Source organism: Urocitellus parryii, chromosome X (genome assembly GCF_045843805.1).
Source record: "Urocitellus parryii isolate mUroPar1 chromosome X, mUroPar1.hap1, whole genome shotgun sequence".
Classification (NCBI taxonomy): Eukaryota; Metazoa; Chordata; class Mammalia; order Rodentia; family Sciuridae; genus Urocitellus; species Urocitellus parryii.
In genome coordinates this window covers 120,105,424-120,222,015 of record NC_135547.1, presented here as the reverse complement: position 1 = coordinate 120,222,015, position 116,592 = coordinate 120,105,424, and the positions used below count along the sequence as shown (strand labels likewise).

Sequence of the window (116,592 nt, the reverse complement as noted above, 5' to 3'; positions counted from 1 at the left end):
TGTTCTCTTTTTGACCAATGTTATCTATTTTCCAAACAATGTTTGGATGGACTCTGGCAGCCTGGCCTCCCTGTCTTGTTATGTTTCTAGATTTCTTCTCTTTTGATGGCCACATTGCTTCTTTAGATATGCCAACCTCTTTGATCATATTCTAGGATATGATGAGGTCTATAATTTACTGCCAGCAAAGACAGAATAAGAGGGTGAAGAGCAGTGTGTTGTGTTGAGGGTTACAGCCTGGTGTGGTGGCACACTCCCATAATCCCAGCTACTCAGGAGCCTGAGGCAGGAGATTGCAAGTTCGAGGACAGCCTGGGTAATTTTGCAAGTACCTGTCTCAAAATAATATAAATAGCTAGGCGAGGTGGTGCAAGCCTGCAATCCCAGCAGGGAGGTGGAGGCAGGAGGATTGCAAATTCAAAGCCAGCCTCAGCAACAGTGAGGTGCTTAGCAACTCAGTGCCTCACACATGCTTGGCAAGTTCTCTGCCACTGAGCTACAGCCCCAGTACTCCCAGTCCTTTTTATTTTGAAAAAGGGTCTTACCACATTGCTGAGGCTGGCCTCAACCTTGCCATCCTCCTGCTTCAGCCTACTGAGTCATTGGGATTACAGGTATGCCCCACTAAGCCTGTGAAGAAATGGGTTTTCATTGGTGAAATAATTAGCTTGTTGGCCAGTAAACTGGGCATAAGAAATGGGCTCATATTGATGAAATTGGTGATATTCAAGATTATGTCACTTACCCTTGCTTTAATAAGGTGTAAGAGCCTAGAAAGTTTGAAGCCTGTTCCCTTTGGACTAATATTCTAAACTAAAGCTTTCAATGGTCCTGTGTCCAGTTTTCATTTCTGTGGTTTACATTTCCCCAATACTGGCCAAAAGGCCACAGAATCTTTTCTCTGTAATATCGGTGAGTCTCTCATGAGTGCCTTGTATTTTATTAAAATGATGGTTAGATAATCTAAAAGGCCAAAGAAGCTCCGTGGGGTGGTGCACACCTGTAATCCCATTGGCTCAGGAAGCTGAGGCAGGAGGATCTGAGTTCAAAGCCAGCCTTAGCAACTTAACAAGGCCCTAAGCAACTCAGTGAGACCCTGTCTCTAATAAAATATAAAAAGGGGCTGGGGATATGGCTGAGTGGTGAAGTGCCCCTGGGTTCAATCCATAATACCAAATAAATAAATAAAAGGCCAGAGAGCTGGGACATCACTGGGCTTTTATTCACACAAATTACTTTGTGCCTGTTTGCTCAAGACTTTAGTAAACATCTGAGCATATGAATGGATATTCAGACCCCTACCCATAGCCCTTAGGGAGCCTGGAGAGAATGCCCCCGTTACCCAACAGGAACTGTTGTTCTAGTGGCCTTTACCCTACTGGCAAGGGCAATTCTTAACAGATAATAAGGACTTCCTGGAGCAAAGGTGAGAATAATCAGTGTGGACAGAACACAGTTTCCTTTAAAGACTTGGAAATTAAAAAAAAAAAAAAAAGTAGCCTTTTGGGCTGGGGTTGTGGCTCCAGTTCCCTGGAGAATTGCACTGCTGATAGATTTATTCTGTTTCTTGCTGGGGCTTTTTCCTTAAGAAGATGAGACACAGTGGCTGAGGCACCACATATAAAAACAAATAAATGAAATAAAGGTCCATCAACAACTAAAAAAATTTAAAAAAAAAAAAAAGTGGTAGCCAATCAAGACCTAAAAAGCAACCCCAACAATGGATCCCAGCATAGATAAACAAAGTGCTTTACAAAGCCTTGGGCTAAGGTTTGACAGAATGCCTAATCTCTCTGAAGGCACTTGAGATAAAAATCTAAAGAAAATTAGTGAGACCTTGTCTCAAAATAATGAAAGGGCTGAGGATGTAGCTTAGTGGTAAAGTGCCCCTGGATTAAGTGATTAAATTCTCAGTGCACACACACACACACACACACACACACACACACACACACACAAAATGTAGGGCTGGGGCTGTAACTCAGCTGTAGAGCACTTGCCTGGAGTGTGTGAGGCACTGGGTTCCATCCTCAGCACCACATAAAAATAAATAAATAACCCCCCCAAAAAAATCTAAAGAAAAATGGGTTGGTCTATCAAAAATCAGTTTAGTCTGACAGTCTGTCCTGGGAAAGAAGAGAGTGATCTAAGACTAGAGAACCAGGCAGTACCCAGGGTACATCTCATTTCTGCCTGAATATTCTTTAGAAGAAAAATCACTAAGTTCCACCCACATTCAAGAGAGGAAGAGACTCACATTGCACCTTTGGAAGTTGGAAAAACTTGTGGGCAGATCGAAAAACCACCAGATCGTACGTTAAAGATGTTTGAGAAATAGTCTTCATATTTCTGGCAGGACCAGTAATAGCTATGTTTCTCTTGAGCAACCAGTTTGTTTTCATTTTGTGATGTTGTGAATCAATCTGTAAATTTTGTTTTTCTCAGCTGTTGAGAAGCTCAAAATAAAAATTTGGCTCACCTCCCACTTGTGTAAGTCTTTTTTTTTTTTTTTTTTGGACTGGTGATTGAACCCAGGGGTGGGTTTACCTTTGAGCTACATTCCCAGTCTTTTTTTATTTTTTGAGACAGGGGTCTCACTAAGTTGCTGAGGCTGGCCTTGAACCTGTGATCCTCCTGCCTCAGCCTCCCAAGTTGCTGAGATTATAGATGTGTACCACTATACCTGGCTCAGGCTTCTGTGGAAGGAATGCAAGAAACAAAGATGTTTGGCATGTGTTTTACAGATTCAACTCACTATGACCTCACCTTATTTTCCTATTCTTTCATTTTAGTATCATTTCTGTGTGTGTTTACACATCATACATATGGCAGAATTTCTATCAATACATCTACATATGTTATAGTATATTATGCATGTGATTCACACCATATCCCTTCTGAGATGTGAATGTGTGTAAATAAATACAATGAAACAATGAAAAACTTTTAATTTTGCTTAAGACTTGAGGTCACTGACATAGGTTTATATATATATATATATATATATATATATAATATACATATGTGAAATTATATATATATACTTATATACATATATATGTGAAATTAAAGACTGAATTCTTTTTTTTTTTTTGTAGTGCTGGGGATCGAACCCAGGGCCTTATGAATACAAGGCAAACACTTTACCAACTGACCTATATCCCCAGCCCTGAATTCTTTATTTGGAATGAAATATTCTTGTCTTACAAATAGGTAATAAAAGGAATAATTCATACATATTATTAACCAAAACGAAAAGGGAAAGGTCGTGCAAAATGCAGCAGACAACACATTTCTAACATGTTGCAAAGGCTGACTCCAGGACAACAAAATAGTTCAGAAAGGTGCAGCAAAATGGTGTATGTGTGAAAACTGAAAAATATCGAGCTTACAGGGTGCAGAATGTTTCCCCAAATCTGACGGAGTCCATACATGTCTGCACTCAGAATACTGTTAAAATAATTTAACCATGACTATAAGGACTACAGAAAATAGTATTCTGTGTATATACCTGGCCTTCTAATTGCTTCCTTATGTGTTGTTTCCTTTTTTTTCTTTTTGGTACTGGGGATTGAACCCAGAGGCACTTACCACTGAGCCATAGCCCTAGTCCTTTTTTAAATTTTTATTTTGAGGCAGGGCCTTGCTACCTTGCTGAGACTGGCCTCAAACTTGCTATCCTCCTACCTCAGCCTCCTGGGTAACTGAGATTACAGTCATGTGCTAGCCTGCCCAGCGTTCTAAGGTAATTTTAAATAATGCTTATAATTTTAGTAGCTACCTGGTATTCTATTGTACTGTAATTTAACTACAGTGCATTTGTCCCTCAGTTCCCTGGAGAATTGCACTGCTGATACATTTATTCTGTTTCTCCCTGGGGCTTTTTCCTTAAGAAGATGAGACAGGGTGGCTGAGGCCATCAGCTTTATATAGTCTGAAAATGGGTTCATTTTCAGCTGGCACCTATGTCTCAAAGTATGCTTTCGTTTTGAAATCTCAAAGCTGAACTGAGCTGTTCTGCCCATGAAATGAAATAATGGTCCTTATTTCAAATTAAAAAACAATTTAAATTAATGGATGGAATTTTCCCAAATTTAAATTTACTCTCATGCATGTTATTAAATTTTTGACGCCTGCTACCACTGTCTTGTGTTCAACTCTAATAAAAAATGGCATAGGATTTACACAAATTTTCATAACGAATTATTTGAGACAATATGTCAGGATCTCATGATGATCGGTGACTTTCAGCTCAGCCATTGGAGATCTTGTTCCATCAGAGGGAAACGGAATATTCCTGAGGTACATCCCCCCCATCATATCAATAAAAATACCTGATTCAGCAAACCGAGTCTGTTGAGAAATTAAGAAATGAAACGAATGGCGGAGAAAGCAGAATGCATTCAACATGAATTAAGCTGCATCGAAGTACAGGAACTATGCTAGAAGTAGGGGCGGTTCAGTCAAGGTGTACAGAACGGGGCTCCCACCCCAAAGGAGCTCGGTACTGGTAAACCGTCGTGAGAACTCTGGTGGAGGGGCTGGGCTCGCAGCAAATATCCGAGCCTAGAGCCTCTAATTCTGAAGCCATTACATCTCCCGCCTTGAAAATCGCGAAGTATCCCCCTTATCCCCAAATCATTCGCACTTAATTTCGAAGAATAGCAACAAAATAAAAAACACAACCCAGGTGTCCCTGACTCTATCCCTTCTCAACACTGGAATATTTTAAAACTTTTCCTGTAGGATAATAACGAATACTTTCCGGTACCGAGACATTACCCCTAGAAACTACAAGTCCCAGTAGGCTGCACATGGAGCAGAGTGGGCGTTCCTTTCTTCTCAGAACACCGCATTATGCTCCAATCGCGATCCAGGCCTGACAGCCGTGGCCGCGCAGCCTGCTAAGACTCGTAGTCGGCTGCGAAGTCCCTTTTCCAGTCCGCGCAGACGCGCGCGGCCTCCGTCCGCCCTTCGGCCCTAGCAGAAGCCCAGCCCAGGATTCGGTGCACCCCACCCCCATCTCACCGCTTTCCCTCGGGGGCCAACCTCCTCCGGTCACGTGGCAACCTTCCCACGCGGCAATTGGCCGTGGCGTTCGGGGGCGGGGCTCAAGGCCCTGCGAGGTTCCGTGCCCCTTGTCGGGCCGCTTGTTTGGCTGCTACCGTCACCTCATGGCGACGCGGTTAGAGGAGGCAGCGCGGGGAAGAGGCGGAGGCGCCGAGGAGGCTATTGAGGCCGGACGGGGCGGACGGCGACGTAGCCCGCGGCAGAAGGTCAGTCAGGGGGACGCCCTCGTTGTTGATGGGCCAGGGGGATCCTCGGTTTTTTGGGTCTACCGCTTCACTCTCCTTGGTTACCTTTAGCCATGGGACGAACATCCGGCTCTTTTCCCTCTTAGGGGTGGGTGACGACAGTGGGAGCAGGTGGGGGGGTGGGACCGGGATGGATGGGGTGGGAAGAGACGATGGTTGGGATTTGGGGACGCACCGCGGGAGGGATGAGGGAGGACAGGGTTCACCCGGGTCTGAGGGGGAAGGGGTGCGAGGCGGGGGCGCGCCAGGTGTGACAGCCACGTGCGGCCGGCACCCCGGGGCCCCAAGCGCCAGGTGTTTTCTCTCCCAGCCCTTGCGGTCACAGTGCTCCTAGCTCTGGGCGCCGCCGTCCGGGGGCTCTGTGTGGTTGCGGGCTCGCCCTCTTTGCGTCCGGCAGGTGCGCAGGGGCGCGCTGCGGGGTGTTCTCGGGCCGCTCAAGCGAGGCTGTTGCGCAGTAAGATAACCGCGCGGGAGCCGGGGCTGCGCTTCGCCCCCCTTCCCCCGCCCCCCTGCGCTCCCCGCCACTGCGCGGGCGGGCGGGCGGGCGGGCGGTGAGTACCGCGGGGCTTGTGAGGAAGGGGGGCGCCTGGTCTCTGGGACCCAGGGCACGGGGCTAGCCTCTGGGCACCACCGGCCTGGCGGCTGCACGTGGGGGCAAAAATGGGGAGGTGATGCTAGAGGACCTGGGTCCTGCGGAGTTGGAAGCAAGCATCGTGTGATAGCCTTCCCAGTCCTGCTATTCACCCCCCCCCCCAACCCCGGTTTCTTTTTTTCTTTTCTTTTTCTTTTAATTTGGTAAGCGGAAACTTGAGCGCCTCCCTGACCCTGGCCTTCGGTCTTTCTTAATCTGGGAGACAGGCTGGACCGTTCTTGCCTTACTTGACTCACGTCAAGGAGTTTTCAATGTCTCCCTGGATACAAGAAAATCTAGACCTCTTTCAGAATGGGAGAATTCCACTTGTTCTGGAGCTTAGTGGGTGGAGTTTGAAAAACATTGCACAACGAATAGGGTACAGGGCTTTCAGGACCCAGGAACGGAGAATTGCGTGGAATGGGGCTGGGAAGGTGGAAACCCCCGTCTCTTTTTCTATGCAGGTGAACATATTGAAACGTTCAACTTGTTGGACGTCCTGCTTGGTCACTCAGGGCTATTTAATATGACATAATTATGTATTTGACTAATCTTAAAAATCACTCCTCTATGAAATTTCGTAATAATATTTTTCTAATGCGATTCATGAACTTCAAAAGGGAGAACAAAGGTCCGGTTTACATTTGAGCAGAGTGTCGAGGATTGGCTTTTTGGGGCCTGTTTTCTAAGGTCGGGTATTTTCATGTCTTTTCGTGAGGGTGTTACTCCTTCTCAATTTCCTCTCTCTTTGTATTCTAAAAGAAAGATCCAGTGCTTGGCTTGTAGGATTGAGAATGAAGCTGTGGATTCAGTGTACTTTAGGGATTCTACACTGTCACTTTGGACACTTGACTTATTCCCTGAGGGTGGGAAGCCAGTCTCAGTGTTTGATTTCATAGGTTCCCAGGGGAGAATTCTGATAAAAAGCCACTGCAATTGAGGACATAAGTGCCCTTTTATACCACTAGGTTAAGGACAAAAAGTCATTGAATTAGGAACTGAGGCTTAATCAACTAGCGTATTAAACGACAAAGATAGGAGGTAATGACTCTTTGAGGTACTGAGCTCTGGTTAACAGCTAGATATGAAAGTCATGTATTTCTACTGTCTTATTTTTGTTTTGCTCGTAGACCTTTCTTTGCTCATCCTTTTCTGGGAAACTTGTCCTTTTCGTTTTTTCAACTGACTATAATGTGGAATTGAGATTCATGGTTAAATATTAATTTTCATAAAAAATGGGTGACTATCTTTTGTCTGCAGAAATCATTTTTAGTTAGTCCTTATGATCCTTTAAAAAATTTTTTCTCTAGGTCATTAACTTGGGAAAATATTCCTTAATTCTGATTTAACCTCTACCCTCTTTTTCAGGAAGCAGAAATGAATTGAGTTGTTTTAAAACACTGAAGAAATGAAAAGAAAAATGATTGTTTTGTCATTATTTGGTTACGTCTTGAAATGAGAAAAATTGGACGTGGGCTTTATTGATTCCTGGTAGTTTGAACCCTTTACCTGCTCACTTTTTTTTGGTGGTGGTGGTGGTGGTGGGGGCAGTTTGGTGTTGCTAGGACAGCCTTGAACTGCTGGGTTCCAGTGCCTATTCACTCTTGACCCCAGCAGTTAATTTTGGCATTGTTTCATAACTACATCTATTTGAATGGTCTCTTGATATAACTAGGGGTTTATTGAGGAATTGTCTTAAACTATGCTGGTATGGTAGCTGCTAGCCACATGTGACTATTTAAATTTGTTAGTTAAATAAAATTTAAAAATTGTGTTCCTCAGTCATACTAGTCAAATTTCAGGTGTTCCAGTAGCCAGTGTGGCTAGTAGCTATTGTATTAGAGCAGATCTAGAATAATTTCCATCCAATTAAGTTCTGTTGGGCAGCATTGGTCTAAAAAAAATGGGTGTATGTTATCGAGCATTGCAGGCATTTTATTTATTTAGTTTTAACTTATTTTTATTTTTTGGCACTGGGGATTGAACTCATGGGCACTTAACCACTAAGCCACATCCCCAGCCCTATTTTGTATTTTATTTAGAGATAGGGTCTCACTGAGTTGCTTAGTGCCTCGCTTTTGCTAAGGCTGACTTTGAACTTGTGATCCTCCTGCCTCAGCATCCTGAGCCACTGGGATTACGGGCATGCGCCTGGCTTATTATTTTTATTTTTTGCAGTTCTGGGGATTGAACCCAGGGGCATTGTACCAATGAACTACATCCCCAACTGTTTTTATTTTTTAGTTCTTATTATTTTTTTTTAATTTTGATAAAAGATCTCAAGTTGGCTCAGGCTGGCCTTGAACTTGTGATCCTCTTGTCTCAGTCTCCTGAGTATCTGGGATTACAGGCGTGTGCCACCTTGTCCGGCACCACATTAACTCTTTAAGCATCACTCAGATGCTATGGAGAAGGCTGGGTAGTTGTCATTGCCCTCATTTACTGATGACAAACTGCTCAGCAAGGTCAAGTGATTTGCCCAAGGGGTAAAGCCGAGTCTGGAACCCAATACCCTTTCATCTACAACACGGTAATAAGTAGTGTAGCAGTGGGTAAATAGTATGGATTTTAGAGTCAAGACTCTTGGCTGTCTGCCACTTACTAGCTGTGCAACCTTGGGCAGGTTGCTCAATCTGTAAGCCTCATTTGTATCATCTATAAAGTGGGGATGATGCTAATATCTACCACATTAAGATTTTTTTTTATATTTTATTAGTTGTTGGTGGCCCTTTATTTATTTTTTTATGTGGTGCTGAGAATTGAACCCAGTGCCTCACACATGCCTGGCAAGCGCTCTACCACTGAGTCACAACCCCAGCCTCCACATTAAGATTATTGTAAAGAATAAGTCATCCCCCCCACCCAAGTATTGGGGATTGAACCCAGGGCCTTGTGCAGGCAAGTGCTGTCTATGGAACTACACCCCAGCCCCCTTTTTGTGAATAATAAGAGTTGATCTGACATTTGGCACAGTGCAGGGCATGTAGACTTTTGCATGGTTTGGAGGGGAAAATATTTGAAAGGTTTCTTTCTCTCAGGGTGCTGTTAATTTTGTAAATTCATCTTCTAACCTTTGTATTCTTCCCTCTTCCTAGAATCTCTGTATGATTAACATAATGAGGAGAAATTAGGGTTGGACAAGAATACGAGGTAGGAAGAAACCATTTTATTAATCTTGTTTTTTTTCCTCATTTGTCAACTTGATGAACTTCCACTTTTCTGGCACAAATATTAAGTAATAAGAAGTAAAGTGACCTTCTATTTACAACATTGTTTATAACTATATTACCAAGCTTTGGTAAATTTCATTTTTTATAGGATTCCAACTGGAAAAGCAAAGAGACCAGATACAGCACAGTCTTCTAGTAATAAAACATTTTTGTATTGTAATAATGTCATATTTATTTGTTATGTTATTGGAAATTTTTTATCATTAATATCGGTCTTGACTAGAGAAGTTTTATTTAGGAAACTGTATGCCAAATACAGATGACATAAAATGGTGTGTATGATTTGCTTTTATGGAATTTCTTTGTCTTCCCCCCCTTCCCCACTGGAGATTGGACCGAGGGTGTCGCACATGCTGGGCAATTACTCTATCACTGACCTAAATACCCAGCCCCTTTTGTGGGATTCTTTGCAGGATTCACTATAAGAGGTTTCTTTTAAATAGATATACTGTTCATATTTTATACTTTTCAGATTTATATTTCAAAGGAAAGAAATTTGCTCAAATTTCATTTGTTTCATGCACTGTTAGGCAATTTAAATGTGCCTAACTCGGCAGAGTAGGTGGTACTCCGGGTATAGATAAGGCATCTGAAGCTCAGCCCAAAGCAGATTTGCTTAAATAATAGTTCATAAGGCTGAGGTTGTGGCTCGAGCGGTAGCGCGCTCCCCTGACATGCGTGCGGCCCGGGTTCGATCCTCAGCACCACATACAAACAAAGATGTTGTATCTGCCGAAAACTAAAAAATAAATATTAAAAAATTCTCTCTTCTCTCTCTCTCTTTAAAAAAAATAGTTCATAGTCAGTGAAGTTTGTCTAGAGTTGATATATAATTGTGTAATTGATAGTGCAATAGATGGCCCCTCCTGCAAGGGCAGTTTCTGCCTACCTAGTAAGTTTCAATCAGATAGTCTCAAGAAATCCCTTTGCCTCTTCTTTTCCTTCCTGACTTCTTCCCAGTTTCTTTTTTTGTTAGGTTCTAATATGATATGAGTAACATTTAGTTAATATAATGAATGTGTCCATATTTTAAAATTTGTGAAACTGAGCTGGCTATGTGGCCCAGTGGTAGAGTACTTAGCTAGCTTCCATGAGGCCTGGGTTCCATCTCCAGCCCCACAAAAACAAACAAAAAATGTGTAATATATACAAGTATAATATAGAAGTTATTTATTTGTTGGTGGTGTTGGGAATGGAACCCAGAGCCTTGCACATGGTAGGCCAGTGCTGTACCGCTGGGCCACACCCCCAGCCAAGTTTAATGTAGTATTCATCAACATTGAGAATTAGATACATTTAAGTTTTTCCAGGTGGGACATTTCCAGAAGAAGTTAAAAATAGGTCAGTGACCTTTAAGATCCATTCAGACATAGAGAGTGTATTTTTATGATTTTATTTACTTACTAGTTGAAATTCTCTTGGCACTTAGAACTACTTAAATTTTATTACTTGAAGAAGAAGATAAATAAAATGACCAGTGATGTCCTTCTATACTATTAAAATAATTTATTAGCTTTTATTGCTTTGAGTGTTGATTTGTATTTTCTCTTTTGGGTGGTGCTAGGATTGAACCCAGGGCTGTGTACATGCTAGGCAAGCACTCTGCCACTGAGCTAAGCACCCTCAGTCCCTGTTGATTTGTATTCTGTTTAATTTTCAAAGTGTACCCAGTATGACCTTCATTATCCTCCACTTCACACCCTTTAGTCTGCTATGGGTAATGTTTACTTTTAAAACCACCACTTTTTCATTTTTATTGTTTCTCTACTCTTAGAAAGGTCAAGGTAGAATGACTTGGTGAGAAGATATGCTAATAGTTTAGATGAACATTTCTTTTTTAAAAAAAATTTTAGTTGTAGATGAACACAATACCTGTATTTATTTATTTTAATGTGGTGCTGAGAATTGAACTCAGTGCTTCCCACGTGCCTCGCAGGTGCTCTAGCACTGAGCTACAACCCCAGTCCCTAGATGGACATTTCCTTAATAGGATGTTTTGGACTGAAATGTGGGCCATGTTAAAAGTTAATAAAAAAGATGCCTTTTGTAAAATATTTGTATTAAAATATCATAATAGATCTTTGGTGCAGCTGTAGTGTATATTCATTATGTCTGATCCTCTTGCAACTATAGAATGTAGCTACTGTATATCCCTAGTTTACAGGTAAAGAAACTTAAGAAGTTGACTTCCCTGTGGCTACACAGGTAGTGATAAGTGATATATTAAAGTTTGGGTTCTTTGGGCTCTAAAGGTATCATCCATATTCCCTATATTTTATGCTCTCTTCACACTTTTTTTTAATGGTGCTGGGGATGGAACCCAGGGCCTCCTGTGTGTGTGTGTGTGTGTGTGTGTGTGTGTGTGTGTGTGTGCATGTGTGTGTCTGCCTCTAAACTGTGTCCCCAGCCCAAGACATTTATTGAAGATAGTAAAGGTCAAACTTTTTCATGTGGGCAAAACTTTGTGGTAGGTAAAACAAGTAAGTTTTTGGTAAATGAAAAGAAATTATGAAGGGTGGGGTTGGGTGATTGGGGGTATGGAACATCTGTTGTGATCCAGAGACCAGGGAAATTTTGAGCCTAATAGGCTTCATACCTCTTGTTCCATTCACCTAGAACCTAGGTTGACCAGATCTGCTTTGCAGGTAACTTCCTGCAAAGGTACCTTCAAATGTAATTTAGATAAATTAAAAGGTTAAGAGACCCTTTTTAACCTCTCCAAAGTCTACATAGCCTGGTGTTAACAAAGAGTTGAAGTGATCTGGGTAAGTAGAATAAGTAAAAAGAAGGTTTGGGAGCTGGGGGTTATGGCTCAGTGGTAGAGTGCTTGCCTGGCATGTGGAAGGCACTGGGTTCAATTCTCAGCACCACATAAAAATAAATAAATAACATAAAGGTATTGTGTCCATCTACAACTAAAAATATTTAAAAAAAAGAAGGCTTGGTGTTTGTTTCAAACATGTATTGGGATTGGCCCACATGGAGCTGGAGAAGTGTGACTTCATAAAATTGGGACAAGGATGTTCCATTTAGGTAACCCATAAAAGTAAAGGACCATTTTACATCTAGTAGTCTGTGACTTGAAGATTCTACTTGTGTGACTCAGCCCCTGCCCCTCTGCAAAATAGGTCAGGCCCAAGCATATTTGGACATTCAAATCTTTGGATTTCCTGTTCCTTTTGCTGTCAGGATAGGTGTGTGGACTAAAACAGCTATCTCCCAGTTTGCAGAGAATCATCAGATTACAATTTCAGTGCTAGAAAGTGATTTCTCAATTCACAGAGTCCAGCACCCATAATTTAAAAAAAGAAATAGCCACAGAAGTTAAATGTGAAGTTAATGCAGTCATCCTCTTATTAAAAGGCAAATGATGTATGCAGTCTAATATAGATATTACCAGCAAACCCAGAATATTAGCACCTGCTACTACCAGAGAGATCATGAGAATCAAGAAGCTGTGTCCTGACTAGACCTTTTCCAGACTGTTGCTCCTTCTTGCCTTCTTCACTAGTAGGGGAAATTAGGTTCCCTCAGCTTTAGTACTGATTTGTTCCTCTTTTCTTATTTACCCGTTAATACTTCCTCCCATGTTTTTGGACCCTTTGCTGCCAACAGTTCTGGGACCACTAGAAGTTATCTTGCCTCCAGTTTAGGTCCCTCCTCAGAAATCTCATCATTGTGTTGGCATCACTCATTTTTTAAAATATATTTTTTAGTTGTACACAATATTTTATTTATTTGTGTGGTGTTGGGGATTGAACCCAGGGTCTTGCACATGCTAGGTGAGTGCTCTACCTCTGAGCCACAACTCCATCCCAGCTTCATTCATTAGTAACAAATTTTTTTTTGAGAAATAATTCATATACCATACAGTTGACTCACTGAAAGTATATCATTCATTGGTTTTTATTTTTATTTTTGCTGTACTGTGGATTAAACCCCAGGGGTGCTCTACCTCCTCAGCCATTTCAAAGTTAAATTTTTTATTTTATTTTTTGGGGTGGGGGTTCCTAAGGATTTAACCCAAGGGCAATTTACCACTGAGCTATATCCCCAACCCTTTTTATGTTTTATTTTGAGACAGAGTCTCACTAAGGGCCTTGCTAAGTTGTTGAGGCTGGCCTTGAATTTGTGATCTTAGCCTCCCAAGCTGCTGGGATTATAGGCATGTGCCATCACACCTGGTTATTTTTTTTTTTTTAAAGACAGGGTCTATATAAAAAGACTATTTGTTGGGGCTGAGGCTGTGGCTCAGTGGTAGAGTGCTTGCCTAGCATGTGTGAGGTACTGGGTTCGATTTTCGGCACCAAATATAAATAAATAAAATATTAAAAAAAACCCAGTTGTCCAGGCTGGCTTCAAAGTTGGAATCCTCCTGCCCTAGCCTCTTGAGTAGCTAGCTGGGATTACAGGAATGCACCACCACACCTGGTACACTTATTTTTAACATAACTTGTGGAAGATCATTCTCTGAAAGATGAAAATTCAGTCTCTAATTTCCCTATTTTGGGTCCATGACGATGAGACATAGTATAGTATTTAAAACTACCTGACAGCTGAGGCTATCATACTTGCCTAGAAGGTAGTTTTGAGGATTGAGGAAGTATATCAAGCTTTGTTACAGAGGCTTCTGGATGAGCCAGAGAAATGTAGGTGGAGGATAATGTTTATACCAGTTCTCCCTCATTACACTGATTGGTACACCTGTCACTTAAGGAGGTTTGTTCATTAAATGTAGTTGGGGAGTAAGGAAGTGACTATCTTTTCCCTGTTCTCCCATTTAAAGTATACAGTGGTCCTAGGGCACATACCCTAGGGATGGATCTGCCTGGTTATTGCTGTCATGATGAGGACTCCTCTGTGGTCATGGTTTGACTAAGCTGGGCTTCTAGTTTCCATCCTTGTTCCCCCCACCACTAGGATAATAGCAATTCCCAAACTTTTTGGTTTGGGGATCATTTTATAAACTAAAAATTATTGAGAATCCTGAGGAACTTTTGTTCCTGTGGGCTAAACCTAATAATGTATGCCATTTTAGAAATCAAGGCAAAAAATTCAAAATTGTTATTCATATTTAAAAGAAACTGATGTTGAATAGTTATCTATTGCTATGTAACAAATCACTCCAAAACAGTGGCTTGAAACATGTGTGATCTGAGTTTCCCATAGCTCAGGAATATGGGTATGGCTTGCTTGGGTTCTCTGCTTTGGGGTCTCTTATGGGCTGTAGTCATCTGAAGGCTTGACTGGGAAGGATCCACTTCCTAGCTCACTCATGTGGTTGTTGGCAGGATCCAGTTCCCTGTGGTCTATTGGACTGAGGCCTCAGTTCCTCATGAGCTGTTGGCCAGAGGCCTTCCTTGGTTCTTTGCCACATGGACCTTTCCATAAGCCTCGCACAACATGGCAACTGACTTCAATAGAGTAAGCAAAAGAGAGTGCCAGCATGAACAGAGTCTTTTTTCGTACTGGGATTAAACCCAGGACTTTACCACTGAGCTACATCCTCAGCCTTTTTTTTTTATTTTGAGATGGGGTCTTGTTAAAGTTTGCCCAGGCTGGCCTTGAACTTGGGGTCTTCCTACCTCAGCCTTTAGAGCTGCTGGGATTACAGGCCTACACCATTGCACCTGGCAGTCTTTTATATTATAATTTCACAAAAGTATGATATCCCTTTACTTTTGCCTAATTCTCTCTGTTTTCATTTGTTGTTGTTGTTTTTGAGATAGGGTTTCATCATGTTGCACAAGCTGGCCTGGATTTTGTGATCCTTCTGCCTCAACTTCCCAAGTAGCTGGGATTTATAGGCATGAGTCACCATACCCAGCTAATTCTTTCTTCATTGGAAAACACTTATTATGTTCAGACTGCATTCAAGGGAAAGGAGGATCATTGAGATCATTGAGTGCCATGACGGAAGCTGCCTACCATACATGTTACCATAAGTAACTTTAAAAATAAAACAGCAAGGGCTGGGGTTGTGGCTCAGAGGTAGAGCACTCACCTAGCATGTGTGAGGCATTGTGTTCAATCCTCAGCACCACATAAAGTAAAATAAAGATACTGTATCCACCTATAACTAAAAAATAAACATTTTTATTTTATTTTATTTATTTTTAATTTTTTTTTAGTTGTAGATGAACAGAAGACCTTTATTTTTATGTGGTGCCAGGGATCGAACCCAGTGCCTCACGTATGCTAGGCAAGCATTCTACCACTGAGCCATAACCCCAGCCCCTAAAAAATAAATATTTAAAAAAAAAAATAAACAAAACAGCGAATATTCCAAAATAAAAGTAGTGTTCTTTTACATTTTTTACATTCTTGTAGTTCTCTTTAATAGAAGATAGCTGAATTCTCATATCTGTATCTGCATTTAATCTGTTGTAATATGCCATTAAAGTATATGAAGACAATCTAGACTCAAGTGTATATGTAGTCGAAATAGGGAGCATTATTGTAATAGCATTTTTTCACAATTGTGGGAATTCTTTGATTGGTTTCTCTTGTACAGTTCCTTATTTTGTATTGCTGGAGATGGAACCCAGGACCTCATGTATGCCAAACGTGTGCTCAACCACTGAGATACACCCCCAGCCTTGTCTTATACATTTAATGGGTCTTTTTTTCCATGTATTATTTTGTAATACTCATTAGTCATTTGGAAAATACTAGTGTACTGAATTGTGTTGATCTTCCAAATGTTAACACATTTTGTTAAACAGTATTAAAAAAATCACATTAATCAGTCATCACTGATCTCATCAGAAAAGTGTTTTTAAGAATTGGGAAGCTAGCCAGGCATGGTGGTGCAGGCCTGTAATCCCAGTGATGTGGCAGGCTGAGGCAGGAGGATCACAAATTAAAGGCCAGCCTGAGCAACTTAGACCCTATCTCAACATAAAACTAAGAAAAGGACTGGCAGTGTAACTCAGTGGTAGAGCACACCTGGGTTCAACCTATACTGCCATGAAAAATAAAGGATGTCATCAAGCACCTGGTGGAACATAGTTTTCAAAAAATTGTGTTTTTTCTTGAAAGCTAAAATTTTATTATTGGCAACAAATATGGTTGGTTGGTTGCCTCAAAGTGATAGGCTCTCTTTGTATACTTTGGAGAAAATGTCTGCCAAATGCCCAAGCCTGAACAAACAACCATAGTTTGTCTTTAAAACATAACAACAAAAGCACAAGATGTTACTTAAGAGTGGCTAGTTGGCTCCTCATTCAAACAACTGCACTCGTGCCTTTCCTACAGACCACTAGCGTACTTTGGTGTACAATAGAATTTGTGTGGGGGGCTGGGGATGTGGCTCAAGCGGTAGCGCGCTCGCCTGGCATGCGTGCAGCCTGGGTTCGATCCTCAGCACCACATACCAACAAAGATGTTGTGTCCGCCGAGAACTAAAAAAAAAAAAAAAAAAAATTAAAATTCTCTCTCTCTCTCTCTCTCTCTCTCCCCCTCTCCCCCCCCCGCCGAAAAATAAATAAATATTAAAATTCTCTCTTTCTCTCTCTTAAAAAAAAATAGAATTTGTGTGTTTCTATTCCTTCTCACAGAACTAAAACATAGCTACTTAAAGGCTGAGGTTTTAATTTATGTGTGTATTTATTTATAGCATTGGGGATTTAACCCAGGGGTACTTGAGCACTGAGCCACATTCCCAGTCCTTTTTGTTTTTTATTTTGAGATAGGGTTTCACTAAATTGCTGAGGCTGGACTCCAACTTGTGATCCTCTTGCCTCAGCGTCCTGAGTTGCTGGGATTATAGGTGTGCTCCATCATCCATAATACTTTTATGTGGCTTAATCATGGGCATTTTAAAGTGAAAATGACTTTTTCTCCCTGTGAGTACATGGTTGTGGGGAAGACCAGTACTTTTATTGTAGTTTAGTGCCACTACCATGATTTGTTCTAAGGAGCCGGCAGGTTTCTCATTACAACTTTTGCACCATCAGTGCAATTCTCAACACTGAAAAATACAAGTGATATTTATTATTATTATTCTATTATTAGTTGTAGGTGGACACAATACCTTTGCTTTATTTATTTATTTTTATGTGGTGCTAAGGATCGAACCCAGTACCTCTCGTGGGCTAGGCAAGTGCTTTGCCACTGAGCCACAACCCCAGCCCACATTTTATTATTATTATAAAAATAGTTTTTGATCTTGAAGAATACCTGGAAGAGTCCAGCAACAATACTTTGAGAACCACTGTCAGGTCCCCATGCTCCCTAGGTTTTTTCAGAAGTGGGGTCTGCTTTTCCCTGTGTTCTCCTTCCATAGGCTATTTTATTATAGAATAGGCTGATTTTTCTTGGACCTATTCAACACTTGTTTTTAACTTTAAAATGTGGTTCTTTAGGACATCCCCTGTAGAAGCATCTGTCTCCATGCAAGGCTCCATAAATATAGGTCTCAATGTCTTTTTCCTCTTATTTCCTACTCTGCTACCTAGTTTTTTTTTCGGGGGGTGGTACTGGAGATTGAACTCAGGGGCACTCAACCACTGAGCCACATTCCCAGCCCTATTTTGTATTTTATTTAGAGACAGGGTCTGATCTAGTGGCTTGGCAACTCGATTTTGCTGAGGCTGGCTTTGAACTTGCGATCTTCCTGCCTCAGCTTCCCAAGCTACTGGGATTACAGGCGTGTGCCACTGCGTTCAGCCCCTAGTATCTTTGTCTACATAGCAAGGTCATATTCTCACCATCTTGGAATTGTAAGGCTAAATTAATGTATTTAAAATATCTGTAAATAGCAATTAGTGATGTTAGGTTTTGTTTTCCTTTTTTTCTTTCACTCAAAACTTAAGTCTTGGGCTGGGGTTGTGGCTCAGTGGTAGAGCATTTGCCTTGAATGTATGAGGCACTGGGTTCAATTCTCAGCACCACATATAAATAAAAAAAAATAAAGGTCTATCAATAGCTTAAAAAAGAAATAAATAAAATTGAAAAAAAACACCTCAGTCTTGTGCAAGGTGTGGTGGTTCATGCCTGTAATCCCAGTGACTCAGGAGGCTGAGACTGGAGAATTGCAAGTTGGAGGTCAGCCTCAGCAATTTAGAGGCCCTGAGCAACTTAGTGGGATTATAGTCACGTGCCACTGTGCCCAGCCAGCTAACTAATTTATAGGCAGCCCACCTTTTCCCCAAAGATAATGCCATCTTTAGAGCTGTGACGGTTGTCTCAAATTTGTGATACTCCTGCCTCTCCAGTAGATGGGATCACAGGGTGCACTACTTCTCCCAGCTATGGTTGTTATTTATTTTAATTTCTTTTAAAATCTGGTAGGTAAAAGATGATACCTTAATTTGATTTGCATTTTGATTTGTATTGTTTTCATTATGAGCAAGGTTGAAAATGTTTTTCTATATTAGGCATTTTTAGTTCTTTAATTGTGACTTGCTTGTTCACAAACCCTTGAAAATGGGGTCTCTGTCTCATTTGTCAGGACTTCTTGTGCTATTTGGGCTAGTCTGGAGTTTTCAGTTATTATTTACCATCAATCTTCCTCTCCTTTTCTTTTTTCTCATTATACTTCCTCACATTTTGCTTTCCTTAGAGAGGCCCTTCCCATGCCAAGTTTGTGGAAATTTTATTTATTTCTTTTTTCTTTTTTTTGCAATACTGGGGATTGAACCCAGGGCCTCCCACATGCTAGGAAGCACTCTACCACTGAGCTATACCCAAACCCATTTAAAATTTTAATTTATTTTTTTAGGTACTGGGGATTGAACCCAAGGGTGCTTTACTACTGAGTGACATCCCTAGCCCTTTTTATTTTTAATTTTGAGACAGGGGAGAGCCTCACTAAGTTGCTGAGACTGCCCTCGACCTTGGGATGTTTCCTTCTGCCTCAGCCTCCTGAGTAGCTGGAATTATCAGTGTGTACCACCATGCCTGTCTATTTAGTATTACTTCTAGTTCTTTGTGATTTTCATTTTCATGTTTCAATCTTGATACATTTTGGAGGGGTGAGTCAGATAGGGTATCATTTTTTCCTCTCTCCTATGCTTTAGTAGATACTGCAAATCATTTATTTCCTATACAAATTTGAAATGTCACCATTTTTGATGTAGAAAATTCCCATGAATGGGTCTGTGCGGTCTGCTTTTGAAAACAGTGCTATATAATTAGGATGTCTCAGACAAGTATTTCATGACTGAGAATAAATAAGATCTCACCTTTGGGAGTTCATATTTTAAGACATGAAGAATTTATCTTAAAGAATATAGGCATATTGTAGAAACATGTACACCAGAATCTAATTATATGTTACTTTACAGTAATGTATCATTTTATCTTTTAAAAATAAAAACCCTTTAATTTCATTTTATTCCTTTGTCCTAACAGTAAAATAGTCTACTATTTAAGGATGCATAATAAGCATTTTAAAGACTTTGGTCTATAATGGTTAAAAAAGATTTTGAGATTAATGATTGATAAAGTATTAACTGTGGGGAAAACTTTGCTGTCTAGAATAATCCTTTGTAAGATTAAAATAGCTTTATTATATAAACTTCTAAATGACATATAAAGCTAGACATTTTTCTAATTTAAGTACATGAGAATGTAATTTTCTTAATAGGATTGTTTGTAAAACTTTCAACGTTCTGGAAGAGTTTGGGGGGAGGTTTATATTAAAAATAATAGTAATAAGGGCTGGGGTTGTGGCTCAGTGGTAGAGCACTCAGCATGTGTGAGACATTGGGTTCAATTCTCAGCACCACATATAAATAAATAAATTAATTGAATAAAGGTCCATTGACAACTAAAAAATATTTAAAAAAAACAATAATAAGACCTGAGGATTATAGGGTATTTTTGGTATTTTTCCCTATTTCCTGGTCTGGTTCTGCCTTCTCTGGCCCACAACAGGCATGCAAATATGGTTGCACATATGTTCTTGTCTTTACTTTCCCAGTTAGTTGTTAACAGCTGTTATGGTAAATTACTTGAAACAGGGTTGGAGGAGTTTTTAGAGATAATTTAGTTTATCCTAAAACACAAATTTAAAAAAAGCCCCTGAGTCAGTCCTTTAAATAATTACTTCAAATTATTTAAAGACATTCCTACCCCAAAATTAGGCCTGTCTTGCCTCCTTAAATCTCCCAGAGTTAATCACTGCTAAAAATTCTACAGTAATTCCCCAATTTTTTTCTAAATGTATACTGGTATATATAGCATGCCATATATTTTTAGACATTTCATTTCTTAGATTTATTTTGTAACTGCATTAGTGATCTGTTAGACTTTGGACTTTCATTTTCCAAGGCTTTTTTTTTTTTTTTTTTTTTTGGTACCTGGGATTGAACCCACATTTCCAGCCCTTTTTACCTTTTTATGTATTTATTTATTTTTTTTTATTTTGATACAGGGTCTTGCTAAGTTGCTTAGAGCATTGCTAAATTGCTGAGGTTGGCCTTGAACTTGCAATCCTCCAGCATCAGCTTCCCAAGCTGCTGGGATTACATATCATGCGCCACCACACCTGTCTCCGGTAGTCTTTTTATTTCCATGCAATCTTAGTTTTGAGAAGATATTATAAGTAGTCTAGGAATAGAATACTTCTTTATGTTTATTTGCAAAAGTTTCCATGATAGTTCCTCTTTGCTCCTACAATTTATTGTTGATAAACTAGTGACTATCCATTTTGAAGGCATTTCTTGGTAAGATAGTGAGTCATTTTACCTCCAAGTATTGAGAGAGTGGAAGGAAGATTGTGAAATGTATCCTTTGATCAGAGGTAGAAGCTGGGCTGGGGATGTGTTGAAGGCTCTAGTAAACACAATGCAATGGTGTCTTTCTCAGTGTTTTTAAAACTTCTGCTACTGACAAGTACAGACTTGACAAACAAAAAATTGATAGTTCTGTTTCATGATTTTGTCTACAAAAGGTTTCTATAATAAATCCAAACTGGCTGGGGACTGTGGCGTTGCTTGCCCATAATCCCAGCTACTCGGAAGACTGAGGCAGGAGGATGGCAAGTCTTCCTTAGCAACTTGACAAGACCCTGTCTCAAAATAAAAATTAAGAAAAGGGGAGGTTGGGGCTATAGCTCAGTGGCAGAGCACTTGCCTAGCATGTGTGAGGCACTGGGTTCAATCCTTAGTACTACATAAAAATAAATAAATGAATAAATAAAATATAAAATAATTTTTTAAGGGTCTGGGGATGCAGCTCTGGGGCAGAATTGCTTACCAGATGTGTTCAAGATTCTGGATTTAATCCCCAGTACCACACAATAAGTAAATAAAATTTAAAAGCTCTTGTAAAGGTAACCTGTATTACCTAACTTAAAAGGTAAAGTCAGGCATGTTGTGAAAGTCCTTCCCGCTCCTGGCCACCACCCATTTAGTTTCTCTCCAGTAGTATGTTTCTCTTTGTACGCTGCAAGAGATTCTATGTGCTTCTTTGCTCATAAATTCATACAGCTTCACCACCAGCACCTACCCCAAAAATCATGGCATATGGTGCCTGTGGTACTTTTCTTTTTTCCTTTTCATCCTGTCCTTACACACCAGTAATTATGCAAGTGCTTCATTCTTTTTTAACAGATGCTGTAGTACTCCATTGGGTGGATATACCACAATTTACTCATTGAGTCCATTATTAATTGACATTTAGGGTACTTCTGATTTTTTGCTACCACAAATAATGCTGCATATATATCCTTATATCCTTTTACAAGTATACTGGCTAATCTGTAGGAAAAATTGATAAGAAGTGAATTTATTTTGTCAAAGCATATGTGACTTGATGATTTTCCCACAACATATTATTATGAAAAAATTTCAGACATACAGCAAAGTTGAAAGAATCTCATAGTAATTATCCATTTTGCCACCACCCAGATTCTACCATTGATTTTTTTTTGTTTTTTTTTGAGAGAGAGAGAGAGAGAATTTTTTAATATTTATTTTTTAGTTTTTGGCAGACACAACATCTTTATTTGTATGTGGTGCTGAGGATTGAACCCAGCGCCGCGCGCATGCCAGGCGAGCGCGCTACTGCTTGAGCCACATCCCCAGGCCTACCATTGATGTTTTACTATACTTTTTCAGTTATCTATCTGTCTGTCCCTTCACCCAGAAGCATTTTAAGTGTATGAATGCTGAGGTTTACAAATACATGGAGTTCTGTAACCTATACCACTATAAAGATGTAGATCATTACCCAATGTTGCCTTGTAGAACATAGAACATTCTCTTGTAGGACGCAGAACATTCCCTTGTGCCTTTTCCCAGACAGTCCCTCCCCTGTTGGACTCCTTAAGTGGTTAAGCCAACTTTTCCTTCCACCAGGAATGCTTGAGAGTCCCAAACCCTCGCCTACACTGTCCCAAGTTTTTTTGGTATATGAAAAATGATATTTCTCTTATTTTGAGAAAAATTTGGCATGTTTATAAGTTGTTTGTGTTTAATTTTTATGAATTCTTGCTTTATATCCTTTGCATATTTGGGGGAGGTTGTAGGTCTTACCATTCTTTATTGCATTTGGGTATCAATTTATGATAATAAAAAGTTAATTTCAGAGCTGAACACAGTGGCATATGCCTGTAATCCCAGCCACTGGGGAAGCTGAAGCAGAAGGAACACAAGTTGGAAGGCGGCAGCATGAGATCCTGTCTCAAAATAAAAAATAAGAAGGACTGCAGGTATATATCAGTGGTAGGATACATGAAGCCTAGGATATATGAGGCCTAGGATACATGAGGCCCTGGGTTCAATCCTCAGTACTAGGAGAAAAAGGTTAATTTTTATCCACATGCTTAGAACTAACTGTCAATAAAATGTACACATGATATGTTCTATGGTGCTTTTCAAGTGGCTTGTTATTAGTGCAAGTAATTTTCTTTTTGGATTTTTTTTATTGTAGGCATAATAAAAATTAATTTTAATAAAACTAGAAAATATAGCAAAGCAAAAGGAAGTACCACCTATAAAATTATACCATTTTAAGATAACCATTATTATCTAGATATATTTCCTTCCAACATTTTTCTTGTGTATGTGTATAAAATATATTACACATACTATTGTGTTTATTCTTATATGCATATTTTGGAAGCATCTTTCCCTGTTATTAAATAGACTTTGATAAGATGGCTGGGCCAGGGCAAGGATGTTTATACAGAAGTAGACAAAGGGTGGTTATGAAGCAGTAGATTGTTGTGGTTAGGAGTGTGAACTTGGAAGCTTAAATTGTGAGGGTTCAGATCTTTGCCCTACAATTTAGTGTGACCTTCGGCCGTACACTTTATGTTGCCATAGTTTATTTGTGAAGTGGAGATCATAATAGTACCTACTTCATGGCGTTGAGAATTACGTTAGCTAATGTAGGAAAAAGCTTACAGTGGTTGTCTGTATGTGGTATTTGCTGCACAAACATTAGCTGCTACTGCTGTTGTCCACATGAGATTGTCCTGAAGAAAAGGCATATAGAATGCGTATTGGAGAGGGAGGACAAAGTAGGAAATTTTATTGGCCATATGACACAGAATTCTCTGAAGAGATGAGGGCTGAGAAATCATTTCTAATTTAAATACATTTAATGAAGTTTTTGGCCTAAAAATTTGCTTCATATCCAATAGCCCAGGACAGGGTCTCAAGTAGATTAAAAATGAATAGTCCTTGCATTAGAAAAATTGGAGCCCCTTCGTTCCTTTGTTCGTTCGTTCGTTCCTTCCTTCCTTCCTTCCTTCCTTCCTTCCTTCCTTCCTTCCTTCCTTCCTTCCTTCCTTCTTTCTTTCTTTCTTGGTACTAGGAATTGAACTGCAGTGTCCTTTACCACTGAACCACTTTCCCTTTTTTATTTTTTTATTTTGAGACAGGGTCTTGTGTGTTTTCCAGGCTGGCCTTGAACTTGTGATTCTTCTGCCTCAGCCTTCACAGTTGCTATGATTACAGGTGTGCACCACCATGCCTGGGTGGGGCCTGCTATTTCAAACATATTTGTACATTACGGTTTGAATCAAGCCCAGCTAGAATTGGGCTCATTCAAAAACAAAGATTTTTTTATAGAGCCAAAGGCTTTCATTAGCAAATGTAAAAAATACCACACAATACTACTGCATCAAAATTAGTTGCATGGGAAAGAATACTGTTTGCGTTAATGATAGAATAATAATAGTGGTGTTTTCCATAACATGTGTGTTAGGGGTTCAGAGGTAGAAGGAATGTCTGGAAAAACTAAACAGAAATATTAAGTATAAACAGGAAATGGTGACATTAAGTTAGGAAGAAAACATGAAATGTGATGTTGGTGCACTGTTCAGATTAATATCCTTTTTTAAAGATGGACACAATATCTTTATTTAATTTATTTTTTATATGGTGCTGAGGATCAAAGCCAGTGCCTCACATGTGTGAGGCAAGTGCTCTACTGCTGAGGTATAACCCCAACCCCTTATATTTATGCTAAGTGCCACCAGGTATAATTTTGAGTTATATCATTTGGGCCTTTCTCAAATCTTTTAAAGCTGTATTTATTCTGCATATGATAATAGTAACTAACTTTATATACCTTTAATCTGATATCAAGAGTAGCTTTTAATTAAATCTTAAGGCATTTTGAGATAGGCGTATATATCGTGCCTTTTCTCTGAGGGGATGGAAAATCAGTAATGGGAAAAAATATTTGCCAACCTTGTGTCTGATAAGAGACTAGTAACATAAAGAACTCTTCACAACTCATTAGCAAAATAACAACCCAGTTAAAAAATAGGCAGTAGTACTCTTGACTAGTGTGTAAATTGCAATTCATACATTCAGAAAAACATTCAGAAAAATATTTGGGCTTCTTAATAAGTTTTCATAATGTGAGTAGCTGAATATGTGTGTTTCCTCTCTAGATCAAGAAATCGAATATTGGGGGCCAGGGTTGTAGTTCAGTGGAGGAGTGCTTGCCTAGCATGTGTGAGGCACTGGGTTCGATTCTTAGCACCACATATAAGTAAATAAAGGTCCATTGACAACTTAAAAAAAAAAGAAAAGAAAAAGAAATAGAATATTACCAAGCACCCAGAAGGCCCTGCCTATTTTTATATGTAAGTGGCTTTCTGTAGAACATACTCTTTTGTTACCTTTCTCACAAGTTTAGGTCTGTGAGACTCATGTGTTACTGAATCTCATTCTCATTGCTGGATAGTGTGAATGTATTGCAATTTATCCATTTTCTGTTGATAGAAATTTGGGTTGGTTCCATCTTAGGGCCATTATGAATAGTGTTGCTTTAAACATTGTTGGCCTTTGGGCACACGTATGTACACACTTGGGTAGAATCCTGAGAGTAAAGTTAAATAGGTTAGAAGGTATTCATATTGCCTAAGAGTTTTTCAGTTGACGGTGCCAGTTTGTTCTTCCAAAAGCATAGAACTTGATTCATCAAACTAAGAAAGTTAAGATTTTAGTTTCTTTGACCCCTCCCTTCTTTCTATCCCCTCCTACTCTAATACTTTAAATTATTTTTAGTTCTTCAATTGGATATGTTACAACTTGAAATAACAAATCTCTGCTGCTATTATTATTATTATTATTACTATTATTATTTTTGGTACCGGGGATTGAACTCAGGGGCACTCAACCACTGAGTCACACCCCCAGCCCTATTTTGTATTTTACTTAGAGACAGTCTCACCGAGTTGCCTAGCACCTCGCCATTGCTGAGGCTGGCTTTGAACTCGAACTCATGATCCTCCTGCCTCAACCTCCTAAACCGCTGGATTACAGGTGTGTACCACCAGTCCAGCTCATTAATTTTTGTTTATTTGTGATGCTGGGCATTGAACCCATGGCCTTGTGCATGTGAGGCAAGCATTCTACCAGCTGAGTTATATCCCCCCCAGTCCCTCATTAATTGTTGAAAATAACTTTTGTCCAGCTTTGGCAAGAGATGGATATTAGATACCAACTACTTCAGTGGTATTATTCTGAAAAGAAGAAACCCTCATTCAGGGAGGAAATGTACCAAATTTACATTTGTGCCACATCACATGACCAAGGAGTGCTAACAAGTGGGAAAGCCTACATAAACCAATAGTGTTGACAATATGATAGAATAGAGAATAAGGTAAAATAACTGATTCAAAGAGGAAAAAAAAACCCTGGAATAAAGATATCTTAACATATTATGTGTATGTATTATTTAGGGCAGGGAAAGAGGATTGAAATACCCCCTAAAATTTTTTCCTTCTTTCAGTTTTTAATCCCAAATAGTGGGGTTTAAACCCAGTGTACTCTACCACTGAGTCACATCCCCAGCCCTTTTTGTTTTGAGACAGGATCTCACTAAGCGGCTTACAGCCTGGCTAAATTGCTGGGGTTAGTCTTGAACTTGTGATTTTTCTGTCTCAGCCTCTTGAGCTGCTGGGATTACAGGTGTGTGCCACTACTACTACACCTAGCTCCTTTTTTTTTTTAATTTTAAGACAGGGTCTCACTAAGTTGCCTAGGCTGTCTTTGAATTTGCAGTGCTCCTGCCTTACTCTTGCAAGTAACTAGGATTATAGGTGCACAGCACCACACCCAACCAGCCTCAAAAATTCTATGGCTGGCCAGGCACAGTGGTGCACAACTGTAATCCCAGCAACTCAGGAGGCTGAGGCAGGAGGATCACAAGTTCAAAGCCAGCCTCAGCAATGTGGAGTCCTAAGCAACCTAGCGAGAATCTGTCTCCAAAAAGGCTGGCAATGTGGCTTAGTGGTTGTGGGCCCCTGGGTTCAATCCCTGGCACCCCCCCCCCCCAGTTTTTTTCCTATGGCTTAACATGAGAGAAGTTTATTACTTGTTCACCTATTAGTCCAGTTGTGGGTTTTCTTTGCAGGGAGATTGACTTTCCTGTGTGGGATTTAGGGGTCCACACTGCTTTCATTTTTTGGCTCTGCCATCCTGTACCATGTTGGAGACCTGCATTCATCCAGAGAAGGGAAGGAGGGATGGTAGGGAAAGAATATGTGCTTTTGAGAATGAAAGTCTGGTTGCAGAAGTGACAGTCATTACCTTTGTTCACATTCTCTCAGTGAGAGCTTCACACGGGAGCCCCATCTAGAATGTGAGTGGCTGGTATGTGTCCCACAGTGGCAGCTCCAGAGGATGGTATAGGAGCTAACTTTTGGTGGATAGTTAGCTAGTTATCTCTGCCATCCTGTCTTAAGGATAAGACCAGAATAATTAATGTTCATTGACTTGGAGACAATTTCACTTCTGTTAAGGTGTTCTGGTTATTTTTAAATGACTTTTTATAGTGAAATAACTAAAGATTTATAACCAAATGGTATTTTTTAAACCTCTTTTGGTACAACTTAGTTGTGTGATTTGTTTTAACTTTATTATTTTGTTTAATTTAATCTGGGTTCAGGGATCCAAACCAAGACATGCTACACATGCACTTTATCACTTAGCTATACACCCCCATCCCTTTTTAAATATTTTTTATATTCAGGATTGAGCTCAGGGACTCTTAACTACTGAGATACATCCTCAGTCCTTTTAAAAAAATATTTTTTAGTTATGGATGAGCCTTAATTTTTAAAAAAATATTTTTATTTTAGTTGTAGATGGACACAATATCTTTATTTTTATTTTTTTATATGTTGCTGAGGATTAAACCCAGGGCCTCATGCATGCAAGGGAAGCACTGTACCACTGAGCTACAACCCCAGCCCAATGAACCTTTATTTTTATTTATTTATTTATATGCAGTGCTGAGAATCAATCCCAGTGCCTCACACATTCTAGGCAAGCGCTCTTAGCACTGAGTCACAACCCTAGCCCAGTCTTTTTTATTTTTTTATTTTGAAGCAGAGTCTCACCATGTTACTGAGGGTCTCATTAAGTTGCTAAGGTTGGCCTTGAACTTGTGATTCTTCTGTCTCAGTCTCCTGAGTCATTGGGATAACAGTTGTGTATCACCACAACTGGCCTTTTTTAACTTGTAATTTATCTCAGTGAAACTTAGAAAGTGCTAATTTACTTTGATTTTACAAACCACTAAGAAAAAAAAGCTGTCAAGCTATGATGTATCTGTCATTGGTTATAAATATGGATTGCATTTAATTTAACTTTTTCCATCTTTTTTTTTTCTCCGTCCACTTTCCTCTAGTTTGAAATTAGCACAATGGAAGAAACTGGAATTTGTGGGCTAGGGGTGAAAGCTGATATGTTGTGTAACTCTCAATCAAATGATATTCTTCAACATCAAGACTCCAAATGTGGTGGCACAAGTAACAAGCATTCACTGGAAGAGGATGAAGGTAGCAGTGATTTTATAACAAAGAACAGGAATTTGGTGAGCTCAGCCTACCGGGCCCAGGAGTCAAGAGAGGAAATTCCTGGACGAGAAGCTCGAACAGATCCCCCTGATGGTCAGCAAGATTCAGAGTGCACCAGGAACAAAGAAAAAACCTTAGGTAATAATCTCTGCTCAGTGGTTGCACATTTTCACATATTGCTCATTTTACTCATATTTTCTGCAGCACAGTGGCCATGAACTTGACCTGTTTGGAGGTGTTTAGCTAATATACCTACTGGTGAGGTTAGTCTGCATGTCTGCTGCAGTTATGTTTAGGAGGCAAAAATAGCAGAGGAGGAAGTGTAGTTATTTCTCTCTAAAAAAATCAAAAGAGTTCAGGCTGGGGTTGTGGTGCTCACCTAGCATGAGCAAGTTTGATCCTCAGCACCACATAAAAATAAATAAATAAAGGTATTGTTTCCAACTACAACTAAAAAAAATATTAAAAAAAATCAAGAGTTCACTTTTTGGGGTTGCAGTTGTAGCTCGGTGGTAGAGTGCTGGCCTAGCACATGTGAGGCACTGGGTTCCATCCTCAGCACCACATAAAAATAAATAAATAAAATGAAGGTATTGTGTCCATCTACAACAACAACAACAACAAAAAAAGAGTTTTCTTGAAAAAATTAGGGGCCACCTTGACTGAAGTGGTATTTGACTTGACTTGTTACATCTTTAATGTAGTCTGACCAAAAATATGTATTTATTTGATCAGTTTCTTTAAAGATAAGGAACAAAACTCAAGAGACAACATAATGTTATCTGTAGTTCAGAAAGCGGGTAGACAACATAATGTTATCTGTAGTTCAGAAAGCGGGTCGACTAGCTTTCAGGGTATATTTTCTCTCCTTTGCTATGTAGCTTGCAGTTTAGATCAAGAATGTGACAGGCTAAATCTCATGAAGGAAATTTGAAAAACTATTTTATTTTAGTCTTATTGGTTGTCCCTCAGTTATTCTTGTTGTTTGAACCCAGGAGTACTTTGCCTCTGACCTATATCCCTTGTCCTTTTTTATTTTTTTATTTTGAGACAGAGTCTCAAAGGGTCTTGCTAAGTTGCTAAGTCTTGCCTCGAACTTGGAATCCTCCTACCTCAGACTACCGAGTTGCTGGGATTATAGGCTTGTGCCACTTTGTTTGGCAGGAATATGAAAATAATTTTAATTCCTTACAAGCAAGACATAATTTCTTAAATTGATAGCCCTAATTACATGTGTAAAAGCATGTAAGAGTTCCAGATAATGTAATCATAACCAAGCAATTCTGCATCTAGATATGTAGCCAAGAGGACTGAAAACGTGCATACAAGCTTTTATACAAATGTTCAGAGCAACATTATTCATAACAGCCAAGAAGTGGGAATAATAAATATATAAATAATAAATATCAAATAATAAACAGATAAACAAAATGTGGTCTGTCTGCATTATGGAATATTACTCAGCCATAAAAATGAACGAAGCATTGATACATCATACTACACGAATGAACTTAAAAACATTTTGTAAAGTGAAGTAAGTCAGACACACACAAAAAATTCCACAATTGTGTAACTCCATTTTATATGTAATGTCCAGAATTGACAAATCCATGGAGACAGGGAAATAGATTTGTGATTGCCAGAGCTGGGGAGGATAGAGGAATGAGGAGTGACTGCTAATAGGTGTAAGTTTCTTTTTAAGGTAATGAAAGTGTTCTGGAGTTAAGATAGTGGAGATGGTTATACAACCTTGTGAATATACTAAATTGTATACCTAAAAAGTGAATTGTACCTGGGCACTGTGGCAAGAGCCTATAGTTCCAGCTAATCTGGAGGCTGAGGCAGGAGGATCGCTTAAGCCTGGGAGTTCAAGGCTATCCTGGAACTTTACAGATCTCATCTCTAAAAATAAATAAATAAACAAACAAAATGAATTTTATGGTATACAACTTATCTAAAAAAGATGGAATTTTCAATTCTTCATAATAGTATAAGTGACATTATGATTATTTCTGATCATACTCAATAGTCATGTTTTATTGCCTCAATGGGCTCAGGGAATCCTCCCACCTCATCTTCCTGATTAGCTGGGATCAGAAGCCCTTGCCAGCACCCCTGGTCTGAAAAATATTCTTTTTTTCCTTTTCCTTTCATTCGTTCTTTTTTTTTTTTTTACATTTATTTTTTAGTTGTAAGTGGACACGATACCTTTATTTTATTTTTATGTGGTGCTGAGGATCCAACCCAGCGCCTCACGCACTCTACTTCTGAGCCACAACCCTAACCCCTCCTTTCCCTTTATTTATTTATTTTTTTGTGAAGCTGAGGATTAAACCTGGACTTCTGCATGGTAGTTCAGTGCTATACCACTGATGTATACCCCAGCCCAGAAGTATTCTTTCTTGAAATCAGCCTGCTTTTCCCCCATACTAGATGCCAAAGTTAGTTTGTTTGTTCTTTCTTTCTCAGTCCTGGGGATCGAACCCATGAATGTGTACCGCTGATCTACATCCCCAGCCCATTTTTTGTTTGGAGACAGGGTCTCACTATGTTATTACTTATCTTGAAGCACCATTTTTCTGTGTCCATACTACCCTGAACATGCCTGATCTCTTCTGAGACACCACTTGTCCCCTCCTGTCTCAGCTAACTGCCTCTCCCTGCCAAAGTCATTAAAATACTCTTGTTAAGCTCTTTGTCCCAAGGGAAGAGCTATCTTGTGCTTTTATTTGTACTGACCTTGGCTAACACAAGGAATATGCTTAGTACATCACTAGAAGATAAGTTATTTAATTGCTCACAGGAAAAAATATGGTCACCAGTGATTGTATACATTTTGGATAGACAAGGCATAGTACCAACTGAAACTCCCTTTGAACTTGTTTCTGTAGTTGTACTTGGTTAGGAGGAAGCTTTTAAAAATATTCTGTGCCCTTTGTAATTTGCCCTTTGTCTTAACTTGGACATCAGTGGTAGGCAAGGGAATTTTCAATAAGTATTCTTAGAAATAGCAGTGTTAATGAGTGAGTGAAGAAATTTGGGGTGTGGATGGTAGCCTGCTAATCCAGAATTTAAAAATAGCTTTTCTTTCTTTCTTTCTTTCTTTTTTTTGTTGGTACCAGGGTTTAAACCCAGTGTATCGTGCTTGCTGGGCAATTGCTTAACCACTGAGCCACACCCCTAGTCCCCAATATAATTTTCTTAATTAAGCTTATTTCCAGTTGTAGATATGTTACTTTATTTTCAATATGAAAACGTGGCAAGTGTTAGTAGAATTAGCTGGTTAGATTCAATCATCATCTTCTTCTGGGACTTATTTCTTATCTTGTTAATTATCAGGAAAAGAAGTTTTATTACTGATGCAAGCCCTAAACACCCTTTCAACCCCAGAGGAGAAGCTGGCAGCTCTCTGTAAGAAATATGCTGATCTTGTGAGTATTAAATCAAGGATGTGAGGGCCATATGAAATACAGCAAAATGTATGCCTTGATAATATCGATTTTTAAACTATAATTTTGCTTTAGCTTTAAATTATATTTTATTCTAAAATGGAAGGGGAGAATTGGATTTCTTGGGGCTTTTTGTTGATTGCCTAATTTCAATTTGCCAGGTAATAGATGGAGAACATTATAGTGCTGAGCTGTGGCATAGATTTTCTGGGGTTGGTTTGTTTGTTTGTGTTGAGATGGGGGGGTCTCATTACTGTTTCCTAGGCTGGTCTCAAATTCCTGGGCTTAAGTGATTGTTTTGCCTCAGCTTCCCACAGAACTGGGACTTCAGGCCTATGTATGTCACCATACCCAGCTGGCATAGATTTTTTAAAGCTCGGTTTTAAGAGTTCTAAGTCAGCCTTTTCATTGCTGTGTTGAAGTTGGGGGTATAGTGGTTCCTGTATTTAACTTTTCCTAAGGGAATTCTAGAGACAAAGGCTATAACCATTTGGATTGAAATTGTGGGTTAGATGAAATGGCCTCAGGAATATCTCAAGGAATTTATTTAGCACTTGTTCATTTTTCCATCTTCCAAAGAAATCAACCTCATCAAAGAGTTTGTTCTGCATTTGTTGTTTTAATTAGCATTAATATCATTTTGGAATTGTGAAAGCAGTCTCAATATGGAAACCCTGCCATCCTATTTTAATTGAAGAATTGGAAAGGCATAGAGTCCTTTGATAGAAGGGTTGTGGGAAACTTTTACAATGAATGTAAATGGTAAAATTGTTGCCTTTTGTGAAATATTTAGGTGAATTATCATTAAATATTTTTATGTATTTTAATCTCTTGTTAGCAGCTATTCCATATTATAAATTATTACTTTTTGTCAATGACCAGCTCAAAGAAATTAATTTTTTATTGACACATAACAGTTGTACATAAGGGTGGGATTTGTTGTTATATATTCATACATGCATACCATATGATGATATGATTTGGCCAACATCATTCCCCAATATTTCCCCTTTCCTTCCTTCCTCCCTCGCCTGGTCCCTTTACTCTATTCTGGTCTCCCTTCAATTTTCATGAGATTCCCCCATCCACCTTAAAGAAATGAATTCTGTTTATTGATTACTCAAAGAATGACTTCCTTTTCCTTAGTTTACCGAGTGGTCCAGGCCTACTCTGCTTGGCTGATATTCCGTAGTCTGGCACCTTCTACTATTTGGAGCAGTAGGAAATCCTGTGCATCATTGAAAGTGACCCTGCAAAGTTGGCAGAAAACACAATGTAGTGGATTGCTGGCTTCAGGAAAGGATTGCTTCCATTTGCTGTGGAAGCTAGTCCCCATTATCACCATTCACATGAGAAGAACCATGCAAGAAGTGGTAGAAAAAGACAAAGACAAAAAAGGCAAAAGAAAGAAATGGGTAGAAGGATAAAAATCAGAAAAAGCAGTATAGAAGTGTAGCTGTTTGACCCAGTGTCATGAGAATAGCAGACAACCATGAGTGGATTCAGAGAAAAAAGAGCAGATAGTCATCTAGGGTATTTCTTTTCTTTTTAGTACGAGGGATTGAACCCCGGGGCACTTAAGCACTGAGCCACACCCCCAGCCATTAAAAAAAATATTTTAACTAGAGGCAAGTTCTCACTGAGTTGATAAGTTGCTGAGGCTGGCTTTGAACTCATGATCCTCCTGCCTCAGCCTCCTGAGCCACTGGGATTACAGGTATGCACCACCATGCTTGGCTGGGATATTTCTTTGCAAGTGCACACGAATGTCTATAGCCTTACCACCTTCAGTGCACACAAATCATTGGGATTTTCATTAAAATACACACTCTGATTCACTAGGTCTGGGTCAGGCCTGAGAATCTGCACTGTAACAAGCTCCAGGGTGACGTGTTGCTGCCAGACCTTGACTCATAACTTTTAAGTAGCAAGATCCTGGTCCAAGGGTGTTTTTGTGTGTGGCTTTTGTTGTCACCCCTTTTTTTGGGGGAGGGGGGCAGGTACCAAGGATTGAACTCAGGGTCACTCAGACCCCTGAGCTCCATCCCCAGCCCTTTTTTGTATTTTATTTAGAGACAGGGTCTCACTGAGTTGCTTAGTGCCTTGCTTTTACTGAGGCTGGCTTTGAACTTATGATCTTCCTGCCTCAGCCTCCCAAGCCAGTAAGATTACAGGCATGCACCACCGGCTCAGCTGTTGTCATCATTTGTGCGCATGTGGTTATTGTTAAGCACTGGTATTAATTGCTGCATTCATTTTAGGATGTGGCACATTGAAGACTTGCCTAGTGAGTAATCTCTCTTTCTCGTAGGTTTGTACTGAACGTATGAAAGATGAATATGTGCCATTTTCAGAAAAACCCTAAAGCTTTATTTTTTAAAACACTTCATTTAAAAGGTAGAGTGTACATGTTACATAGTAGTGAGACCACTTAAGGGATTAGCCTTTTCTCAAGGATTATTCCAACAGTTTCCCATTTGCCATGACTATCCCTGTCCTTTGGTGATGAAGTCATCTTGTATCATCACTGCTCATTACACTGGTGCATAGAATTGTTCTGTGGAGCAACTAAAATGGAGTTTTTGCCCTATAATTGGGATAGTCCATTGGGGGGACCTGGTGACCAACCATGTTCACCAGATTTCATGGGCTCCAGAAATCTCATTATTTTGCTTTTAAGTGTGGATACCATTAACTTGATCCCTAAGTACTTTGTAATGCTATTCTTTTATATTCAACAGTTTATATAGATTAATATAGTGTAATAATAAATGAAATTGGGTAGGTATATCATTTTGTTATTCTTTTAGTCAGAGTATTTTGGCTATTCTTGGTCCTTTACTTTCTGCAAATTTTGAATTCATCTTAGTAGTTCCATTGGAGGATTTTTTTCCTGATGGTGTATTGCTATGTGACTGGGGCTTGTTTTGAATTCCTGGGCTCAGGTGATCTTCCATTTGGGATTTTGGAGAGCATTTCATGGGATCAGCAAATGCATTTTGGGGGAATCTTGTTATCCCTAACTGGTTTTTGTTTGTTTTGTTTTGTTTATTGGCAGTAGTAGGGGTTGAACCAACCCTTTTTAATTTCAAGACGGGGTCTCACTAAATTGTTGAGGGTGTCTTTGAACTTGTGATCTTCCTTCCTTAGCCCCCTGAGTAGCGGGGATCCTTATGATGTTAATGGAAAGTTAAAAGGCATTATCCTTATGGGGAAATGAAAGTGGTTCCTTATGTACTATATTACAATTTCCAATTTTAAATGTTAAAAGTAAGGTTTTAAAAGTTTAGATATTATTTAGATTTATTAGTAGGTAAATATTTTCCCAGTCTTAGGTAAAGAAATGATTCCTCACTACATGGAAAGTACTGTCAGAGAAAAGATTGCACAAATTGGCTTTATTGAAATTAAGACTTCTCATCAGAAGACACCTAACAAAGAAGTTCCAAAGTGAGGATAACATATCTCCAATAAATATAATACCAGCAGAAGACTTAGTATCAAGAATACCCAAAAGGATAACTACAAATAACCCAGATGATATGAAAGAGGCATTTTATAAAAGTGGAAAAACAAAGATGCATAGATAACTTAAAGTCACATAAACATGAAGAAATGTTTTACCTTCTATAGTGATCCAGGGAGATGCAGATCAAGATCACAATGAGATGCCAGTTTATGTTTATTGTAGTGGCATAAATTAAAAATCTGATGGTACTATGATTTGGATAGGATGTAGAGATATGCATGATATCTTACATATTGCTTGGGGGAATATAAATTTGTCAGCCATTCTGGAAAATAATTTGGTGATGTCATGTGAAACTAAACATTTAGAAATCATTGCCTAGCAACCCTGCTTCTCGTTTTGCACCCAAAAGAAATTCCTGCATGTGTATATGAGGAAACACATCTGAGAGTGTTCATACTGCTGTGACTGATAACGAAACCTGAACACAGTACTAATGCCCATTGATTAGAGGAAGGATCGATGAAGTAATGAAGTGTGTGCTGGTGGGAGGGGGGTGACTTTTTGTGTGTATGTGTGTGGTGGTGCTGGGGATTGAACCTAGGGCCTTGTGCATTCTAGGAAGAGCTCTTCCATGAGCTAAAAGTGGAGTTTTTACAACCTGTGGGCCAAATCCAGCCTAATGCCTGTTTTTACACTACCCACAAGTTAAGAATGGTTTTACATTTGGGGGGGATATCGGAGGTTGAACCCAGGGGTGTTGAACCATCACTGAACTACATCCCCGTCTGGTTTTATGTTTTGAGATAGGGTTTTGCTGAATTGCTTAGGGCCTTGCTAAATTGCTGAGGCTGGCTTTGAACTTGCAATCTTCCTGTCTTAGCCTCCCAGGCCACTAGGATTATAGGTGTGCACCACTATGCCTGGCTTGATTTTGCATTTTTAAAGTGTTTAATATATGGCCTGCCTTAAATATTTGCTTTGTGGCCCTTTGTAAAAAAATTTGCTAATTCCCTGTCTATAGCTACATGCCAACAATATGGACCTGTTTTAGAAGTAGTTGAGACATGTGCTAAGACAGTCACCATTGGCCATGTGTGACTACTTAACTTTATTTTTTATTTTTTTAGACAGAGTGAGAGAGAGAGAATTTTAATATTTATTTTTTAGTTTTCGGCGGACACAACATCTTTGTTTTTATGTGGTGCTGAGGATCGAACCCGGGCTGCACGCATGCCAGGCGAGTGCGCTACTGCTTGAGCCACATCCCCAGCCCCACTACTTAACTTTAATACAAATTAAGAATGATAAAATTCAGTTCCTCAGTTCTACTAGTCACCACAAAGTCAAAACAACTAAAACCAAAAAAGATATTTTTTAGTAGTATATATGATAAAATGAAGTAACATTAAAAAGGGAAGCAAAGGAGCTCGGTGCTATGGCACACGCCTGTAAATCCCAGTGCTTGGGAGGCTGAGATAGGAGAATTGTGAGTTCAAAGACACCCTCAGCAATTTTGCGTGCTAAGCAACTCAGTGAGACCCTGTCTCTAAATAACATACAAAAAAAGGACTGGGGATGTGGCTCAGTAGTCGAGTACCCCTAAGTTCAATCCCCAGTATCCCCCCCCCACAAAAAAAGGAAGCAAAGGAATATAACATAGTATTTAGGATTGGGGTGTCATTTTCAGGGTGGGCTGGGGAGCTACATACCCAGGGGCCGTTGTAGGCACTGTGAGCTGAACCTGCACTGCCACTCACAGTCCATGAGAAGATGACTTTTCACCTTTATTATTCAAGAGCAGTGATTTTCCTACAGAAATTTCAGCAAGGTTGTTTTTAATATCCATAAGCTTAATGCTGGTGAAGATGCTAGATGTTTTGATAGACCACAAGATGGCACTCTTGCCCTTGAAATTGTGACTCAGCATCATTTCCTTCTTCAGTAAAAGCTGTACAGAAAGGTCAGTGAGGCTGCCATCTTATCTGCTAGTGTTGATTTAACCTTGAAATAGATTCATTTGCCTCAAACCTAAAATTGCAGCAATTCTTCTCGCTCATAGAGTGCTACTTTTATCGAGTTCTAAATTCTGATGATCATTTCAGTACAATAGTCTGTGGGTATTCTTTTAGAAGAATAACTCAGTGTTGGTTCCTAAAACATCAGCTTTTTTAAAAAAAATAAAAGAATAAAGAGATAACATGGTGTGGTGCTGCACATCTGTCATTCCGGCTACTCAGGAGGTTAAGGCAGAAACATTGCAAGTTCCAAGCCAGCCTGGCCAACTTACCTGCCCTGAAATAAAATTTTTAAAAAAGACTTGCAATCCTCCTGCCTCAGCCTCTATAGAGTTGCTGGTATTACAGGTATGTGCCACTGTGCCTGGTGGAATTTGGGGCAATTTAATATCTCTGACAGCTCAGGTAATTCTTTTATAAAGCTTAGATAATAAGGCTGAACAGGATAATAAAATGTCATTGTAAAAATTAAGTATATCTAATGCCCTCCTCCCCCCAAAAAAAGATTAAGATCATTTTTTCTAACCAATCTAAATTTGCTTACTTTCCCATTGCAATTGGAAAAGAAATGAGGCTGGGAATGTTGCATGGCATGAAACAATTTAAATAAGATAACTATACTACAGTTTGTGACATTTTTGGGTGGGGGATTACTGGGGATCTAACCTAGGGCTTCACACGTTGGGCAGGTGCTCTACAGCTGAGCTACATCCCCAGCCCTCTGTATGTGGCTTTTTGAAGAGTACATAGCCCTCACTATGATTCTCCAAGCTATAATGGTAAGGTTTTTGCTGTACTTCCTAAACATCAAGTCTTTGTTAATTTTAGCTGGAGGAAAGCAGGAATGTTCAGAAGCAAATGAAGATTCTGCAGAAGAAGCAAGCCCAGATCGTGAAAGAGAAAGTTCACTTGCAGAGTGAACACAGCAAGGCTATCTTGGCAAGAAGCAAACTGGAGTCTCTTTGCAGGGAACTTCAGCGTCACAATAAGACCTTAAAGGTTAGTTGGTTCATTTTCCTGTCTTTCAGGAGGGACTTAACTCTGCTGGTTTTATAATCACATTGTACCTATTTGAAATAAGTCCAGGTTTCTGCTTGGGAGATAGAAATACTACCTTCCTTCTGCTTTGCTTGGACTGATGCCATGTGTGAGGTCAGTCAAATACCCCTTCCTGCAGCAGCTCCCCAAGGCCCTAGGCATAGGAGCACACAAAAAATGGACTTTCCACTGGGGGCCTTGGCGCACGCCTGTAATCCCAGTGGCTTGGGAGGCTGAGGCAGGAGGATCCCAAGGTCAAAGCCAGCCTCAGCAACTTATCGAGGCCCTAAACAACTCAAGAGACCCTGTCTCTAAATAAAATACAAAAAAGGGCTGGGGATGTGGCTCAGTGGTTAAGTGCCCCTGGGTTCAATCCTCAGTGCCAAAAAAAAAAAAAAAAAAAAAAAGAAAAAGAAAGAGGATCTTCTGATGTGGGAGCCATTGATTTCTTCTTTGCTTTCAAACCCCTGGATTTAGATCTTAACTAAGATAAGTGGTATCTTTTTCTCTACAACATATCATTTTGAAGCTGAGCACGGTGGTGTTTGTAATCTCAGTGACCTGGGAGGCTGAAGCAGGAGAATGGTGAGTTGGGGTCGGCCTCAGCAACTTAGCAAGACCTTGTCTCAAAATAAAGTTAAAATGGGAGCTGTGGCTCAGTGGTAGAGGGTCGCTGGGTTTAGTCTCCAGTACAAAAAGAACAAAAGCATTTTGGTAACTGTTTAGGCATGTAAAGGTCTTTTGACACTTGTATCCTACCAAGAGTTGAAAGTAAGCTATTATTTATTTTATTTTATTTTATTTTATTTTATTTTATTTTATTTTATTTTATTTTTTGCAGTGTGAGGGATTGAACCCAGGGCCTTGGGCATGATAGACGAGTGCTCTACCTCTGAACCATAACCCCAGTTCTAAAGTAGTCTTTATTTTTAATTTTTTGTGTTCATTATAGTTTTACATAATAACAGGATTCATTGTGATGTATTTATACATGTACAGTTTACAGTTTGGTCTATTTCATTCCTTCTCACCCCTCTCCTCTCCCCTCCTCCTTCCCCAGATCCCCTTCTTCTCATCTACTAGTCTCTTTTCTGTTTTGATGAGGTCCCTTTTCTTTTTTCTCACTAGCTTTCACACACAAAGTTATAACTCTTGGCTTTCTGAGTCTGGCTAATCTCACTTAGCATAATATTCTCTGCTTTCATCCATTTTCCTGCAAATAACATCATTTCATTCTTTATAGCTGTGTATATGTACTACATTTTCTTTATTTAGTCTTCTGTTGATGGGCACCTAGTTTGGTTCCATAATTTAACTATTGTAAATTGTGCTGCTGTAAACACAGGATGCATGTAATGCTATAGTATGCTTACTTTAATTCAGATTTAGGGTAAATACTGAGGAGTGGTATAATTGGGTCATATGATGACACCATGCCTAGTATTTTGAGGAACATCCATACTGGTTATAGTCCATAGTGGTTATACTAATTTATAAATTATACTAATTTATAATCCACCAGCAGTGTATAAATGTTCTTTTCCCTTGCATCTTCACCAGCATTTATTTGTATTATTTTTGGGGAGAAGGTACCAGACATTGAACCCAGGGGCACTAAACTACTGAGCCACACCCTAAGCCCTTTTTATATTTTATATTTTTACATTGGAACAGGGTCTCACTAAGTTGCTTAGGGCCTTGCTAAGTTGCTGAAACTGGCTGTGAACTTGCGATCCTCCTGCTTCAGCATCCCTAGCTGCTGGGATTACAGGTATAGACCACCGCACCTAGCGACTATTTGTATTCTTGTTGATTGTCATTCTACTGGTGTGAGATTAAACTTTAGTGTAGTTTTGTTTGCATTTCCCTCATTCCTAAAGAGATCAAACGTTTTTCATTTATTTGTAGGCCATTTGAATTTCTTTTGAGAAATGTTGATTCGGTTCATTTGCCCATTTATTGATTGGGCTTTTTTTTAATTTGCTTTAACTTTTGTGTAGGTGGAGTAGTGGGGATTGAATCCAGGGATGCTTTTACCATTGAGCTATATACCCCCACCCCCTGCCTTTTTGAGACAGGGTCTTGCTTAGTTGCTGATGGTGGGCTCAAACTTGTGATCCTCCTGCCTCCTAAGCTATCACACTCAACTTGAGTTCTTTATATATTCTGGATATTAATCCTTTTAGAAGAGTCCTGGCAAAGATGTTTTTTCCATTCTCTAGGCTTTCTCTTCACTTTTTTTTTTTTTCTGATGGTTGAGATTGAACCCAGGGCCCTGCACACTCTACCACTGAGCCCCATCTCCAGCCCAATAAGTAATCTGTTTTTGAGTTTTTTAATATTTGTTTTTTAGTTTTTGGTGCTGAGGATCGAACCCAGCACCCCACGTATGCCAGGCTTAAGCCACATCCCCAGTCCAATAAGTAATCTTTTAAAAATAAGGATTCCATTTGTCCTTTTAACTCCTCCAGAAGTAGAATGTGTGACCCAGTGAGTAAGCTACAAGAGGAGGTCTTATCTCCAGGTTGATGTAAGATGATGCCCTAAATACCCTGTGAGGCAGGAGAAGCTCCTCTCTTATATTTTGTCACAGTGGATTTTTGATGTTATATTGTACTTATAACAGGACAGATTTGAATCTCATGTTACCATTTACTTTGTGAAATTATCTTGCCCTGTTTTTTATGGGGGGGGGTACAGGGAATTTAGAACCCAGGGTGCTTAACCACTGAGCCATATCCCCAGCCCTTTTTTACATTTTATTTAGAGACAGGGTCTCGATAAGTTGCTTTAGGGCTTTGCTAAGTTACTGAGGCTGGTTTTGAACTTGTGATCCTCCTGCCTCAGCCTCTCAAGCTGCTGGGATTTCAGGCATGCTCCACTGTGCCCAGTGTATCTTGCTTTTAAATGAGAATCTTCTGGTCATAAGTGAGGGGGTGGACATGTAGCTCAGAAGCAACATTTCAGAGAAGCAAAAATGGAGCCATATCAGCAGCTTTTTGTGAGTATTTTATCTATAGGTCTATTAACAGAAATTATTTTGAATACTAAGGAGGAAAATATGCAGCAGGCACGAGAGGAAGAAGAACGACGTAAAGAAGCAACGGCACATTTCCAGATTACTTTAAATGAAATCCAGGCCCAGCTGGAACAACATGACATACACAATGCCAAACTCCGCCAGGAGAACATCGAACTGGGAGAGAAGCTGAAGAAGCTCATTGAGCAGTACGCATTGAGGGAAGAGGTAAAAAGGCACACTTGGTTTATTTAGACAGCTTGTCACAAATATCACCATTCACAACTACAGCAAAACTACTATCACAGAATGTTTTACGACTTATAGTGGAAGTTGTTTATTTACTAGTAAAAGGTCAGGCATTATTCAGCCTGGAGGATTAATTGGGATTACTCAATACCCAGAAGCCCTTGGATTTGGTGATTTTTTTTTTTTAAGGAAACATTATATAATATTTATCTTCCACATAATACTGAAAGATGGCAATTTTCACATAAAGATGATTTTCCTTATCCAAATGAATAATGAATAAATATTTGGCCCCCTAAATGGCCTGTATCCAAGATAGTTGTGATAATCTGTATACTATCTGTACGTGGTCCTATGTTTCAGAATTGTTTAAAAAATTATTTATTTATTTGTATGTGGTGCTGAGAATTGAACCCAGTGCCTCATGTATGCTAGGTGAGCGCTCTACCCCTGAGCCACAATCCCAGCCCCAATTCAGATTTTTTATTTTTTAAGTCATGGTCTTGCTATGTTGGCTTGGCTGATCTTGAACTCCCAGGCTCAAGTGATCCTCCTGCCTTAGCCTCCCAACTAGGAGGGACTAGAGGCCTGCACCACCATGTCCAGTTTCAGATTTTTAAATAAAGTTCTAGGTTGGTTTTTTTGTGTTTTTTTTTGTTTTTGTTTTTGTTTTTTTTTTTTTTTTTTTGAGATTGAACCCAAGTCCTTCATATACTAGAGAAGTACTCTTCTACTAAGTTATCCCCCAAGCCCTTTTTTATTTTTGGTGCTGGGATCTACCCAGGGCTTTGTGCATGCTAAGCCGGTGCTTTACCATTGATCTCTATCTCCAGCCTCATGATTTTTTTTAATGAGGGTTTTTATATATATATAAGTAGTTGGACACAATATACCTTTATTTATTTTTATGTGGTGCTGAGGATCAAACCTAGTGCCTCACACATGGTAGGCGAGAGCACTACCCCCAGCCCCTAAATGAGGGTTTTTATACTGTTTGGGAGAAAAGGGGAACCTACTTCTAAGCCCTCACACATACATTCATTGAAGTAATGTTTACTGGAATGATCCAGGCTATAGAACTTGCTCATTGACTTCCACTTCAGACATCTGCAGTCATTTTATGTTAGTCTAGAAGTTCATGGTGGTAGCCAGATTAGTTCATGGTGCATTCTGTGCTTTTAAAATTAGTAAAATGATGTGCCTTTATATGTTATATCCTTTACCACAAATAAATTCAAATAGCTGATTCAGATTGAAAAAATAAAGATTGTGTTATCTCTGTCACTTTTTCCAGTATTGAACTACATTTCATATTAATTTATAGTTTTACTTCAGCCTTTCAAAAACTGTTAGTTGTGGAATTGGACATGGTGCCACACACCTGTTATCCCAGTGACTCAGAATGCAGAAGGATCACAAGTTCAAGGCCAGCCTTGGCTACTTTATCTAAAATAAAACAAATAGGGCTAGGGATGTAGCTCAGCAGTAAAGTACCCCTGAGTTCAAATCCCAGTACCAAATGAAACAAAACAAAAAATCTCACAAAAACTTGTTAGTTTTGTTAAAATATTTTATTATTATTTTCATTGTTTTGCCATATTAGGGATTGAACCCAGGGCTTTGCACATGCTAAGCAAGCACTCTGACACTTGAGCTATGTCCCCATCTCATTTTTAAAAAACATATATATTTTTAACTGTTGATGGATATTTATTTATTTATTTATATGTGGTGCTGAGATTTGAACCCAGTGCCCGACAAGCACTCTACCACTGAGCTACAATCCCAGGCCCCCATTTTATTTTTGACAGGGCCTCACTTATTTGACCAGGCTAGTGTTTAACATGTGATCTTCCTGCCGCATCCTCCCTCATATCTGGGATTACAGGCAGGCACTACCACATCTAACAAAAAGATTTTCTTGTTGATCATTCTCACCAAATTTTACTTTTTAAAAAAATACTCTTATGAAAAATTGAAAACTTTAAAAGACAGAATATATTACCTGGCTTGAGCATATGGAACTACTCTCCTATGTTGTTCTGAAGCAAATCTAAGTTGTCTTACCATTATTTGTAGCTCATTTTGTGTGTGTGACTACTAGGGATCAGCCCCAGGGAGGGTCTTTTGATGCTGAGCAGGCACTCTGCCACTCAGCTACATCCTCAACCTTAGGATTCTTTTTAAGCATAACCACAATATTGTTTTGTTTTATTTTGGTACCAGGGATTGAACTCAGGGGCACCATTGAGCCACATCCCCAGCCCTATTTTGTATTTTATTTAGAGATAGAGTCTCACTGAGTTGCCGAGTACCTTGCCATTGCTGAGGCTGGCTTTGAACTCACGATCCTCCTGCCTCAGCCTCCTGAGCCACTGGGATTATAGGCATGTACCACCACGCCTGGCCACAATATTATTTCCACAACTAAAAAATTATCAGTCATTTAATATGATATATTTAGTCACTATTCAGAGTTTTCTGCTTATTTTTTTATTATTCCCCCAAAATTATTTGAATCAAGATCTAAATAATGTCCATCTATTTCACTGGCTCATATGTCTCAAGTTTCTAAAATATCTTTTTTATTTATGTATTGTGTTTATTGAAGATAGTTTTTTTTTTGTCTGAGAGGTTAAAGTTTCTCTTGCTGAATGCCATGATATATTTTAAATGAATTTTTTGTAGTTTAATATGATAGTCTTGTAGAAAATTTTAAAATCACATGTTTAAATTGTATTTTATGTCTTATTTATTTTGAATATTATCAGATGCTTCCTTTGCTCAGGATATAATTAATAGTGATTAAATCATTTGTAGGTGATGATAAATCATCTTCTGTGCTCTTCTCATTACTTAGGCTGCCTTACTACCAACTAGCATTTCCTCTTTCGCATAGAGTATTACAACTGAAAGAGTACTATTTTTGATGACTTTGTTGTAGATAAATGATATTAAATGACAATTCTGTTTGGAAGTGCTAATGAGCTTGAACCAAATGTCTAATATGTTTTGGGCACCAACGTATTATATGATTTGACCATTGCAGTTACTGTCACAGGTGTGCAAGATGATCATGGTTATCTTGAAGCTCAGATGTGGGTAAATTCAGAGGAACAGGAATTTGCCCAGGGCCACACATCACCCAGACTTTGACCTTGACCATACATGCTGTCTCCATCTGAGAAATCTGGAAAAACTTAATGGATATAAAAAAGGAATTATGTGCATGATGTATAGATTTAGTAGTTTGATCTCCTTATCTCTCTTTGTCTTGATGCAGTCCAAGTTTTATTTTCAGGGTTGGGCAGAACAGGAAGTACAAAGGTGGTGATGGGGATGGCCCAGGTCCCACAGGGCTGGCTACGGGGCAGCGCTTCTGTAGGTGAGGGACCATTTGCAAGGTATGTTGAGCAGTGCTTCTTCAAGCACAGGGACTGAAAGTCCTCTATGGTCATATGAGGAAGACAGCAGGGTGTTGTAAGTGGTGGTACAGGTCCTCCTCATTGTGTTCATTTCTTCATGAAGTGATAGAAGGAATTTTACTTTTCCTGTAGCATATTGATAAAGTATTCAAACATAAGGAACTGCAACAACAGCTTGTGGACGCCAAACTTCAGCAAACAACACAGCTGATAAAAGAAGCTGATGAAAAGCATCAGAGAGAGAGAGAGTTTGTAAGTTCTGTTTCTTAAAAAAACTCATTGCCAAAATTGTAACCAAAGCCATTTAAAACATTTATGCTTAACAATGCATTTAATGTTGTACTTGGGCCATGCTAGTTGTTTTTTTTTCTTCTAGAAATTTTCTTTGTGTGTGTGTGTGTGTGTGTGTGTGTGTGTGTGTGTGTGTGTTTGTGGTTACTGTGGTTCTAACCCAGAGCTTCACACATGCTAGGCAAGAGCTGTACCACTGAGCCACATCTCCAGCCCTTTTTATTTTTTATTTTGAGCAAAGATCTAAGTTGCTGAGGTTGGCCTCCAACTTGTGATTCTCTTGCCTCAACCTTCTGAGTAGGTGGGATTACAAGCATTGGCCACTGCACCTGCTTTCTTTTTCACTTTTTATACCAAAAACATACTAGAGAGATCAGACCAAGTTATTGGAAAGACCTGTACTTGTTTGATTTTTCTGTACTTAAAATATTTATTTCATTTCCTTTTTTAAATTTAAAAAAAAATTTTAGTTGTAGGTGAACACAATATCTTTATTTTTATTTTTATGTGGTGCTGAGGATCGAACCCAGGGCCTCACACATGCCAGATGAACACACTACCACCTAAGCCACATCCCCAGCCCCTTTATTTCATTTCTTAGCAGGTTTAAGAATTGTGGTAATGTTTAACACATGATAATTTGTAATTTTATGGAAATCAAACAGGTCTTCTGTCTACAGTCACATTTTGTTTTTAAATAAGCAGTTTGAATCTAGAGAAACCATTTGTTTACTTACTCATCCGAAATTTTTAAATAAGATTTTAGTAGTATAGACTTGGCATTATTCTGAGTGTATGCTCACATTATTGTAGCCTGTCAATACTTAACATATTGAGTATGGTGGCATTTCATTGGGTATATATTGATCATATGCAAATTCAATAAAATGTGCTTATACAAAAAAGTAATAAATGTGGACTGTGCATTCAGCATTCACTCAAGTAGCCCAGGCTCCCAAGGTAAGTGTGTTATGAAGACCTTTCTCTAGTGGCCCTCATGACATTAGTACGGAATGCTGAGCACAAGTCTAGGGTTCACAGACACATTTTTAACATGGCTTGGTTTTTCCACATTAATTGACAATAGTATAGCCAATGCTATGTTTAAGAAATGTTTATCGTTTCCAAAGTTGGAGTGTAAAATTTTACACATATTATAAGTATGTGCTGTCTGGTTGATTCAATAGGACTTTTCAAGGCTTCTTTGACATTTTACTTCACTGAATTTTACACTGAGCACTATATAATTGTCTTAAAATCTCAAGTATAGAAATTAAAGGTCCTGTTCTTTTCTCCCCTGTATATTAAAAATATGCTTAGAAACCAGGTCTCAGATTTCTTTGTTGTATTCTACACTCTTTTATCAGGTCTCATCTGTCCTCTTGGAATTAGATGGGCTTTCTTAATCTTGAGAATAATGTTGAGAACTCCTAGTTGTGTTTTCTGCTAATATTAGATGTAATTATTTTCACCTAAAACAAAAGGGTTTTTTTATAAATATTTTTTTAGTTGTAGATGGACACAGTATCTTTATTTTTATTTATTTTTTATGTGGTGCTGAGGATCAAACCCAGTCTCTATTACATGCTAGGCAAGTGCTCCACCACTGAGCCCCAGCCCCTAAAACAAAGTTTAACCTGGAGTTTTGTAAATCTTTTCAGGCCTCCAGGGTACTTTTTCTTTCTTCTTTTTTTTTTTTTTTTTTTTTGGTACTGGGGATTGAACTCGGGGGCACTTGGCTACTGAGGCACAGCCCCAGCTCTATTTTGTGTTTTATTTAGAGATGGGGCTCACTGAGTAGTTCAGCGCCTTGCTGTTGCTAAGACTGGCTTTGAACTTGTGATCCTCTTGCCTCAGCTTCCCAAGCTGCTGGGATTATAGGCATGTGCCACCATGCCTGGCTTGAGGTACTTTTTCTACTCATACAGTAAAAGCTAACAAGTGGAATAAATGGAAAATATAGGTAAATGGCAACTGATTGAACAAAATTGTTCCTTGTTGGTTTGTACTAATATGTGAGAACAAGGATGAGACCTTCCTGACCAGTATAGTCATTTGTAATTATATTTGTAGTTACTATTAGTGTTTTGCAAGAATGTTTTTGTTTTCTAGTTATTAAAAGAAGCAACAGAATCGAGGCACAAATATGAACAAATGAAACAGCAAGAAGTACAACTGAAACAGCAGGTAACTTGACAGCAGGGGATAGGATTTCTAAGAAAAATCTGTGGTTTGTTTCATACATACCTTGAATCTCCTCTAAGATCATTTGCTTGTTCCTAGCCAGAGCTACCAAAACTGAGGAAGAGGTCACATGTCCTTGAAACTTTCCTCCTCACTTAGGGTTACCAGGATCATCTCTAGTACTAAGGACTTGCCTGGTTTTAGTCCTGAAAACCCATGTCCCATTACCGCCTGACCTATACCCACTATCTCAGGTCAACTGGTATGGCTGGCTCCCCTATCTTGTGTCCCCTTTCCAAGATTCCAGATACTTGTCTCCCTTTCTCAGTCTGCTCCCATGTGTGTCCTTCTAATTTCCCACTAAAGAAATATTGATAAATTTCCATATTTTACTTTTTTTGTACCAAGTTGAATTATAAAATGTCAATTTCATAGACTTTAATCTTTTTGGTTTGTTTTACAAACCATTTCTAACCACGTAGTTCCCTCCCAGGTAGTCTTACAGTGGTGGTTTTAATCAGGGCCCTTCTTCCTTTTTCAGTCCAGACCCTGTAAATGTGTTCTATTATAAACTCTATGTGGTTGTTTTGTGGCATCAGAATAGCAGATGCCATCTCCTTACCCCAAGAAGAGGAATAAGGAAGGCTTTCTGTGTCTTCATAGACAGTTGAAATTAGGTATATCTGTAATTCACCCCTTTTCTGTTAACTGGATTATATTCTGTTGAAAAAAGTATTGTTTATTATATAGATTTATTGGATGTAACACTCTAGTACTAAAATACACTGATCATTAAAACTGGGATAAGTCCATGACCATCTCTTTTAGGTGGTATTTTTCTTTGGGAACATTTTATAATGTTGGTGGCATTAACTTCCTCTAAATTTTTTGGGGGGAGTGCCATGGATTGAATGCAGGGGTACTTAACCACTGAGTTATATCCCCAGACCTTTTTTTCATTTTGAAGCATGGTCTCATCAAGCTGCTTAGGGCCCCACTAAAAGTTGATGAGGTTAGCCTCAAACTTGGTGATCCTCCTGTTCAGCTTCCTGAGTCACTAGGTTTATAGATATGGGCCACTGCACCTAGCAAGCTAACACTTTTTGGGAAGGGGTACCAGGGATTGAGCCTAGAGGCACTCAACCAGTGAGCCATATCCCCAGCCCTATTTTGTATTTTATTTAGAGACAGGGTCTGAATTGCTTAGCGTCTTGCCATGCTGAGGCTGGCTTGGAACTCACGATCCTCCTGTCTAAGCCTCCCAAGCTGCTGGGATTACAGGTGTGTGCCACTGTGCCCGGCAAGCTAACATATTTTAAGAGTAAAAATTCAAGAGGTGTCAGATACAAGTCTTTAGAACATTTCGTTCTCAGTTACGATCATGCCAGAATGCTGCCAGGAGATTGGAACCCCTTATTTACCAACCCTATCCTTTTAGTTGTCTGTGTAAATTGAGCCAAGAAGTAACATGGCCTCCAAAGATGTTCTTGAATTTAGGAGTCACAGATAATGAATCACCTGAGGGCCCCTTCACTAAGGCCATAGGCCAGCTCTGATTCTTTTATAGTCACCAGTATAGCCTCTGTTGTCTGTGATCTGTGCTTCGAAGTCCTCTTTCCCAATTGTTATTTTCTTTTGCCATCTTTCTTTTTCATTTTTCTTTTTGCTACTTAAATATAACTGTCCTTCCCAAGTCTGTCTTTTCTGTTCTTACCATGTCATCTCACGACATTTGCTGAAGACACTCAGTCTTGTTGCTGTGCTTTGGCCCACTGTTTTGGAATCTAGCCATGTAAGCCCAGGTGTGACGGTAGTTGCCCTTTATTCACTGTTCACTGTGGGCCAGCATTGCACTCTAGGTTGGAACAGCCATTACCTGGATGTTCCACTTTAAATCATGGGCCATACTGCTTTGAATCTCCTTCAAGGCCAGTACTGCTCCTTAGCAAGAGCACCACTGTTATTTGTGACTCCAGGTCTCAGTGTTTGCTTCTTTTACCTCTGCTCTGCATTCCATTCCTTCCTCTCCTGGCCCAGGGACTTGCCTTTTTACAGGCCTGCCTGGTTTGCTTGTCTTCCTCTTGGAGCTTTAGCCGTACTAGAACCAAGTTTTCAAAGTCTGCTGCTGCCTCCCACATCCAGCAGCTCCTGTTTCCAAGTGCTTCCCGTGTGGCCCACCCTACCTGGCAACTGTGGGTGGGCTGGGTTCCATCATATTCTACTGCCTGCCCCCCACTTCCTGTGAGTTGGTGCTCTTTAGTATTCCTAATACAGTGCTGCTTATGAGATTTCTTGGCCTCTGATGAACTTTTTGATTTCTCTGCTTATGTGTATTTTGTGATCTTCATTAAAACACTATTCCTCTGGGTCTGTTTCCTCATCCTGAAAATGATGCATTGACATTAGACGTCTAGTCTTGAGTTCTCTCCTGGTCTATAGTAAGTCCTTCGGTGCACCCTTGAGGCCTCACCCAGGCCTCTTCCACATGAGGTTTTCCTTCTCTTTCTGACCTATGCTGTGTGCCTTTCTTTCCCGTAGCTCTGAATGCTTATTCTAGGGGGAGAAAAAGGTGACTGCATTTTATATTCTGCTTCCTTGCTTTTTCTCAGCTTGAATACGAATTCTTTGAAGGTAGGAATTAAAGAAAGAAATTGGCGTTTCAATCTTGGGTTTCTTTTTCTCTTAACTGTACTCCAACCAAACCAATTCTTGGACTTCTGTTGCATTTTCCTGCATGCATTCAGGAAAGAGAGATCCTTGAGAGCAAGCTACAAACTATGCAGGTGGTATTCTAAGAGAACACTCTTTTCTCAAAAACAGTTTTCAAATGTCAGGAGAGGAGGATTCATAAAGCATTACAGGTGTATGAAATTTATAGCTATATGACATTCTTTAGGTTTTATCATTGATGGGATGGAGGTAGTAAATGTTTCTGTATTTTAAACAAATTATAATAATGTCAATACAATTTCTTGAGTTTTAATGCATTTCTGAGAGTTGTTACAGCTTTAGCTGTGTATATCTAGTACCCAAGGATTGGCTGTGCATTTGTTCACATGTAACAAGTAACTTGACATTTAACCACATAGTTTTAGAAGTTTGAGGATTTGTGTTTTTTACCTAGGACCATATTTACCTGATTTTATTTTATTTTTCTGTAGCTTTCTCTTTATATGGATAAGTTTGAAGAATTCCAGACTACTATGGCAAAAAGCAATGAACTGTTTACAACCTTCAGACAGGAAATGGAAAAGGTATTTGTATATTTTTAGTAGACTGTTACATCAAATGGAATTTATATGAGCTCTTTGAAGCATGAGTACTACTACTTGGGTGGGTTTGTGTTATTATGGTACTCTCTTTTGGCGGGGCGGGGGGGGGGTACTGGGGATTGAACTCGGGGACACTCAACCATTGAGTCACAACCCCAGCCCTATTTTTTATTTTATTTAGAGACAGGGTCTCACTGAGTTGCTTTGGGCCTCCCCAAATTGCTGAGGCTGGCTTTGAACTTGCAATCTTCCTGTCTCAGCCTCCCAAGCTGCTGGCATTACAGGCGTGTGCCTCCATGCCCGGTGGTACTCTTTTCATTTTATTTTATCTTTCCTGATATTCCAGTGGCATATTTGGTCATTTTGCATTCAGTGAGTAGTACTCCAAGAAGCTAATGATCTCTCCACTCTTGGAATTCTTGGTTACAATGAATTTTTCTATTAATACAATTTGTCATTAGAAATAAGGGGGGATCTTTGTTTTTATCACTTGAGAGGATTGCTCCCAGGTCCTTGCGGAAAGTTCTGTCCTTAGAAATTAGACATCTGTATCCAGAAAAGAAATTTTGTATTTTGGTTTGTTGAGAATTCTCTCTCTCTCTCTCTCTCTTTCTCTCTCTCTCTCTCTCTCTCACACACACACACACACACACACACGTCTTTCTATTTTAAGCTTCTCTTTTTGTCTTAACTTTAATACTTTCTCTGATCAAACAAATTCTTTGGCTTCTATTGCATTGTCCTGCCTGCATTAAGGAAAGAGAAACCCTTGATATCAAGCTAAGGATTAGTATATTTAAATAACTATGTCTATATATATCCCTACATCCTCATTTTGGCAAGTTTCCCTTAAATTGGGAGGGTTTTTTGTTATTTTTCTTTTTTAAGGTATGGTTTGCCATGTAGCCCAGGCTAGCTTTGAATTCCTGAACTCAAAACAGTCCTGCTGCCTCCACCTTCTGGGTAGCTGGTGCCACCAGTGCACACTACCATACTTGGCTAAATTTGGGGAGTTTTAATTTTTTAAATTTTTGTGATGCTGTGGATTGAACCCTGGGCCTCGCAAATGCTATGCAAGTGCTCTACCACTGAGTTACATCTCCAACTCCTACATTGGGGGATTTTAAAAAATATTTAGAAGATACACGGCACTTTGTAAGCATTCAACAGATGCCAGTCATGAGGATTATTGGATCTTACATCGGGGTTGAGTGGGTGTGCTCTGGCTTAATGTTCCTGTTGCATCATGTAATGTGTAACTGTGGACAAGTTGACCCTTTGCCTTTCTATTCCTTCACTTTTAAAAAATGGTTAAAAATATAATACTATCCTTCATAAAATAGAATATCTCAAACAGTGTTTGGCATTAACATGTGCTTAGTAACCCTGAGTTTAACGGTGTTCACATTACCATCTTGAGATATTTTTAGACCTAGCAATCTGGAGAATTCCATGAGCACATGAGTTCTGCCTGCCAGTCCTTTCAGTTGATGCTCTAATTGAGGCAGACCTGTCAGGCAAAGTGAAAGTATTTTTTGGGCTGTAACACGTGTTCACTCTTGAGGTGGAACAGAGTTCAAGATAGAGACTCCCCAAATTTGCTATCCTTCTGGAGAATACTCTGGCAATGTTAGTGGCTATAGGGAATCCTGTGAGTCAGTGCTTAACCCAGATCTTCCATGAGCTCTTTCCATGGCCTTTGTCCTAGTTTGCCTTGTGTTACTGTTTTTTGGGTCATGACCTAAGGCATAGCACACTGGCTCTGTCTTATCCTTGTTTCCCTTAACAACACCTGGCTTAGTGCCCTTACTTGGATTGGAGCTGGTGTGCAGTCAGTAGTAGGTAAAGGAATATTGAGAATGTGGCTGATTAACAGGAAAAGATTTTCATTCTCTGAATATCAAGTTCTTGTAAGCAGAGGTTTAAGAATATTCCTCTAATTTTTGGACCCAATTTATCTTTAGCAAAATCTGAGGTAAAACAGTCTTGTGAGATGTGAGGATGAATTACTTTGGTTTTTGCTGGAATCTTACCTAAATTGTGCTGGGTATAGTTCTAAAGTGATGTGATGTTGTATATTATAGCAGAGCACCAGTACTTAAACTTCTTGTGGGGCTGAAAAATCTATGTCCTTCCAAGAATCTGAGAAATTGATTTAAAGGCAGGAAACCCACAAACATGGACTCCCCACCACACACAAATATCTTGGGGAAAAAGAAGTCATGTCTCTTGCTCTCCTGAGGTGGATTGGAAGTTGTACTGAACTGAGAGTTCAAAGCATGGTACTCAACAACTTCCTCAGTTTCCTGTTGCCTCTGAAATTTAGGAGATTTAAGTTTGTTTTTCTCATATGAAACCCCCACTTTTTTCCATCCTAGGAGCTTCTGAGGTCAGCTCCGCTACTGACAGCTATTTCTATAAAGGCACACACAGCTGTCTGCTGGGCGAGGCAGATGCAGTGATGGGGGAGGGAGCAGTATTAAAACATTTCTTGTATGACAAGGAGTAGAGATAAGAAATGGAATTTAGAATTTAAATTTGCAATTGTGTTGATTCACAGATGACAAAGAAAATTAAAAAACTGGAAAAAGAAACAATAATATGGCGTACCAAATGGGAAAACAATAATAAAGCACTTCTGCAAATGGCTGAAGAGGTGAGGTGGTTTCCTATGACTAAGGTGTTGTTTTGTGTTTTTTTTTTTTTTTTTTTTTTTTTTGGTACTGGGGATGATTGAATCCATTGGTGCTTAACCACTGAGCCCCATCCCCAGCCCTTTTTTATATTTTATTTAGAAGAGAGGGTCTCTCTGAGTTTCTTAGGGCCTCATTAAGTTGCTGAGGCTGGCTTTGAACTCGAAATCCTTCTGCCTCAGCCTCCCAAGCCCATGGGATTACAGGTGGGCACCACAACATCTGGTGACTAAGGTGTATTCTTAGATAACTGAACTTAATGACTATCAGGGTAAGGGACGTATATTGGAACACTTGCTGAGTAGACTCTGTCTTTCCTGACAGTGGTGGACAAACATGGGGCCCTGAGTGAGAGATTGAGCTTCTTACCAGCATTTAATTCACCAAGGCTTGTGTTAGAGATAGCTGCAAAGCATCTAGATTTTTGCTTTCTTCTACAGCAGTGATTTCTTAAACTTGAGCCTGTACAAACCCCTGTTATAAAATCAGGATGGCTAGGCCCCAGCCAGAGATCCTGTCCCACTAGGTCTCTGGTGGGTCAGGACACCTGTTTTTCTAACAAGCATCTAGGCAATGCTGATGCCAGTCTAGGGACTGGACCCTACACTCTGGGAAACAACAGTAGAGAGCCTGCAAGCAAAACACCAACTGCCTCTTTCTGCCTTGATATAGTCTTTTCAGAAAAGTAACAAAATACTTTTTTCCAGTTTTGTAAGGTAACGTATTGCTTGCAATCACTAAATTTCACATTTTAGAAACTTGACTAGTTTAAAATATTTCACAAGAAATTGAATGTTGAGTTGGCCAAGATAGCTCAGCGAGACTGAGGAAATAGAATGTTGGCACATGAATACAAGTCTTATTGAGGCATTTCCTGTTCTTAGACTCCTAAGTTTTCTGCTAGTCTTTGTGAAGAAAATCATAAATTTCTTTAACAGTTCATCAATGTTTTAGAAAGGAGATTTTAAAACAGTATTGCTAAATATAATTCATATACTTAGATATGTATTTACTGAAGTTAGCAGCTAGAATGTCAGCAAGTACTTGAAGAAAGTGAACATGTTTAATAGGTGATAAAATAGGCAGTTTCCAGTATGGCTCGGTTCATTTTTGGTGTGTGTGTACAATAGCCTGATTTGTATTTAATGAGGTTATGGAACTCTCATTTGTTTTTTTCCTTACAGAAAACTGTCCGTGATAAAGAGTACAAGGCCTTTCAAATAAAACTGGAACGCTTAGAGAAGCTGTGTAGGGCTCTTCAGACGGAAAGGAATGAGCTTAACGAGAAGGTGGAGGTCCTGAAAGAGCAGGTCTCTGTCAGAGCTGCAGACGGGGACTTGGTACCACCTGTGCTGCAGCCTTGCACCACCCTCTATTCTCACCAGGAGCCAAACACTTCCTCAAGAGTGCGCCTGGAAGTGGAGGCCAAGGCGGCAAGTGAGAGAAGCGCCGCACAAAAGCTCTCTTCCCCAGGCTCTGCTCCAGGCATTGAGTCAGTTGACTAAAGTGAAGTGTGATTACTGTATTGAGAGATATATTTTGTGTATAACTTTCTCTGTTAGTAGTAACTATTGGTTTTGTGGTGAAAATTTTCTTACTTTTTCTACCATATCTGTATTTTCTTAGAACTACTGGACTTATGTGGTACAGGAGGCTGCTTAGCAGTTTTGAATAGTTTTATTCTATAAATTTCCCTCAGCTGTGTTGCACATCTGCCTCATTTTCCCCCTTCATTGGAATGCATGTGTTCATTGCCTTGTCCTTTCTCTTCCCTGCTTCTTGCACATAATTTTTCTAATTAAAATTTCACTCAAGACGGGGCCGACCATTACAAAGGAACTCCATTTGGATAATGGTTCCTTGATGTGAAGACAATATTCATTTAAACATCTTGGCTCCCATTAATGCTACTAAAAAATATCAAGATGATTAGTTTTGTCTAATAGCCCATTTAAATGCCAAGTGAAAAAATAAATCACTAGTGTTGGGTCAGAAATAAGCATAGCATACTTGATTGAGATTAGCTTTTTGATAATATTTATATCATTTGACAAACTGAGATGGCCGTGAGCCTTTACTTCTAGGTTTTGGCAGAATATGTACATAGAGATGTCATTTGTGAACAAAGTAGAATATGTAGGCAAAGCATCGGACAAACAGGTTTAATGTATACGTGACTAAAGTCATACTGCTTTGATTTCAGGGTAGAACCCACATGTGGAATTTGAACCACTTGGTGCTCGCTATAGGGCATGGTGGTTTCTATTCGATTTGGGATTTAGGTACATATTCTCCACTTCTTCAGAAAGCCAATTATTTGAAAACTGCTGGTCACGTTTACAGGCCCTTATTGATCTAAGACAAGGAGGGTAAATTAACGTGGTCCTTTCACTACGCAAAAGTTCATTCACTACCTTCTGGCTATGTGAAAGTTGGTGTTCAGTTTTATAGGAGTCCCACCAGCAAGGTACTCTATCTAGGTCTTTTTAAAAGACAATTTAAACAATGGATAGCAGTAACTAACACCATTTCTATTTCTAAAACAAACACTGGAACCAGCATTTTTACCTTGGGAAAACTTGGCAGAGTGTTACATAGTCAGAACTGTAACTTATGCTTCCCCTCATTTCTTGTTCCTTTCTTTGTTACTGTCATTTTTTTTCCCAAAGAAAAAAACACAGTATTAAAATATCTACACTTGGAATGGGGGAAATTTTGAAATTAAGCACATAACTTTTGCTTTAGTTCTTTAACTTCCCTTTGTTTTCTTCAATGTTGAATGTGGTTCAGTTATGCAAATGACTAATCAGGCTGCACTGACGCAAGTCTTGACTGGTGTAATTTGCATTGAAATACTTTATGAAATAAAAAGGTTCTACTAGAACTGCTGTTAGCACATTCCACTGAGTGAAACTATCAAACTGACACTTGTTAAATTGCTTACTGGACTGAATAAACTCCGTTTTGTCCAGTTAAAAGGGTTTTCTCTTTGTTAAAAGTTTTACTTGTAAAGTCCTGTCACATTCGTGGTCTAAACTGGGTTGAAAGAATTGAAAATTGTTCAACAGATACAAAACGGTGCCTGGAGAATTACATATAAGCTTCTACCATCAATTATGCTAATCAAGGGGCCATATAGAAGAAATCCACCAAGTAGGTTATCTATATAATTACTCTGGTCAAAATGAGTTCGAAGTACAAATAACACCCTACAACAGCCTCTTATAAATACCCCCTTCAGCTATTAAGTGAAATACTGGACTCATTCCCCTACCCCCAGGGGAAATGAAGACATATATCAGAAATATAATCTCTTAAAATTAGTACTAACAATCACATTTCACAAGAACTCCGCTGGATGTACAGCTCTTTCTTAACATTTTATCAAGCCATGTGTGTAGCCCACCACGTTTCTTTGTGGTGCTTGTCCTGTGTGGAAGACTGTAAATCTTGGACCTGTTGCATATCTTCAAGGGCTTCATAAAGCAATGTGATTAACAGTACTTGGCCTGCTGCTTTTGGCTTACATGTATTTAGCTAGATGCTATCATTATGTTTAAAGGATATGGATTCTGTCTGGGATGCATTCAGAATCTTTCCATTACCCTGTGAATAAAAACAAATGGGGCCCTCTGAGGACACCCTCCCCTAAAGTGATCACCTCACCAGCCCAGTGTTGTGGCTTTGTAGCACCCCCTGTATCTATCATATTCTAGAACACTGTAATGCTACTAGGCTGGCCCGGAAAAGGTTTAACTGTTGAATTCACTTAAATTGCATTTGTTGCACCATCATGGAATCTTGATGTATATTATTTATAGTGGCAGTAGACCCCAAGGTGTAGCGAAAACTTGGGTCTTGGATAATGGACCATTCCATCCTCAGACTTGTAGGAATACATTTCTTGGTCTTGAGACCAGTATTTTAGTTATGTATGCAACTGCCTTTATTACACCTGGTTATCACAATTCAATTCTCAGGTGTTGCAGAAAAATCTACCTCTTTCAGACTGTAGATGGAAATAACTGTGAAAAAATGATGCAGATATCTTCTAGTTTGTGCTAAACACACTGCTTTATTTTTACAGCCCACGTCTTTCATGAGGATACGAATTGTTAAGAGGCAGTCTTGTTTTGCTTTTCAAAGACATTTTGTAGAGATTTTTCACTAATGTGAATCTGATTTTATCTACTCGATTCTGTATAGATTAAGTAAATATGTATGATAAATTTAACAGCTTCTGTGTATTCTGTTACCCAAATGGCCTTCATTCTAAAGAACATCCCAAAGATACAACCTTACCCATTTCTACTCAAGAAGGGGATATGTGCATACATATGAACCCACTCTCAAGCTTCTAAAAGAATGACACGATTTTTATTTTAAAACTTTATTTCTGCAAAGCCAATCAAGAAGTGTTGGAAGGAAAAAGTGTAAAAGTTATCCTTGCATATTCAGGAACAGCAAGCACTTAGTTTGAGAAAATGAGGACTTAAAACAGTTGAATCAAAGGCAGTACCCTGCTACTTGTATTTTAAAACAATGGTGATATTCTTTCTTAAGCAACATTCTTTTCTTCCCTAACAGCTACAATATGATACAGTACGCAACAGCTCACTTGAAAGTGCTAGAATCAGAATCAGAAGGTAAAGAACGCCATAAGCCATCCACTTAACATTTCCTACTATACAATGCCTTTTTGGCGCTTGATAAATCAAGCATTCATGTAGCATTACATTCAACAGAAACATTTCTCATACTTTGGGTTTAAGATCCTTGTCCCTCCAGTTCCGATGTTGTGACATCTGACTCTTCGTCATTGTAAATATTTTCAGCCTGGGGATAACAATCAAATAAATTCACAGGTAAAACTCCCCAAGGGTTTCACAAAATCATCTAAAAATAGAATTTAATCCGTCAATTCTAATTTTAGGATTTACTGTCAATGTGTTTTAGTGTTGGAAATTACAGGACACTTTTTTATAGTAATTTGTTGATTAGTTCCATTTTTGCGTTTTCCAAAGACTGATAAGGAAAAGGTAGGCCAATATTCTTAATTACCAGTAGGTAATTCCAAAAACACAACTAGCCACTCAGGCATTATTTAATCATTGTTCATGAAAGGTATTTTCTGAAAGTACTTTTAAGTGGGGCTGGGGATGTGGCTCAAGCGGTAGCGCGCTCGCCTGGCATGCGTGCGGCCCGGGTTCGATCCTCCAGCACCACATACAAACAAAGATGTTGTGTACGCCAATAACTAATAAATAAATATTTTTTAAAAAAAAGTACTTTTAAGTATCACTTAAAGAGTAATGACCCTGATGTTTTTATGAAAGGCTCAGTTAACAACTCAGCATCTTAGAAATGGCAAATATTTAATACTCCTCATCATAGAGCTTGGTATCATTTGAACATTTCAACATTTCTCTCCGATATCCTTCATGCCCATGACACTGCAGACAGCAGTGAGGCCAATGCCAAGACCCCAGTGCACAAAGAATACAGCAACAATGCAAAGCAACAGATGCTTTGTGTGTCTGCATCTGCATCTTATACAGACATGCAGAGATTTCTCCTGACCTGACAGGTGTAGCAGACAAAAGTACCACTATGGAACCAAGATCACTGTTAAAGCAGAAAAAGTTCTTCAAACTGTTTCCTTCCTATGAGTACATATTTAGGTACAATATGCACCTAAATATATGAAGTATTTCTATTACATTGCATCACTAGGGAAAATAAACATTTCAGCTTACCATTTGCCATATCTGCATGATATTATCCTCAGACACTGAGCAAATGACCCAAGGCTCATTGGGGTTCCAACTGAAGTCCGAAATCTTGGCAGTGTGTCCTCCATGAATGAACTGTTAATAAGAAAAGTGTCATGGTTTCATACCTTCTCCTTTTGATTCTAATACTTGGATTTTAAAATAATTTTTAACAGTCTTTCACTAGAGATGCTGCTCAGTGGTAGAGAGCTTGCCTAGCATGCACAAGGTCCTGGGATCAATCACCAGCACCACTGAACAACGACAGCAAAAAACAACACCAGCTTTCCAGTTTGGAAGGGCACTGACCCACAGTTTAGAGGGTAGGCAGTACAGGCCTTATAAGCTATATTTTGCAAACTGGCTCAGCATAGTGTGCATATCTAAGTTGTAGACGGGATGCTTCACTTCTATGTTCTTTGGCATGTGTCCCCTAAGAACATTTTTCTATATTACCATTTCTATATCATTTCCAGAATGCCATTTTCATACCAAATACAATGAACATAAATGCAGCATATAGAGTTAGGTACAAATGTCTTAAGGTGATATTTTTCCAGTGTGCCAGGTCACATACTCCTTCCTATACTAGCCCACCTGCCAGAGTCTCCTGATTCTTCTCCGGCTCCCTCTCTTCTCCTTTAACTAAAATAAAAGCATAGCTCTCACCCTTCTCAATCTTCCCGAGGTACACTGGGCCAAAGGAAAGAAACTCTTGGCACTTTCCAACTCCAGGGTCCCTCACAAGGTCCAAACTACAATAGCTTTGCTACAAAATACTGAAGGGGAACAAAGTCTTATTTCCTTTAAGAGACAACCTTATGGGAAAGCAATGTGCCTTTTATTATCTTTGAAACAAGATTCACAGGAACCAGTTCTTTGCAATGATAAAAATATAAATACAATGTTTTGAACTGGGAAGTCAGTCTTCCCTGATAAACTTTTAAATTGACTAATTTGACAATGATATCTCTGTCTGATTAGGTTATATCCAATGTTACTGTTTTACCTATTCATTTTATCCACATAAGTGAAAGGGTAAAGAGCTTTTCAAAATACTCAAGGGGTACACAAGTGAAAATATTTTAAGACCACTGGCTTGGAATATATATAAGAGATACTGTTATATTAAAATTATATTTATGTAATCCATCACTTTTAAGTGCCCCTTGATTCAGGCTTTCTTGAGAAGAGCAAAATCCTAGCAGACTTCTTTAAAAGATCATGAAAAATTGTTGCAGAGTCATAATACACAAAGTAATACACTTTTCTCTCAGTATCAAAAAAAAAAAAAAGCTAAAACCTCGAAAAGGTCATGCTAAGTAATCAGTCACAAAAGACCATATTCTTGTTTATGTAGCCAAAATTATACCAACAAAAAGCAGATGGGGGACAGGGGAAGAATTGGAAGTTGACAGCTACATTGTTTTATTTCCTCACGGACAAAAATGTTCTAGAATTGATTTGTGGTGGTTGTACAACTCTGAATATATAAAAAAATCAATGAATAGTATACATTATAGATGTGAATTGTATAGTATGTGAATTATCTCAATAGAGTTGTTACCAAAACATATAAGTGAAAATTGCTAGACCAAAATAATTGGGAACAATGCTCTTTCAAGACAATACCTTAAAAAAAAAAAAAGACTTTTCAGAATAAGTCACCGCATATAGAATAAAGCATTTAGATGCTACCCTCAGGCCAGGGAATTTATTTATTAAGAAATACTCTTTTTTATATAGCAGTGGTACAAACACTAAATATACTGGTTCATCTGAGGCTTATTCTGGTGCTTTGCTGATTTCTGCCCAGAATCCCAGGGCATGGGGACCAGCTAGTTGAGGAGGAAAAGGGGCTAAGGATATTGGTATAAGCTGGGACTTAGTGAGCATCTTCTGTATGTCAGGCTTACTCTCAAGGGCTTTAACTTTTCAAAGTTGAAGCACAAGTATACAAAAAATTAGTACTGGCTTAATAGCTAAATAAAACATATGTTACAGAGTGATGAATGATTACCTGCCAAATGACCGGAGGAGAAAAATGTTGAATTCAGAGCAAGGGCAAAGTACCATGGCTAAGTCTGGCAATATGTCATAGGAAAATTTTCCCATACTTTTAGAAAGTATTAAGTATTTCTAACTGGAAAGCAGAGATATTACCCCTCCCAAAAAACTGTTAGAAAATATACTTTAAACCATTGAGAAATTACTATACACTATTTTACATGAGCTCAAACTGCTATGTCATTGAAATATTCATAAAAACCTACTGGCCTCTATTTACTATTTTCAATAAATGTCAAAGTTCAATGGCTATAACCTCTAGGACTTCCATTTTGAAATCATCTGCAAGAAAAGAATTTGAAGTTGTAGACTCATTCTTTTTTTAAAATATTTTTTTTAAGTTGCAGCTGGACACAATACCTTTGTTTTATTTATTTGTATGTGGTGCTGAGGATTAAACCCAAGGCCTCGAATGTTTTAAAGGCGAGCGCTTTACCATTGAGCCACAATCCCAGCCCCTGAAATTGTGACTCACCCTAGAGATAAATGGATAAAAGACAAATAATCCAATCTGTATATAACATTTTGTATAAGAAAGCTAATGCATACCAAGAGTTCTGGAGGCCCATCTTCTGCATCTTCTGCTGATTGTTCTTCTCCAATTTTACTATTAAGAAAGAACATAATGCTTTCATTATTGAAAATTTTTTAGCATAAATATACATGAAACCAGTATCAGCCCAGAAAATTCATCTTAAAGCATGCACACACTACTCACTCCCTCTCAATTAGGGATTTTATATTAATTTTTGGTGGGAGGGTAGAATGTTTACTTTCGGGAAATAGGTAAGAGCTATTCATAATTGAAGTCGCAGAATGAGGAATTGTTCAAAATAAACTTGACTCTACATTAGAATTAAAAGGTGAAACACGTTTTAAAAATCTACAAGCAAAGAATGCACATTCTTTATGGTGTTAAACCCTTTATTCTTCTTTTTGTATGGGGACTGAAGCCAAGGGCGCTTTACCACTGAGTTACATTTCCAGCCCTTTTAATCTATTTTGAGATAGGGCCTTGCTAAGTTGCTGAGGTTGGCTTTGAACTTGCCATCTTCCTGCCTCAGCCTCCCAAGGTGCTAGGATTACAAGCAAGTGCCTGGATGGCCAGAATTCTTAACACCTTTTGCATTCTAGGAGTGAAATACATTACACATCAGTACTTCAGATCTGTCTAAAGATATCAGCAACAAAACATTATGAAACATATAAAATGGTGTAAAAATGGTACTGGGGATTGAATCCAGGGGCTTGTGCACGCAAGGCAAGTACTCTACCAACTGAGCTATATATCCCCAGCCCCCCCCTTTTAAATTTCAATTGTTCTTTTTAGATATGCGTAGAGTATATTTTGACATATATACATGGAGTTCAGCCTAAATTTCTTAGGAAAGCAACTCTGAAGTCAAGAAACCTTAAAAACTGGAGAAACTATACAATGAGCCCCAAGAGAACATAAGCTCTGGATAGCAAGGGTTATCCCTGTCTCTTTCACAAAGGTTTCCCCAAGTGGTTATACAACCTACATTGGGAGCTTGTATCTGTGGAATGAGTCAATAAAAAGCACAGAAGAGGGGCTGGGGTTGTGGGCTCAGCATAGAGTGCTCGTCTGGCATGGGTGGGGCCCCAGGTTCGATCCTAAATAAAATATAAAAAAAAAAAAAAGCACAGAAGAGCAAAATGGCACAACTGTAAGAACAGCCTTGCTGGTGTACTGTGAAATCCAATGAGAAATAATTATCTCTCACCTTTATTCCTTTCTATAGTAAGAGTGTTTTATAAAATTATCTGGATGCACAGGCTGGGATTGTGGCTCAGCAGTAGAGCACTCACCTAGCATATGCAAGGTGCTGGGTTCGATGCTCAGCACCACATAAAAATAATAAAATAAAAGGTACTGTGTCCAACTACAACTAAAAGAATATTTTAAAAATACCACTTCATGGCTGAAATCAAACATGACTCACAGAAATTTATTTTATCATAAATTGCCGATTTTGCTTCTATTTTATAGACCAGGAAAGTACTTAAAAGTTACTTTGTAACCTGCCACACTAGCACAGTCATGCAGTATCCTGTCACCAGATTCTAAATTACCTTAAATCCCACACATTCAGGCGGCGATCAGTACCACTTGAAGCCAGAATAGTTTCATTATGTGGAGACCAGTGGACCTAACAAATAGATATTTTGAAAATGTATTTAAAGGACACTCTGTTCCTGGTTTTGTGGCTATTGTTCTAATCCAGAGTATTTTCCCATCTCATGATGTTTCCACTTCTTGGACTAGAGCCCTTGCATCCTGTCCCAGCCTTTCCTTAGTACTGAGAACACAGCTAGGGGGCCCCATTAAACTTGTTCAGTTCTAGAAGCACCCCAAAAGCCTTAAAACTTTTCAACAAAGTGTATGCTATGGAAATCTCTATGTAAAACCATGTATATAATATTTTTTTTTTTTACTACTGGACCTGCCATACCAGTATACCTAACTGAAAATCCTTAGATTTCACATTTTTTTGATACCAGGGATTGAACTCAGGGGCACTCAACCACTGAACCAACTCCCCAGCCCTATTTTGTATTTTATTTAGAGACAGGGTCTCACTGAGTTGCTTAGCGCCTCCCTGTTGATGAGGCTGGCTTTGAATCTGGGATCCTCCTATCTCAGCCTCTCAAGCTGCTGGGATTACAGGCATGAACCACTGCACCCAGCAGATTTCACATTTTAAACCAATCTTGCTTGCAAGCCTTTTCCTTCTACTTCTGAACTAAGGGCCTGTAAAAAAATCTCCCAGTTATTTCCCACTTGTGTACATAATTATACAGTGGAATCAAGTGGCTTTGAAAAGAAAAAGTATCTCACACCCACCATATAAAAGAAAAAAATGAAAACTTTCATGTTACAAAGCATGCAAACACTAAAACCTGACATACAGACACCAAAAAACTATCACATACCTGGAAAATTTCATCCTTATGAGATTCGAAGGTATGGAGTTTTAACTTTAAGTTACGCAGATCCCACAAAGCTACAGTCTAAAAAAATAATAAAGAAGTGAATTCATTTCTGTGCATTACATAAGACCTTTCAAATATTTGATTAATGTACAGAACAATTGAGTTTTGTAAACACCAAATACACAAAAACTTTAAAACCTTATCCGCAGAGCCGGTTGCTAGAATGAACTCGCTGTAGGGATTGAAGGAGAGGCAGTTGACCTCGGCGGTATGCGCATCCACCAAATGGCTCGGTTTAGAAGTGGTATTGGACCTGGTGTCCCATCTAAAACACAAAGGTATAAGGCATACAGCACCCAAGGAGTATGCTGAGCCTCCCAAACCTCTCACACATTCATGCCGGATCCAGTCAAAGCCATTCCACTCTGCTGTAAGATCTGCTCAATCCTGAGCAAAGACACCATTATATAGAGCTGGCAATCTGGATTTTGACCACACATTCTAAACCTAGAGCTATTATTTCTGGATCTTCTTTTATTAGATTCCTGACTTAATTACTATTTCAAGCACACACAAAATAAGACTGTAGAGAACAACAATTTGATACATACAACTGGCCTTGTCAAATTTCGGTATTTTACCATATTTGTCTCAGTTCATGACAGCAGTTCATGAGACAAGCAGTATTCTAGGACTGAGGATAGAGATCAATGGTAAAAGCACTTTCCTATTATGTGTGAGTCCTTTGGTTCGAACTCCAGTACTGTGCCCCTCACCAAAAATAAAGGTATTCTAGGTGGTTGAATTCAGCCCTGTGGCCACAACCCTCACAGAATGACTCTCTCCTCAGACCTCCAACTGAAGTAATTCTGGGTCCCAATTTTAATATATGTTTTTGTAGTGCTAATACTACTATAAGCATTTTCTTTCACACTATCTTTCATTTTTAAACAAAAAGCTATTTATTCATATTGAACAGTAAACCTTATTAAAAAGGCAATTATAGACATGTGATTCATTGTATTATCTATTGTACCTCACCTAAAACTTTAAAAAAAAAAGACCCAAATCAGTCTACCACAATCACTAATGGTCATTCAGATCACCTATCAAGGTCCCACTGATCTTTCCATCTTACATCATAAGTTTCTGATCATCAGCGACAGATCCAAACAATGACTCATGCAGGAGATGCCAGGCCACATCCTCTACAACAGCTGAGTGGCCAGTAAAGATTGCTTTAGCATCCACAATTTTGCCTTCCTTTGGTCCTGCATTTATATCCCACAGGCAGACAGTCTGAGGGAGAAAGAGGGAATGAAAAGCTATAAGACAATGATTCTAAAGCTTAACATCTTATTTAAGAATCTTCACTAAAACCAAAATATACTTAATAAAAGTTAGAAATGCACATAAGAGAGAGGTAATAAACAAACAGAAGAGTGTGTTGGTGCAGAATCCATGTGAGTTTGAGTGAAAAGAAACTAGATTTTGGGGGTGGGGGAGCTAAGTATGATAGCAGGCAAGGAATGGACACTTAAGTTGTAGTTTCTATCTATGTACATTCAAGTATTTACAACTCATGGCAATGGCACAACAAATCAGAGCCAGGAACATGGTTCTGTTGAGCAGGAGTGCACATCTTAAAAATTCCTACTAGGATTGGAAGATTGAGAATTAAAACTAAAACATGACTCTCAAAAAATAAAGCTTTTTGGACAAGTTTTTCACTTCATGGCAGAAACAACCATAAGCATCAAGAGTTGTGACAGTGGAGAAGTCATGGGGCCTTCCTCAGGCCTTAAAGATCACAAGAGCCCCAAAATTCTGTGTCTTCATGATCAAGGTTTTCTCTTGACATTTCATCACAAAGAGTTAAGAGCAATGTATTCAGTTTTTATAAAAAATATTTTAAGCTATAAGGCAATGATTCACACTTGATGGTTTAAAATAGGAAGTAAATTTTTTTTTCTTTCTGCAGTGCTGGGGAACTATCACCTCAGCATCTGCTAGGCAAGTACTATCATACCGAGTCCCCAGCCTAAGAAGTAATTCCTTTAAGGTATAATTCTATTGATACTGGTATTGGCCTCATCTCTTTCTTTCTTTTAATTGTACTGGGTATTGAACCCAGGGGTGTACTACCTCTGAGCCATGTCTATCCCTTTTGATTTTTTTAGATAAGGTCTTACACGGTTGCCCAAATTGTGATTCTCCTCTTAATTCAGCCTCCTGTGTAACTGGGATTACAGGTGTATAATACCTAGCTCTGCAGGCCTTATTGCTATTGCACGCATGCTCTCTTTTGGCACTGGGGATTGAACCCAGAGGTGCTTAACCACCAAACCACATCCCCAGCCATTTTTATATATTTTTTTAAAATTTAGAGACAGGATCTCACTGAGTTGCTTAGGGCCTTGCTAAATTGCTGAGACTGGCTTTGAACTCATGATCCTCCTGCTCAGTTTCCCAAGTTACTGAGATTATAGGCGTGAGCCACTGTGCTGGCCCATCCCCGGCCTTTTATAAATTTTTTATTTACAGACAGAAACTAAGTTGCTTAGGGCCTTACTAAGTTGCTGAGGCTGGCCTTGAACTTAAGATCCTCCTTCCTCAGCTTCCAGGGTCTCTGGGATTACTGGTGCATGCCACTGCATCCAGCATCTCATCTTTTAAATTTCATTTTATTTATTTTTTAAGTTTAATTTCATCATCTTTTTAAACTGCTTTTATTGTTTTGGTTTACAGTGCTGAGAATCATGCATGCTAGGTAATTGCTTTACCACTGTGCTATGCCCCCAACCTCTTAATCCACCTTCTTTTATAAAAGGGGTTGCTGTAACAAAGCTGTTTCCCAGTCACAGGTATTTTCCAAGTTAACAAAAACATTTAAAAAAATTTTTTTTAGTTGTAGATGGACACAACATCTTTCTTTATTCATCTTTATGTGGTGCTGAGGATCGAACCCAGTGCCTCATGCATGCAAGGCAAGTGCTCTACCACTGATATACAATCCAAGCCCCACAAAAACATTTCTTAACATAATACATGTGCCTTAGTCTCTGCTGTTACCTAGACTAGAGTACTCTAGCATATAATTTATATATACCAAAGAAAAAGGAATGTATAGAAAGCTCCTGTCATCCACTCCTGCTTCCTACCTCAGAAAGAGCCTGGGAAGCCAGGTGTGGTAGCACATGCCTGTAATCCCAGAGACGTGGGAGGCTGAGGCAGGAGGACTGAAAATTGAAAGACACCTTCAGGAACTTAATGAGGCCCTAGGTAATCTGAACCCTGTCATAAAATAAAAATTAGAAAAGATTGGGGATGTGGCTCAGTGGTTAAGCAACCCTGAGTTCAATTCCTAACCAAAACCCCCCACCCCCAAAACCAGAAAGAGCCTATGAAGATTAACACTATGCAAGGCACTTGGGGAGCCCTTGGTAACTGACAACTATTATTATTACTAAAAATTCTCAGTCCAGTATCTTTAAAAGGTACTAGTTATTAGATTACTGACTTGGCTCACTTTTCCTATTTGGGGAACTGCCCCACATACACTTAAGAGGGAAGCTGTAGAACTTACTTTCAGAAAACTAAGGCAGATTCTTGTTTGTGGCTTTTCTGGAAGAATGTGACACAGGTGCCATCAGTCCCCCAGGACTTTGAACAGCAATGAAGACACTGTTCTGATGATATGGGTTTAGGGAAATCAACAGCCACTTTCCAGGGTAGCAAGAGTGAGATCTTACTGGCATGATTTAGAGTGTGGATCTGGCCTCACCTCTCTTTCTAAACCTCATTCTCTAGCTATTTCAGCAATTCTGTGAGCTACCCTACCCAATACTCTTTAGATAAATTCCTTTTCTGCTGAAAAAGTCACAGTTGGTTTGGGGTGCATGAAACTAAAAACTCTTGACTTGAGGCAATTCTCTATTTTTGATATTTAAAACAGCTTGAGAAAAATGGTGATCAACAAAAACATAAAGGTCTGACACATGACAGGCCATTCTAGGCACAGGGATGTATTAAGGAAGGTGGCAAAGAACCTGCTCCCCTGAAGCTGACACAAAACACTAACTATGGCCAAGTTATATGAACTTTGAAAAGCCTCAGAAATTTAACTCTTACTTGGAATCATACCAAATGCATTTTGCCTATTGTCAGGGATCCACCAGAAAAGGTATGGGTGCTGTTAGTGTTGAGAATGCTATAAACACTGATCTATGATAAACTATCAAGATCACTTTGCATTTGAGTGATACTTTTATTAAAAAAGTAGCTTTTATAGCTGGGCGTTGTGGAATACACCTGTAATCTCAGTGACTCTGGAGGCAGGAGGATGGCAAGTCAGAGGCCAGCCTCAGCAACTTAGTGAGATCCTGCCTCAAAATAAGAAACAAAAATGGGATGAAGATGTTGCTCAGTGCTAAGTACCTCTGGGTTCAATCCCCAGTATAAAAAAAAAAAAAAGGATTTGAAAACATTTTGTCCAAAAGAGAGATACAAATGGCCAATAAGCATAAGAAAAGATGTTCAATATAATTAGTCATCAGAGAAATGCGAATCAAAACCAAAATGAGATACTACTTCATATCTACTGGGATGGCTAAAAATAAAAAGTATGGGGTCTGGGGATATAGCTCAGTTGGTAGAGTGCTTGCCTCACATGCACAAGGCCCTGGGTTCAATCCCCAGCACCACCACCAACAACAAAAAAAAGGGGGGGGCTGGGGTTGCAGCTCAGTGGTTGAGTGCTCGCCTTGCATGCATGAGGCACTGAGTTCAATCCTCGGTACCACATACAAAAATAAAGAAAGAAAGAATAACAAAAGCCAAGTATTGGCAAGGATGTTGAGAAAGGGGACATTTATATGTTGTTGGTGGAAATATAAAATGGGCAGCAATTCTGGAAAAGTTTGGCAGTTCTTCCAAGTTAAACATAGTGTTACCATAAGAACCAGCAATTCCACTCCTAGGTAATTACCCAAGAAAAATGAAAGCACATCCACACAAAACTGGCACAAAAAAGGTCATATCACTCAAAATAGACCAAACAGGGCTGGGAGACAGAATAGACCATAGTATAGATACAGAAAATTAGTGTCAATGGTTGCACAACTTTTAAATATACTTACATTAATCCCACCCTGTAAATGTCTAATAGAATTTCCATCATAAAGGCCTAGAGGTCCTCTTTTAAAAAATGGGAGATCTTCCCATTTTTCCTCCATTCTAAGGCTAGTTCAAAAGAGCTTTGCAGGGGCTGGGGTTGTGGCTCAGTGGTACAGTGCTTGCCTAGCATGTTTGAGGCATTGGGTTTGATTCTCAGCACCATATATAAATAAATGAATATAGGTCCATCAACATCTAAAAATATTTTCTTAAAAAAGAGCTTTGCAAGGGGCTGGGGATTCAACTTAGTAGTAGAGTAGCATGTATCAGGGTCTGAGTTTAATCCCCAGGAGTGAAAAAAGAAAAAAGAACTAGCCAGTGTGTACCCAGGAGTTCGGACCAGCTAGCAAGACACTGTCTGAGTGGTGGTGGGATTATGAAGTCCTAAGGCTCATGTCTGAAAACCAATGCTTTAACATCTGGGAAATGTTATAATAAGTGTTATTTTAGGAAATCTTTTATCTATAAAAAGGTGATCCTTCACCACAGCTCCACCAAAAAAAAAAAAAAATCCTTCAGTATAAAGGTGTCTGTACATAAGCAGATTAGAAAGAATATATTTCTCACATGGTCATCAGATGCACTTAGGAGATGTCCACTCAAATTTGAATTCCAGGATAGACCATATCCTTCCTTTTGGTGACCTCTTAACCTAAGATCAGGATTACATTCTCCACTTGGGTCTACCAAAAAAAAAAAACAACATTATTATTATCTACTTATTAGAAGTGGTGAGAACAAATTCTTGTTCTTTTGCTCGTGAACTATAATAGCAATTCCATATAAACAAGGACTTGGTCTGACCTGGAATTGCTTTGAAAATTTACTCTCTTGCTTCATATTAAATATTCTATGCAAACTGAGCCTCATGACAGTTAATTAAATGGCTAGTTTCTTACCTGATATGATACTATCTCCAACATGGAAATACTGAAAAGTAGTATATCTAGCCCATAAATTTGTGTAGTGGCAACACCCACACCCCACCCCTTGCACCTGAGTCAATTTTTAGAAATACTTCTAACACAGCAGGTCTGGTTACTCAGTCCTCGAATGTCTCTATGGTACCCTGCAACCATGAATGACCCTTGGCTAAGTCCTGAGAATGTGACCTTTGGAGAGTTCTTTATGTCGATGTGATGAAGTTGTGTATACCCAGAGCACTGGGGCATGCTGTAGTGACTTGTCAAGACTTGTAGGACTGTTCAGCAAGAATTCATGATGTATCTGGCTTAACTGTTGGGGTCCTGAATTTTCATTACCATGGCCAGTCACAGAACAAGATATGCCTAGACCTCCATTAAAATCCCCAGACTCTGAGGCTCAAAACAGGCTTCCTTGGGCACAGTCATTTAACATATGTTATTGGGGTTTGCTGCTAAGAAAAATCATGTTCTTTGTGGCCCCAGAGAGGAAGGACTCAGAAGCCCTTGATCACTGAACTTCACCTCATGTGTATCTTTTTATTCCTGCCCTGCTCTGGATCCTTTGTCATAGTAAACCTTAGACGTAAGTATAACTTGCTATTAGGTCCTTTTGGCATATCACCAAACTTCAGGATGGTTACAGGACCTTCAAACAATTTTTAACCTTATAAAAATACTGTAGAGCATAATACTTTGATCTTAAAAACATTATCATTTTGAATCAAGAAAAATGCTCAAGTAATGGCCTGGCCTTGTTATTACTTACCTGGTTTAGCAGGATGTTTTGTATAGTCAAAAACCAACACATCAGAAGATGGTGTTTTTGTAGCAATGATGTGAGGGTTCTGTGGCATGTAACGAGCACGGTTTACTTCTCCTTCATGATTAATTTTAATTTCACATTCAATTTTCCCGGTTACAGAACCAAAGCCACCAAATTCTAATGTGCATAGAGAGAAATAAACACATATACTTAGGATTAAAACTCACAAGTCTCTGTTTAATCAACCCAACAGATTTTACCATGACAAAATACTATAGTGCAAACTGATGAGACAGAGAAAACCCAAAAATATGCATCTACTTGCTACTTGAATTTATTATGAAAGTTCATTTGCACTGGAAAATATCACTAGCTGCCTGATGTAAGTTAATTCAGTTCCACCTTGGATTTAAAACAATTAAAACTACCCTCTTTCAATTGTGAAGACTATATAGTTATTCACAAAAATTTTAAATAACTACATATTAAACAGGCCAACAGTTTTTTAATTCAAATTTAACTCATTTGGAACTGTAAATTCATCAAAACAAAACTGAAATGGAGCAAAATGTCATAGGCACTTACGAATGTCAAAATGTATTTCATATAACAATGTACTAAATCAAAAAAGAAAACAGGAAAGGTTTTACCTGAATGTGAACACTCAATCAATCTAAAGGCAGAAACATTCTAACATCAGAAACCCATGTTGACTACTCCCCACTTGTCCTTAAGACACATACATATATGTGGTTCATCTACACGTGCAGTGCCAAAATTAAAACAAGGGGGTAGGGCTGGGGTTGTGGCTCCGTGGCAGAGCACTTGCCTAGCACGTATGAGGCAATAGGTTTGATCCTCAGCACCACATAAAAAATAAAGTTAAAAAATATTTTTAAAAAGCATGTAAACTTCTCCATCTATCTCTTAAATAGAACTATAGTGTTATAGTCATGAAAAAGGCCTTGTAAAGTAACAAAACTGCATAAAAAATAAGATAACTTCTGAAAAGTAGCAAGATGTTAGCAGAAAGAATACAAGTAGAGGACATATAAGCAGATAAAGCATAACAAGAACATTTTCTTTTTTGTGCTCCTAGATAAAAACTTGAATTCCATGCTGACACTTCAAAAGTTAGCAGGCTTTATATTACAATTTTGTTATTTCTTTCTGACTGGTGTTATTGCTTCTTTGCACATTCTTTTTTAGCTTACCCTGTGTCTTGGGTCAAGGACCACTAACTCAAATGTCTAATGGAATCACGCAGTTAAGAAGTGAGAAAGGCAGTTGGGTGTGGTGGCGCACAACCGTAATCCCCACGGCTCAGGAGGCTGAGACAGGAGGATTCCAAGTTCAAAGCCAGCCTCATCTAAAGCATAGTGCTAAGCAACTCAGTGAGACCCTGTCTATAAATATAATGCAAAACAGAGCTGGGGACATGGCTCAGTGGGTGAGTGCCTCTGAATTCAATCCCCGATACCCCAACGGGGGGGGGGGGGGGGGCGTGTATGTGACAGGGGCCTGGGGAAAGGAGTAAGCCATTTCTCAGTTCTAGCCAGTTCTCCTTCTCTCCTTTTTTTTTCCCCATTGGCACTGGAGATTGAACCTAGGACTGTTCTGCCCCAGAACTACATTCCCAGTTCTTGTTTTCACATTTAATTTTGAGACAGGGTCTTTCTAAGTTACACAGGTTGGCCTTGAACTTGCAATCATTCTCTCTTAGGCTCCTGAGTAGCTGGGATTTCAGGTGTGCATCATTGTGCCTGGCTAGCCAGCTCTTGCTATGAGAATGCTTTATAAACATTGGCTCCTACATTTTAATATCAGCATCTAGTGATTTGCCTCTGAGGCAAACTTACAGCTTGCTACTTCAGTGGCAACTACTCCAAAGCTCTTCCACCCAGTCAATGGAAAAAATGTCCTTCAACCTTCCTGACTATCCCCTTCTACTTATAGATATGGTGATACACGCCCATAATCCAGCTATTCAGGAAACTGAGGCACAATTGCTTGAGCCTAGGAGTTTGAAACTCCATTAAGAGAATTCAATGAACCCCATCCCTACCTCCTGTGTCTCTGCTCCAAAGATGTCCCTCCTTCCTGACTTTCAACATCCCATCGCCATGGACTCCAGTGGCTTTAATCTTCATGCTACAAAGACTTTCAGGTCTCCCAATTCTTTTTTTCCCCCATTCACTGAGCTACATCCCCAGCCACCACCCCCCTTTTTTAAAATTTTGAGATGGGGCCTAAGTTGCTTAAGGCCTCATTAAGTCACTAAGGTTGGCCTTACATTTGGTGATGCTCCTGTCTCAGACTCTTTAGTCACTGGAATTACAGGTGTGTGCCACCATGCTTGGCTCTCAATTCCTATTTAAAACAACTCTCCTTTAAAAAAAAATTACAGCTGGACACATTGGTACATATCTAGCCAATCAGGAAGCCACTCAGGAGGATCCCCTGAGCTCACGTGTTGAAGATCAGCCTGGGCTACAGAGAAGACTGTCTCAAAAATATATATATATATATATATATATAAATAAAATAAATTTAGGTGTTCAGGTATGTTTTTCTTTTAATACAGAGCTTTGGTTTCCACAACAATAAACATGCTTTAAAAAACTGTCAATGATTATAATATCCATTTAAAAAATAATGATTGAAAATAAAGATGTTAATTGGAATTACTTGTCATTTGTTAAAATGCAGTAACTGGAAATATAACTTTAATAATTGAATAGATCCACATGTTATACACAGAGGCTTTTTTAAAAAAAAAAACATTACTAGGACCTGAACCCAAGGTTTAACACATGCTAAATCTCTACCCTAAGCTTCACCTCCAGACCTTTTATTTTGAGACAAGGTCTCTCTAGGTTACCCAGGCTGGCCTTGGACTTGCAATCCTCTTGTCTTGGCCTCTCGAATAGCTGCAATTACAGGTATGTGCCACCATGCCTGGCTAAGACAAATGATTAAACTGAAAGCCAGTAAGTATTCCATGGGTAAAAGCTACATTAAAATTTCTGATTTTAGCTGTTTACAAAATAATCCATCAGAGGGTGTAGGAGAATGAATTATAAATTGTGAGACAACCTGGGTAAATCATTCTGGGTAAAAACTTAAAAGAAGAAAGTCTTTTAAGTTGACAACGAATATGCCACACAACCCAGCAATTTCAATATACTAGATAATGTAATACTTTATGCCCAATAATAGTCATAAAGAAATATTTTTAAAATGTTATATGATAAAAAGTCTGAGGCATCGAAGAATTAACCCAACAGGTTTGGTTACTTGGCCATCACACCTGAGGGACACCTCTGAGGGACACAAGGACCATTACTGACCCTTGGCCAACTCCTGGGAACATGGACCTCAGAATGTTCTCTATGTAATTGATACATTGATGATTTTTTTTGGTGTACACCTGGAGCAATGAACCATGATGTACCAGTTTGTCAGGGACACTTTGCACAAATGTCAAGATTGATGATATGCACTTGCTTTCATTACCGGGGTCCTGACCTTTAGTTGTAATGGCTGGTTGCCAGCAGGATATGCGTATGCAACCAGCCCTCCAAGAAAGCCTCAGACCAAGACCTAAATAGCCTTCCTCGGACAGAGATATTCCACACATGTCCCTATAGCTTGCTGCCAAAAAGAAAACATATCCTGTGTGGTGTGGCCTTGAATGAAACTTGTGCCAGACCTCCTTGAACTCACCAATGCATATCTTGTTCCTGCTGCTTTTGTTCTGTATTCTTTACTGTAACAAACTTCAGCAGTAAGTATAATGTGCTATTGAGGTTTCTGAGTACTTCCAGCAAAATTATCAAACTTTAGGTGGTTGTGGGAATATCAAAAGAGGGAAGTGTTGTTAAAAACAAAAAAAAAGTTAGGGGCGAAAGTTACAGTGTGTACCTAGTACAGCTGACCCCTGTGTTAGAACCCCAGCACACACACACACACACAAAAAAAATAAATCATTCCTTTTAAAAAAAGGTTATAAGAATCCCAAATTAAACCTGCCACTACTGTGTCTCTCCCCCTACAAAAAGAACATCACTTTTAACTCTTTGGTATATACGCCTGATTTTTTTTCCGTACGCATATCAACACATTACTTTCACCAACATAGTATAATAACACATAGCAGTTATTCATTTTATTATCGTAGATAACATTCCATACCAGTGTATGTAAATTTTTCTTACTCTTATTAATTGATGAATATTATTTCAAACATACCGTAATGTGTTTAACCAATTTCCCACAAACCAACATCTGGCTTGCTAGGTTGTATAGGATAAAGTCATATAAATTACAATGCTGAGACAAAATCTGATAGTATAAATTTTTAATAGCATGTTTTGAAAGAGGCACAACTCTCTTTGACAACAATATTAGAATGTTATACCTACCACCCTTGTCACTGTCACAGTGGGAAGCATCAAATTGTGCATCATCATTTGGAATATGAACTCGAGCCACCACCAGATGATTCTGCTCATCAGACGTATGAGTGCCCAACACTAGCCAATGAAGGGCATAATCTTTTCCTTCCGGTCTGTTCAAGAAAGAGAATTAATCACACTAATCTTACAGGAAATCTTCAGTTGCTAAGAAATTCAGTCTAGTTCCCACAAAATACATTAAAATTTCTTTAATGAACATACATTAAACATCCACTAAGTACTTCCTTCCCCACATTTGCAAATGTAAAGAAATAGTCTTTTACTTATTTACTTGGGTCCTGGGGATTAAGCGTAGGACTCAGGGGCACTCAACCACTGAGCCACATCCCCAGACCTATTTTTTGTATTTTATTTAGAGACAGGATCTACACTGAGTTGTTTAGTACCTTGTTTTTTGCTGAGACTGGCTTTGAACTCAAGATCCTCCTGTCTCAGCCTCCCTATCAGGCATGCGCCACCATACCTAGCAAGAAATAGTCTAACCACAACAAGCAGAGGACTTGTTTCTTTTTCCTTTTCTTTCTTTTTTCCTTATTTTGAGACAGGGTCTCCATAAGATGTTTAGGGACTGGCTAAAATTGCTAAGGCTGGCCTCAAACTTGCAACCCTCCTGCCTTAGCCTCCCAAGTTGCTGGGATCACAGGCTTGCACCACGGCACTGGGCTTGCTTCTTTTTTAAAGAGTCATCCTTCTCTTCCTCAAATGTCAAGGTGAATACCACCTTTTTTTAGAGCATCATTCTGGGGAAGACAGTTTCAACTCAGTAAACCACAATAAATATCTACATAGTAGCCCATCACTGATCTCCATACTCCTATATCCTGATTTCCTGCCTATAGTCCTATTTTAATGTACTAAATGTTTCTGATTTCCGAATAAGAAACAAGGCAGAATAGAAAAAATAAAGTGTTGAGTCAGTAAAACTGGGTGTAAATCCTGAGTCATACTAAAATTAGCAACATACAATTGCTTTCTTCACCTAAAAAACAGATTATAAATGCAAATGGTATGATGTCAAAAAACCCTCATTTGTGTTTATGATGCCTATAGTTCTATCAGTTTTACCTAGAGGTTTTTGTTATCTTGTTCTATGGAAACTTACCTTAAAGATGAAGAACTTGCCAGTGCCTCTTGGCACCTTGGTCCAAGCAGTGATTTTTCCATTGGTATCTACCAATAATATATTTCCATTTGTATTATCTAGAATAGCAACTTTCAACGGTTCTAGGCCCCAATACTAGACAAGCCAGTTACTGTCCTTAATTTCAGTTGTACAAGGAAACAGTTTTTTTAAAAAAGTTTGGAGATTACATCTAGGCCTGTAAATTAGTAATAGGTTAAGAACTACAAAATGTAATTTTACCAAGTTATGATGTGGCTTATGGTAAAAAAAAAAAAAAAGAACACACACAACACCAAAACCAAAAGAGGTAGCCATGGCTAAGCAATACCAATCTGTTTGGGGGGAGGGGTGGCAAACAACATGGAACTTAGTTGATGCATGCACAGTAGGCCAAGAATATGATGTGACTATCAACAAAGGTAATTAATTCCATCTTATATAGTCATTATATGGGGGGGGGATGGTAATGTGCATAAGCCTATTTATTTTTAACTGGCAAAACACACTTAAATCAGGCTCTAAACAAAGTACTTTAGGAGGACTTGGACAAAATGAAACCTTTACAAGGAATGCCAGTTTAAAATGAAAGGGAGATATAGAACTCCTAAGAAACATTTGAAAAGAAATAGGAATGTTTGACAGGAGGCACCACAGAGCAATGTTAGGGCTGACATAAATGACTTATTGGGAGAGGAGAGAAAATAACAAAAGTTATTTTAAGCAGGAAAACTAAGAACAACAGGTAAAAGTGTCAGCTAGATAGGCTAGTTTATCATTGGACCTAAGGAGCACTGTCTCAAGTAGACTGAAGGATTTTAAAAGATTCCTCTTTACTCAATTATTCTAGTTTCTCCTGACTTATCATAAGTAATTTTTTCTTTTTACTACAAACCTTTTCACCTCTATTATTAAAACACAGCTTACCTTCCTAAAATCATCAAAATGATATGATTTTTCTCTAATACTGGACATACCTTAAAGGTTTGCAGAAGCACTAATGGTAAAAGATCTTATCTATCTTGAGTACTAGAATCCTTTGACCCAGTAACTGCCACTAGAAAATTCACCCAATAATCAGAAAAATGTGCTCTTTTAAAAGATTATTCTCAGCAGCACTGTTTGAGAAGCAAAAGACTGAAAATAACCTACACACCCATCAATAAGGAACTAGTGACAAAAGCTATATCCATAAATAGAATTCTTGGTGCCCTTAAGAAGAAGGGAGTAGCCCGGTGCTTTGACCCATGCCTATAATCCCAGCAGCTCTGGAGGCTGAGGCAGGCAGATCGTGATTTCAAAGCCAGCCTCAGCAAAAGCAAGGTGCTAAGCAACTTGAAATAAAATACAAAATAGGGCTGGGGATGTGGCTCAGTGGTTGAGTGCCTCTCTGAGTTCAATCCCCAATACCCCACCCCACAAAAAAAGATAAAGGGAGTATAGCTGGGCATGGTGGCACTCGCCTGTAATTCCAGCAGCTCACGAGGCTGAAGCAGTATGACTACAAATTCAAAGCTGGCCTCAGCAACTTAGGGAGACCCTGTCTCAAAGTAAAACATAAAAAGGGCTGGGGATGTAGCACAAGGATTAAGTGCCCCTGGTTCAATCTCTAGTACCAAAAAAAAGGGGGGGGGGGACAGGTAATAGCTAAGCATGTTGATAGGGAAAAATCTCTTCAATATTAACTCTAAGAAGACAAGCGAACAACTTGCTATCATTAAAAAAAAAAAAAAAAAAAAAAAAAAAAAAAAAAAGAATAAGAGCCGGGCTTGGGAGGCTGAGACTGAAGAATTCCGAATTCAAAGCCAGCCTCAGCAAAAGCAAGGTGTTCCGCAACTCAGTGAGACCCTGTCTCTAAATAAAATACAAAACAGGGCTGAGGATGTGGCTCAGTAGTGGAGTGCTCCTGAGTTCAATCTCAGGTACCAAAAAATATTGTCAGAAAAATTATCTTCAGGGCTGGGGATGTGGCTCAAGCGGTAGCGCGCTCGCCTGGCATGCGTGCAACCCGGGTTCGATCCTCAGCACCACATACCAACAAAGATGTTGTGTCCGCCGAGAACTAAAAAAAAAAAATAAATATTAAAAATTCTCTCTCTCTCTCTCCTCTCTCACTCTCTCTTTAAAAAAAAAAAAAAAGAAAAATTATCTTCAGCTCCATGTATATAAAATACAAATCAATCTCAAGTTCAGATTTGATCCCACCCAGGGTATCTCATTAAATATATATGCAAATATTCCAAAATCAAATATTTTTGGTTCCAAGCATTTCAGATAAAGTTTTAAAAGATAATGCAGGCCAAGTATTTAAGTACAACATATTTTAGGTCACATTTTAAAAACTTCAGTAAAGGGCTGGGATTGTGGCTCAGTGGTAGAGTGCTCGTCTAGCACTGCGAGGCCTTGGGTTGAATCCTCAGCACCACATAAAAATAAATAAAATAAAGGTATTGTGTCCAAGTACTTCTGAAAAAAAGAAATGTAAAAAAAAAAAAGACTTTAAAAAAACTTCAGTAAACACCTTTCACTGAAATTCAAGTAGTTATTTCAACTCTTACAAATTATTTTTGAACAGGAAGGGGTGGGAGAATCAATAGTCACCACTTAATGTTCCTATGTTGTGGAAGGCACTTTAACATGCAAGATTTTATTTGATTACTTCTAGTGTAGGCAGTCAGTACTATCAATACCTCCACTTACAGACCGGACAACTCACAGATAGACTGAACAACTTGCCCTAGTACACAAAGGTAATAAGTAGGGGCAGAATTCAAACCCAGGTGTCTGACTTCAAAGCCCCTGTTTTTTTTCTATTATGGTACAATAGGTAAAAAAGATTAAAAAAAAGATAAATCAAGTTGCTAGCAAATTTTAAATCTTTTTAACAGGAAGATAAAAAGAGGCAAACACACAAACTTCCAAACCAGAACCTGAATACTCTTGAGTATCAGATACTCAGCCCCCCCCCCCAACCTCTTCAGGTCTGGGGATTGAACTCAAGGGTGCTCTGTCACTGAACTACATCCCCAGCTCTTTTCTTTTTTGAGATAGGATCTCACTAAATTGCTGGCCTCGGGAGTTGGAATCCTCCTGCCTCCATCTCCCAGGTAGCTAGGATTACAAGCCTACACCACTGCAATGGACTTTAATCTATTTTTAAATCTGTTCTAAAGTAGCTGTAAAGCCAGGCATAGTGGCGCTGGCCTGTAATCTCAGCAGCTTGGGAGGCTGAGGCAGGAGGATCCAAAGTTCAAAGCTAGTCTCAGGAACCTAGCAAGGCCCTAAGCAACTTAGGGAGACCCTGTCTCAAAATTAAAAAACATAAAAAGGGCTTACGATGTGACTCAGTGGTTAAGCACACCTGAATTCAATCCCTGGTACCCCAAGGGGAAAAAGAAAAAAAAAAGAGCAAGCAAGCAAACAAGCAGTTGTAAAAGTCAATGCTCAGTGCTGAGGGTATAGCTCAGCTGCAAAGCATGGCATGCACAAAGCCCAGGGTATGATGCCCAACACCAAAATATCAGTGCCTAGAAGTTTCCATTATTTAGTTCAAGATGCTTCCCACATTTGTACATGTACATTTAGATTTTTCAAAACTCCAATGGAAGCCCATCTGTATGTAAGTCAATATTTGCATATGGAATCTGGCCATTATAAGAGTAATTTTATATAAAATTAGCTTACCCTTATTTTTATAACTTGCTATAAAATCCTCTTTTGAATTAGAGTCTGATTTAATCCTCATTAAATTATAAGTTCACAATATGCAAACCAATAATATCTCCCCACCCCAGCATTGGGGATAGAATCCAGGGCCTCCCACATGCTAGGCCAGCACTCTATCACTGAGCCACACCCCCAATGCCAAATTCAATACTTTTTTTTGTACTGGCCCTTTACCACTGAGCTACAGTCCAGCCCTTTGTTTTTTATTTTGATCCAGGGTCTAGCTAAATTGTTTAGGCTGGCCTCAAGCTTTTGGTCTTCTCATGCCTCAGAGTTGCTGGGATAACAGGGGTGTGCCACCACACCCCGCAATTCAATACACTTTTAAAGGTATGTGTCCAAGTTCCTACTAGAAAAGTTGCAAGTCTATGAGAAAGGTAGTCAAATACTGGCATTGCCTCAATTCTGGAGCCAACCGGTTTGGATTGGTTAAGCCCAGAGTGTAAACTGGAGGTTTTTAGGCTCAGATGTGTAAAACAAGGTTTGTAAACCAAGGTTTGTAAGCCTGAGTAACCACTTACTAGCTGTAAGTTTTGGGGTATGGTACTTAACAGGCGGGAGTGGTAGCGCATGCCTGTAATCCCAGCAGCTGCGGAGGCAGCCTTAGCCATGTAGCGAGGAGCTAAGCAACTCAGGGAGACCCTGTCTCTAATAAAATACAAAACAGGGCTAGGGATGTGGCTCAGAGTGCCCCTGCCCTGAGTTCAATTCCAGGTAAACCCGCCCCAAGAAAAATGTACATAAACCATAGTACTGTTATGCAGATTAAACCCAAATAACAGAACATAAAATTTATCTGGTCCAGTTCTAAGAGCTCAATAAAAATCACCAATTCTTACTCTTTCATGCTATAAACCAATGACACATTTTCTTTTGGTTAATTGCTGTCAATTTTTTCCCTTTGCCAATTAAAATGTATTCACCTTAGGTGTCATTTACACTTGTGTTCATTTTGCAAAAATTTAGAAAGCCATATGCTTGTAATTTGGGCACTTTATGCTGTTTTTCTCCATAGCTCACATGCCAAGCAAGCGCTCTACCTCTGAGCTACAACCCTAACCCTTTTCATTACATACACTATTTTTCAATAATTTTAAAGAAATGCATTGGGAGATGCTGATCACTGAAGTCCAAGTAATGTCAACCATATTCAGATGTTCCTCTCAACAGGTTTTCTCTCCCATTACCACACCCCACTTTTATGCTAGAAATCATCTAATAAATCCCAGAGTTTTGAAAATAAAAACCACCTGCCACCTTATCCAAGGGTATGCTTATGTTCTATGTATAAAATGCCCAAACTAGGAAATCCAAAAGGACAGTTAAATTTATGCAAAACAAAAGTTGCCAGAAACCCTTACTTAGTCACTTCAGGAAGCCACTGAACCGTAAGACTAGGCCACTGAAGAGCATGGGTCATAACCAGGTCATACAGAAACGGTGTATTCTTCTTCCAGATTTTATATTCTTCATTGATGACACGCTCCTCCACAGTATCTTCAAACACTGAAATTTGGAGAAAGCCCACACGATTAAGTGGCTGAGAGGGATGGAAGTCAAATCCATACACAAATACTAGAGGTCACCTCGAGATGGCCACACCTTATCTTCTTCCTTTTACCTATAACGTGGACACGAACAACTAACTGCTCTTTCACAATGTGGAGAGAATAATAACCAGGAAGCTCATTTTTTCCACTTTCGAGATCAATACGTACGGCATACACCAAATTGGGTCATTAATTGCACGGACTGCGAGATTGTTTAGCATGTTACAGCTGTTCACACCTGTTCTAGGATAACGACCTGTATGTACAGGGGGCTCCACAACCCACTCGGAAGGACAAATCCACGTGTAGCAGAAACCCATAGGCCCGCTTCCTGGATCCCCCTCCAGGAGAGGCCCCAGCTCACACAACGCCATCTCTGGCAGCCATAGGCCGGCGGACTCCACAACCCCCCGGATAAGGGCCGCGACCCCAAGACGGACTACGAGCACGCGCGGAAGGAGCCGCCGCGCTCGTTTCCCAGCGGTGACCGCCTCCGCCCCGAGGCCCAGAGCGCCGAAGGGAGCGAAGCCTGGGGGGGGGGGGCGGAAAGAGGGGGGCCTAGTCTTCGTCCCCAGGCCCGGCTCCGGAAGTGCTCGGAGCCCTCCGTATGGCGGCCCCGTCCCGCGCAGGCCCCTCGAGGCGCGCGCCCAGTCTCGCGCCCGGCCCCGCCCCCTGCTCCTCACGCCAATTCGCGCCTTTCGCCGGCGCGTGCAGCGGCCTCTCGCGCCCGCCGCCCCCCGCAGCCACGGCGCGCGCCGCCCCGCAGGGCCTCTTACTCTCTTTACTCGCCATCTTGCGTCGGGTCGTTCGCCCCTCGTTGCCTCCTCGGACTCCTCTCGCTAGCCAAGAGCAGCCCGATTGCTGGCGCTCCTGCTTTTCCCAGGCGCGTCACGCACTCCTAGCTCTGGAAGCCTGAGCTCCGTCTTGCTGCCTGGGTGCTCCCCAGACGCTGCGTCCCTCTCTCCCGCCTCTTCCCCGCTCGCGGGTATCGAGGTCTGAGGCGCTCTTCTCTCTCTCTCCAAACTTGGAACGAGACTTTTCAACCCGCGCCTCCCAGCCCGCCCAGGCAGCTGAGCGCAGGCGCATCCGCCCTGGGAAAAATGAGAGGCGGTGGAGAGGCGGGCCTGGGAGCCAACGGCTGGGCCGCCTCCACCAATGGTGTGCGGCGGGCGGGTTTCACGCGTCATTCGGAGGTGGGCTTTCGGAGGTAGGTGGGGCGCTTCGCGGCAGGAAGTTGGCGAGGCGCAGGCGCGAGGACTCGCCCGGCGCTCCCAGGGCCGGTCGCGGGGGCGGGTGGGGGCGCGCGGGGGTGGGGCGAATGGAGGCGCGGCGGGCCGGCTGCGCGGGGGCCGCTATCCCTGGGCTGGCGAGCCCTGGGGCCCGCGGGGCGTGGTTGCTCGAAGCAGCAACAGCAGCGGTGGGATTGGGAGGGGGCAGGGAGGCTGCAGCCGCTTAGCCAAGCAAAATCTCAAAAGCAAGAGAGGAAAATCGTTCCAATTCTCGAGAGATTACTGTGCCCTCAAAATCTTCCCCATAATCACGGACGTGCAATTCTCTGCACCCCGCAAATGTTCCCATCCGGACGACCAGCCTTTCCCGGGGCCTGGTCAGGCCAAGGCCGTGTTTGTCTGAGGCAAAGGGGACATTTTGCAGAGGCCTTGGGCGTTTTCTGCCTTTGGTCGCCTGGCCGCCCTCCTTAGGCTCAATGTGAGCCCTATGATAGTACAGGCCTCCAGGCTGCTGATAGCCTGAAGCTGACTTAAATTACATTTTCATTTGTTCTCACGTTTGGACCTTAAAATGTTGGTTTGCGGCCTTATGGCTTCAGGGATTTTGCTCCTGCACTGGTGTTCCTGTCGGCCAGGGCCCTGGTCCCTGCTGAGTCATTCTTGTCACCTGCAAGGGTTCCAGGGCGAGCCCACCCCAAGCTGGAAAGAACAAGGTTGGGCTGACCCGGACGGTTTACCTGAGTCCGCTCAGCCCAGAAGCTTAGCTCCTGAGGGGCGGGGTGGGGGGAGGTGGGGAGAAAGGGGGCAGCAAGGCCAAAAGGGGAACAGAAGAAATTGAGGGTCAGACCATACAGGATGAGGTGGTGGGAGGCGGCCGAGGTGTCTACGTGGAAAGGGAGCCGCAGCCTGCATCCAGGCTCCCCTTGGAAAAGCACCCCCGGAACATTTGCTGCCTTGATACTTTTCCAAGTGCCTTCATGCTCTTTAAAAGCAGCTGTGCAGATGCCGCTATGATGCCCACTTTTGTGATCGGGAAACAAACCTAGAACTTTCCCTAGTTTGTGGCACAACTAGTAACGTTCCCTAACAAAGAAACCTTACTGTCTTGTGTCTCTGGTTTCCCCTTCAATACAATTCATTATTCTAATACCCTCCCTCCATGCTAGGTCCTGGAATCCTGTTAGTGACTAACGCTGAGGGGGTGGCTGGAGAGGGAAAATAGTTACAAGGGTGTTTCAGCGTACAGTCCTCATATTCTAGAACACTGGTTGCCAAACTTTTTCTAAAAGGTACTGGATAGGGAATATTTTAGGTTTGGGGGCAACTAATTGATTCCGCTGTGTTATAGCGCAAAGGCAGCCATAGACAATGTGAAAAACCTGGCCCTGTTCCAGGAAAAGTATAGACACTGAAATTTGAGTTTCATATACTTTTCACGGATCACAAAATATTCTCTTGATTTTTTTCAACCACTCGAAAATGTACAAATCATTCTCAGCTCGAGGGCCATACAAAAGCATGTGGGTTAAATTTGGCCGAAATTCTGCAGTTTGTCCACCTTGTTCTAGAATAATTGTCCTGCAGTTCTGCTTCAAAGAGAACTTCATGTGCTCAGCAAGAGAAGACTTGGGAGATGATTTCCTGTCTCCCTTTAATATAGTTTACTCATTTCTGATAGGTACACATGATTTCCAAAACATATTAAACGTTTAAAGGACTGAGAAGAAAGAAATCTTTCCAGACAATATGGCTTTAAATTCTCTATATTGTCTACTTCACTTAGGGCCAAAGAATAAAGTATGCATGGAGCAGATATTTGGGGAATTTCTTTTTTTTGGGGGGGGGAAAGGGAGGGGGGGAGAGGAAGGCCCGGGGCGGGGTGGATACCAGGGATTGAACCCGCATGGAGCCACATCTCCAGCCCTTTTAACATTTTATCTATCTAGAGACAGGGTCACACTAAGTTGCTTAGGGGCACACTAAATTGCTGGAGCCAGCTTTGAACTTGTTTGTGATCCTCCTGCTTCAGCCTCTTGAGCCACTGGGATTACAGGCATGCACCACCATGCCCAGCTAGTTGGGGAATGTATGAGAGGATTCATGTCTTATACTTAATCTGAAAATACCATGTACAGAATATTTTGTTAGCTTTGGATTTTTTGTTATTGAATTTGTCAATTTTGTTTCTATAACTTTTAGTTTTTTCCTCTTAAGGTGCTTTTTTTTAAAAAAAATTGTAGTTGTAGAGGGACAGAATGCCTTTATTTTGTTTACTTTTATATGGTGCTAAGGATTGAACCCAGTGCCTCATATAGGCTAGGCAAGCACTCTGCCCACTGAGCTACAGCTCCAGTCCCCATCAGGTGCTTTTTTGTGTAAAAATGTAATAAGAAATCTCTCTCTTGGATTGCTTAATGGTTCAGTTTTGTTTGCATTTCTCTCTTCAGCTCTGGTCTCTCTATTTTTTTTGGGGGGGGTCACTTTTTCTGTGCTTGTCTCTTTGTCTCTCCTATACTCTGCTAAGTCTGTTAATCAAGTAAGGCACAAATATGTGAGCACAAGAGGCATGGATTATCTTAACCAAGGTACCTTAACCCTGTTGAGGTACCTTTGCCCAAGACTGCTTACCTCAAGGTTGCTTGTTCCAAGCCTGATGGTGTTTTGCAGATTAGTGCACAGTGCATATAAATTGAAACAAGTTATACAAAGAAGTGCTGATCTTTAATATGTGTGATGCACTCTGGCATTTTATTCCATTTTAAAAAAATACAGACCATTCTCTAAACTGATTTCACGATTACATTTTGTTACAAATTCGAAAAACATTAGTTCGAAAAACATTAGGATATTTTTAAAACCTCTAGCTCTCCCCCATCACCCTTTATAAGATAACATGTCCTCATCTGCCTCTACACGTAATTGCTTTCCATCCCCTGTATTTTGTTATTTTTGTTTTGTTTTGTTTTTCATAACATTTACCACCACCTGACAAGTGTTTGCTCCTCTATACTGGACTACAAATGTTTTCAGGCAAGATTTTAGTTTTGTTGTGCCCACAGTGCCTGGACCAGTGCTTATCGGATGAGGAAGCCGAGGCAGGGTGGTGATGTTTCTTACTAACGTCACATAGCAAGTGAGTATTAGAAGTGGAATTTGAATTCAGTCTTGTATTTAGATAGCATGTGTGTTAGAACAAACTACTATTATTTATTTTAGTCACTATTCTGTGCAATAGATCATTAAAGCTTATTTCTCCTAATTGTAGAAAGAAAGAATACTGGTACATAGCTGCACATTGACTCTGTTCATTAGCAACCATATCTCACAAGTTCTGGGGCAAAAATCTTCGGCATTCAAAAAAGATTTTTCTGGAGTTTCTATTGTGTTTAGTTAAGCACTGTTCTGGGAACTGGAGACATCTGGATGAACAAGACATCCAGAGATCCTGCTATTGGATACATTTTCTTTCTTTCTTTCTTTCTTTCTTTCTTTCTTTCTTTCTTTCTTTCTTTCTTTCTTTCTCTCTCTCTCTCTCTCTCTCTCTCTCTCTCTTTCTTTCTTTCCCTCCCTCCCCCTCTCTTTCTCTCTCTCTCTCTCTCTTTCTTTCTTTCTCTCTCTCTCTCTCTCTCTCTCTCTCTCTCTCTCTCTCTCTCTTTCTTTCTTTCCCTCCCTCCCCCTCTCTTTCTCTCTCTCTCTCTCTCTCTCTCTCTTTCTTTCTTTCTTTCGTACTGGGGATTGAGCCCAGGGCGCTTAACCTTGAGCCACATTCCCAGCCCTTTTTAAATATTTTGTTTAGAGACAGAGTCTCCCTAAATTGTTTAGGGCGTTGGTAAATTACTGAGGCCGCCTTTGAAGTTTTGATCCTCCTGCCTCAGCCTCCAGAGCCACTGGGATTACAGGCATGGGCCACCAGGCCCAGCTGATACATTTATTTATTTTTTGTTTTTCTAGAAAAACAAAGTTCATTACAGAAAATCTGCAAATTATACACACAAAAGAAGAGCATAAAGAATACCAGTTTTAGGGGCTGGGGTTGTAGCTCAGTGGTAGAGCGCTTGCCTCGCATGCATGAGGCACTGGGTTTGATTTTCAGCACAGCATATAAACAAATAAATAAATAAAGGTCCATTAATAACTAATAAAATACTTTAAAAAAGAATACCAGTTTTAGCCAGGCATGGTGGTGCCTGTAATCCCAGCAGCTCAGGAGGCTAAGACAGGAGAATTGCGAGTTCAAAGCCAGCCTCAGCAATGACAAGGTGCTTAGCAACTCAGTGAGACCCTGTCTCTAAATAAAGTACAAAATAGAGCTGGGGATGTGGCTCAGTGGTCAAGTGCCCTTTAGTTCAATACCCAGTACTCCCCCCACCCAAAAAATATCAGTTTTGTTTCTTATCAAATTGTTTTTCATCAAAATCATTAGGAGGAAATGAAAATTTACTAAATTGTTAATAGCCATTGTCTCTTGGTACTTATATATGGGAAATGGTTATTTCTTCATATATTGCTCTATTTAAATTTTTATGCAGTGGAAACACATTACTTTTGTAAACCAAAATGGCCATACATTTTAGAAAAAATATATAAGGAAATGGTAGAGGAGTAATACAAATGAGAAGAGTTGTCTTAGTGTGATTGAATACTAAGTACTTAAATACTGTTTAATGTAATGTGCAAGGAGTTAAAGGAAAATACTATAATAGAAAATACACTGTACTTGTTTGAACTTACTTTTTCATTTACTATTGTGATATTAAGTAAAGTGAAATAATTGTTTTTTATTTGTAAATGCATTAATATTTAACTTTTGTGAAGTGTCCCTCTGGATTTTAAAAGGCCAACTTACCCCTTCATGCTAGCTGTTAATGTTAAGCCACACAAGCTCCACATTGGTGACAGTGAATAAAGGAAATGACCTAGGCTAGAATCACTGGGGCTTAGACTTAGAGTCACTGGGGCGTAGTAAATAAATATTTGTCAAATGAAATCTAATGAATAAGAAACTCCTCTTGGGCTTGGCCCAACCCAGAAGCAGAGATGAGATTGCTTAAAAGTAAAACCTCCTTTTGCTGTGGGTGTACACCTGTAATCCCAGCTACTTGAGGCTGAGGCAAGAAGATGGCAAATTCAAAGCCACCTTCAGTAACTCAGTGAGACTCTGTGTCAAAATAAAAAATAAAAAGGGCTGGGAATGTAACTCAGTGGTAGGGCACTCCTGAGTTCAATTCCCAGTTCTGAAACAAACCTTCCTTAAATTTGTTTTTAACTAACAAATAATTTCATATATTCATGGAGTACAACATGGTGCTTTGATATGTTTATGCTGTAGAATGATTAAATCAAGCTAGTTAACAAATTTATCACATCAGATACTTTCCTTTTTTGTGATGAAAACATTTAAAATCTACTCTTCAATTTTTTCTTTTTCTTTTCTTTTCTTTTTTTTTTTTTTTTAGTACCAGGGATTGAACTCAGGGATACTCAACCACTGAGCCACATCCCCAGCCCTATTTTGTATTTTATTTAGAGTCAAGGTATCACTAAGTTGCTTAGTATCTTGCAGTTGCTGAGGCTAGCTTTGAACTCAGGATTCTCCTGTCTCAGCCTCCCAAGCTGCTGGGATTATAGGCATATGCCACCACATCTGGCTCTTATAGCAATTTTGAAATATAAGATGCATTATTATTTGTTTTAGTCACTATTCTGTGCAATATATAATTAAAGCTTATTTCTCCTAACTGTAGAACCTTTAAAAACATTGCTGTGAGCCTTTACCCTAAGCATATTGTTTACATTGCACTCTGTTTTCTCTTTTTTTGTGGGGTGTGGGGGACTGGGAATTAAACCCAGACCTTCTGTGTATGATAGGCAAACACTCTACCCCTGAGAGCATCACCCCCAGGCCAATGCATTCTTTTCATTCTTTTTTTGCATTACTGAGGATTGAACCCAGGGGCTCTAACCAAGCTATACCCTCAGCCCTTTTTATTTATTATTTTGAGACAAAGTCTCACTAAATTGCCCAGGCTGTCTTTGAACATGCAATCCTCCTACCTCAGCTTTCCCTCAGAATTACAGGCCTGCAACACTGTACCAGGCCCTGATGCATTCTTATTTATAACTGAAGACCTCTTCTAAAGTTCACTATAGTGAAAGTTTGTTATCATAACTGGTCACCATCCAATTTTTCTTTCTCCAGGAAACAGTATGCTACATTTCTTTTGGGTGAACTGTTTTTCAACCAGTTGTGGTTTGGGAGGACTGTCCATCAGGATGTCCTGCTCTCTGCCAGCCAAAGGGTAGGGACCTGACCCCAGCAGGCCACACCTTTCCTGGAATATGGATTCCATACAAGTATGCTGGGGAAGCACCCAAGTGGTGCAGCCCACTGCTTCCTGCTTCCTAGATCTCTGGAATGATTCAGATTTCCACACTTTCCAAATTTGCTCCTTTGATTTTGTAAGCTCATCACATCCTCACAAAGATGCCATATTTTGCTTAAGTTACCCCAAGTCCCTTTGTTGCTTTTTACTAAATAACTCTGATATTTGCCTAGCCTTATCCCATTCTCTCTCCAAGTCATTAACTCAGCCACAGATAGTCTTGAATAAGGGACGTGACCCTTAGCCGGAGAGGATATAGATAAGATACTAAAAAAATTTGCAGCCAGGCATGGTGCTGCATGCCTGTAATCCCAGCAATTCCGGAGGCTCATGCGGGAGGATCAAAAGTTCCAGGCCAGCCTCAGCAATTTAGTGAGGTCCTAAGCAACTTAGTGAGGCCCTATCTCAAATATCTAGATAGATAGATAGGCTGGGGATATAGCTCAAGGTAAAGTGCTTGTAGTTCCATCTCCAGTACCAAAAAATATATAATTTTTTTAAAAATTGCAGAATTTGGTTTGCAATTGTATAAAAAAGCTATGCTACTCTGAGAAACAGAAGCCATGCTAAGTATTTAAGAGAATGAGGAATTGGGTACCTAGGTATTAGAAAGCTGAAAGAAGAGATAGAAAACTCACATATGTGACATTTGTAACTGCTTCCTGTACCCCTAGAACTAATACTAACTGCAAAAAGCAGCTACCTCACCAGGCTGGTGGCGTGTGTAAATCTTTTGGAGGCACTCCCCATAGCCACTGATCACATGTCTGAGGCACATACTGTTAGGCTTAGGCTCAGACCACCAAGGAAGGTACAGCTGGTTGGTGCTAATGCTGGGAAGGCTGCAAAAAAGTAGAGGCTGGAGCCATGAGGGCAGGGGCTGTTGGGGGAAGCCGGCAACAAGTAGTCCCTTCTCTCTTCTTCCAGTCTCCCAACAGAACCCTCCATTGATAGGACCTAAAAGGAAAACTCTCTGCATGGGAGTTTGGGAAAAGCAGTTTGTGACCCTTAGCATCACAGATTGGAATAAAAAAGATCAGCATAGACTAGAAGACAGCAGGTAAATAACCAGCACAAAAACACACTTCACTTTTAAGAGGATCAGTAATGGTTTTTGAAACAACATTTTGTCTTTTGCTCTTTGTTTTTATTTTGGTACTGGGGAATAAACCCAGGGGTGCTTAACCACTGAGCCACATCCCCAGCCCTCAAGAATGGTTTTTGAAAATAGAATTCCCTAGTAAATTGGAACATTTAAATGTATCTATGGCTGAATGTAAATTATATCATTATTGTACTATGCTGAAAGACCTAAAGGCACAGAATTCAAACCTACAACATGTTCTCTGGCCCTTAGTCATGGCATATGGGTATATTGATTGGAAAATTTGTCTCCCAGTACATATCTATGAGGTACAGGAGGTACAGCAAATTTGTTCAGTATGATTATTACAAAGAGGAAATGGCCATTGATGTAAAGCTATCATAGTCATTAAAGGATCTGTAATTGTAAAGTCACTTAGAAATTCCTACTGAGAATTGCTTTTTGGAGTAAGTTAGAAGTGGGCTAAGGATATAGCTGAGTGAGAGAGTACTGTGAGGCCCTGAGTTCAATTCCAAGCAGTGCAAAAATAAAAATAAAAGAATTAGAAGAGAAATTAGAAATTTATTATATAATTCAAAAAATACTTCAAAATATCTTAAGGGAAATTGTACATATTTCCAATGTATAGATTTATTAAGCCAACAGATTTTATTTGAAAAATTTGCAAAATTGGGCTGGGGTTGTGCCTCAGCAGTAGAGTGCTCACCTAGCACATGTGAGGCTCTGGGTTCGATCCTCAGCACCACATATAAATAATTAAAATAAACTTATTGTGTCCACTTACAACTAATTTTTTTTAATTTACAAAATTACCAATCATATGAGAATAATCAATCAGAAGGAAAATTATACTAATAGCAAATTATACTAATAGCAAAACAAAATGACAAATACATCTATGAATGTTCACAGCACCTTTATTTGTAGTAACCCAAAAGTGAAATCAACTTGTCCTTCAACTGGTGAATGGTTAAACAAACTGTGATCCATATATGCCACAAATACTACTCAACAATTAAAAGGATGGAACTTTTTTGTTGTTTGATACACAACAACTTGGATGCAACTCCAAGGAATTATGCTAAGTAAGAAAAAAAGCCGATTCCAAAGGTTTATATACTTTATGATTCCATTCATACAACTTTTTTTTTGGTACCAGGATTGAACCCAGGGGTACTTAACCACTGAGCCACACCCCCAGCCCTTTTCTTTATGTTTTATTTTGAGACAGGGTTGCACTAAGTTGCTGAGGCTGGCTTTGTACTTGTGATCCTCCTGCCTCAGTTTCCAGAGCCACTGGGATTACAGGTGTGTTCCACCACTGCTGGCCATGTAACATTTCTGAAATGACAAAAGTTTAGAAATGGAGGACAGACTAGTACTGCCAGGTTTTAGGGTTTGGCTGGGACAGTGTGGTAAGGTGGGTGTAGTTATAAAAGGGAAAATTGAAAAATCCTTCTGCTTGTAGTATTGGAACTGTTCAGTATCTTGACCTGTGGTGGTAGATACATGAACCCACACAAGTGTAAAATTGTATAGCACTCCCACACAAATGAGTACAAATAAAATGGGAAATCAGAATCAGATGAAATGGATTGTATTATATTGATAACCTGGTTGTAATATTTTTATATGATACTATAGTTTTGCAAGATGTTACCTTGTGAGAAACTGTGGAAAGCATACTTTCTCTATAATATTTCTTGAAACTGCATATGAATCTACAATCACCTCAATTTTTTTAATTAAAAATTAAGATTTCACAAGTAACTCTTTTCTCAACCCAGATGGGTACTTGGATTTATTTTTCTAGGTGGTAGGTGTAATGTTAAACTGAAAAGGCTGGGACTCAGGTAAATTTCCCCAGTTGGAATTGGACTTTCTCATTACCGAGTGGGTGTATCTCAGAACCAATGTTTTCAATCCACTGGTTGTTTCATTGTAGATTTAGAAGAAATTCAGGATCTGAAAAAAAACCTCAAATAAGAAAAATAGTTCCACTAAGAAATGTGGATTTTGTGTTTCATTCATTATAGATTGAGAAGAAATTCAGGGTTTGGGGAAAAAAACAAGAAATATGGATCTTCCTTTTTTCCCCTTTAACATTAGTTATATGATGAAGACTAGAGTGGAAAACTGTTCTTGCTTCCAAACAAACAGGAGCATTGTATGATGTCAAGCCTTTCATAAGAAGCATGAACACTTTATTAATGATTCTTAGTAGAGAAAGAATTTTAAACTTACTAGATGAAATTAAGAACAGGTAGTATAATTAGATCATCTTTGTTTTCTGGAATGGTTGCTGAGGGCCATGGGTGCAATGATGCTGGGAACACAGGGCAGATTTACCAAAAATTGAGAGTGATAGAAATTGCCAAAAATGGGAAATGTTGAGCATTGTTATGATTAGATTGGTGAACTAATTTGATTTAGAGTAAAAAAGCTTTTTCACACACACACAAAAAAATTAAGATTAAGCCAGGAGTGGTAGTGCATACCTGTTATGCCAGGCTGAGGGAGGAAGATCTCAGGTTCAAAGCCAGCCTCAGCAAAAGCAAGGCACTAAGCAATTCAGGGAGACCCTGTCTCTAAATAAAATACAAAATAGGTCTGGGGATGTGGCTCAGTGGTTGAGTGCCTGAGTTTAATCCCTGGAAACCTCCCCCAACCCAAAAATGGTATGTATGGCCAAGTGTGGTGGCACACATCTGTAATCCCAGCTACTGGGGAAGCAGGAGGACCACAAGTTCAAGGCCAGCGTGGGCAATTTAGCAGGATCTTGTATCAGTATAAAAACGGGGTGGGGGTATAGCTCAGTTTCAGAGTACTTACCTAGCATGTGGGAACCCCTTGGTTCAATCCCTAGAACTGAAAAAAAAAAAGTGTGCTAGGCTGCGGATGTAGTTTCATGGTAAGGTACATGCTTTAAGCTGGGTACCATGGCACATGGCTGTAGTCTGAGCTACTTGGGAGCTAACATTTATCAAACATTTACTATGTACCAAATGCTTTACTATACTAATTTGTCTCACGATATTAATAATAATATGATCATTATTAATCATTATTATTATCAAACCCATTATACAGTTGAGGGAATTGAGGCTTGGAAACTTGCCCACAATCTCATAGCCTGTCTCTGAAATGCTTAAACAACCAGGTCATGTGACTCCAGAGATAATTTCCTTTAACACTAAACTGAAAGAACTGATATGAAAAGAACACCTGGATGTGTTGCTAAAAAGCTCACCCTCTTTGGGACTGGGGATATAGCTCTGTTGGGTAGAGTGTTTTGCCTTGCATGCATAAGGCCCTGGGTTCAATCAATCACCAGCACCAAAAAAAAAAAAAAAAAAAAAAAAATTCACCCTCTTTGACAAAAGCAAACAAAGACAACTCAATGAATGAAGGAAAGTTTTTTTTTTTTTTCAACAAATCACACTGGAACAATTAGATATTTACATACAAAGAGTTGAATTCCCCCCCCCAAACTGCTGGGGATCCAGCTGGGGGCCTCCTGTATGCTAGGCAAGTACTAAAAAGTTCAATCTTGATGTGGGCCTTACAACTTTTCACCAAAATTAACTCAAAAGGGATAAAAGACCTGAATGTAAAACCTAAAATTATGAAATTCCTAGAAGATAACATAGGAGAAAATCTGAATGACTTTGGGTTCGATGATGTCTCCTCAGAGATAACACAAAAGCACAATCCATGAAAAAATTGATAAATTTGATTCCATCAAAGTTAAAAACGTTTGCTTTGCAAAAGACATTGTTGAGAGAATGAGACAACAAGCTACAGACTGGGAAAAATATTTGGAAAACGCTTATCTAATAAAGGACTGATGTTCAAAATATATAAGCAACTCTTATAACTAAATAAGAAAACAAACAACCCTATTTAAAAAATGGGCAAAAGAGGGGCTGGGATATAGCTCAATGGTAGAATGCTTACCTACCTTATCTAAGGCTCTGGGTTAGAGTCCCAGCACCAAAAACCAAGAACAAAAGATAAAGACGCCTTATTAAAGAAGATTGAGATGGCAAATAAACATATGAAAAGATGCTCCAAGCCAGGCTGCTAGCATGTCTCTGCAATCCTGGTGACTTGCAGGGCTAAGGCAAGAGGATCACAAGTTCAAAGCCAGCCTCTGCAAAAGCGAGGAATTAAGCAATTTAGCCTATCTCTAAATAAAATACAAAAAAAGGGCTAGGGATTTGCTCAGTTGAAAGCACCTGTGGGTTCAATCCCTGGTACAAATAAATAAATAAAAAGCCTAAGCCTTGTTTTCCTCATCTCTGAAATGAGGAGTAGGACTAGATCTTGGAATGAAATCCTTTCCCTATAAAGTAGGCACTAAATTGTCTTTAAAAAAAAAATTTGTAGTAGTAGATGGACAGAATGCCTTTGTTTTGTTTCATTTTTATTTAGTGCTAAGGATCAAACCCAGTGCCTCACACATGCGAGGCAAGTGTTCTGCCATTGAGCTACTGCCCCAGCCCTTAAATTGCCTTTTAATCCTTTATTATTTTTCTTTTTAAAATTTTTTGTAGTTGTAGATGAACGGCATGCCTTTATTTTATTTGTGTATTTTTTAATGTGGTGCTAAGGATCAAACCCAGTGCCTCCCACATGCAAGGCAAGTGCTCTGCCACTAAGCTACACAGCCCCACCCCAATCCCTTATTATTTTTCTATGTCCCTGCCATGAGACTTTTAATGATTTCATTGATATATTGGCCAAGCTAGCATCATTTGGCTGTGGGTGTTCTGGCAAAGAATAGACTCAATCAAAATTTTAAAACATTTTATCTTTAGCAAATCTTTTTGGTGCTCTTAAAAGTAAAAAACTTTGGGGAAAAGCTGTTTCTTATGTCTATCAAATGGCTTCTGTTCATGTTAGTTTGAAAGTCATTTTGCATATTCATCTATGATTTGGGCTTCAGTGGCCCAGAAAATATGATTTCAAGTTAGAGTAAATATGCTAACTCTGGGGGAAATCTTAATTATATTATGATTTTAGTGAACTCATTAGCCATATCTTGTAACTGAACAGCTCAATAATTTAGTCTTAACTGAAAACACAAATTTAAATAATAATATAAATTGGTCACAGGGACCTTGTTGTGTTATCCTGATATGAAATAAAAAGTTATTCAAGAGCATCATGGCCATATAAACTCTTCCACTCTAACTTCCTGTTGCTGAGGGAACGTACAACATTTTTATAAGCCACCATGCCCAATGTTCCCTACAGATAGACATAATAATAAATGTTTTTTGTTTGTTCATTTTTGCTGTGCTGGGGATTGAACCCAGGGCCTTGCACATGTTGGGCATACATTCTACCACTGAGCTATGCCCTCGACCCCTGACAGTCATAAATGTTTGGTGATGATGTTTAATGAGTAAAACTGAGTGGATAAAGAGGTATAAGACAATAGACTGAAACACATCAGCAAATACCTTAATGTATACTTAAATGTTCTTTAAATTGTAAATGTGAAAAGGCATTGTGGTTGATTTTTTTTTTTTTTTTTTTTGGTACCGGGAATTGAATACAGGGGCACTTAACCACTGAGCCACATCCCTAGTTCCTTTTTGTATTTTATTAGAGACAGGGTCTCACTAAGTTGCTAAGGCTGGCTTTGAACTCGCAATCCTCCTGCCTCAGCCTCCCAAGCTGCTGGGATTATAGGTGTGCACCACCGTACCTGGCTTGTGGTTGATTCTTTTTTTTTTTTTAAATATTTTTTTAGTTGTAGACAGACACAATACCTTTATTTTATTTGTTTGCTTTTACGTGGTACTGAGGTTCAAACCCAGAGCCTCACACATGTAAGGCAAACACTCTACCAGCTGAGATACACCCCCAGCTCCTTGTGGTTGATTCTTTTTAAATTAATTAATGAGGAGTCAGGGCAACTTGCTCAGATGGAACACTGACCTTAAATTTACACTAAATACTATTTATTACTATATAAGAATTAGTATTGTTTTTCTCAGAGTGACTGTTAACATAAGGCATTTTTGCTTATGTTATATTAATTTTTCTATTTTAATCAAGAAAGAAGAGACTTCCCCATGTACCAATTTACTCCCATTCTAGAAAGGAGGTGTGTGTGTGTGTGTGTGTGTGTGTGTGTGTAGATAGATAGATAGCTTATAGTAGTTGGTTTTAAATTGTTTTCTTGGTTACAAACCACAGTAAACATACATTTTACATTTGCCTATCTATCCTATCTATCTGATACTGAAACAAATTTCTCATAAAGCAGTACTTTTCCTTATGTTAATACACTCTGATCTGATTTGTACTATTTCATTTTTTAAAAAGTGCTGCCATGACAACCCTTTAATTTGATTCCACAAATGAGCCAAGATTGGTGGTTTGAAAAATGTGGCTTGAAGAGGTCCAGATGAAATATTGCAGCAAAAAGACCAAATTATCACATGTAGAATAAAAATGCACTAACAGGAGATTTTTGCCATTTCACTTCTGCATCAATATAAAAATTTAAAACCAGTATACTGTAGACAGTTTCTGGGTAGTGGGATTGAAAGATAAAGGCTTATTCCAAGCTGTTTGAAAATTTTTTCACATGTTTAACTTCTATAGTTTAAAAAAAAAAGAAAATCTAACAGGATGTAGCTATTTACTTTAAGGAGCTGATGTCGTATTTTTTAAAAGTTATGTTTTTTAAAAAATATTTTTCTAGCTGTAGATGGACACAATATCTTTATTCATTTTTATGTGGTGCTGAGGATTGAACCCAGTGCCCCACACGTGAGAGGCAGGCACTCTACCACTGAGCCACAGCGCCAGCCCCTCTAAAAGTTATGTTTTATAAAAATATAGTGAAAAATTGTGAATAGCAGGAATGTGCATTTATAGGGTATTAGGTGCATAATTTGTAAATTATTCATGGCATATACTGTGTGACCAATAAAAATGACTATGTGAGCCAGGTGTGGTGGCTCACACCAGTAATCCCAACTACTCAGGAGGCTGTTGCAGGAGAATTGCAAATTTGAGGTCAGAGCAATTTAGTGAGACTGGTATAAAAAATCATATAAAGATTTAACTCAAAAACAACAACAAAAAAAGATTTAACTCAATTGTTCTCAACTAGGAGAAATTTTGCTTCCCTGGGGACATTTGGCAATGCCTGGAGACATTTTGGGTTGTTATAACCAGGGGTTGGGAACAACTGGCAACTAGGAGGTAGAGGTTAGGGATGCTAGTAAATATCCTTCAACATACATGATGAAGAATAATCTCCAAATATCAACAATGCTGAGGCTGAGAACCCTAGTTTGGTCAAATGGCAATATCTATGTGGAAGCTTTCCCTCATGCTTTATATGTATAAATAATCTTTTTTATTTCTTTCTTTTTTTCTTTTTGGTACTAGGGATTGAATTCCCAAGGCTCCTGCATGCAAGGCAACACTCTACATTTTATCTATATCTCTCATACTTGGAGTAATTTACATTCATGATTTATTCTCTTCCTAGGTGAAAGCTGTTTTTTATAGGTGAATATGTATATGGTTCATATCTGTAAACCAAATAATATAAGACAGTCACCAAACTAAATTTTCAATAACTCAATATAAAAATGGGCAAAGGATCTGAATATACATTTCTCCAATAAATCTGTACAAATATATTAGTGAAATTATATTGTTATAATGTGTGTATGTATGTATATAACAACAAAATGCACCATTGTGTACAACTGTAGTATGCCAATTTAAAAATGTGGAAAAAAAAGATATGCAAATGGCCAAAAAGCACATAAAAAGGAAAAATGTCAATCAAACCAAAATGAGATGCCACTTCCCACACACAAGAATAGCTAAAATAAAAAATACAGACAGTGCTGGGTTGTGGCTCAGTGGTAGAGTGCTCGCCTAGCACATGCAAGGCGCTGGGTCTGATCCTCATCACCACATAAAAATAAATAAAATAAAGGTATTATGTCCAAATACAACTAAAAATATATTTAAAAAATACAGACAAGGGCTGGGGTTGTGGCTCAAGCGGTAGCGCGCTCGCCTGGCATGCGCCGGGCGCTGCGTTCGATCCTCAACACCACATAAAAAAATGAAATAAAGATATATTGTGTTCACCTAAAAACTAAAAAATAAATATTTTTAAAAATTCAGACAATAATAAATTTGGTGAGAATGTGAAGAAACTGGAACCTTTATACCTTGCTGATGGGAATGTAAAATGGGGTAGCAGAATTGGAAAACAGTTTAGAAATTCCTAAAAAAGTTTTGAGTGCAATTCTCCCAAGAGAAACTAAAACAAATTCACACAAAAAGTTATACATGTTTATAGCAGCAGTGTTCCCAGTCGCTAAGAATTGTAAACAATCCAAGTGTCTATTAGTTGATAAACAGATAAATAAAAGGTGGTATATCCATACAATGAAATATTATTTTATGATAAAAAGAAAGTATCAATACATACTACAACATGGATGAATCTTGAAAACATTGTACTAAACGAAAGAAGCCAGGCACACAAAAAGCACGTTATCTGATTCCATTTATATGAAATGGCCAGAATAGATCAAATCCAGAGACACAAAGTAGATAAGTGATTGACTGAGTTGGAAGGTTTGGGGGAAAATGGGCAGTGACTGGTGATTTGTCCAGGATTCTTTTTTTTTTTTTTTTTTAAGAGTGAGAGAGAGTGAGAGAGAGTGAACTTTTTTAATATTTATTTTTCAGTATTTGGCAGACACAGCATCTTTGTATGTGGTGCTGAGGATCGAACCAGGGCCGCACGCATGCCAGGCGAGCGCGCTACGCTTGAGCCACATCCCCAGCCCTTGTCCAGGATTCTTTTAGGGGGGATGTAACTGTTTTAAAATTAGATTTTGAATATACTAAAAGCTAGTCACTTTTACACTTTAAATGGGTGAAATGTATAGTATGTGAATTATAGCTCAGTAGAGGGGAAAAAAAAGAGAAAAAGCAATACTGTAATTGCTCCCTGGAATGCAGTGAGCTCAGATAAATTTGGAAAGTTAGTGGTTCAGCGTGTACCTGGTTTCCAAAAACATTCATTGTGAAACCCCTGACTGATGAGTTTCAGCTGTATTAGGAGGGATGTGACTTGGCACTTCCTCCCAGACAATGTACTGACCCTAGTACACACGTAGGGGCTCAATCCAGCTGTTGCACCAAGCAAGCCCTGCGTGATGAAAGGACCCGGAAGCTGCACCTGACCACATGGCCAGACCCCAGGAGGAAGCTTCTTTTTGGCCATGTGCACTGATTACTACGTGTCTTTTGAAGCTGAGTGGGCAGAAATATCACTATGTTTATAAGGGCCTTATATTTAGCTATATTAGTTTAGTGATCTCTCTTTGGGTGCCAGGATTATGTGTGATCTTTTTTCTTTGTATTTCTCTGTGTTTTAAGATTTTTCGCGTGCGTGTGTGTGCGGATGTGTGACATATTGATATTGTCGTCAGAAAATAAACTTTTACAACGAGATTAAGCTCTCCCCGCCAATATCAAGGGGCCCTCGGTGAGGCTGGAATGCCAGGCAGAAGCGTCAGCTGTCGCGGGGCCTCCCAGGCTCCCAGCATCCTGTGGCCTAGAGGCTTGGCAACAGCAGCACTCCAGCGCCCACTGCTCCGCGGGAAGCCCCGCCTTGCGCCACGATCTCCATTTTTATTGCGCAAGCGTGAAAACGGGGTGGGGGAGGTGGAGCATAAACCTTGGGGCTCAGAAAGCAGGCAGGCTGAGTTTAGGTGTCAGCTAAGGGAGTGCCTGTAAGGCCCGAGGGCCCAGCACCAAAAAACAGGGGTCCCCTTCATGCAGCGGGAAGTGGAGTCTCAGTTTAGCCCTCCTACTCTCCATAGAGGGAGCCATAGGTACCCGTTTTTTTTTTTTTTTTTTTTTTTTTTTGCCAGCTACCTACCAGGTACCGTGGGTCATTTGTTGAATAATCCTTGTCTGGCCACACTTTTAAAGAGCTATATAGTTCCATCCTTTGTTTAAATGTCTTTACGGTTCAAGTGTAGGTAATTCACAAAATATTGAGATTTAGAAATAATTTCATTACGTGGTACAATCTTCTCAAACATTTTCCTTAGTAATCTCTATAGAGTTCGGTATGCATACACTATATCATGTCACCTTTCTTTCCAGTGTGAGATTGTTAAAGATTTCTAAGATGTCCCTTTTATAAATGTACAGCTTCACCCCAGTAAACGAACACTCGTTCCTACCTCTCGCCACGGGAGGGCGCACAAATACATTAGTCAAGTGATGTATGTTTGGCATAAAATGTTGGGACATACTTGAGCTAGGAAAAGAAAAACAAGGGCAGTGTTAAACTCTTACTAGTTTAGAGCAGCATTGTCCAATGAACCTTCCTGCGACGATGGAAATGTTCTGTACCTTTGTTTCCCAGCATATCAATCACTAGCCACAGCCATGCATGAATATTAAGTTCTTTTTAAAAAATATTTTTTATTTGTCACTGTACCTTTATTTTATTTATATGTGGTGCTGAGAATTGAACCTAGTGCTAGGCAAGCGCTGTACTGCTGAGCTACAACCTTAGCCCGAATATTAAGCTCTTGAAATGTAGCTTCTGTGACTGAGGAAATGAATTTTTTTTCCATGCTAGGGGTAGAACCCAGAGCCTTACTCATGCTAAGCAAGCTCCCTACCACTGAACTACACCCCCAGCCCTAAATTTTTAATTTCACTTAATTTTATTACAAATTTAAATAGCCACATAGGACTAGTGGATACCATACTGGACTGCACAAGTCTTAGAACTTTGTACTCTATAGCAAGGTGGTTTTTTTGAAAGGCTTTACCAAGTTGGCATCTAAATGAATAATAGCAATAACTTAAGACATGAAGGAGACTAACATTGATATTCCCACTATTGGCTAGTTTCCGTGCCTGGCATACTTACATACCCATCTTGTTTAATGCACGATGTACTTGAAAGATGGTTATTAGTATGCCTACTTTGTAAACCAAGAAGCAAACTCAGAGAGATGAAGTAACTGGTCCAAAGTCACTGGTAGTCATTAAGCCAGATATAATCATCTAACATTTATTGAGTACTGACACTGCTAATAAATATATCAGCTAGTCCCTGGAAACCTATGATGGAAACCAGTGCTTGATTTGGGGACTTTTTAGCAGATACATTATTCTGCTGTTCTATATAGCATCTTCTGATCTATCAGAGAGTGATTTATACCCTGTCTCAAAATAAAAAATAAAAGGGCTGGGGATATAGCTCAGTGGAACAGCACCCATGGGTTAAAAAAAAATAGTTCTACAATGGCTGATTTCAAGCTATGGACATAACATCAAGAGCCTTGTATAATTTCTTAAAATTTCAGTTAGCTTTCAAGAGTTGTTATTTCATCCAGCAAACCACCACTTGGTACAGATCTGATTATTTCATTCTTCTACCAGAATCCTATTATGGTTCCTAGTTGTTTCCAAGGTTAAATCCAACTTCTCCATCTTGACATTAAAGAACAGAGGTTGAGCCAGCCTCAGTGGCTCACGCCTGTAATCCCAGCAACTCAGGAGGCTGAGGCAGGAGGATCACGAGTTCAAAGCCAGCTTTAGCAAAAGCAAGGTGCTAAGCAACTCAGTGAGACCCTGCTTCTAAATAAAATAGGGCTGGGGATGTGACTCAGTGGTCGAGTGCCCCTGAAGTTTATGAAGTTTGTGGTCTCTCTTTAAGAACATATAAAAAATTTAGCCAGGTGCATGAAGTAAAATCAAGAATCAATAAATGGGATGTAATCAAAGCTAAAAAGCTGCTTCACAGAGAGAAATTAGTTTCAACCTACCTCTCAACCTTATCTGATCTCACCCTTATATATTTTTATTTATGTTTCTGACCCTCTGCTTCTGTGGGTCTGGCTGGTTCTCTATCACACAGACACACATACACATTTCCTGAGCTCTGTGTACTAGGCGTGTTCTAGGTACTGGGGATCCAGAAGTGAACAAAACTGACAAAAAAGCCTATCCTCATAGCTTTACATTTCTAGTGGGGTGGAGCAGACAAAGCTAAGAAGCCTGTATGTACTTTGGATGGTTGTAAGGCACCAGGAATTTTCTTCTGACTTCCAGAACCTCCTGGTGTGACAACCCAAGAAGAATACAAGATTTTTTTTAATGTATATCCCCATCAAAAATGCACAACTCAATCTGATCAAAAGAAATTATCATACAAATCCATATTAAAGGACCTTCTGTAGTGTAGAACAACTGGCTCATATTTCTCACAATCATCAATGTCAAGAAATAAAATTAACCCTAAGATACCATCTCACTCCAGTAAGATTGGCAGCCATTAGGAAGTCAAACAACAATAAGTGCTGGAGAGGATGTGGGGAAAAGGGCACTCTTGTTCATTGCTGGTGGGACTGCAAATTGGTGCAGCCAATTTGGAAAGCAGTATGGAGATTTCTTGGAAAGCTGGGAATGGAACCACCATTTGACCCAGCTATTCCCCTTCTCGGTCTATTCCCTAAAGACCTAATAAGAGCATGCTACAGGGACACTGCTACATCGATGTTCATAGCAGCACAATTCACGATAGCAAGATTGTGGAATCAGCCTAGATGCCCTTCAATAGATGAATGGATTAAAAAAATGTGGCATTTATACACAATGGAGTATTACTCTGCATTTAAAAATGACAAAATCATAGAATTTGGAGGGAAATGGATGGCATTAGAGCAGATTATGCTAAGTGAAGCTAGTCAATCTTTAAAAAACAAATACCAAATGACTCCTCTGATATAAGGGGAGGAAACAAGGACAGGGTAGGGACGAAGAGCTTGAGACGAAGATTTACATTAAACAGGGATGAGAGGTGGGAGGGAAAGGGAGGGAGAAGGGAAATCGCATGGAAATGGAAGGCGATCCTCAGGGTTATACAAAATGACATATAAGAGGAAAGGAGGGGTAAGACAAGATAATTCAAATGGAAGAAGTGATTTACAGTAGAAGGGGTAGAGAGAGAAAAGGGGAGGGGAGGGGAGGGGAGGGGGGATAGTAGAGAATAATATAGACAGCAGAATACATCAGACACTAGAAAGGCAATATGTCAATCAATGGAAGGGTAACTGATGTGATGCAGCAATCTGTATACGGGGTAAAATTGGGAGTTCATAACCCACTTGAACCAAACCGTGTAATATGATGTATGAGGAACTATGTAATGTTATGAACGACCAACGATAAAAAAAAAATAATGTAAAAGCTACATAAGGCCTTTCTCCAAGATGATAACTGTTTTGCTCTTTTTTGTGAAAACACCCCATAAAAACAGAACAAGAGAAAATAAATCAATTAGGCTTCTGGAAAAAAAAAAAAAGAAATAAAATTAACTTTAATAGTAAAAAAAAAAAAAAAAAAGAAAGGTCAGAAAGGTTGAGAAACTGTTTCAGATGAAAAGACATTGAAGAGACATGACAACCAAATGCCATGTATACAAATGGATTGGGTCCAGCCTTGGTCATTATTGGCATAGTTGGAAAATGTTGACTATGAACTGTAGATTTTAAATAGTATGATATCAACATTACATGTCCTGATTCTTGTAATTGAATTATGGTTATGTAAGAGAATATTCTTATTTTTGAAAAGTACACTCTGAGGTATTTAGGGGGTAAAGGGACATCTTTTTATATTTTATATTTATTTTTTATTGGTGCATTATAATTACATACAATAGCAGGATTCATTATGCCATACTCTTTGATCTACACTATCTATCTGTCTTAGAGAATAATAAAGCAGATGTGGCAAAATGTTAAATGAATTTGAGTAAAGGGGGTATATGGGAATTCTTTCTACTATTCTTACAACCTATCTGTAAGTCTGAAATTATTTCACAAATAAAAACTTTGAAGAAGGTAACTACAATTTTAGAATTCTAGATAAATGAAATGGAAGTTGGAATCTTTATAGCAGACATCTCCTTTACTCTTTTTTAAAGTAGGATTTTTTTACCTTTATTTATTTGTTTATTTTGATGTGATGCTGGGGATCAAACCCAACGCCTCACACATGCTAGGCAAGGGTTCTACCACTGAGCCACAGCCCTGGCCCCCTTTCCTTTGTTTTTGAAATAAACATGAGTGTTATCAAATAGTCATCTTTCTACAATAACAAGAGGAGAATAAATCATTAACTTTTGGATTGCTTTGAACTTGCAGTTCCCATTTGTATCTCAAATATACTAGCTTTGATGGAGTAGGCAATTAATAAGGTACAAACAGTTATAAGTTCAAATGACAAACAACCTGTTTAATTGCTTGAACGGACAGACATTTTCAAGGAAAAATTACTTCATGTAAGAGGAGCATGTTATTAATAATCAAAGTACCTCCATATACAGGCACACAATTTATGTGTTTTTACAGTACTAGAATTTAGCATAGGACTTTTTTTTTTTTTTTTTTTTTTTTTTGGTACCAGGGATTGAACTCATGGGCACTTTACCACTGAGCCACATCCCCAGCACTATTTTGTATTTTTTGTTTAGAGACACGGTGTCACTGAGTTGCTTAGCACCTCACTTTTGCTGAGGCTGGCTTTGAACTCGTGATCCTCCTGTCTCAGCCTCCCAAGCTGTTGGGATTACAGGCGTGTGCCACAATGCCAGGCTTCTGCATAGGACTTTGAATACAATTGTAGTCGGTTGACTTTGAACCATGGCTGCTTGTTGGAATCACCTGGGGGATTTTTTTCTTATAGGCGAATTTTTTTTTTAATATTTATTTTCCAGTTTTCGGCGGACACAACATCTTTGTTTGTATGTGGTGCTGAGGATCCAACCCGGGCCGCACGCATGCCAGGCGAGCGCGCTACCGCTTGAGCCACATCCCCAGCCCCTTATAGGCGAATTTTTGCTCTATGAGCTTCTCAAACTCTCTCTTGCTCAGTAATTCCCAAGATGAAACACGCTTCCGAAAAGTATTCAGCCAACACAGATGATGTTATTAATAGGGATAGGGATCAATTACACAAAGAAGTCAGTGAATCTCATTATAGCAAATCCTATTGCTGTTGCCATGGCAATCTTCTGAAATTCTTTGCTGTTAGGTTTGGTGCATCTTTTTATGTTTTATATTTATTTTTTATTGGTGCATTATAATTATACACAATAGCAGGATTCATTATGCCATATTCATATATGCATATAACATAAACCTAGGAAAGTTTCAAAAATGCTGACACTTGAGTCCTGGCTCCCAGATTTTTACTTAATTGGTCCATGGTGCATCATAAGATCATGAATTGCACCCCAGAGATTCTAACATGTGGTCAAGGAGAAGAGCTGATCTAGAGTCTTTTTCTTTTTTGGATAATCATAATAACATAAGATGTTGCAGAACAGAGATGACTCAGCCTGCGAAGGCAGCATCTTGGGAAGGTGATATGGTCAGCAAAGATCACCTCTCCTTCCTCTTTCATAGAATTTTCTTTCCCTAGTACTTTTTAAAAATTTCTTACATACATGACAATAGTGGAATACACTACATTCATAATTATCCATTCACAGCATAATTTTCATAACTCTCTATATAAAGAATGTTCATGCCAAATTATGCCATTATACATGGACTTATTTTTGCATTAGAATTCTTATGTTATTTTTTATCTTGAAATTTATATACTTTTTATTCATACGTTCTTCCTCCTAGACGGCTCATTCCTGGAGCACAGTATTCATAGAAAAATTATATTTTTGTGAAGTAAGATAAAAGGACCCCTACTCTGAGGTCTTGGGAGATCAGACACTGGCTTTTAGCTCTTTCTCTAGTACATTTTTAGCTTTTTCCTGAAAATATATTAGAGTACATGTACACGGTAGTTGTTCACATATATGTTGAAGAAATGCTAAAATGTTTACAAGAGACTAGAAGAAAATAAATCAAAATGTTAACAGTGGTACCTCTGGTGCATAGGAGTATGGGTGATTTTTTTTTCATTTTAGCATTTTATATGAATATGTATTAATTTAAAAGTGTTTAAGACTAGAAGCTAAATATTAAATGTGGAGAGCAGTGACAGTGATTAATCGGGAGACCAGTGCCTGAGATTGGGGTCCCTGATGACTTCATGGCTGTGGCATGCTTGGTGACTGGGAAAGTTTCTGTGCCAAGGTGTAGGATGCCCGGTTGCTATGGCAATGCTCTCCATGGGGAGACACTGTTGGGAGAGTTTTATCGGCTTTGACCTTGCTCTCAGGCACACAGTTCCTGGGAATGAAGGAACTTCCTTGCTGAGATAACCACAATGTTTCACCAGTTCCGCTGCTCCTGAATCTGCCCGCGAATTAGTAACTTTAAACAATGGGCCTTCTTGAGAGCTGCACAATGCTCCTAACGTTGCACATTGCAACTGTAGAATGTAACTGAGGAAATACCTGCATACTGTTGCTAACTTTCATGAATACAAAGAATAATGCTTGCATAGTCTTTAATCTAATTAATGCGACATATAATAATAAAGATTGGGGCTGGGGATGTGGCTCAAGCGGTAGCGTGCTCGCCTGGCCTGCGTGCGGCCCGGGTTCCATCCTCAGCACCACATACCAACAAAGATGTTGTGTCCGCCGATAACTAAAAAATAAATATTAAAAAAATTCTCTCTCTCTCTCTAAAAAAAAAAAAAAAATCTGCGTATGTGACTCTTTATTTTTTCTAATCTCCCCTCACCCCTCATCGGAACCTGCTAATTTGGCCATGCTGGTCACAGCAATTAAATATGCTTCAATTAATGAAGTCATGATGATTACTCAAAATCAATTGAGGTGGGCGTGGTGGTGCAAGCCTGTAATCCCAGCATCTCGGGAAGCTGAGGCAGGAGGATCTTGAGTTCAAAGGCAGCAACTTAGGTACTTGGCAATTTAATGAGACACTGTCTTAAAATAAAAAGAGCTAGGGATGTGGCTCAGTAGTTAAGTGTCCCTGGGTTCAGTCCCCAGTACCAGGAAAAAAAAATTTTTTTTAATCCATGGGTCATTTTGGTGGATGTTGGGAAACCAAATGATTATTTTTAAAGCTGGTAAAATAAAGGGAAAGAAACAACATTTATCCAGCTTTCCTCAGTGAATGGTACTTCAAAATACTGCATTTGGTCTATCCATTCACCAGTTGGTGACATGTTTTGTTTCACTTTGGGAATGTATCTAGGAGTGGAATTACTAGGTTGAATGGTAAATTTTTGTTTAATTTAAAAGTAAACAGTGAAAACCATTTTCCAAAGCAGCTGCACCACTTTATGTTCCCATCAGCAAAGTATGAGGTTTCCAATTTCTTCACATTCTTGCCAAAACTTGCTGTCATCCTTTTTTTTTTAAATTCATAGCAATACTTCCATTTTTTTTCTTTCAGTACTGGGAATTGGACCCAGTGGCACTTAACCACTGACTACCTACTACCCTCCTCCATTTTTTGTGGTACTGTGGATTGAGCACAGAGGAGCTCTACTACTGAGCTATATCCCCAGGCCTTTTTATTTTTATTTTGAGACAAGGTTATGGTTTGGGTTTTAGGTGTCCCCTAAAAGCTCATATACAATGTAGCAATGTTCAGAGGTGAAATGATTAGATTGTGAGAGCTATAACCTAATTCACTTGATAGATTAAACATTTGAAAGGATTACTGAACTGGGTGGTCACAGTAGGCAGATAGAGTGTGACTGGAGGAAGTAGGCCACTGGGGGCATGCCTTTGGGGTTTGTATTTTGTCCCTAGCACCTTGAACCCTCTCTGCTTCCCAGAAGAACTATACAGTTTTACTAGGCCACACCTTTCCACCATGATGTTCTACTTTACCTCAGGCTAAGATAATGATGTTGGCTGACCATGAACTGAACCTCTGAAACCAAGAGCCAAAATAAACTATTCCACCAAGTGTGGTGGCGAACACCTGTAATACCAGCAGCTCAGGAGGCTGAAGCAGGAGAATCACAAGTTCAAAGCCTGCTTCAGCAATTTAGTGAGGCCCTAAGCAATTCAGTGAGACCCTGTGTCTAAATAAAATACAAAAAAGGGTTGAGGATGGGGCTCAGTGGTTAAGTGCCCCTGAGTTCAATACCCGGTACCAAAAATAAAAAATAAACACTTCCTCCTCGAAGTTGTTCTTGTCAGATGTTTTGGTCACTGTGACATGAAGCTGACTAACACAGCGTCTGGCTAAGTTGCGGAGTCTTGATGAGAACTTGATCCTCCTGCCTCAGCCTCCTGAGTTTTTGGGATTACAGGCATGGGACTCCACGCCCAGTGACTTTGTATTATTATTTTTTAATATTTTTTCAGTTGTAGAGGGACATAATACCTTTATCTCATTTATTTATTTGTTTTTATGTGGTACTGAGGACCGAACCCAGTGCCTCGCATGTGCTAGGCAAGCACTCTACTACTGAGCTACAGCTCCATGTAATATTAAGTTGAAAGAGTTATATATTCTAGATACAAGTTCTTTCTCTGATATATGACTTGCAAATATTTTTCCTGTGTCTGGATTATCTTTTGCACTTTCCTTAGTGCAAAATTTTCAATTCTGATGAAGTCCAACTTGCCAGTTCTTTTTAAATTTTTTTTTATTGGGCTGGGGTTGTGGCTCAACGGTAGAGCGCTCGCCTCAATTGTGCGAGACCCTGGGTTCCATCCTCAGCACCACATAAAAATAAATAAGTGAAATAAAGGTATTGTGTCCAACTACAACTAAAAATAAATAAATATTTAAAAAAATTTATTAGTGGGGCTGGGGTTGTTGTTGGGAGCGCTTGCCTAGCACATGTGAGGCACTGGGTTAGATCCTCAGCATCACATAAAAATAAACAAATAAAATAAAGGTATTGTGTCCATCTGTAACTAAAAAAAATAATAAAATTTTTTATTCGTCCATAATAGTTACATAGAATAGTGGGTTTCATTGTGGTGTATTTGTACAGGCACATGATATGCTTCGAGCAATTTCATTTCCCAGTAGCTCCCCTTGCCTCCTTTCTCCCTCCCCCTAATGTCCTTCTACCCAAGTGGTCTCCCTTCTATTTTCATGGGATCTTCTTTTTTTCCCCTTTTTTCTGTCTTCTACGTGTAAGAGAAAACATGACCTTTGACTTTCTGAGTCTGGCTTATATCACTTAACATGATGTTCTCCAGTTCTAGCCAGTTTCCTGCAAATGACACAATTTTGTTCTTCTTTATAGCTGAATAAAACTCTTGTTATGTGTGTAATATATATATATATATATATATATATATATATATATATATATATATATAAAACATTTTCTTTATTCATCTGTTGACAGATACTTTGGTTGCATAACTTGACTATTGCAAATTGTGCTGCTATAAACATGGGTATGCATATATTGCTAAAGTATGCTAACTATAGTACTTTGGGATAAATACTGAGGAGTGGTTATAGCTAGATCATATGTTGGTTTCATTCCTAGTCTTTTAAGAAAATGCCAGACTAACATAAAAAAAGAAAAAAGAAAATGCCAGACTGATTTCCATTGTGGTGATAATTTATAACCCTACCAATAGTGTATGAGTTATTTTTTTCCCCACAATTTGCCAGCATTTATTTGTATTCTGTAATTTTAATTAAAAAATATTTTGAGACAGAGTCTTGCTAAGTTTCTCAGGTTGGCCTCAAACCTGTGATCCTCCTGCCTCAGCCTCCCAAGTCAATGGAATAACAGGTATACACTACCACACCCAGCATATTATTTGTATTCTCAATGCTTGCCTTTCTAACTAGAGTGAGATGAAATCTCAGTGTGGTTTTGATTTGCATTTCCCTGATGGTTAAAGATGTTAAACTATTTTTCATATAGTTTTTGGCCATTTGTGCTTCTTTTGAGAAAAGTTTGTTGATCAACTGTTTGTTTAATAGTTTTTTGTGCTTTTGGTATTATGTCTAAGAACTCTTTGCCTAATTCAAGGTCATAAAAATGCACTCCTCTATTTTCTTTTTTTTTTTTTATGGTTTTATTTATTTATTGGCATTGGGAATTGAACCCAGGGACATTTTATTTTTAAAGTAAGAGTGAGAAAGAGGGAGAGAGAGAGAGAACTTTAATATTTATTTTTCAGTATTTGGCGGACACAGCATCTTTGTCTGTATGTGGTGCTGAGGATCGAACCCGGGCCGCACGCATGCCAGGCAAGCGCGCTACCACTTGAGCCACATCCCCAGCCCCACTCCTCTATTTTCTTGTAAGAGTTTTAAAGTTTTAGCTTTAACATTTAGGTCCATGATCCATTTTGTGTTAATTTTTTTAATATGGTGTGAGGTGAAGGCCTGACTTCAGTCACAGCACCATTTATCACAGCACCATTTATTATGGAGACCATTCTTTCCCCATTTGATGGTATTGACGTCTTGTCAGAAATCAATTGGCCACAGATGTTTTGATTTATTTCTGGAGTCTCGATTCTCTTCCATTGATATATATGCCTATCTTTATACCAATGCCACACTACCTTGATTACTATAGCTTCAAGTAAAAGTAAAAGTCCTCGACATGCCCAGAGACTGTGGCATGACATGGCCCCTTCCTACTTTTCCAGACTCTTCCAGATCACTCCCTTGCACTCTTTCCACTCTTGGCACTTTGGCTCTTCTGCTTTCCCCTATTAACCTATGCTCTCTCCTAGCAAATGACTTCCTCTCTTCCCTTCTCTCTGCCTAGAAAGCTATCTGTGCATGCTGTAGATCTCAGTTCAAGTGTTACTTCTTCAATTAAGCTTTCCCTGACCTCCCTGACCCTGTCACATACCCTATTGAAAGCTGTCATGGAGTATGTGCTCGAGTGATTGTTTAAGCAACATCAGATTTCCCTTTCAGATGGTAAACTCCAGTAGGAAAAGACTCTGATTTTTTTGGGGGGGGGTACCCTCCCTATTCCTGGCTGCTATATTGTGCTGCTATAAACATGGGTATGCATATATATAAGAATATATTAAATTAGTGAATAAATTAATGATTTCATGAATTAGGCCTACTCCACCAGGATGGTTTGTGTCATGGCCACAGGCTGTGCCTTAACTGTTTTGCTGCTGAGCTTACAAAATTTTATTTAGGATTTAGCATCTCTATTTATAAGTTATATTGTCTGGTATTTTCTACTTTTCAGGCTTGTATCAGCCATGGGTGTCATCAGACAGATGACACATTTATCACTTAAATAGAATTTAATATAAAGAATCCTTTTTAAAAAAAACTTCAGAGAATGGCACTTTTTTAAAACGACTTGATTTTTTTTTTTGCCATGATTTTCTATTGATTCATCCAAGATGGTATTATTGTCTTCAATAGTAACCAGAACCTTCTTGCCCACCAGATTAAGGGTACATACCCTTTGGGCTCACCAACGTTCACAGTAAGCATGTCCAGTGTGAGAATGGTGCCTTCTGGAATTTTCACTTTGGCCACCACTGACTTGCCCAGCTTCTCATTGCAGGCCGTCTCACAGAGCAGCAGCTGCTTGGTTGCAGAGCCCAGTGCCCTCTCTACAAGGCACTCGGACTGCACCAGGTCAGCCAGTTCTCTGGGCAGAATTTAATATAAAGAATCTTTTTTTAAATATTTACTTTTTTAGTTGTAGTTGGACACAATATCTTTATTTTATTTATTTATTTTTATGTGGTGCTGAGGATCGAACCCAGAGCCTCTCATGTGCGGGGCTAGGGGGCTAGTGCTCCACTGCTGATACATATACATATATATAATCTTTAAGTAGGAAGTCAAGTCAGATGGTGCACACCTGTAATCCCAAGTACTTGGGAGGCTGAGGCAGGAAGATCGCAAGTTACAGGCAACCTGAGAAACTTAGAGACCCTGTCTCAAAATAAAAAATAAAAAAATTAAAAAGGGCTGGGGTTGGTAAAGCACCAGTAGTAAAGCACCACTGGGTTCAGTCCCCAGGACTCTCCAAATATCTTTTAAGTCTGAAAGGATAAAACAAGCATGCAAAAGTGTCATGGCTGAGTGAACAGAAAGAAAAGATTCTACTTATTAAAACTTCAAAACTTAGAGGAGGGGCCTGGGACCCAGACTTCATAGGAAGGGTGGGGGAATTTTTCTCTCTGGGAAGAACTACTAGAGCCAAGGTGTAGGAAGCAGAGGGGGAAGAGTAAATTTCTTCTCCATATTTACAGTTTCTATCTAGCTCCCTCTGGTGGCAGAGCCTAACAGCGAGCAGCTGGCAAAGCAAAAATGTAGATTCTCAGCCCTGACTTCATCAGCCAAACACAGAAGGAGCAATTCAGAGCTGGAAGACAAGGTCATAGGAAAATAAGGTGATCTTTTACACATTTATTATAAATTATGCAATTTATACAACCCTAGCTTCTTTCTTAATTACTTGTGTAGTTTAGGATGAGTTTTTAAGTTTCTACTAGTTTTGTTTACTTATCTATTACGATAGAGCAATAATCCTGTGCCTACCTCACAGTTTAATTATTTGACAAGTTCCAGGTGATTTTATTTTGGGGAGGTCTTTTACAAATTCCACTCTCTTCCTCCACTGTTATTAGTTCTCAACTTGTTGTTGTGCCAATTTAGGCCACATTTATTTTCATAAAGAACCACCTTATGTTTGCCTTATCCAGAGTCAAGAAGACTAAGTCCATCTCAAACTTAACCTGTCCAGAACTGAAACTTTAATCCCTGTGCACAGCCTTTACCCTGTGCCCTGCTTACTTGTCCTTATCCCAGTAAAAGGCAGTGTCAATCAACTAATTACTCAACCAAAACCTTGGGTGAGTCATCCTCGATTCCACTTTTTACATTCAATCCATAAGCAATTTTCTTTTTAAAAGTTTATTTTTCCAGATTAGACATTCTGTGAGTCATCAGTCATCCAATTATAAATTTCATCTAAGTCTTTTAGAGTAATTTCTGTAAATCACAAATGGCAGGATAAATTACTTTTTATTTCTGGAATGCTTTTAACCTATCTTTTTGCCATTTTAATCTAGAGATATTTAATGAGATTTATTATTTAAGAAATATCTCAGTATAACTTATCTTTTGGAAAATTTTCACCTATCTTATTGTCATTTTAATCTAGGGATATTTAATGATATATGCAATTAAAAAATTATTCATGAAACAAATCAGTCTATTTCTATTTGGTGAAAGTAGATTTTTTAAAGCATTTTTTTTTTGGTACTGGAGATAGAACCCAGGGGAGCCACATTTCCCAGCCCTTTTTAAAATAATTTATTTAGAAACAGGGTCTCAATGAGTTGCTTAGGGTTTTCCTGCTGTGGCTGGAAAACAAGTGAGGAGAAAATTCATACAGTGTGATAAGCGCTAGAAAGAAAACAGTGTTAGACTAGTTTAGAAAGTCATGGGAAGGGATGGTTGACAAAGGCCTCCCTGAGAAAAATGACATTTAAACAGAGACTTGAAAAAAGAAAAGAAAGGGAAGGGTTGGGTATATAGAGAGGCTGAAAATGAACAATAAATTTGAACTCGGGATCCTCCTGCCTCAGCCTCCTGATCCTCTGGGATTACAGGCATGCACCACCACACCAAAGCCATTTCTTTTGATTTTACCTTTAAAATGTATCTTAGGTCCCTTCAGTTCTTTACATCTTCATGCCACCAGCCCAATCCCAATCACCATAATCTTTCACCTGGCTAGAGCCATAACTTCCTACCCAGGCTTTCCACAAAACATCAAGGAACATTTAATGATTTCTCTTCCCTTATTTAACTCATCAGTGCTTTCTCATTTACTGTGAATAAAATCCAATGTCTTTTACCATAGTCTCTAAGACCTTGCATGATTGGAGTCTTGCTTATGTTTCAGGTACATTTCATGTTAAACTTCCTCTTTCTCACTGTGCACCAAGAATGTTCTAGTCTTTTTTCAGTTCACTCAATTTGCCAGTTTTTTGTTCCACCTCAGAGCCTTTGAATTGATTGTTCATTTTCAGCCTCTCTATATACCCAACCCTTCCCCTTCTTTTCTTTTTTCAAGTCTCTGTTTAAATGTCATTTTTCTCAGGGAGGCCTTTGTCAACTATCCCTTCCCATGACTTTCTAAACTAGTCTAACACTGTTTTCTTTCTAGTGCTTATCATACTGTATGAATTTTCTCTTCATTTGTTTATTTACTTTAGTCAGTATATCTGGCTAGAATGTAAGTGCCCAAATACTAGGGTCATTTATTTCCTCCTCACTGTCCTGTCCCTAGTACATAGCACATTTCCCATCCCATAACAGATATTCAAAATTTATGGAATGAACAAACATAAGGAAGGTTTTTTTCCCTCCATGTTGTAGGCTGGGAATTGAACAGGTGAGGGAGGCTATTAAAGGTTGCCTAGACAATAACCAAGGTTCTTTTCCTATCTAGGCATGGGAAAGGCTCAAATCCTATAGACAAGGAATGGGTTGATTTGGGCTTATGTATTTACATTTTTCCCACTGAGAGGGTGGTGTGTAACTAAAAATGTGTCAGAGGAGGCTGACCAAGTCACTATGCAAGTTTCCTTCTCTGTCAAATGAATAAAGGAGAAAGGAAGATTTCTGAAGTCTTCAAGAGCATTGACTATAAAGGAGATCAGATGGAATTGAGAAGACATTGTAGTAATCCAGGTAAGTACAAATGTGTTTCAGATAGGATGGTGGCAGTAAAGTTGTGGGAACGCTTTTTTTTTTGAGATAATTGTATAAGAAAAATCTGGTAATAACATTTTTCCATTCTTGCTACTACATTTGATTTTTTGTTCTATGAACCAAGAATCCCCCCTCCTCTCTAAGAGTCTGTTCACATTATCTAATATTTATGTATCTATGGAACTCTTGAACAAAATTCTTAAAAACGCCAACAGTTGGGGTATTTATAAGTGCAAAAAATATTGTGGTATGGATTCCTGGCAAGGGGTAGTATTGGAGGAGTTTGGGCCTCCTAGCAATAAAATTCTTGTTGATAGGCCCATTCTTGGATATGGACAGCTGAAGATTTCTCCTTTTTATTTTTGTTTGGGTATCAGGGATTGAACTCAGGGGCACTTTCCCACTGAGCCACATCCCCAGTACTATTTTCTATTTTATTTAGAGACAGGGTCTTCCTGTGTTGCTTAGCATCTCACTTTTTATTGAAGTAGGCTTTGAACTCGCAATCCTCCTGCCTTACCCTGCTGAGCCACTGGGTTACAAGTGTATGCCACCATGCCTGGCCCCTGATGTTTTCTCAGTATTTGTAAATTGCTGTGCAAACACAGAATAAAATAGATAGCTGTTTCTAGGCACTTACTGTATACAAGATTTTAGGAAGCTATTGTGTAGATTATAGGAAGAAAGACATATAAGAGATATATAAGAGATCAACTGGCCTAGTACTCTGATAGGGACTGAGAATATGTGACTTTCCAATTCTTCAACCTCATTAATATTGGAGAAGCAATTGAAATGGAAACTGGAATTTACTTTTACAAATTAACAAGATGAAAAACAAAACAAAATGAATAGCATCAGAAAAACCCACAGGGCCACGGTGCACCTGTAATCCCAGCAATTTAGGAGGCTAAGGCAGGAGGATCACAATTTTAAGGCCAGCCTTAGCAACTTGACAAGATCCTATCTCAAAAAATAAAAAGGGTTGGGGATGTAACTCAGTGGTAGAGCACCACTGGGTTCAACCCCCAATACTACTAAAACATAACAAAACAAATTGGGTGTGGTGGTACAGGCCTATAATCCCAGCATTTAGGGAGGC

At 39.2% G+C, this 116,592-nt stretch overlaps 2 protein-coding genes and 1 non-coding gene across 4 annotated transcripts; 2 read left to right on the top strand and 1 right to left on the bottom strand.

Moving 5' to 3' along the window:
• Window positions 1–5,112: 5,112 nt before the first annotated feature.
• On the top strand, window positions 5,113–57,755 carry Txlng (taxilin gamma). Of its 2 annotated transcripts, none has more exons than XM_026396712.2 (10): window positions 5,113–5,276; window positions 28,281–28,587; window positions 31,789–31,880; window positions 38,214–38,384; window positions 41,476–41,670; window positions 45,249–45,368; window positions 47,520–47,594; window positions 50,753–50,845; window positions 53,424–53,519; window positions 54,741–57,755. In XM_026396712.2, the coding sequence occupies exons 1-10, from the start codon at window positions 5,175–5,177 to the stop codon at window positions 55,059–55,061; spliced, it is 1,572 nt and encodes a 523-aa protein (XP_026252497.2). In that variant the 5' UTR covers window positions 5,113–5,174; the 3' UTR covers window positions 55,062–57,755. The 2 variants fall into 2 exon arrangements, with proteins under 2 accessions (XP_026252497.2, XP_077649715.1); XM_077793589.1 differs by lacking the exon at window positions 5,113–5,276 and adding an exon at window positions 9,042–9,096 and having other exon boundaries at window positions 54,741–57,754.
• Window positions 57,756–57,917: 162 nt separating this feature from the next.
• Rbbp7 (RB binding protein 7, chromatin remodeling factor) lies at window positions 57,918–83,170 on the bottom strand. Its single transcript, XM_026396713.2, has 12 exons — window positions 82,864–83,170; window positions 81,899–82,043; window positions 75,638–75,783; window positions 71,217–71,390; window positions 70,092–70,207; window positions 65,488–65,648; window positions 64,548–64,674; window positions 64,350–64,427; window positions 63,489–63,565; window positions 61,944–62,001; window positions 59,313–59,423; window positions 57,918–58,392 (listed from the first exon to the last, which is right to left on the bottom strand). Exons 1-12 carry the CDS (start codon window positions 82,877–82,879, stop codon window positions 58,324–58,326), a joined length of 1,278 nt encoding a protein of 425 aa, XP_026252498.1. The 5' UTR covers window positions 82,880–83,170; the 3' UTR covers window positions 57,918–58,323.
• On the top strand, window positions 68,983–69,055 carry Trnav-cac (transfer RNA valine (anticodon CAC)). The gene has a single exon. It is a non-coding gene; the product is annotated as a tRNA-Val (tRNA).
• Window positions 83,171–116,592: the final 33,422 nt, after the last annotated feature.

What these genes read in the sequence shown, in the direction of transcription:
- Txlng (XM_026396712.2), top strand. Translation starts at nt 5,175, where the DNA reads ATGGCGACGCGGTTAGAGGAGGCAGCGCGGGGAAGAGGCGGAGGCGCC. An exon ending in GAACAAAGAAAAAACCTTAG is followed by an intron (nt 28,588 to 31,788) that starts GTAATAATCTCT and finishes GTTAATTATCAG; the next exon opens with GAAAAGAAGTTTTATTACTG. An exon ending in TTCTGCAAATGGCTGAAGAG is followed by an intron (nt 53,520 to 54,740) that starts GTGAGGTGGTTT and finishes TTTTCCTTACAG; the next exon opens with AAAACTGTCCGTGATAAAGA.
- Rbbp7 (XM_026396713.2), bottom strand. An exon ending in CTGTGACAGTGACAAGGGTG is followed by an intron (nt 71,391 to 75,637) that starts GTAGGTATAACA and finishes TATGCACATTAG; the next exon opens with AATTTGGTGGCTTTGGTTCT. An exon ending in ATGGGCCTCCAGAACTCTTG is followed by an intron (nt 59,424 to 61,943) that starts GTATGCATTAGC and finishes TCTTATTAACAG; the next exon opens with TTCATTCATGGAGGACACAC.